The following is a 143,829-nucleotide window of genomic DNA, read 5'->3' as shown; positions in this document are numbered from 1 at the left end:
TTTCTTTCTTTCTTTCTTTCTTTCTTTTTTTTTTTACCTGAGGCATCTTGTGTTAGTGCCTTTTTATGATGAGAAAAAGTTGTTCCTATGGATGACTTTAACACAGGTTAATTTCCATGGAAAATGAGGGGAAGGAGTTCCCTAAATCCTTTAGGTAATAATGTATCACTATCACTTTTAATATAAGTTTTTAATCAGAGCGTGACTTCACAGCACTGTGGAGCTTCATGCCCGGTTTCTCTTGTTTTTTGCTGAAATATGCTGGCAGGATGCATGATGAGATTTACTTGAATCTGATGATCTATTGTTGCAGAGAGAGAAAGAGAGAGAGAGAGAGACAGGGAACCATAATGAATGACATCTTTCCTTAATACCTTCTTAAAGCTTAGCTTGATTATTCACACACATTGGTTAATTCATGAGATTGAATCAACCGATACGTACTAAAACACATCCTATTGACCTGGTGTTACTATTGATATTAGGTTTATATAAGGGGAGTTAGATACCAAAGAGATGGGTGGAGTCAGTGGAACACAGCAGCTGTAATGTTGATACAAACATTCAGAAGCTAATAGAATTCCCATTGACTTAATAGCAGGAATAAAAGACACACATATCCTTTAACCTGTAGGAATTCATACCAGGGTACAGCTTATGATATTGATTTTATGATATCATGTTGAAAGCAAGTTGTCATAATATCCCCCAAAGAATCCATTCTATTGAAAAAAAAACAACAGTGTCTATAGAGAATCTATTTGAAGAGTTCTCTCACCTCTGTAAAGTATACTATGTTTGTTTTATCCTCTCCGTCTTCCCTGACCTTTTAAGGCACACCGCTATATTGTTGTCATATTGCAAAGGTCAAACAAGAGCTAATGGGAAACCATATTTGTCCTTTGCATCATCATTGCCAGACATATTGAGTTTTTGTCCTTTTTGTTTTGGTTGCAGCCGCACCTCAGCAGTGTCTCTTCATCCGTACATATTAGCCATGGCTCTGTTCTCTGTCAGCTCGGAGCTGTGCACTTTATATTTTCCCCTTTTTATGGCACGAGTTTTCAATGAATCTGGTTTATTTCTCTTTTTAATGTCTTGAATTGGGAGCAAGTTTTGCACGTTGTTGCTTCCTCTTTTAGAATATTCGAGCTACTCGAAACATTAGTTGGCAGTCATTTTATATTTTAGCTCATGTTTGGCTAAATCTGTCAGGGTGCATTTTTTACTAAAGGAGCCATGCATACACAACAGCCGGCAGCTCACTGTTGTCTGTATCGTCATTTTCTCATTTAACTCGTACTCCCGGGTATAGACCGCAACAAGCAAAAGGTCAGTGGGGATTTCCATCACTCAAAACGAAAAAAGTTAACACTCAAATGGTCCGTGGCCAAGTGGAAGGACAAAACTGCAAAATCATCCCCTTAACACATCAGTGGCCATCTGATGTAGCCTCCACACAATGGATGTGGAATAGAAGATTATTAACATTCAATCATAACTTTTCAATGAGGCGAAACCTGAGAGGGACAGCCTTTGATTAAGACATTCATCAACACAATTTGGGGAGAATCTGATCCCTCTCGTTTGTGTCAGATAAATCCACTGCTCGCTGATTCCAGTGGAAAGTTTGCCATCTAGTGTACCCACAGCAGCGTGGACAAACACAAGACAAAGGCAGGCGCAGGCACAATGCTGGGGACGGTTTCTATTCTTCTTCTTCTTCTTCTATTTAAACCCACCTCATAGTAAAATCTCCCACTTGTATATGGACCTCATCAACACAGCATGGCCTAGAACAAAGGAATTCAGCTCAGTGGGATGCGTTTGTAATGGTGCTGAAGGCACGTCAGAGCTCCGGCAGCAGTGGTGCATTAGCTCTGGAGTCATTCAACCAGCCCAGACTGTGCCTCAGCCTATGCAGAGGTTTCTGACTCCCTCTAGTGAGCCCTAGAGCTCACTGTAGACTGGAGTGATGGCGTCCATCTCAGAGAGGACGTGCTCATCCTGCCCTCCTACGGCTGTTCACCCCTGGGGGGTTAGTGGACGACTTAGGGGAGAGGGGACCGATAGGTGGATTAAATTCCTTTCTCAGGTCATAATTATTACACATTACAGATAGAAACATAATAGATATGTGTCATTGTTTTCACTGCACAAGCTTATTATACCGGTCTCAGTCATTGTAGCCCTTATCCCCACTGTTCACCTGTATCTGAGGCACCTGTAGAGGCAGGCAAATGTCCCAAATCCTCCCACAGTACTCCTCGTACCGCAGCCTGTGACATACTGTAAAGCAATAATCTTCTTTTCACACGGGTACAAGATGATTTTTAGTACGAGTACAAGTCGCTAGACATCAAATAAAAAGCCGCCCATCCGTGTCCTATATACTGCTGACTGAATGATAATGTAAATAGCATGTAAGGGACTTTGGCAGTCATATGGCACTCGTCTTTGAGGTGCACTGGAGGCAGGCAACCTAATCCCCTGGTTGCGAGATAAAGCTGTGTTTAGTGTATGTAGTATTAGTTCCTATCTGAGGCTCCCCTTCCCATAGAGGACCCGCACATGTCAGCCAGCCAGAGTGAGATTGCAGGGAGAGGCCAATTGGAAAGAAATGAGATTCAAGGCTGTCTAATTTTGCAGCAACTGCGATCCATCAGTGCGGTGGGGAGGTGACAGTGGAAATGACTGATGGAGACAGACAGGTGGGCTTTAACATTTCACTGATTTGTGCTCAAAAAGCACCGGGCCCGAGATTTATTGAGTGAACACGATCATGTTCATTATGACTGTCACCTAAGACCATTTCTCTACATCTCAATGGGGTCACTTCAGCAAAAGAAGATGGAGGAGAGGAGGGGAGCATAAAAACATACACAAGGGAAAATCCTTCACAAGGGGTCCTGCTGCAGCTGTGGGGCTTCTAGCTGTTCATGCCAACCAAAGATCATATTTATTGGACACATTCAGTATATTACTAGATGGATAGCTGCTGCAGGACATTTAATGCGAGCTGAAGAGAAAACGAAAAATATTTCACTGAGATTCAGTTCTTTAAATAGTTACTGGCAGGTGAGTTAAGTCTCATAAATATAATTTAATAATTTATTGGCCTTATCAGATTAGATAGACAGATAGATGGGTGGATAGGTAGGTAGATAGATAGGTAGGTAGGTAGATAGATAGATAGATAGATAGATAGATAGATAGATAGATAGATAGATAGATAGATAGATAGATAGATAGATAGATAGATAGATAGATAGATAGATAGATATGTAGAAAGATAGATAGATAGATAGATAGATAGATAGATAGATAGATATAGATAGAGATAGATAGATATGTAGAATAGATAGAAAGATACGATGGAAAGATAGATAGATAGATAGATAGATAGATAGATAGATAGATAGATAGATAGATAGATAGATAGATAGATAGATAGATAGATAGATAGATAGATAGATAGATAGATAGATAGATAGATAGATAGATAGATAGATAGATAGATATTGTAACCATCAGAAGACTGTTTGCTCTGCCTCATATTTTCATTTGTTTCAGTTTGAGAGTCAACAGTCTTTTTTCCTCAAAAGAAATAACTTCCTGTTGATGGATGGATGGAAGGTTACCAAACAAAAGCTATGAGTAGCGGAAATAAATCCTGAAACATTGACTCACACACTGAGGATTGTCAAAAAGACGTCTGCCTGCGTCGCTGTAACGAGCACGTCGGCCTGTTGTGACGAGTACATTGCAGTTTAAATCAATGTTGAACTTAATGTGTACAATGAGCGCTCCCTGTCAAACAATAGGACGCTCAGCATGGCGACATATAAATAGTCACTGAATGAGGAAGACTGCCAGTACAATAAAACGTCAAGATAGATGTTCTGTTAATGAGAAGTTATTTTCTTGTCCAGCCCATCAGACCAACATTATATCAGATGTGATTGGTCAATGTAGTTCTTCATAGGCCTACATCTTCATGATACATTTCGTTTTTTCTCAGTAATATTAGAATTAATTTAAGAATACAATTGATTTAAAGAACTATTTTTAGGGTTATATTTGATGGCTGATTTTTTTTAAAATAATAAGAATAATACATTTGATTTGTATAGTGCTTTAAAGGGTACTCAAAGGCACCTAACATGTTAAAGAAACAATAAAATAAATAAAAATGTAAATAAAAGTTAAAAAAAAAAAGGCAGAGAGTTGACTTTATAACAGAAATAAACAAAACAACAACAAGAAAAAAGACACGCATAACTAGCATCACAGGTTGAAAGCAGATTTAAATAGATATGTTTTAAGTGCAGTTTGAGTACTCTAAAGTTACCGTGAGGTACTTTTAACTGGTTATGAGACAGTGTCACTTTAATACTAATGCCTCTATATGACCCCCTTAAGTAAACGAGACCATCAGTGAGAAGGTTGGCTATTTCTTTATAGTTGCTTGTCATCTGTGCCTTCGAGTCGGATTCCGCGCAAAATCAGTTTAGCCGTTGCTAGGCCAGCTGGAGAGGAGTAAGAACCAGAACCAGGACTGAGCAGGGCAGACTGTCAGATCTTGCTGCAGTAAAACGAAAGATTTTCTTAAAGGACTCTGGTGCTCGGAAACACTACCACCTTCAGCCACAGGGACCGCCAAATCAACATAAAAAGTAAAGTTTCTTGTAGTAGCTTTAAGCGCTAACAGAGTTACAGCAGCTGATGTTAACAGTCATTCGGTAAAATGAAAACCTCAATTCTATGATTATATGTATTTTGTTTAACTATGAGGCTGGAAGTGTAATTGATAGGTTACACTCATTATTACCTTTATTTAAAACCACCACGTATTGTGTTTGTGAGAGGAACATCTGTAATTGTCAATGAGGCTAAAGCTTTGGAATGAAAACTGTGTTCATTGGGTAGCTGTTTTATTTTAATTATGTCAAATGTTTTCGGAAAGTTTTTTGACTTTATATCAGCACAAGTGATAGGATTTGGGTCATCCATAGTGTGGCATAAACAGCCTGGTTCACATGTCTCATTAATGACATTTGATGACACAATGTCATGTCTACATTAGCCTTGTATTTAAAATGTTATTTACAGTACATGTAAACGTTCTGATTGAAACGTCACTGACCATCATTTACATGTTTCATCGATTAACACCTTTGATTTCCGTGTCTCCTCTAGTAATGCCTTACAACAGCGCCCATCACTGCGTGGTGGAGGTGGAGAACTTCCTGCTGCTGCTGGGCGGAGAGGATCAGTGGAACCCAAACGGTACAGTAACACCAAGGACTGAACGTTTTGCTTGTCAGTGTTTACTTAGTTTAGAGAGCGCTCTAGGCCGGAGTTCACGCTAGTTCAAACCCATCGGAGTTAATGTAACACTTTCATATAGTTTAAAACACTCATCTCTGAGTGGACAAACAACACTCCACTCAACACTTGTCAATAACTGGCATAGAAAAATAACTGTTGTTAACAGTGAAATATTTTAGGTGTAGAAGTGTTAAGAGTGCTTGTTGTGAAATGGCAGTAACACTCTGCGGTAGTTAGAAACAAAGACTGTAAATGATCAAAAAAATCTGATACTGTCCTTTTGTTCTTTTTCCACCAAGTATCATAACAACAAAGTGCTGCACGCGGTGAACTCAGTCGTGTTTATTTAGCTCTGGGAGGGAAATTCAACACAATACCAAAACACATAATTAGAGATAATTTAAGATGTTTTTAACAGATTATCCTCCAAAACTAAATCACTCTCTGAATGGAAAAACAGGACTTCAGTCAGCACCTATTAACATTTAAAAGTTATGTGTGGGTGGTGATTCTCAGATAATATGTTAAGACCTGCAGAGTCACATTTGTGCATCGCTTTGGTTCTGTGTATAACAAAGACTTTGGCAAAGAGTGAACCAATAAGAACTGAGCTCTGCCATATTCTGCCTGAACTATATCATAACCATAAAGACTCACTCAGCCAAGTCGTCGTCATTGATTCTGACTTCTCTCGGTTTTTCTTTTGCAGGAAAGCACAGCACTCATTTCGTCAGCCGCTATGATCCCAGATTCAACAGTTGGATACAGTTGCCTCCTATGCAGGAGAGGTAAGTCTGTTTGTGGTTGCAAAAATACAACATAAGATGGTAATTCTGATGATGCACCAGAAGACTGATGGTTTTTCATGGGTCTTGGAAGTCCTTCATAAACATCAGTGTCTTCTAATTACTCACATATAAAGAAAACAAAGAATATTTTGTTAGTATTTGTATTATTAGATGTTTTATTAGTTTGCATCCAACCATTTTGCTTGGTATCTCTAAAACTATAAATGTATTGTCTTTAGAATTTATGATTTTATAACATTAAAATGAATGGCACAGCACAACTAAATCCTCCCATTATGCATAAAAATAAATGCTCACAGCTTGTTAGCATGTGACTAGCACAGTTAAGATCCATTTGTGTGTAAGTTGGAGATCACCTTCATACAACCAAACAGTGGGAAACTATAATAAAAGTAGTCATTGCTGGTTTAATGATGTTGTCTGTTGTCTGACACCTCCTTCCTCAGGAGAGCCAGTTTCTTTGCCTGCCGCATGGATAAGCACCTGTACGTTGTTGGCGGTAGAAACGAGAGCGGCTACCTCTCCAGCGTGGAGTCCTACAACCTGGAGACTAACGAGTGGAACTACTTGTCGTCTCTGCCGCAGCCTCTGGCCGCCCATGCAGGAGCCGTGCACAACGGCAAGATCTACATATCAGGTCAGGAGAGAACCTGCCACATATTACCCTGTTTTCTCTTTTCACGAAAAACCCATTCAGCTCTCTGTTAATCATTTCTTATTCTTCCGCTGCGTAATATACACAGAATGTTTTTTCTTTTAAAAGTACTCGATGTTCATTGTTCAGCATTTAAAAGAGACAGATATATCCTTTAAAACATTATTATGAGATGAATATTTGGCACAACAACCAACATTATCAATCAGTAATCTTTATTCTTACAGCTGGAAAATGTGTTGCACAGTCTATAAACACTCACACAGAACAGAGTAGAGCAGACTGCATTTACTCAAGTACAAACTAGAAGTAGTTTTACTTTTTCCATTTTCTGACATATTAAAAGTCTTTTCCTCTACAGTTTAGGATGTACAATTCACTTCATTACATTTGTTTGACAGCTATAGTTAGCATTTACTTTGCAGATTAAGATTTTATACATGAAACACGTGATTGGTTTATTAAATATAATGCATTGTTATAGAATAAATTACCCAAGGGTAATATATTAAGTAGTTAAATTAGCCTTCATCATGGCTCCGTACATTAAAGCTCTGCTTATGTGCAGGAATGCATCAGAATTTATAATTGATTAACGTAATATATTATAATACAACACTAACAAGAGTCAATCTGTTCCATAATGAGCACTTACTTTTAAATTGCAATATTTCTACGTCAACTTAAGTCTGAAAGGCAACATGAAGAGCCATGAGCAATACTGTAAACGTAGCCACCACAAAGATAAAAGTGCAAAATATAATCACAAGTGACATCATCATCTTAAATGTTAACAAAGCCAAAATATCACAAGCATAAAAAACAGCACAAGAGCATCAAAGGTAATACGATAATATTGTGTTAAAAGGGATCTAAAATTTTTTTGCATGGCACTAAAATAACGTTGTCGGACTCACAACGGACAGTTTATGAAAGAATCTTGATCAAAATCGATGCAGCAGAACCAGAGATATCCTCTCTTTTATTCCCCACATTCTTCTAAAAACTGGCGCCTACATTACCCACAATGCAACTCTACTGCTGACAGTTTCTGGTTTACTCTTTTAATTACAATTTTTTTGTTTCAAACCAGCTCAATGTCACGTCAATATATCTTCTATCCAATACTTCCAGTTCTTCTGAAATCTATAATTATATCTTTAGTTTTAGAGACTTTTAAATCAATCAAATGCTCACTCCAACGCAGAATGTCATAAAATCAAAATCCTCCTCTTCCAAAAGCTATCACTGAAATCAGTGAATTTTATGACTATTGTGCTGTATTGGGCACCATGGCAGCTATTACAATATGAAACTAAAAGAAAGGGAACAAAGGCTGAATAGAGCTCGTTGAATAAGTCGAAGCTGCCATTAACTCTGACGCACTGCCATCTTTCAGTTACAACAAAAACAATATCTAGCCATATATTCAATGATCAATTTTATCTGCAAGCACATGTAGATGCATAGCACTAAAAGTAAAGAAAAAAATCTATAATTATTAATCAGTAATTTATACGTTTAAGATCATTTTACAATATATTTCCACCCTGGTAATTATTAAGTTCATCAATGAATCAATCATCTTTAAAGGAGACTTGCTCTTTTCCAGGTTCATACTTGTATTTTAGGTGTTTAAATTATTTAATCCTCAAAAAACACCTTATTTTTCTCACTCTGATTACCCCTGTATTCACCCTCTGTCTGACACGCTCCCTTTTATTTTCAACAGAATTGCGTTGCTAGGCAACAGCTTGGGTCCATGTTTACTCCCTGTCAGCTGCTGTCATTCACATACACATACAACCGGAAATAAACTGGGACACATTTAGATTGTTTACCTTTACAAATCTGTGAAATGGTCTAATTATTGACTAATTGACGTCACAAATGTTCAGAAAATCTGACGGCTCGTTTAAAGGCACATTTTCTGAATACGGGCTGCGTGTGTTTCTCAATAGATTGAGCGTTCCAGTCCTATTTATATAGCAGCTAAACCTTCTGTATGATAAAAGAGACACGTGTCATTTCCCCCTCTACAGTGTGTTATGTGAGCAGCCAGTGTGTCTTCTGGCTCCTTCAGTGTGAACTTCGACACAGTATTAAAAGCCTAGTTCTATATTTACCTGTTCCAGGAGGAGTTCACAATGGAGAGTATGTGTCCTGGCTCTACTGTTATGACCCCATAATGGATGTGTGGGCAAGGAAACAGGATATGAACACAAAGCGTGCCATTCATGCCCTGGCTGGAATGAACGACCGCCTATACGCTATTGGTGGAAACCATTTGAAAGGTAAGCACTCGAGCGTTTCAGGAAATTAACAGAAAAAGAGGTCAAGATCTATACTTTTTTTTTTTCAAAAAGAGAAGAGTGAAAGAGACGCTGCTATTATGAGCAGCCGACGACCTTTATTACACCGTGCGACCTCTTTCATACTTCAGCATTCAAGGTAGAAAATGAAAAAAGGAAAAAACTGAACAAACAACCGAATTACAATTATGTGTTGTGTGCATTTGTATTCGATCTGCAGAACAGAACGCTGGCTAGTTAAATAGGAATTATGAAAAGCTGGAACTTGCATGTGTTTCTTTTGAAATACAGTTGTGTAACTAACTCATTAGATTGGTAAATGTACAAGCTCAAAATGTGCTTTTCACTACCACAGTTTCATATTCAGCTCATGAAACGTAAGCCAGTAAGGAAACAGCTCACACAGAAATAACCAGAACAGCTGGCGGAAAATGTTATGTTCATGTAGGAACCCATCGCTCAGAGTTAGAGGCTGATTGCAAAAAAAATGTGTTTTTTCAGGACCTTTTAAAGTCAAACAAGCATTGCATGTGATACACTGAAGTACTGTCTTCATTTAAAGATGTATTTCATCCTCTCTCACGTAGGTTTCTCACATCTAGACGTCATGTTGGTGGAGTGTTACGACCCCAAAGCCGACCAGTGGAACATCCTGCAGAAGCCCATCCTGGAGGGTCGCAGCGGCCCGGGCTGCGCCGTGCTGGACGACAGCATCTTTCTCGTTGGGGGCTACAGCTGGAGCATGGTATATTCTTACTCAGCAGATTATTTTAGATTAGAGAGATATTGATTAAAAAAGTAAATGTTTTTGTTGTGAAAAGACCGAAACCACGTGTCTGTCTCAGTTCTTTTAAAACGCTGTGGCGTTAGTCAGAAATATATACTCTCATTGTTTTTCAAGCAATTTTCTTAAACAGAGTTTTTAGTGAATCCGACTCAAACCGGAATAAATAGTGGATTTCTTGCAATAGATCAATACACATTCAGTGCACTAGTGAGTATTACTGGTGGCAGCATTATATGTGGAATAGACACAAAACAACAACAGTGTTAAATCGTTTTTGGACAACAGTGGGGGTCTTTTGCACAGAGCAGTAAGCTTTATCTGGATTTGTCTACCCAGACATGACTTCTTAAAAGGGTCAGTTCATTGCAGGTCTTGGAATTTGTTGACTAAAGAAAAATGTGGAAAATCATCAGACTTTTAAAGTTGTCCCTGCTGTTTTTGACTACATGCATTTAAAGAAAACCAAGGTTTTTTTTCCACTCCACAGTTGGAAATCCATTCAGCGCTAAGAGAAATGAGGAGAATGACTTGATTTTCTTGTTTCTCCTCAGGGGGCCTATAAGTCTTCTACCATCTGCTACAGCCCAGAGAAAGGAACATGGACAGAGTTGGAGGGAGAGGTGGCCGAGCCCTTGGCGGGTCCATCCTGTTCCACCGTCATACTGCCGGCCTGCCTTCCCTTTAACAAATGACAACTAATCAAACCGAGGGGCGGTAAGGGCGACGCGCATCGGAGTGAATGGGAGGAGGACCATCAATAAGCAAAACAGTCGGCAACAATTTTGTGACAAACCCTCCAGTCAGACGACGGGGGTGTGTATAAATTATTTTTTTACAGGTTTGACCAGAGCACTTTCGTTATTCCCTACTGAAGGTTTGAGAAAAAAAAAATGAAAAAAAGAAGAAGAAGAATTGTGTAAAACTCATGTATTTAAAGTCATCTGTGTTCTGAGAAATGGTCGGTTTCATATTTGATTTGATTTAAACTGATAGTAAGTGTTTTTGGCTTCTATAGCACGCATAGTGTTGAACTGAATTATAGCTTTCCAATCCATTGTATCTTGTATTCAGTAGAGGCATAATTCCATCAAAATGCAGTGTTGTTTCATGGACTGACGCTGGCAGAAGAGGTGATCAGTCCCATATTGTCATGGGGTTTAAGTCAAACTAGGGCTGGGTGAGTTACGTTAACCGTGATGATCAAAGTGTATAGATATTCTCCATCACTCACGTTCTCTCTGGATGGATTGTGCTCTTAGCTCTTATCCTGCTGTCGGATCGTTAAGCAACTGTTTAGTTGATTTTATTTACGCGTCTAAAATAGGGACATTTCCAGAAACTTCTCCTAACTGCAGCTATTGTTAAACTGACATGGTATGAACAAAAAAAACCATTTAAACTAAACCTGTATCATAGGTCCAAACACAACCAGGAGGACATTGTTAAAAAAGACACAATGACACAATGATCTTAATGAGGACGTGTCCATGTCACCCAGCCCTAATTTATAACTAATTGTTTTAATAATTTACACCCAAATTGAAGTTGTTTTCTTTTTTTTCTTTTAATACGTGACAGAAAAAAAACTTGCCAAATGTTTGTGGCAACTATTCTTTGTGCTGCAAGCAAAACAAATGAAGTTAAACCATTGATTATTGGTATTCATATGACGCACTAACGTTCACATTAATTAAAACAAATGACTGTACAATCAAATTGTAATTGCTAGCCGACATATTTATGGATAGCATGTTTGGGTAAATAGATGGAGAGGACATCGGCTTGTTCACCTTTACAAGTTAATGCTAACCGGCCTGTTTATGAGGCCACATAGCATTTAGCTTGATGGGATTTTAAACTTTGATGTATGAGAAAAACAGACGAGCATACAATGGTCCTTAATGCACTAAAAGTGAACTTTTAATTCAGCAAAACAAAGTTCATTAAAATGTAAATTAATTAATGTGCTGTGTTTTAAAAAAAATAATAATTATCGAATGAATCTAAGTCCAGTCTAGTCTACGTCATTAGGTTCAAAAAGTTGACTCTAAATATCGATGCAGTACCTGTTGGATTCTGTAAAGATTTGTTGATTTCATTCTTGTACATATTCGCTTGCAGTGAAACATTTTTGTGCACTCAACCTTGGATTTATTCTCAAATCCTGTTATGTCCTTTGCATTTTAGAATATGAAAATAAATTGACTCTTGATGATTAAAAACACATTTTTCACTTCTTTGACATTTTAGACAGAGAATTTGCTTTAGTAGATGCGAGCGGTCTGATGAAAGTCACAAAATAAACAAGTTTTCAGAGATACTTGAGTATATTGTAATACAAAGGAAAAGTTCTCCCATATCGTACATGTACTCTGCAAAAACTGACTCTCCAAAGTTTGATTTTGATATGGACTTATGATGTAGGAAACTGTTTTGTTTTGCCTCAAAATGTAACCAAATGAAACAACCCAAAGACACAAAATCATTCGGTGGTTGAACCGTTCACCACTCAAGTTGGAATTGCTTTCATTTGAAGGTGTCATGAACCAAAAGTTTGACATCCACTGAGAACGGAGGAATCTGTGTAATAACTCATCTAAGTCATTAAAACACAACTTCACACTTTGACAGAATGAAGCTCAGACCAAGTGTTCACAACTCAGAAGGACGTTTAGAAATATTTGAGCAGGAACATTTTCCATTTCTGTTTTCTCAGAGCTAGTTTTCATACTTGAGGCTCCACTAGAGTTGTGTTGATTAATGATGAATCGATAGCATGTCACCTCTACAGCCACTACTGTAACACCCAATAAAGACTTGTCTCCATACTCTGAACCTCAAAAAGATTGGATTATTAATAAATCAGAATTTAAGATTAAAAGAAAACATGGCATCAAACGGAGCGGGAGTCTGTAAAACGTGAACCGGCACGCGTACAAAGTGAACCTGATGTTTCCCCTCAGGCCGGCCTCTCATGCCGGACCAGATTTGATTTGCCAACCATTTACTACCAACTGTCTCGTGTACCAAACAGCATGTTGTCCTCCTACACACAGACCCACACACACACACTCTCTCTCACACACACACACACACACACACACACACACACTCTCTCACACACACACACACACACACCTGATGGTTTATTTCTCATGTTTTTTTTTTTTTTCTCATTCAATGGCAGCAGTTTCTCTGCTTGCCGTCTCCACGTCATGCATCCACTTGGCCGCGGATGCCTGGAGGATAAGACGGCAATTATTTCCTCACAGAGATGATTCTGCTAGATTACATAAATCCATATCTAATTTACACAATATGGCATCGGGACATTAAAAAATCTTCAGTGTTCTTCATGTCGCAAAAAAACCCTCAGAGACATGTCAGACAACAACTACTGGGACACTGCACTTCATGGAGATATTTGAGTAGATAGTTGATAGATGCGGGGGTAATTAAAGATAATATAACCTTGATTAAGTGTGACATTACAGACATAAACATGCCTCATGTCTGCGTCCATAACTAGTGGAAAGAAAACATCCAAAATACACTTTGAGGTGTTTGTTTTACTACTTTCTCTATTTATGTCTGTAGATTCTTCCTAATTTCACCAAAAGTTAGCATTAGATAATGACTCATTTGCATATTTAAACATAGCCATTCAGAAAACTTACGATACAAAAATATAATTGTCTTAATGTAAGTAATGAACTTGGGGAGTTTCATGATGATATCTATTAGTTAAATGTTTTACTCTATTCACCAGTGATTTTTCTCTCTGAGCCAGAAATCTCCACTTCAGCAGCACTTACAAACGCATTCACAATGAAAACATCCGGTTTCATTCATATCTATATTCAAGGTTTTTACAGAGGGGTTTGTTTATATATCATTCAAAGTCTGATTAATAAAACATTTTATTCCTAAAAGCATGGTAGAAATTGACTTTTTATGACTGTTGACAGTATTTTCTTATTTGTGGAGTGATACAAAGAGATATCCCAAAAACCAACCTTTGACTCCAATACGTCGACCAAATGAAACAAGAATTCTGAACCAGACTTTATCCAACGTTAAGAATTTTGTTGTGGAAATATATGCAAATCAGGACATATTTTATATATCAGTGACAGTGCCTCATTTGCATATTTAAACATTCAATTTCATAAAACTTTTAACACAAAAACATTTTCCTCAACATAAGAAAGGAAGTTTTTTTCGGTTGTATCTTTTCAATAACATTTTAAACCTATTCCCCTGTGGTTTGTCCCCTTAAGACAAAGATTTGGAGATCCATCCCAGAACAAGAATTAGGAGAAATTTACCCTTCAGTGTTGGCGGCAGCAGATGGTTTCTGCTCCGCTCTCAGTCCCACAGCAAACAACTCGTCCTCCGCTTTGGGAATAACAGGATTGGTTGAAATGAACACGGCCGACCTTTTAATTAAGTACATGGACCGCCGTGGCTCTCATTTAATCACAGGAAAAGTATTCTCTGTCCTTGGCTCTAGTTTCATAATATAGTACAAACACAGGACACACTTTTTTTTTTGTGGCCTGGAAATAGTTAAAGAAAAGCATATTTATCCTTAAGATTTTGGAAGACACCATTATTTTTCATCAGCCTTTTTTACGATGCATATATATCAAGATGAGAATATTACATGTGTTACTGACTAAAGCTTTTTTTCATCTACAGAGCTGGAATAAAAAGTCACAAAATGGATTAGGTTTAAGTTAGCATGTTCTTCAAACCTTTATGTCCAGCATCTTATCTTTAGCATTAAATTGAATGTTTTTTCTTCCTTAAATGCAGCGTCCCTCTGATTTACTTTTTCTTCTTACTCTTAGACAGACTTAAGAGATACAAAGACTTTAAAAAAAAACTTAGTTACAAGTAAATATACACTACAGTCAAACATACTGTTATGATGATTGTTGTTGATACTTTTGTGGGGAAATAGGCTCTTTATATATTTTTTCTTATGAGTTTTACCTTGTTAATGTGTATTTCACTAGTCACATTAGGTGAAAATATAACAAAATATGTTAAACTGAAAAAAAAAAATGTCTACTTAATGTCCAGGCTTTTAAACTGCATCTTCAGTTAGAACAGAGTTTTTGTACTTTAAGTTATAAGACTTCCGATTAAACTGGAACAGTACTGTTCATACATTAATCCAGAAAAAACAAAAAAATGAAATGCAACATGTGCCACTTTTTGAGTGACTAAATTATGTTTCTTATCAATTAGACATATTACATATTTTCTCATTTACATATCTGTTCAAGTAAATCATTGTTTAATGTTGATGTTTCACTTGCCTTAAAGAGGAAACTACTGAACGGGTGTGAAGTCCTGGTCAATTTGTTTACGTTCTTTCATTGGTTTTGATTGTAGTTTCTTTTGGTAATACTTTATTTTGTGGGCATATAGAGTCCTAATAATTTCCTAGTAAGTTACCTGGTAAAGACAATGTGATTTGGCGCTAATAAAGAAAATAAACGAGTTAAAAAAGAGTTAAGCTGCTCAGATTGATTAAATCCAAATGCTTGAATTAAATGTTAATGTATAAACATCAATGTTCATATACAGTACCAGTCAAAAGTTTGGACACACCTTCTCATTCAACTACTTTGAAGAATCTAAAATATAAAACATATTCTGGTTTGTTGAGCATTTGTTTGTTTACCACATAATTCCATATGTGTTCCTTCATAGTTTGGATGTCTTCAATATTAATCTACAATGTAGAAAAAAATAAAAATAAAGAAAAACCATTGAATGAGAAGGTGTGTCCAAACTTTTGACTGGTACTGTATTATGATATATAACATAACACTGACTAGTCAATATATATATATTCCCTTAGATATGTTAACTCTGTTACTTAAGTAGCTTTTATTTACATGAAGGATCTGATTATTTCTTTCTTTCATATTTATTTATTTTTTTTGGGGGGGGGAGCTACTGCAGTCCCTCAAAAAGACTAGTGCCGGCCCTGCTGTTACACAAACATGTGTCTTTACATACAGAAGAGTAAAACCTGGATGCAGAATAAGGCATAAAAACAACCTCTACTTTATACCAATGCAGTGCCTCATTCACTACACCTGCTGTGCGTCAGGTGTGCGGCTGTAGTCCACCATCTAGTGGTAAAAAGATCTGGCTCAATGCAGTGTGCTCACACCAGAGCACCGTATCAAAAGAGTGGAACCTGTTGCATTCATCTCTTTAAGTAAAAGAAGAAGGGGGGAATAAAGAAGCTCATCTCTGCGCACAGGTAGGACGTCACATGTCTCACAGCTCAGTCACCTCTTCAGATGAAGTTTGAAGACAAAAGGAAAAGGTTGACTGTGACCCACATAAAGTGAGTCACATCCCATCACATCCCATCCCATCCCATCACATCCCATCACATCACTGCGGCTCAACATGACCGGGATTATCTCCATGCCTCGCTCCTCTGGCCGTCAGCCACCGCGCGGTATTTATAGCCGCACAGCCCGAACCAGCGCTCAAGGAATCCTCGCGAAATCATCCTCAGACCTCTAAACTTGGACTTGGGACTGATTTTTTTTTGTTTGTTTGTTTAAAAGGATCCACCTGAACGGGGTCTCTCTGACGATGAAGGAGCGTGTGTCACCTCAAGGTAAAAAAAAACCCAAAACCCCCTCACATCCATTCATCATTACTTTATTGCCATGTTGTCTCCATGTCGCTGCATTGATCCTCTCCTCCTCTCTGGAACATGTTGAGCATCTTATTCATCCATTCTCTGCTGCTGCTGCTTTCTCTCTCGTCAAACACTTCAACTCCACAAGAATAAAGAAACCTAATTAGCAGTACCTGTTAACAGGATAGTCAATGTAAAAAAAAAAAAAAAAAACATTTGCCAGACCTGCAGCTGACGTGCACAAATTGGAAGAGGGGGTGTGTGGGGGGTGGGGGGCTGCCAGTTGTTTCAGTGGGCTCTACAGTGTTTGCACTAATTAGAGGAGATCAGAGACATTTTTTTATTTTATTTTATAATAAAAAAGAGCCGTACAGATGGAGTGGACGACTCCCGCAGCAGTGCTTATTATCTGAAGACACATACTGCAGAGATGCTCTCATCTATAGAACAACATCATCAGTGCTGCCATTCATGATTATTGTGATTGTTTTACCCTGTGCAGCACCTTGAGATTTCATTTTAAAGTGTGCGATATAAATAAAATCCATTATTATTATTATTATTATTATGTTTAATGTCATCTCTGTTCATATAAGTAACCCAGATCTCTTGGATTAACCCGGAAAATCTTCCTACTTTGATGCACCTGCTGCTTTTTTGAAGGTGTGCATGTTGATACAAGTGATTTCGTTTCCTCTGAGCTGTGGCTGCAGAGCTGACCGACAAACACAAGGGCTGTATTTTGAACTTACACGGCCGTGCTATGATCAGACGCAGCCGGCCACATCAGCAGCATCAAGCCGACCAAGTAAATGTGCGCGTTGACCTCGTAGCCTCTCCCGGCTTTCAGACGGGGCGCTGTGCTGCCTTTGAGAGCAGAGCTCATCTCATACTGTGTCCAGTTCACGTCTGAGTATCCCTGCTGCTGGTGTGTGAGTCACTGTGCCTTTTGCTTCAGCTCTCCCACACTCAGTCATCTTCTTCTTCAGAGCCGGCTCAGTGGGAACAACCTTGTTTCGTCTGTCTCGCCTCAAACTTGCTGTTTTCCAGCCTCGCCACCTCACTTCCCTCATATTTCTCTGTCTCAGTTACACACACACACACACACACACACACACACACACACACACACACACACACACACACACACACACACACACACACACACACACACACACACACACTTAACTGGACAATGGCTGCAAGACACAGGATCATGTTTTTTACAGGTCTGTATTCAATGTTCTGGAAACAAAACATGAGATTAGATTAAAGCAAGAAAGTGTAGAGTGTTCAATGCGTTTTAGATAGAATCTCACCTCTGATTCAATTTCTGCACAAAATCTTTTTCCACTTGCCAGTACAATTACTGGTTCTATTTATGCATGGGTGCTGGTTTAAAGCTTTTGTTCCTCCTCGTCTTATGCCCACAAAGATCCCACATTGCTGAGGTGATCATTTAGAAAAGTACAGTTACACGGTTGCATTAATTCTGAGTTTAAGCTAGTAGCAGTTTTTTGGTCAAGGCGCCGTCAGTTTAATCTACTTTCAATACATTTTACTAGTAATTTATAGAAATGTGAGACATTCAGAGGATTTAATCCTATTTCATCTATCTGAGACAGGTACAGAACTGGCATTCATCCTCCGGGGACCATAAATATGGCAATCCATCCACTAGTAGGCTGGTGGAGACATTTCAATCTGGATCAAAGTGTGGACAGACCATCAGACCAACGTTGCAGTCGCTAGAGCCAAGCTTCTATCGTGGCTATAAATAGACAAACAGAGGGGAGATAGGCAAGATGTGAAATGTTTCATGTGTTTCACCACTTTTCACTCACAAATTGTTCTTTCTTTTTTCTCTCATTTCCAGCATTATGGTGAAACCGCCAACCACCGTCCTCTGTAGAGATGCTCACCAGTTCAGACCAGTCCCTCTCCCGCTCCCTGACACCCGGCCTCCACTCTCCATCCGGCTCTGGTCGAGGTGGAGATATGCACGTCCAGTCCTCCCTGTCCCTCCCCGAGCCTGAGGCCTGGAGGAAGCCCGGCTCCAGTCCCCGTCACGGCCTGGCACAAGGAGCCCGATCCAGCTCCCTGCAGGTCCCCCACGCCCTCCCCGAGTACCTGGAGCTGCCCCCTCGAGCCGCCAGCTTCGACGTGCCTTGTGGTCAGGATGAGTGCTCGTCCGATCAGGGTTCGGGGTCGCTGAGCCCCCACGGCATGCAGCGGCGGCGCGGTGGACTGGTGGAGCAGAAAGACATCATCATGGCTCACCAGGCTCACAAAATCCAGAGCACGCCGCAGGCCCGCAGGAAGGAGTGGGAGTAAGTATAAACGAGATTCAGACGCAAAGGATTCATCTTAAATTGCATGTGTAGAGATGATACATCTCCATGGATGAAAGCGCCGGAGTAAAAGAACAGTCACTCAAGGTCAAGGTCAGTCTTTAAAAACACATCGTGTGAAGCCAAATAACTTTATTTTAAGCGTAAAACTAGGTCCAACACTATAAAATATGCTGATGAGTGATTGTGCCATAAAATAAAATAAATGGGTTCTTTGATTTTCAAAAGTTCAGTCACTAATCCTTTCTCATAGCAGACACTTTGACTTGTCATTACAGGAGAAGCAGAGGTGTAATAAATAACATTAATGATCGCTCTGTTCTATCTGAGTGTCCCAATTTTGGTTATTGTTATTAATTGCACCTCTGCTATGATTCGTCAATCCGTCTGTCGTGGAAATAACCTGTGGAAGTGTGACATGCTGTAGCAGATACAAAACACAATACAATATATGACATTACTGCTTAACCTTAAAGTTACGATATTGTAACCCTAGTTCTATTAGCACAGGTGGAGCCCTCTACCAGGAGAGCCCTGTTGCTCCTATGCTGCAGCAGAGGGTTTATAATGGCAGACATCAGTATGCGCTGCATTATATACTCTGGGGTCCGCACGTATTCTGGTTGGCTGGCTTACTTATGCAACTTTGCAGTGGGTGAATGCATGCTCGTGATTGGAGCGTATTATTACCCAAAAAGTCCAGTAGAGGGCTCTGGTAGTGCTAATAGAACTAGGGTTACACTATGGTAACCTTTGTTTGCAGCTGCAGCAGGCAGCGTTTTTTTTCAGTAAAAAGAGATAATCTAGATCATTTAGATAATCTCACTGTTCACTATCTGCTCAGCACCAAGCAGCAGACGGACAAAGTAAGCAATTATTGTGAACGTAACGGAGCTTCTTGCAGGTAAATAACCCCAAATTTCCCTCAGGGGTTGGAGGAGACCAAATCAGAGCTCTAGGGTGAGTCAATATTGGACTTACATACTTTAAGTGGCCAGAAAACGAGTCAAAATGAAAGTTTATGTTGCTCCATGTCTGTAAATAAGAAAGGTTTGCAAACATGTTGTGTTTTCAGATTGTTCCACTGCTCCAAAGTGGCAGAAAATGAAAACATTAATTCAAGTTTAACTTTGAGATAAAACGGGTTAACTTAACTCAAAGGGCATTGAGATCCTGACTTGAATGTAATGCAAACAATTATTACATGAAAGGCAATAACCTGAGCTAGTATTTACCATGAAATGGCATAAATCATGAAGTGACTGACATCTAGTCACGCACACACACCCACAGATATTGTTCTCAGGAGCCTGACTGAACTAAAGCTAAATGGAGAGACAAGTACAGGTCTTGCATTAGTCAAGACCACTGGGACGCTCATGTTGCTTTGTGGCAGTTTGCTACATGACAAACCGACAATATAAATAGTATGTCAGGCAAGTTTTATCAACTGTATTATACATCTTTTATTTTGTGTGTCCTTTTGGCCTTATAATCATGTTTAATGCATATCCTTCCTCATAAAACATCTGCAAACCTATTTTGAAAAAGAGCAAGAAAGAATTGTTGTTTACATTCAATGTTTGCTTGCTAGCAGTCTTCTCCTTTGCCTTTGTTGGCGCACTGCTACATTTTCTTTGCGTCTCCTTCAATTGTCGATCAGTGGAATAATGTGAAACCACCGACGGAACTGTGTATAAAATCCTACACAAGAGACACGAACATAACAACTTAAAACGGAGACCCACTCTTAAAACGCTGTTCTATTAGTGGTTCAAGTGTTCAAATGATTGATGATTACTGGATAAAGTATAACACTTATTGTTGTTGTTTTGTTGCTTAGCTACAAAGTGCTTGTCTGGAATGGTGCTCCATAGTGGCAATACGTATGCAGCTTCCTCTGTTTCCAGCATTGTTATAGTTCCACCAATGAATCACCAAATCAGTTCCCACTTCTTTCATCAGTTGAATAGATGTTTTGGTTTTGGTTTTGTTATGCCTGTGTAACATTGTTGGCTGTGGTTTACTGTAATCAGATACTGGATAGGGTTATTAATGGCGGCGCTAAGGGTGCTTGTGTATCAACTTTTGAACTCTGAAGCCACATCGCTCTGATTATCTGCTTCCCACCACTCGAGTGTGGAGTGGTGCTCCATCAGAATAACCCCCAACCCACCAACAAGCCCCCTCCCCCTCCTCCTTCCCACATCCTCTGATTTCTCTGTACCTCCACCACCCACTCAAATCCACTTTACTGTCATTCACTCCATCTTTTCCTTTCCTTTTCCCTCATGTGCAGACACTCGAACATGAGACTTATGTCCGTGTTTTTGTCCTTGTTCGCTAACATGTGCATATTCTCTTATTTTTAACCTGCAAGTGTTGAATGCATGAGTAACTACAACGCTTAAAAGTAAGAGACATTAAACGAGGGACCAAAAAAAATGATTTATATGAGAGCACAACTGTGCATGTATTGTGGTTATTTGTCCATTAGGGGATGCTAGGGAATCAAAGTAGAAGAGCAGCAGGGAGCCAGCATATGATGTCTTTAGAGCTCAGCTGCTGAATTTGGACGTTGTTGATTTTAACAACTACAGATACTGAAATATTGATATTTTGTAAAACTGTAGGATGAAATTTTAACAAAAGTCATTCAATTTTTTTTTCTTTTTTCTGCATAATATGACTTTGGAGAAAAGTTTTTTTCTCTCACAACAGTAACTTTCACTGTTGAATTTGCAGTTGTAGGATTCCTCTGACATAACAATAATGTTTAAATGTTTCAAGGTAAACTGTGCACGGTGTCGCGCCAATCAGCGATGATATAAGTGGCGGTTATTGGTCGAATCAAACTGACATAACTCGGTATGAGAGGATGTCTGTTGCTAGGCAACAGCAAGAAAAATAAAATGCTAAAACCACTCCAGTCATTGCTGGATGAAAGCCTGTCTGCAATTATATAAATGCTCTTCAGAGCCCTGGCACAAAGTACGCCCATTAACGTTTTAACTCACGGTGCATGTCACCTGCAGCCTCACTTCATCTGTCTTCCCCTACACACTATTTTCTAAAAGATGTTTTTTTTTTCTGGACCGTGGACATAAAAAACAAACGGCAGGCTACTGTGGCTTTCACATCAAGGTAGTAAGGCACTAATTTACCCCTTAATCAGCTAAGTGTGGCCCTTTATTCTCCAGTAAATTCAGGTTATTCAAACTTTGTTCAGGCCAAAAGCAAATTGATATGAGCTCCTCTGCTTTTATCCGCTAACAGTTCACACAGCTATTTTTAGAAGCCTTTGAGTAGGCTGTGAGCAAGAGCAGAAACAAAAGCCAAGGACTCCTAAAGCACTACAGCTGATCATACATATACAGTACTGTAGTGACGGAGCTGTACATTCAGTTTGCTTCTTGTTTGTCCAATGACCCTGATGGAGTGGAGATGTGTGTGTGTATGTGTGTATGTGTGTGTGTATGTGTTTGTGTTTGTGTGTGTGTGTGTGTGTGTGTGTGTGTGGTGTGTGTGTGTGTGTGTGTGTGTGTGTGTGTGTGTGTGTGTGTGTGTGTGTGTGTTAAAAAGCGATTTCTGTAGGAAGAGGTTGCTCTATTGTGCAACATGGCTTTTGTTGGCAGAAATGAAAAGAACGGTGCCGGAATTCAAGAGAGCTATGTCGCTATGGAAACAACAGCAAAGAGAGAGCAAGAGACAGACACACACACACACACACACACACACACACACACACACACACACACACACACACACACACACACACACACACACACACACACACACACACACACATGGGGAGATGTACTGTTTGCAAAGATGGACAAATATTTTTGTTGTAAATAGATGATTTTTTTTCATGATGAATGCTTACGGAACATTTTTAGTCGAAAGTAAATGTGAGATTTGTTGCAGATAATTGTAGGGCAGAAAAGCAGATTTTATATTACACCTTAATTGCCACCTTTTTGTTTTTGTGTTCACTTTGCACCGGGTAGGTCAGTGTGGCCTTTTGTTGCCATCCTGCTCTGCATGAAAGTGACACGCCCGCCTGCTTCATGCAGATTAGGAGGAGACGAGGAGGTAACAGGAGGTTTTTTGGAGCTCACTTAGGGACTTATTCATAGATCCTGTTAAAACCGATTTTCTTTGCCTCTTCTCCCCCAGATCTCGACTTGTTTGCCAAGCATACATTTGTCACTCTCTCTCTCTCTTGGCTTTGCTTTTGCAATCCCAACCCCCCTCCTCCTCCTCATCTGAGCCCTCCCTTTTGCTGCCCGTCTGCACACTGTGATACCTGCACATTTGAGTCTGGCAGTCAGCAGAAGAGAGAGTGATTTCATGGGTCAGGGATGACGTCGCCGGGTTGATTTTAACCTGCTTTCATTAAACGTGGCAAACAGCGTCCTCAGCCTCGATTGAATAATGCGCTGTCTGTGGGGGCTGAAGTGGTCATCTTCAGGAAACAGTGGGGAAGGGAGGAGAGCAGCAGATGGAGCGAGAGAGCCTAGTTGCCTAATGAGGTCTCACTTGTGGCACTGAGCGCGAAAAAAAAAGCCCCTGCTTTCTCCTCTGCTCCCTCAAAAAGGGAGCAGCCCTAAGATCTATTTCATGCTCTATTTTTACTCCTGACTTTTTCTCCAATATTAGCACAATGGCCCAGTTTTTAAATGTTTCTAATAGTGGGAGTCTGTCTCCATTAATGGGAATATGACAATGCTGTCTGACTGATCAAATGGGGGTTCTATAAATCACCTTCAGGTGCTTGCTCCATCCACACACTTGTTGTCTTTATCTTTACATTTTCTCTCCTTTAGTGTTAAATATATTTTCACACACCTCTCTTTTGCCACTGCACCCACTAACAATCTTTACATAATTGTTTTTGATACCCACACAGCCTACTGTATATAGGCTCTTTTTCATTTTTTTTTCTTTTTTTTTTGAAGGGAACTGATTTTATTCACCCTCAGCAAACTGTAATTGCTATGGTAACAAAATATATGTCCCTCCTCTCGAACCAGCCTTCATTCAGAATGGATTTTCAAATCTCCATCATGAAATATGACTGTGGGAGGGGGCTGATGGTGCTCATGCGCTCCTGGCTGCGTACTCAGTTTTTTTTTCCAGCAGGTGATGTGACTGTAAGATGACCTGGAGAACCAAGCAACTCTCTCTCTCTCTCTCTCTCTCTCTCTCTCTCTCTCTCTCTCTCTCTCTCTCTCTCTCTCTCTACCTTGATTTAGAGAATAACTTCATGGGCAGTTTTTTTTTCTTTTCTTCCTTCTTGCATATTGAATCTGCTTTTAAACGGGCTTCCTTTTCTCAAGTGTACCGGGTGGAGAAGATGCGTAAAGTTTGCCAACACTTCCCTCGGATGATCTCTCTCCCTGCAGAGCGCAGAGTAGTCTTTGGTGTCGCGGCTGCAGCTGTGTCGGCTCCAAACGAGCTGCTGATAGAAAATCAATAGGTATAATATCAGTGGATCTGTGTGCTTTTTTTTCTTTTCTTCTTCATCTTCTTCTTCTTCCCTCCCTCTGCTGCATGCAGAGTTTACATTAAAAGTTGTCCAGAGCTGATAATCAGATGGGATAACAGAGATGACCAGATTCTGCAGCTTTGTTCACCTGATTCTTCTTTAAGTAAATGGATGATTTTTCTCTGAAATAATCCCCCGACTGAATGATATAACCGGTGCTTTTCTCGTGGATATGGAGTGATAGGAATCTGCAACTTTTTTTTTGGGGAGGAGGAAATCTTGTCACCGGATTGAAGGTGGATCCTTTTCTTTCCGTGTAGCTCCACTTCTTCTCATTCTTTACTAGAAGTCGTCCCGTAGGTAGTGAGACTCTCTAAGCACCCCCCGGTGGTGGTTTCTCCTCATCTCTTTGCAGAATGGCTCGGTTCGGAGATGAGTCCGCTCCCAGCACGGTGGACTCCGGAGACGGGGACGCGGAGCGCGCCGGGGAAGCCCAGGACGCGGCGGCGGCGGCGAGCCTGAGCGCCTCCGTGAAGCAAGCCAAGGCGCAGCGGGCCCGGACCATGGCGATGTACAACCCCGTCCCGCACCGGCAGAACTGCCTCACCGTCAACAGGGCGCTCTTCATATTCGCAGAGGACAACTTCATCAGGAGGACCGCGAGGCGATTCATTGAGTGGCCATATCCTTCCACGAGAGACATGTTGAAAGTTGTGTTTGTTATGGAGAGAGTGCATGTTGTGGGTTCAGCACCATGGACAGCTACAGGCATTACATTACATTACATTACAGTCATTTAGCAGACTTACAGTCAGTAGTATATTACATATCATTCACCCATTCACACACTGATGACAGGCTACCATGCAAGGTGCCACCATCAGACTCTAACTAACATTCATTCACATCCAGTCCACACCGATGGCAAGCCTTCAAGAGCAACTTGGGGTTAAGTGTCTTGCCCAAGGACACATCGAACCACCGACCCTCTGATTGGAGAACTACCTTGCTCTCCACTACGCCACAGCAAAACTACAACTCCCATTTACTCACAAAGTGACAAAAGTACAGTTTGTTGAGTGCAGTCTCAGTGCTGTTAGTGTGGTTTTTGTCCTGCCTTGCATCCTCTTTGTTTAGTGTTTGCTTGTCTGCATAATGATCTCCAGCTGTTAGTTAAATCACAAGATTAGTTCATTTCCCCGTTGCACAGCTGAGTTTAACCCTCCTCTCGGGATTCTGCTCAGCAACTTGCCCCCATTTTTATTTATTCACCCGTGGGCTCCATGTGCTCCAGTGTTTGGCAGAAGACAGAAAGTTAGCATGTGGTGATCATTAGAAGCGGCTCTGCTCACTGTGGGGGTGGCATGTAGGCACATCTCTGCTGCCTTAGTGCTCATTGGAATATGAACCTGGCCGTGAGTAGGTGTCGGTTCAAATCCACCAGCGTTTCTCTCGGCTTCCTGCTGCAGCATCGGGCCAACAGTTTCTCTCTCCTGAACTTCTGCAGCTCTAACAAAAGATTACCGGGGAAGTTATATTCCCAGCAACTGTGGCAAATTCATTTAATGTGAATGCAGAGAGCAGGCTCTCTCTCTCTCTATATATATATACGCGGCTGTGGCGTAGTGGAGTGCAAGGTAGTTCTCCAATCAGAGCGTCGGTGGTTCGATACCCGGCTTCGGCAGTCGATGTGTCCTTGGGCAAGACACTTAACCCCAAGTTGCTCCCGAAGGCTTGCCATCGGTGTGGACTGGATGTTGCATGAATGTTAGTTAGAGTCTGATGGTGGCACCTTGCATGGTAGCCTGTCATCAGTGTGTGAATGGGTGAATGATATGTAATATACTACTGACTGTAAGTCGCTTTGGATAAAAGCGTCTGCTAAATGACTGTAATGTAATGTAATATATATATGCACAGTCACCCAATTACAGAGCATCAGAATGCATTAGTGCTACTTGTCTTGTTCACTTAAATTTGTTTGTTTTTGTTTGCTTTAATCAAGCCATTTCCTGATAATTCCTCTCCATTTATTTAGACGTTTTTAAAGCATGATCAGTTCAGCAGCATCCCTCAGTTGCCATATCTACCCACTGCTCCTCCTGTCTTACACCCCCTTCAGTGCAGCGTGCCAGTCTCCCACTGTTACCTAACCGCAGGCTCTGTGTGGTGTGTGGGAGTGGGGCTAGTGGTCAAGACTAGCTGGCCAGGCAGCATGGTAATGTGACTGTCGGTATCACAGAGGTAGAGGTATGTGGGAGAGAGCTGGCCAGTAGTACTGTGGTGGATCGTGGGCTGTGAAAGCAGCACATGTCAGAGTATTGACTGGGTGAGACCCAGATATTGCTCACAGCGTCCAACTCCGGAGATTGCAAAGGAGAAACTGATTCATACGCGTTCATTGCGATGGTGTTTCTTTGATTGTGTATGTTCCTGCACAAATAGATTGGTGTGTTACTGTATGGTTTTTCCTCACAAGTTTAGAAGAAGAAGCTGGGACTTCTGTTGCCCAATATAGGCCAGAGTCTCAGCGCTATAGAGTTAAGTTAGAGGATTGTACCAGTGTTCCTGCAAAAGAAAATTAGCTGGCAAGTGCATTGATTATCGATTAATCGCTTTGAGGCATTTAAAAGGGAAAAAAATACAAATGATCTGGTTGTATCTACTTCAATGTGCTTTTTCTTTCTTGTATGTAATTTTAAGCTGGATATCTTTGCGTCAATGACTGTTGGTCAGACAAACAAGATATTTTCAGATGTGATGAAGGGTCTTGGAAACTAGGGTGGATGCTTGTTTGCTATTTTATGATGTTTTTTATAGAATTTATAGAATATTTGAAAGGAAATCAACAGATTAATGCATTCTGAAAATAATGATTAGTTGCAGCCTTCGTGTATTCTTTACATCACTGCTGACAAGGTATTTTTATTGTTTTTTCCAGACAGCCATCTGTTTCTGTTAATTTCTATACAACACAAAAGACCAATGAAGCTTTAGTTAATTATCTAATCCATCAAACTCCATTAAGAATGTAACTTTGACAAAACACCTGCAGACTTGATTTAGATTTCACATCAGTTGATTGTCAGAAAATTTTACTGCAATCAATTTGAGAAGCAGTTAATCGTTCAAGCAATTAAAAAAATATAATATCAAACAACCGCTTAATTCCAGCTTCTCAATTGCGATGGTTTGCTGCATTTTTTCTGCAAATCTTATAGACCAGACAACTAATATATTGTTGTATTCTAAATGATATAAATGTCTCCAGTGAAAAACATAGAAACGGCCACAACAAATTGAGAAGAAAAGGCAGAGTAGAGCCCAGATAAACCCACCCTGTCACCCTATTCCACGTTTCAAGAGTCAATTGATTTTCTTACAAATCCCAAATAAAAAACTGCTTTGAAGAGCAGAAAAATTCATTTAAAATATCTAAAAAAAAACTACGGGATGGTTAAGTGTATGTGATTCATCCTTAATGGTCCGAAACACGCTCAGATAACAGGTAGTGAGGGGCAGTTGTAGTGGGCGCGATTTATTAAGTATTTCCCACTTCAGCTATTTTCTGTCTTCAATGGCAGCAATGTGGACCTGTCAATGTGAGTCAGTGCGGGTCCCAGAGGGCCCCATCGCAGCACTCCTCTGTGAGTCACTGACCCCATTTCACTGAAGGCAGGGAAATTAATAACAAGGAGCAGCTGCCTCATGGGAACTCCAGGGGACGGAAAGTCACAAGCACAGACAAGTGTCGGGGCGCATATAGTCACACGGAGCGCATCCTGGTTCACACATATGCACATACTGCATCCATAGGGCCCATGCATGCACACATACAGACAGCTGTTTCAGAAAACCCACCAAGGTAGATGTCATTTCTGGGAAAATATAAAAATGATGCAGGCACTTTTAGAAATAATGTGAACTCCAAGGCTTAAAAAACTACAGAAAACACTCAGACACTTTAGAGTCACATCAAGTCACACAAATGTGCTCTCACTTCCAGTTGCAACTGCACAAATCAGAAATCAGAAACAGGTTTTTTTTTTGCAGGAAATGTGGTGAAAGTCGTGTTCCTATACAAAGTTTATGCAGGAATCCACTTATTATTATATTAATATTATTATATTACTTATATATTCCACTGCTTATCCTGGAAGAAATAATTCAAGTCAACGTAAATGTTTTGGTATTTTTAAAGCTGCAGCTAATTTCCCAGAAAGCCCAGGGTGACATCATCACATTGCCTGCTGACACTTATTATCATCTCATTATCACATAAGACAAAGAAAATCAGCAAATCATTATAACTGAGAAGCTTTAACCAATTAATGTCCAACATTTCTGCTTAAAAAATTACGTCAACGGTTAATTGATTACCAAAATAGTTGGTGATGTTTTTGTGTGGATCCATCAATCGATAAATTGGCTGATCAATTCATGTCTAAAGTATTTTAATGCGAGATTGCAGCTTTCATTACATTCGTTTGTTATTTATTCGCACATTTGTCATTTCATTATTAAACATCAAATTCTTATATTGTTCTTCAGTATCCCAGAGCACGAGGTTACGTTGTCAAATATCTAATATTCGATTTACAAAGATCTTAAGCATACAGACAGCAGGACTATTTTGCTTTGTTTTCTGAAAAAATATTTTAAAAATTGAAGCGATTATCAAATGTGTTTATGATTGGTTTTCTGACTAATTGTTTCATGATTACATCATATAACAGTCATAAAAAAAAGAGGAAACCTTGACTGCTCTTCTTCAGTAGTAAAGACGTAACACTTTGAAGATGTGATACACTAAAATGAATGTACTGTGTGACACACTCTTCGAGGTGTCAGCGGTATGCAGCCAGAGCAGCGCTGACGACTGTTTGCTGTAGTTTGTGTAGTTAAAACCAGTCGGGCCAAGGTGACTTCACCGCGCTCTCATTCCCTCCCTAACCTGCCTCTTTCTCCTCTTCGTGAAAAACACTTTTAAAAGCACGTTGCCATGGATACTGCAATCTCTCTAACAGATTGCCTCCAACACCAGAGAAAATGAACCATGCCATAATTCATCTGTCATGTAATCATCCATCCATCTATGTTTTTTTTTCTCTCCTTTGCACTAAACCACGCACAAATGCACTTCAAAGTATTTTTGGAATTTAGAAAAAGATATTGCATATATGGATAAAGAACAACAGAACTACCGTTAGCGTGTTAAACATTTTAAGCTTGTTCAACTTAGAATATGCACATTTTGATGAACTGTTTGTGTAATGATGCATGATATATTTTCATATGTGTGCATCAGCATTTGTTTGTTTTTATGTTTTAGTTTCCTCCTTGTGTTGTATTAAATGTGCTTTCCTTAACTTTGTGGCCTTTACACCTTTTGAGTACATGATCCTGGCCACCATCACCGCCAACTGTGTGGTCCTGGCCTTGGAGCAGCACCTCCCCGGAGAGGATAAGACCCCCATGGCAAAGAGACTGGTGAGGACAAAAAAAAATCTGTTTTCACATCCTCGACACATAAACCGGGTTGTGAGGGAGGTCAGTGTGAGAGTTTATGAAGATCAAGTTTGTTTTGTGACTTAAACTGCAGAAATCACTAAAGTAAACTCTGAATCCATCAAAGTAAAACCTCCCTTACAGTCAAGGGTCTCTATTCTATTATCATGAAGCATTGTAAGAAGGCGGTAGATGGAAATGGGTGAGAAAGAAATGCCTTACACTAGCTGACACTGTCACAGTGTTATGTTTTGGAAACATGATGACAAATGCCACATAACAAGACTAAGAGACTAACACTAGAATACACTATTTACATATGATTTTGTGGTAGACCATTAGAGTTACCAGCTCGGCTACTACTGCTCAAATTACGATTTTATGGGTAAAACATATGATCAGTTACAAATAATTATCGATTAAAATGGTGTAATTGTATTATTGTAATGCTGCTTACATGATTTTCACATGCAATCATAGGCTGTATATAAGAAGTGGAAGTAGTTATCGTGACCTCACCCATTGGTTTGTGGACTGCTGCTTTGCCATTTTTTATTAACGCTGTGGCATCTTCACTTTATGCAACCGGTGAACGGAAGTTACAATATCAGGAAAGCGAAGGAGTGACGTAGAGAAGCTGTATACGGCTCTGGTAGTGGCAGGGACCTGTCAATCACAGTAGGCCACAGTGTGTACTTTAGTAGTCTAGAAACACTGTTAGTTTTGTCCGTTTTGGGCTACTGTAGAAACATGGCAATGTAGATATAAACAGCTCACTTTAGGTTAACTAAAACACAACAATTCTTATTTCAGGTGATAAATACACTAAAGAAAACATTCTTATTAATACTAAATTCCATTTGTGCCAATAAACCCCCAAAGTGCTACACTTGTTCCTTTAAGTTAAGGACTAAAGTTGTTAAAATTGTCCATATATGAGCTATCATGACATAATGGCAGTGTGTTTTCTGTGTGCCTGCGTGTACACATCAAACTCAACAGGTCGTAGTTTTGACATGTGTCCTAGAGATTCTGCTGACCTGCTGCTTGTACTTGCATTATTTCCACAGGAGAAGACCGAGCCGTACTTCATCGGGATCTTCTGCTTCGAGGCGGGGATAAAGCTGGTGGCCCTCGGTTTCGTTTTCCACAAAGGCTCCTACCTGAGGAACGGCTGGAACGTCATGGACTTCATAGTCGTGCTCAGTGGGTGAGTGGCATCAGCTGGTCTCCATGACAACCTGGATAGTGGGAAATGTTTGTTGTAAACATTGTCAAAATATTCCCAGGTTACTACTTGCCAAGCATACTGGTGAAATCTGTTTTTTTGGAGGAGGAACAAATATCAGTTCTCTGTAGCCGACCAACTTTTTTCGGCTAAACTCTGACGCCGAGCCAATCAAATCAGAGCAAAGCAATTGCACTTAGACTTTGTATTGGCAGTGCTGTCTAAACTTCTTGCAACCCTTTCCTCCCGTCTTTTTTTCCGTCTGTCTGGATGCTTAATAGATCTTCTCTAAAGCCTTTCATAGCTGGGTAAAGCACAGGTGTGACTAATACCATTAACAATGGCTTGATTCAATGTAAGCCATTAATTCCAGTCAGCCAGGAAGCGCAATATCAGGACCTTGGAGCTGGCTCACATCGTCAACATTATTAATTACACCTGTATTTTTCTTACTATGGCATGTGCAAATGCAAAAATAGTGCATTTGTTGGGGACTATTTTCAGCCACGGATTAATACACATTTGGGGCTCTAATGAGCATTTTCAAGCAGCAGGTTGGTATATGTAGAATCAATCCAAAATTAGACAGAAATAATTTATTATAATGAAGGAACATTAATGTCCAAAGCCCATTAATGTGATTTTGGACAACAATGGACGTCAATGGCTCAGAGGAGTTACATCAGGATTTGGCTACACAGGCTTGTTAGTAGGAGTAATAAAATCGTTGATTCTGGTCTTTTCATGGGATTTGTTGACATTTTTTTTACCCAGACTCATCTTAACTATCTTCTAGATTCTAGTTGAAGTTCAGCAAAGTAGCCTTTCAATACTAAAATGCCATGTTACTCTCAACACAGTGGCTTTGTGTACGTTCATATGAGTGTGAGCGCTTGGAGGGACTCCTCTCTTTTCATTTTGAATTTGGTTGAACTCCATGATGAATTGCAAACTTCACTGATTGTATGAGAGAGCGATGAAAAAAAAAAAAGTTTCAAATTAATGCTCAGCAACTGATCCTGCAATTAATTTTGACAGAATTCATTTTTACTTTACCAGGCTGTGACTGGTGAACCAAAAGATTAATTTTGAGACACTGATTGTCAAGTTATGTTTGGTGCATTCATGCATGTGACGCTGCTTGTGTCAACGGTTATCAATGTTGTTGCCATTCGCGCTTGTGCTGCATTTTAAAGGCTTGTAATCCCCAGATTCTGCACCTCATGTTTGACACATGGTCAGCAGTGGTTGGCCCGAACGGCAGCTCTTTATTGTTGATTTGTTGATGAATTTTAGCGTGTGCAGTATGTATAAACACAGGATGCGTCCACAGAAAAACACAACACATAAATGCAAGGAAGTGTGTGTTTCCATGGCACAGTCAGGCTCTGCAGTCAGCGATAGGTGGGTGGATAAGTGGATTGGCAGTTGTGTCTAAAACCTGCTTCGGTTTCGCCCCCAGGACCTCTGTGAATTAAATGTGAATGCAGCGCTGTTATGCAAAAGCACTGAAAGAATGGATGGATGGCATAGAGAAAGAAAGAAGAAAGGGAGAGTGGAAACAAAGAGGTAGAAAAGGACGATGGAGAGACATAAAAAAAAAAAAACATAATGAGAGACTTCATTTGTTCCCTTTACGACTGGGTTTAGTGAATTAATTGCGCAGGAGTTAAGCATTGTTACCGCTCCTATGCTGTTTATGGCTAAGTGTACATTATTCAGCATGCAGGGAAGATTGCTTTTGGCGTGTTGACATCTCATTTCAACCTCACACCCACATCTTTCTCCTTCTCTCAGTATCTCTCATAAATCTGTCCGTCTTTCTATCCCGCTGTCTCTCTCTGTGCCTCTTACATAAAAGGCACATCAGCTTCACGTTTACAGACCAGTCAGTCTCGGCCCAAACACTCAACAGCTGTGTTTCTGACAGATTTACAAGGTTAAAGTGTTGAGTCGGTTTTAATAATCTGCTCTGAACAGTTGTTTCCATACTGGTTTTATCTAGTGAGATACTTTGGAATTCTTTCTTTAGGCATCCGTTTGCTCCAAAAAATGTTGCTTTCAGTTGCTCAAAAAATTGGCGTGTTAGCCAAAAGAAATAAAGCACTGTTTGTTCAAAAGCAACAGCTCGTTATTCACAAGACTTTAACTAGTTGTGCATATTAAACCTTTTGTTCAAATACAGTGCTGGCTATGCATGGCTGGAAAAACATGCCTGTAAATTGATCTGGCATTAAGGATAGTTTATGCTTTAAACCTTAAAGTACTACCCTAGAAACTACATATAAAAATGCAAAGACTTAATATTTTAATGTTAATTGTCATTCAGGCTTTTAATTTGTAGTTTCCTAAAGCAATAGCTTGAACATGTCTAAGTTACAATTACTTTTTTGTGATGTAAAAGCTGTCAAATATCCATAGAAACTTATAGAAACAAACCACACCTGCATCAAAATCCACTTCTCTGTTGTCAATATATATGTTTCAGTCAAAGTATGGCTAAATGAATAAGCTGATTGTCTGTATTAATACTTTAATTCTGATGTGATTCTGTTGTAACCAACCCGATGACCGTAGCTGCCAGAAACTGTTGTTTTTTATTACCAGCAGCCCATCAAGCATTCAAAATGTGAGTGTTGCTTTAAATAGAGATTTGGCGTAGGATATCACTAGAAGGCCAATGGTACAAGTTGTGTAACAGTTTGATGGAGTTCAGAGCGAGCTGTGGTGTGCACCCAATTACAGTCCTCCAAAACACATAGGTGAGAACTTGAAAATGTGTGTCTTACATAACAGTCATTGTCATTATTTATGCATTTATAACAATTATTTTAGTTAACAGGTAACTGATGAATGTTTTGGTACCCATCTACTCGCCTACATGAGACATAAAAGAGAATGTACAGGATGTAGTAAAGTTGAGTTATTTAAAAAGCTTGTTCGTCCAACAAACAGTCTAAAACCCAAAGAATTCAGTTCACTATCATAGAAGACTAAGGAAACCAGGAAAGAATCACATTTGAGAAAGTAAAAGCACCTAACCTTAAGCATTCTCTTATTAAATTATTAAAATGGTTTAAACAAATATTTGATTATCAAAATTGGAAGTGTCTGTAAATCGATAAATCAATTTACAGACTAATCTTATCACTTTTTGCATGGATTACATCTGTAATCATACACATTCACTCATACTCAAACCTAGAGGGGCGGACATTTGGGGACAATAAGTGATGGGAGGTCTTGGAATGAAGGTGGGAACTAGAATGTTGTGTTGAGGAGAGTGATGGTCTGGTGGTCCTGGTACTTAGGAGCTTTCTGAAGAGGCAGTGAGCCGGTTGTGATGGGTCAGCCATTAAACTACTGGCTCAGGCGTCATGCAGAACTCTTACAGACATCTGTCCCTTGCCTGTGAGGTCCAGGACCAGGGTGTTATCAGCAAACTTGACCGGCTTGATAGAAGTGTGGCAGGAGGTGCAGTGATTGGTGCACAGGGAGAACAGATGTGGGGAGAGGACACAACCCTGTGGAGCTCCGGTGTTGGTGGTGAGGGGGGCAGACAGGTGACTGCCAAGTTCTCTCTGCTGCTTCCTGTTGGTTAGGAGGTCCGTAAACCACTCCCTGTAGGCTGAGAACTTTGATGTCCCGTGAACAGTTGATTTTGCAGTAAGCTGACAAGTGGTATTAATATCATATCTGACCCGTTCTCAGCTTATTTCTCCCAATAAATTTTATCTCTCAATAATATGACGCTATAGATAGGTATAACCAAATGAATCGGCTATTAGCAAACTGTCTTTTTTTTTATATCGCCCTTTAAAAACCTACTAATGGCTGACCTCTACTACAGATGTCAGAGCAATTGCCCTGTATTCATTCAGGCAGGTAAAATCAACTGAAAAGGCTGTCCCTAAGTGGCCCAAAAACATATACCTCATTTTTAAGAGTAACAAAACAACTGGCTGAAGAGTAGTATGTCAGTGCTTAAGCCAGCATCACTGATTTGTATGTTCGAGTGTGGTCTGAATTTCTTTCTTTAACCACACCCGACAGTGAAGTTACTCTTAAAATGTGGAAGTTATGTGGTTTCTATAGAAGCAACTGTTGAAGACTACTAACAATTTATTGTGTAAAATGCACAAAATCGTCGGTGTACTTTCAGCGGTCCACAGATCATCTCTCCCAAGTCCAATCACGGCTGGTAACTGACGACCTGGTTTCCTGCCACCTATCTGACACATTTTCTGGTAGAACATATGCTCTTCTCTTCTCCACTCCGTCAAACACACACAAATACACACACACACACACACACACACACACACACACACACACACACACACACACACACACACACACACACACACACACACACACACACACACACACACACACACACACACACACACACACACTCTGGTGGCACAGTACAAGTAAGTCAGACTTAAAAGAAAACACACATGTGTCATAGAGGCCGGTTGGGAATAATATCGAGGCCACTGGGCCAGCGCTGGCGGCATTCATTCCATTTCATATTAATGAATCGGTAGAAGCGAATCTGCTGGGACACCGAGCTCAATTAAAATCCCTAATCTGAGTGAAGAGTGTGTAGCAAAACGGAGCAGCTAGAACAATTTACCCGCAAACCAATTTAAATCACGGATTCCTAAAATGGTCAATTATGTCCCGCGGCAAACAGATTGGCTCAGGTGGATATGATGCTTTGATTAGCAATAAAATGTCTCCCAAATGACTTGTGAATGTGTGTGTGTGGGTGTGTATGTGTGTATGTGCTTGTTACTCCATTTATAAAGCTGATAGTACAGAGGTTTGCCAGTGAACCTGTTGTCCTTGTGTTGTTAGATTAGTTTTAACAACTCCCTCATCAGACCTGAATGTTATTGATTTCCAGGTGTCTCTGTCAGCTTCCCAGCATGCCGTATGAAGAATATCAGCTTTCCCTTGTTGCTCCTGCTGTCCCTCTTACACAGTGTGACACTTTGCTAAAAATCATTGCTCTTTATACAGGATGAATAATACAACTAGGTGGGAGTTGGGAGTGATTCATTAGCCATCTGGCACAAGAACAGACACACAGGAGTGAGTCTGTCTTCGCAAACCAAATAAGTTTTTCATCTGTTTCATTTAATGTGAATGTGCATGTATCACTGGATCAACCCGTCAGACGGCCCCGGGGCTAAAGATTGCTGTTCTCACCCCATCAACCATCATCTGTGAGTTGTGTATGTATTTACCTTGTCGCCTACAAGTACTCATCAAGTACAGTAAACACAGCAGAACATGGAAATGTAGTTGTTTGCCTAGAGACCCAAAGAAAACAAGCAGTGCTGGATCATTACTCCCTGGCCCCTCTTTCTCTGTGTGTTGTGTTTGTTTGTGGTGATGTAATTAGAATTGCTTTATTTAGGAACATACACCATGTGAGCAAAATACAAGAAAAGTAATTACAGTCTTTAAACCGGATTATGATACAAATTTGAAATCAATCGAAAACAAATTAACATTCTCAGTGGACCTGAGAGGTTTTTTGGGCCCCTGGAGCCATTTTCTCCAGCTGTTTGTAAGTTCAAACTTTGCATTTTGGTCTTTAGTTAGTGGAGATTTGAGCATCACTCAATTGAAACGGGAAAGTTGACACATCTGACCTTACACTTGTTCAAAATGCTGTTAAAATACAAATTGGGAAGGTGTTCAATGATATTCAAAAATATAGCTAAATTTATCTACTTTTATGCTTAATATGTGAGGCCAAATTACTGTTAGTTACATTTCTCACAATTTAAAATATATTGTTTTGTTTGATATTGTTAGACTCCCTATGATTATGTTTGGAAGTAATGTTGCCTGTGCTACAGATGTTTCAACCAATTTAAACATGACTAAAGTAGTAACTAGCTAGAACATAACTCAATGTTTAATTGTGCAGCTTGATTTAGCAAATAAGTACTTTTAAACTAGCTAGTAGTTAGCAAGAATTGAGAAGGCCTTTGCTGTCTTTAAGGTCTTTTAATATAGGATTTAAAAACAGCTGGTGCAACCCAATCCTGGAGGTCTAGGTTCCAGGGTTGGGAGTGAGTAAGCATCAGTCCCTCTGCGGAAATTTGCAGCTGAAAGTTTTTTCAACCATATCAGTGACTGTAAAACTAATTAAGGAGTTAAGATTAAAACTCTCTACAAATTCTCTTGTATTTCGCCAGGTGTTTTGAAGGACACCTGCAGTGGTCTGAGCTCTAACGTCGTTTACAAAATTGAACTGAACAGACAATAGATTACAGTCCCAGGTGTTTTCTTTTTTAGAAAACATACTTAGCCAATTATTCTATGACTAATAGTGAATAAATGTTTTTTTTAAATTGAATCCCAATTCAACAAAGCAGCGTTAATGTTGCCATTACACGTACGGTTTATGTTTTTTTTCTGGATTTAATTCAAATCCATTAATTTGTTGACGCAGTATGTTGATTCAGCTGTACATTACCATATGCAGAGCTGTGCTGAAATGGTGAGCAACGTGATGCTGCTGATTACTGTAGTTTTTTGGTGGTGTTCTGAGTGTAGGTGGAGGTGTGTGGGAGACGCTGCATTCTGTGCATGTAATGAATTCAGCCTCTCCAGGGCAGGTTTGGTATAATACTGTGCAACAGTGCTTCACTTAGAGAGCCAACGAGGAAGAGATTAGCCTCTCAGTATGAACATTAACTCGCTGCTGGATTGTTACAGAGTTGAATCTGTAGTGTTGTGTGTGTGTGTGTGTGTGTGTGTGTGTGTGTGTGTGTGTGTGTGTGTGTGTGTGTGTGTGTGTGTGTGTGTGTGTGTGTGTGTGTGTGTGTGTGTGTGTAGCTGTCCTATGTGTTTTACTGTCTCTTTACTATACTGAATGCCCTGATAAAGTGATAGATTTATCCTTCTCCATTAATTTAATTACATATTATTTATACCAAGTAAATTTCACTCCTTCAGAACTGGATTTTTTTTCACTTACAGGAGGGTGCTGGCATATTGAATTTTTTCAGAGGCTCTAACAAGTCTTTCTGTTTCGTAATGTGCAACAAGGTCAACAATATATTTTGGGGCTCTGCCAGTAACTGGGTTAACTAGGAAACGGGAACAAAGCAGTCTGACCTACTGACGGTGAAGGAATGTGTCAGGTTTTGACATGAGGTCTATTCTTCTTGTTATATTTAAAACAAATCTTGTCACAGAATTGATGAGGTATCCAAAGGTTTGGCTTCTATATTCCTGATATGTTTTGCGCTTTTAATTGCAACTGAAGAACGATGAGCACTTATATTTTGCTCTTAAGTCATCAGACATCAACATTTATTTTTATTTTTTGTTTTTTTGTTTATTACTGTTATAATGTCATCCCTCTGCCTTGTTTACATAGTTATTTATTTTATTATTTCTGTCTTCACCACATAAAGTGCCTTTGAGTACCTTTTAAAGCGCTTTACAAATCAAATGTATAATGATAATAATTATTATTATTAAATGCGGCAGCTTGGTAAGCGACCCTACGTGTCAAGCTGTGATGCTTTACGTGGTCATCATTATGGCAAAATGAAAGTATGAAGTCATGTGATAGCATAAAGAGTGAGAAGTCCACTAAGGGAGGAGGTTGGGGTGAATGAATGGTTAAAAAAAAACATGCGACTTTCACCCAGGAAATGGTGTTTGTGTCCTTGTGTGAAACCAAAAGTGAACGTTGAGTTATTTTAGGTTACTTAGCCTACGTTAATAACGTTGTAGTGTTACGTAACATAGTTAGATATGTGAAAAACATACTTATTTTAACCCAAACCACAATTCTAGTCTTTTTTTTTGACTAAACCTAACAAAGTAGTTTCCTGTGAACATTGAAGTTGAAAAGACAGTGTTTGCATGTAAAAATAGTAAATTGACACTAGCAAAACTGATGCTACAGCGCCATGAAATGCGCCATAGTTTGAAGCATAGGGTCACTGACCAAGCTGCAGTATTTGATGAGTTGGGAGGGAGAACGTGTTGGTAGTAGAGGGGCGAAAATAACTACTTCAGTTTGAGTTGAAGATGATGATAGAAATCTGTGAATTAACATATAAACTGTGAATTATATGTAGTTAAATAAAACAGGACCAGGAACTGAACCCTGTGGAGCTCCATATAAAGTCATTTAAACCAGTCTCACACAGTTTTTTGAATTTATACAACAATATTTTGTGGTCCCAAAGATGTAAGACCTCAAGTAAGTGGTAGAAATATATATGTATGACATTGGAGGCTGAAAGATTAGGAAAATATTGGTTTTGCATGATTACATGATTGTTTCAGTGAATTCTGTTTCTGCAAGAAAACAATTTCTGAACTAAACAAAAGAAAATGGCCTCGTGTGTGTGTGTGTGTGTGTGCGTGTGTGTAGCGATGATTCACAAGACAAACAGAGAGAATATTTGCTTTAATTTCGCCGAAGCCTCCACTGAATTCTTGTGCTCAAAGTGCAGCCTTGAAGGAGCTGCTGCCTGCCGTTTTTCTTCACTGTGTTTGATTTGAAGGCTATTTCCACAGACTCCCACTCCTCTGCTCCCGCTCTGTCTCAGAGTCTCTCACTGTGTCATCTCTTTCATGGTCTGACACACTCACTCACTCATTCGCTCACTCATTTAAAGGCACACCAAAACCCAATTACTCCTAATAACCACACTGGAGTAAATGTGATTGTTTGGTATCCTCATTAGTGTCACAAAATAACAGAAAACCAAATAGACAGACTTAAATTGTGTTTATTATTTGACGTGTTGATTAATTTGCATTAACTTGATTTGATATTCCACGGCTAGATGTATTGTTGTATGTGTGTACTGTAGAAACAACAATTCTGTCTCACACACTTACGTTAGAACGTTAGAATTCACAGTACAAGTTACAATAATTCGAAAGACTGATATGTAATGTATGTACAGTAAAATGCATGTATGTACACTATATACATAAATACATGTTTATTTAGGTTACAGTCATCTCCGATTTCAACTTTAATCTGCAGATAGACCAACTGACCAAGAAACTTACCTTTCATTTACAAGTTAAAGGCAGCGTTTGAATATGAAAGTGCAGAGTCTTCAAGTCATGGCATTAACCAGGTAGCAAGGGTCTAAGAAAATACTTTTTTCTGTTGCAATGGTTTGTTTAAATGTTTCCATCACGATCAGTTTGGAGTACTATTCAGCCACAAAAAGCTTACCTTTGTGATACAACAACGCTTTCCATCATTGGGGCAGCTGTGGCGTAGTGGAGAGCAAGGTAGTTCTCCAATCAGAGGGTCAGTGGTTCAATACCCAGCTTCGGCAGTCGATGTGTCCTTGGGCAAGACACTTAACCCCAAGTTGCTCCCGAAGGCTTGCTATCGGTGTGGACTGGATGTTGCATGAATGTTAGTTAGAGTCTGATGGTGGCACCTTGCATGGTAGCCTGTCATCAGTGTGTGAATGGGTGAATGCTATGTAATATACTACTGATTGTAAGTCGCTTTGGATAAAAGCGTCTGCTAAATGACTGTAATGTAAATGTAAATGTAATGTAATTACCAGCTCCAATTTGAAGATGCTCGCTCACATTTTAGTGTGGAAGGAAAATAATATACTCACTTAAATCATGAAAACCTTTTAATGTGATTAATTCTTAGATTATCTTTAACTGCGACAGTTGTCCTGCGCGTGTCGTACCGTTCGGTATTGACAGTAAACTTTAAGAAAAGCTCCTGATCATGCCGGTACAGACGGTGATCTGTCACCACTTTGTGCAGCGTTTTCAGGTTTATCCGCAGCAGTGTGAACGGGGCCTCACTCACTCATTCACTCATTCACTCGCTCATTCGGCCTCTCTCCCTCCCACCGCTTTCAGGAGAGATTCTGAGTGGGCTTACTCTTGAGTTTATGCCATGTGCTTTCCACCCCCTGCTCACACACACACACACATGTACACACACACCCTCCCCCACACTTCCCAACATTGCCAAAAGATTTTATGAGTTAATAGATTTGTATCTGTGTAACAGAAAGAAAGAAATCTGTTAAGAAATCTGGAAATTATGATTTCTATAATCATTTTCAAAACCCAGTAAAACATATCACATAGTGAATTAGCAGTGGATATTGACCCTATCAACAGTGAAAGCTTTAATGGTAATGGGTCACCAAACTGGCTCGGTTGATATTGAATTGGATAAATGAAAAATCAATTCAGTTTTTTGCAGGGATATAGCAGCACTTTTTTGTATATTTTGTCATAAAATGATCTTCCTCTAATTGAAAGTAACATAAAACCATTTTTTTTTTGCCGTTGCTACAGTACACATCCACGTGTGATTTCTGGTGTATGTTGGTAAGAGATCGCCCGTCGGTTGCCCCTGTTGCTGTTTTTCATTGTTTGTGGTGTAGGTGGAGGGACGTCAATGTGTGCGTGGGTAGATGTGAGTAGAGATGCCTGCCAGGTGTAACTGTGCATTCTCTGTCTCTCGCCATACGAGTCTGGTACTAAATAGATATACTGTAATGCTCCGTGGCTCCACAGACATCAAATCAGTTTATTATTATTTCCCCTTTTTCTTTCCTTTAAAATGACTCATCCCCAAAGCTGTCCTTGAACTACATCCAGTTTTTACCTATTTATGTCATTACATTTCTCAAACAGACAAAATACATTAATCTCAAGAAAGGAAAGAGAGGCTTGGCACCAGATTTAGCCACTAATGGATCTCTCTGTAGCATTTTCTCTATTTTAACCCAAATGTCTTTTTCCTTTTCAGGCCATCACAAGTAATAGCTATTAATGTTAAAAGCATGATAACAACCTACTGTCTGTCTAACAGTCCAACCATCAGAAATATCTTTGGTTCAAGTATACATATTGAATACCTATGTTGAATACACTTCCTGTAAGTCGCTTTGGATAAAAGCGTCTGCTAAATGACTGTAATGTAATGTAATGTAATGTATACATGATGTGTGTGTGTGTGTTGTCCTTCAGGATCCTGGCCACTGCTGGCGCCCACATGAACATCCCAGTCGACCTTCGGACCCTGAGGGCTGTGCGAGTGCTGAGACCTCTCAAACTCGTCTCCGGGATCCCCAGTGAGTCGCTTACTGACCTCCAATCCAACCCTGTGAAGTCGAATACTGCTATAATGATGCAGAGGAGCCTTAAACTAGCATTCTCTCTAATGGTCATCAGGATGCGACTCCTCTGGTTGTATAAAGGAGTCTGATTGTATCGAAGTCTAAGACAAAATGACCCTACTTCTCATTTGATTTATTACCTCAGTAAACATTTTAAGCATGAGATTATGGTCTCAATCGCTCGTTTCAAGTCTTCTTCAATACAGCATGATGTTCATTTCGACGCCTCAATCACACCTTTTGTGTTTGTTAATAATTTCAAGGTTAAATCCTGTAAATTTAGCATTGATATCTAAGTCTAAACCCACCATTGTATTTGCCACATTCAGAAGTTGTGTGTGCAGCAAGTCATTGGCACCTTTCTTCAATACAAACCTGTGAAAAACAGCTCAGACGTGTAGAAACATGTTGAAAAGCACGTGGATTGCAGTTTTTCTATTCTTGACAGCTAATTAGTGTGTTTATAGTAACAACACTGTTTTCTGTTTTGTTCATCTCGAGGCAGTGAAATGGAAAAGAAACAAAAAAAAAAGGCAGAGTTAGAACCTCCTGAATATGTTCTCCTTAATCTCTTAAATTGAGTTCTGGGAGAACAGGACTACCTTTAGATACAACTGCCATCACTGTGATGTTGCAAACTCATGTTGGGAGTTTTTACAAAAGGGAGGAGCTACTGCCAAAAATATCAATGCATCAAAAAAAACATTTTTTTTATTTTTATTATTTTTGAACAGGATTTCTTTTTCTTTGTGAATGCTTCAAGGCCTGCAGATTGTGCTGAAGTCCATAATGAAGGCCATGATCCCGCTGCTCCAGATCGGCCTCCTCTTGTTCTTCGCCATCCTCATGTTTGCCATCATCGGTCTGGAGTTCTACAGCGGGAAGCTTCACCACACCTGCCTGCCATCCGACGACATCCTTGGTACGTGTCTTTAATTTGTTAAGCAAAGAGGGCAGTCGACTCCCCATATATATCTTGGTTTTATATTAAAGATAGAGTTGGTAATCTTCTTCAAAAACATGTTTGATATTTTTCTCACAACATCTTGACAGCAACAAATGAACCAAATGCTCAGATAAAACATATAAAACATTCCGATGTCTGTCGCAGGGCTGTAATAAACCTGTCCATTCATTTTATTTGGCCTGAATGTATTGATTTGAAGGGCTACATTAACTTATAAAGACCTGCCTGCCTTTGCGTATTCTGCCAGTGCACTAATTGCTTTTCACCAGAGTATTCCACAATCTGCTAGCTTGACAGCTGCGAGTACTAAAAATAGCCATGTTCATTGTATACGTTCATTATGATACATTTGGGGAAATGGATTTGGAGGGAGGCCTAAAGAGATGGACTGTCAGTGTTACCAACTTGGTGACTTTTTGGCTAGATTTAGCAACTTTTGAAGCTAGTGATGGTAGCTGCTTTCATTGGAAAAGAGTTGGCAACACTTGGCTGTTTTCTTTGGTTGGATCATTTAAAAAATCAAGCTAACTAATGCTAGTTTCTTGAGATAACCAACACTGCTTTTCAATTCTTGTTCAAACAGTGTGTACGAAAAAAGTTAGACACAAGACTAAAAGTTCGGAGCGAGTGTTTTACCAAAGATGCATGTTTTAAAACGCTTCCTAAACTACTTTCTCTCTGTGTTGGTGATTTCCTTTTATTTCCTTTTTTCCTGGTTAACATCTGGATAAATGTGGATGAGAGGAAATCAAAAGACAAATTAATCTTTAGGAGGACAATGTGACATCATTTTATCAGTCTCTCAGAGTTACAATAAAAGTGTATCTTTAGGAAAAAAAATGATATATATATAATATTTTCACTTCAATCAATGCTTGGATTAATATTATGATGTTCAACGGTTTTATTGTCTAAGGAAAGATTTTGTCTAGACCATCTCGAAATCTGTGGGCATCTCCTTTCGTGAGGTGTGCCTGCTTTTAACACAATGCCAAAGCCTAGAAGAATATTATCATGCTTTGTTTTCGGATTATTTATTATTAATTTTGGTTGGTTTACCAACAGGTTCACCAAATGTGTGGTTTGCTAAGTGTTCTCAGAGAGTGTGAACATCTTTGTCTGAGACTCTGAGGCGTTCATAGATTACAGTATCAGCGAGCTCAGAGGTATTATTAGAGTTGTTGCTGGCTAATTTAGCTACTGCTTAATTAGTCAACAACTACTCTGTAATCAGACGCGACACCATAGCATTTACTGTCATCGCCCGGCACCACACATAGATGGATTCAGATATAAAACCTGTATAAACAGTATTTAGGACAAGAAAAATATTTATATCCATCCCTTAATTCTCCAATGGTCCCCTAAAATTAAACGTTTAAAAATTCCCTTTAGACATGTTTTAAGACACAATAAAAATCATCATACCTGCTGCTTCTCCCTCATTGAAAAATATGGAATTATTTTTCAAAACTTAAACTACTAGATGCAAACAGTTTCTAGTGTCCACATCACACTTTGGTAAATTGTACACTGGACTATTGACCAGATGTGATGTCACAAAATCCTGCTCATACAAATTAAACTCAGATTAAAGGTGAGCAAAGAGAAAACTGTCCTTCTTCAACAGATTAAAGTGAAATCAGCCTTTTAGTGTCAAACTCTGCACAGTGAGGCTCAAATTGTGATGTGCAATTAAGTGCTTATTTAGTTGTTGAGTAAAGCACAAGCCAAACAATGACAAGAGATTAAAACAGTGGAAAGTAAAATGGTCATGCAGTGTGCAAAAACAATGTGAGTTAAGTATTTCACTTCACCAGTAGTTTCCTAAAGCTCGTTCATAAGCGCGTTTTGTATGTTTGTTTGTTCTGTACTAAAGCTGAAGTGTAAAAATAACAAGTTTTGGTTTTAAACAAGCGAGATATATAATAAATGTGTGGGAAAAAAGCAGGACATGACATTGATGTATATCACATGAATCATGACATCTTACGACCGTAACAGTTACCATATGCGTCTTTTTTTCCCTTTAGACAACGAGACTGTCGACTCGTCAGAGTTGGCGTTCGCCTGCGGAGTGAGGAAGTGTCCAGAGATGTACGACTGTAACGACACGTGGATCGGACCCAACGACGGCATCACGCAGTTCGACAACATCCTGTTCGCCGTACTCACCGTCTTCCAGTGTATCACCATGGAGGGATGGACGGCCGTTCTCTACAACGTGAGCCTCAGTTCTACTGTAACAATTGAACCACAAAAGCATCACACAGTTGTTGTGTAATAACATGATCGTTCCTTGTTTCAGACCAACGACGCTTTGGGTATCACATGGAACTGGATGTACTTCATCCCTCTCATCATCATTGGCTCGTTCTTCGTGCTGAACCTGGTGTTGGGAGTCCTGTCCGGGTGAGTGTGACTCTTCCAATGTGTATAACAGTGGTTTTTCTGTCCAATGTGTTATGCATTGTGTTTTTTAATGCTTACTTCTTCAGAGAGTTTGCCAAAGAGAGGGAGAGGGTGGAGAACAGACGGGCCTTCATGAAGCTTCGTCGCCAGCAGCAGGTGGAAAGAGAACTGAACGGCTACCGAGCCTGGATAGACAGGGCAGGTACTGGGCAGCAGAGCGACTTCACATCCGCACACACACACACACACACACTTGTTTAGTTAGGTGGATTTATTCACCTTTGTCTTTGCCTGAACTAGGCCGCTTCTGCAATGCATAATTTGGTGCTATTAATTAGAACTGAAGTGCCAGCTTTTTCATCCTTTAAATGACTGTTTTAAAGCTTTAAAAAAAAAGGTATTAGGTTTAAAAAAAAAAATTAGGGGAGAAAATGACCATTTAGATTCCCAATTTGTAATCATTTTATCCAAATAACACCTATTTGGTAATTTAAGCCCACGTTTTTGAAGCTGTGAGGAGCTGTTGACTGTGAGACCGGCCAGTTGGTGTACAAAAAGCACCTGCGGACATTGCTGATGTTGTCAATAAAAGGTTTGTTCATAACAGAATAACCTGATATTTAAAGCAAAAGTTAAACCAAAACGTTTAAATTGTGTATAAAAATTGAATTTTGATAAGAATGTAAGAGAGGTGGACAAGTTTAAACCCCACAATACCATGTAGAATCCAATTATAAGTATTGTAAAACTGGTCAAAGCAGTGAAATGCTATTCAAACAATTGTTCTTTAGTTTTGTAAAAACGTTTGTTCGCTTTCTTGGTGGGAGTTAGATGTGATGATTAATACCACTCTCATATCAGTCTGTTACATATGAAGCTGGAGCCAGTTCAAGAATAGCTGGTTTGTTATCTTTGGACAAAGACAGGCAAGCTGTTTCCCCTTTATGCTAAGCTAACTTAAGCTAAGTGGCTGCTTGCTGTAGGTCTGTATTTACCAGAGAGTGGATTGGATCTTCTCATCTACCTCTTGGCTATAAAAAGAAAGAAAAATGTCAAACTATTCCTTTAAATTCAGCAGAAACTTCATTGCATTGAGTCTTTTGTGAGACATGCTGCCAGAAATAACTAGCAAAAGATGAATTTAGAAGATTGAAGATATCAATGATTACATAAATTAAGCAGCTAAATGGTCTCTTTTGCAGCTGATTTTGTAAAGCGATGTCTCTGCAACAGACTCTCTCTCACACACACACACACACACACACACACACACACACACACACACACACACACACACACACACACACACACACACACACACACACACACACACACTTTTTGGATCTACAGTAGAGTAGCTCTGTTTAGTTGCACATACACACACATGCACACACAGTGGTGTAATGCCAAATCTACATTGCCGGTCTCCCACGCAAGTAGAAGGTGAGAAAAAGGTGATACTGACTCACTGACTGAATTTGTGCGCACACGCATCGGTGTGTGTTTACATGCAGGTGTGCGTGAGAGCTGCGGTGCATATTTATGTGTGCATTGATGTGGGTGAGTGTGGGAAGAGAGAGAGAGAGAGAGAGGAAAGGGAGAAAGCGAATTTGCGAGAATGTGAGAGAGAATAAGAGCTCCTTCTCTAAAGAAGGTCATGCTGGCCTCTCAAAGCAGCGTTCACATCAGTTTGGCCTCAGTTCCTGTAAATGTTTGCAGACATCCTAAAGAATACAACCCTGCAATGTTTATTTTCACGTCTGATAATCTGAATTATGCCTTAATGAAAACAAATACAGTGTTTAACACCCAGTTTTATTGTATTACAGAGGAGGTAATGCTGGCAGAGGAGAATAAAAGTTCTGGGAGATCACCATTAGATGGTAAGTTCACACACGTTAGACTAATCACGCTTAATTATACACGTCAATCTATGTTTATTATATGTGATATGATGGCAGCAAAATGTACTGTCTGTTGGGATAAACTGGTGTCTTTATATCAATACATGTCAAACGTACTTCCGGTCAAAGGTTATCGACTTCTGTACTGTTAGTCATTGTGCAATCTGCATGTTGCCATAGCAACAATACTCATGGTTGATTAAACATTTCCAGTTACGTTTCAGTGGTGAAACTAAAGCCCCCCACAGACATGCACATCGTTACATATACATGTTGGTCATTTAATATATCGGCCTCATGTCTGAATAAGTCAACAGCAATCCGACTAGCATAGATGTACTTTGTGTTATTAAAAATGCTGTGATACATTTATCAATTAATTATCAATTAATATGCACAAAGAAAGTTTAATCAATTAATTATATGTCCTCTTGCAGTGGGAGGAAAAGAGATTAAAAAAATAAAAATAAACTTACATTCATGCCAACTGTATGTATGAAAGCAAATCGCTTAACATTTAGCACCTGAACAAACATGAATTTTAAAAAAGGGTCCAGACGGACATTATAAAAAATGTAATTGAATGAAAATAAAGTATTAAACAAAACAAAAAAAATATGAAATTTATGAGTTAGAATCGGGGCAAGGGTCCATCGAACTTTCTTCATTCATTGATTTTTCATTAATTCAGACATCAGGGCCAAAATAAGTTTTAAACTTCTCCACTGAATCATCCTGTGAGAGACCTGAGAGAACTCTATCCACAGAATCAGTTTGCTTTGACAAATGCAGATACGCAAATGCGCAATAAATGAATACTGACTCTTTAGGAGACGTTAAGTACACCAAGAATCATAATGTCTTTGTGGTTTTCATTTCCATTTGAAATATATTGAGATTTTTATAACTTTGACTTTTTGTGGAACTTTTTTAGTGCTCAAGAGAGCGAGTAAGAAGACTGGTGCACGGAGAGGAGCGCCAGGGGACGAAAAGTACACAGACATGTCGACTGCCAGTGAGTGAACAACTTTACTTACTTTATTTCAGTCTTTTAGAGCAGCCTTCTTCTCTTAAGTTACAGACTGTATTTCCACTCTTTCACCCTCCTGAACTTTCTCTCTCAGGCATGTCCCGATCCAGGATGAACTTCCGCAGTGGTCGGCGAGGCCCGGCTGCCTACCTGCGGCGTAAAGAGCGAATGTTACGCATCTCCATCCGCCGCATGGTGAAGACAGACACTTTCTACCTGATGGTGCTCAGTCTTGTGGCTCTCAACACCATCTGTGTGGCCATCGTGCACCACAACCAGCCCGACTGGCTGACCATCTTCCTCTGTGGGTTTCCATTTTTACATAATTCTGCTATTTAGTGCTTTGGGGTTTGGCAGACAGTTGCTCCCTTCTCCTTTGACTTAATTGCATTTTTTTGTTTTCTTATCTCTAGACTATGCAGAGTTTGTTTTCCTGGGGCTGTTTTTGGCTGAGATGTTTTTGAAAATGTACGGTCTGGGTTTCCGGCTCTACTTCCATTCATCTTTCAACTGCTTCGACTGTGGGGTGAGGTCCTTTATTCCTTATTCTGTCTCCATATAACACCCGAATAGAAAGAAAAACTGACTCAAAGAAATTCAGTTATGCATCACAGAGGAAAAGTTTGAATTTCTGGTGCAAAATAAGGAGTGTGGGTTATCCCAATTCACGTGTTTTTGACTATTCAATTCAGCAGCAAAACATATTTTAGACACAAAATAAAAGCCTACTTAAAAAAATCAATATCAGTGTTCTTGTACGCTTTAGAATATTTTCAGTGCTTTACCTTGCTTTCAGACAGCCCTTTCTGACAGGGAATTGAAGCTGTTGTATCCATCTTTGCTCCCCTCAAAGCCACTAGACTCCATTGACAAAAATCTGTAATTTGACCTTGGTTAGCTTGTTTGTGTTATTGTATGTTTTTGGTGTTTAAAAGGTTCAGGTTTGCAATTACATTTTCCAAACAAGCAGCTTGGTCATCTGTGATCTTAAAGTCTTCCAGGACCTCAAATATGACCGACACAAGTTTAGGATCAATAACTGTACTGCAAGATTTGAGAGGGTATTACAAACTAACCTAAACTAACCCTAACCCGTACAAACGGTCCACATTTACTGTAAGTGACTCCAAATAGGTTTTCCCAATTAGCTGCTACTCAGATGGAGCATAAAGGTCATGATTTTGTTTTGTTGCTGGCATGTTTTTTTCAGGTCATTGTTGGCAGCATCTTTGAGGTGGTTTGGGGCTTCTTCAGGCCTGGCATGTCTTTTGGGATCAGCGTTCTGAGGGCTCTGAGACTTCTGAGAATTTTCAAAATCACCAAGTAAGTGGAGCAACTAAAACCAATGCATTTTAGCAAAATTAGGCCGGGTTGTGATATATTTGTGTATTTTAACAGAGTTCTCTTAAAAAACAACAACAAAAACTCTGTGATTTCTCTCTGTCAGATACTGGGCCTCTCTCAGGAACCTGGTCGTGTCCCTCATGAGCTCCATGAAGTCCATTATCAGCCTGCTGTTCCTTCTCTTTCTCTTCATCGTGGTGTTTGCTCTGCTGGGGATGCAGCTTTTTGGAGGAAGGTGAGTAAAAGCCTTCTAAGACATCAAAAACTGGCCTCCTCGCGCCTTGAGTTATCGAGGAAGACTTTCTTCTCTGTATTTATTTGTGGTGCTGGTTTTCATTGAATATTTTAAATCCATTATCTGATCATGCCGCAGTTATGAATCGGTAGCTACACGCTCTGCAAACTGAACGGCAGTTTCTTCAATGATGAGGAGGAGAGGAAATGACATCTCCGGATGAAAATAGCTCTGCATCCTCCTCCTCCTCTTCTTCCTCCTCCTTTTCTTCTTTGGTCATATCTGACCCTGCTTTTCTATCTACCTCCCCTCTAGGTTTATCTTTGAAGATTACACTCCCACCAACTTTGACACGTTTCCAGCTGCCATCATGACAGTGTTTCAGGTTTGGCTCCCACAGATCCCCTCATTCTGCCTGCTCTCCATGACACATTGCACCCTGGGTATATTTCTCACCCCAGGCGCAGATTAAACAACTCTGCTCACTCGCTCTCCACCCCCTGCCTCCGCTATCATCCCACACATCCATGCGCACATATGCGCACATGAATATCAGACAAGTGAAACGTGAACGAATCCACATAAGAATCTGCTACATAACCAACCGCGCTGTGAGAGAGTGTTTTGATCAGCACACATAGTAATTACCTTTCTCGCTGACACTTTTTAATAACATATCTTGAACTGGTTTGCCGACAGAAGGACATGTCTCCTGTTTTCATGTATTTTTAGGCCGATCAAATATGAGCGATGTAGTTATTTATGGTAATATTCTGTGCATTTGCCTACAGATTCTGACGGGTGAGGACTGGAACGAGGTGATGTATAATGGGATTCGCTCGCAGGGTGGAGTGCAGTCTGGCATGTGGTCTTCGATCTACTTCATAGTGCTCACCTTGTTTGGAAACTGTATCCTTATTGACCCTCAACAGTGGGCAGAGAGCTCTGATAAAAGCAGTGATAACGCAGAGTAAGAATACTCAATCACAAGTGACATTCCTGCATTCAAAATCTGACCTCAGTTCAATTATAAAGTCATTCATAAAGTCATTACCAGCAAAATATTCTGTCAAAAGTAAAAAGCTCAAAATGCCAGCAGAATTTCCCCTATCAGAATTGATCTTATCATCTGCATACATTTTGTGTTTAATACTAATTTAAAATACTATGTATACTGTTGGGTAGGTAAATTCACAACATCAGATCAATGTCTTTGGAAGAGTTAGAAGTTGAGAAGATTGATGCCACTCGCATGTTTCTGAGCTCAATGTGAAGCTACTGCGAGCTGCCGGTTAGCATAATGACTGGAAATTAAATTAAGGTTATTTTGCCTTACAAACTAAAACTCTGCTCCAGTCTTATCAATATGCATTTTTACAATCAATGATCGGCTCCACAGTTTGGTGCGTTTGTTCTTACCTGGCTTTTATGACAGACACACTGCTGAACGTCTTTTTGGCCATCGCTGTGGATAATCTGGCCAACGCACAGGAACTGACAAAGGTTTGAACTGCTTTTGCCACTGTTTTGGCAGTTTAATCAATATATTTAAGTGTAATATTTAATATATTAATCCAGTTCTGGTGTAACGGTATGTGTTATTCATTTTGTGTTTATCAGGATGAAGAGGAGGAGGAGGAGTTCTTCAACCAGAGATATGCCAGAGGCAGAGATGGCCTGATATCTGAGTAAGTTATCGTTTAACAGCTAACAAAATGAGCGTTTGAGGATGAGATACCCTCAAGTAGATCTAAGTCGTGAGTGTGGGACTGTTTCTCAGATCAGCTCTCCTCTTGAGCAAATTAAAAAATTCAGATTGAGCTTAGAATTTGTCACGATTCTTCAAATAGTTTTGCTTTTCTGCAGCAGATGCAAGTAGTGAAATCAATCTCAGACTTACTTAAGATACAATATGGATGTGAGAACTGGTGGTGGTGATCCTGAACTTGAACATCATGCAACTTCTGTTATTGCAGAGAAGAAGTGTAAAAATCAATTAGGCGTAGCGAATAAGATCAATACCTCCACAGTGCCATTGATTGTGGACTCTCTGAGAACCAGCTGAAGGTGTCCTCACTGCCTCCAGATGCATGACGAATGCAAAGTTGGCATGTTTAAGGCATTGATGACATAATTCTGAATGTTTAATGACTGTGCCTGATTTAAAGCATGACCCTCTTACAAAACTGATTTTGCAGCATTACTGAAACTCCTTCTAAAAACCGTCTTGGCCCATGAGCTGTAATGGGCAGCCTCTTTTTGTTAATGAGGTTCTTCACTGACCTCCTGCTCCCTCCGATGACCTGGTGGTGTTCCCCACAGGTCTAATGATCCAGTAAGTCACGAGGAGGGCAGGAAGTAGTTTTCAACGATTTTTGGGAGCAGTGAGAAGTCGCAGTGTGTCACTCTGCTGGGAGGAGGCACACTTTGGCTTGGGTCAGATCTTTTGACCAAGAAGTCTCACTTAGTATGACTGTGTGATAAACTGAGACAATGGAGCTGCTGTTACTACAGTAGATTTCACGTCAGGGACATTAATGACCCGGAGTGATGATTCTAATTCAGCCATTGCTAAAGACTACTTGAGTGTTAATTAAATGTTAGTTAACATTGAGCAATGGCCTGTCTCCATTAGGACAGCACTCATTATTTTTGCATGTTTTACACCATTAACTACAAACTTACAACCATAATGTATCATTACAGACGTATGAATATGTTCTTCCTGCTAACCAGGTGGACATGTATTTGTAGTTCATGCCCTTAAAATATGGTAACTTACTTGATATAAGTAATTCATCTTATAGCAGGGATCATCATCTTATAGCTCAGATTTTTGTCAATATTACTGCAGGCAATACTTTTTACGTGATGGGTAGATATTAGCTAAAAAAATCCCTGGTTAATTTATGGTGGATCATTTTGAACTCCCTAAAATCGTGTTTTTTTGTGTAACATGTATCCTAAAGTTACAAACTGTATTACAGACAAAACACATTAAAAAAGACACTATTTAACTATATATAGTGAGACAAAAGGCAAATAATCCCTACTTACAATGACAGGTAACTGAGTCTAGCTGTGACCCTGAATGTATCATTTGTTTGTTACATATTTGAATGTTAGTCTTGTACGTGCTGCAGCCATCAAGATGCTGGTTCTGACGGGTATTACAGTGTTTTGCTGGTTCCATCACGTTGTCTTGTTTTATGCCTGTTGTGTGGCACTGACCAAAATGTTGTGTATTCTGACATTCTGACAGCTTTTGAATCAATTTGAACATTAAACCATAAATTAAGAAAAACATTTAATGGTAACAGCCATAAAACTGAATGCTTACTTGACATTATTAATCTTAAAAAATATATTTCAGTCTCTTCTAAACCTGCGTAAACTTGATAACCTTCATCTGCGCTTTGCATCCCTTTTACACATTTTACACATTTGTTCGGTGCCACAAGAAATGTTCTGTGTATGTTGTAAAACACTAATGTCTTGTTTTCAAATAATCATTCATTGATTACATGGACAACAAAAGAATCTGAATACCAGTAAGTATAAATGTATGCATCTCTGTCTCACAGAATTTTCTCCCTTGAGTTTTCCTTCTCAATTATTGAGATTTTTTTCTACACTCTGTTTGCACTTCAATCCTGCACCTTACCTTTTATGTTCTTGTGGTTTTTGTTCTTTTTATCTGTCCTTATAAAACCTCACAGGTATTTTTATTTTTTTATTTTTTAAAGTATTTCTATTTATTAGCTTGAAGTATTTTGCATAATTTTACATGGGATTTTTATTTTTTTATGTTGCTGATTAACATAAATTCACAGAAAAGGTCTGTCCTTTTCTTGATACTTTCATTTAATTTGTTTTAATATTCTGTTTATACAACTGGTAGTGTCTTAATGTTTCTTGTCAACAATTCCTTAAAATTCGGGCTTGTTTCTGCCGCATATTGATTTGAACTACATTGTGGCCCTCAGTGGGAGGAGAAGACCCTACCTATACAGGAAACGAGCCATCCACCGAGGACGACCGAACTTCCCAGAGGAGCCTGAGGACAAGATGGGGCCCCCGACGAACAGCCCCTCAAAGGCTCCAACGCCTTCGTCACCCGCCGCGAGAGGAGGAGGAAGGTCAACATGTCCGTGTGGGAGCAGAGAGCCAACCAGCTACGCAAACGCCGCCAGATGGCCAGCAGAGAGGAGCTGTTTGCGAGCCCCACGGAAGAGACCGCCGAAACTCCAACCATCCCCCACCACGCCTCCACCCTCTCCCCAGAGGCCAGCCCGGGTCACCTGCCCGAGTCTCCCATGTCCGTTGGGATGCCTCTCCCGGAGCCCCCGATGTCAGTCAGCATCCCCATCCCTGAGCCTCCAAACGCTGAGCCTCTGGTAAACCTGAGCGAGGAGAAACCAGGAGGAGCAAACCACCGGGCCACGGGCGGAGGCAGGCACAGGATGGCCCGAAAGTTCAGACCAAGCCAGGGGGTGGAGGAAGGGGCCCGACACAGACGGCACCGGCACCGCGAGGCTCGCTCCGAGGCCAAGAGTCTGGACTGCACCCAGGCACCGCACGAGGTGCCACTAGTCAGACGGTCACTCAGCCAGGAGAGGAAGACACTGGATGAGGAGGAGGAGAAAGCCGAGGCAGATGGAGGGTCCGTCCAGGATGAGGGTGGGACGTGCATCATCAACCCGTATGCAGAAGTTGGAGAAGATTGTCAAAGGTAAGGCTGAACTCATGTATCCTCAGGAAGACGGATTATCAACACTCTTTTTGTATTTTATCTCTCTGCGTTGTATGTAATGATTTGGTAAAAGTAATTTCAACTTGAATGTCACTGGAAATTTGTTTTCTTTCCAAAGATACAATATTCTTTTATATGATTACATGTTTTCATGCTTTCAGTCTATCTTAAAACATTTATCACATGGGCATATGTACCTTGAGCAGGTTATTAGCTGAGAAGACATCCCGTCATAGAGATGGGGAACAAAATCCACATTCTACCATTCATGCAAAAATGCATTCCCACAGTTGTTCAGCTGAATTATATGACGCTTCAGAAATCTGGCTGTGACGAATGAAGAATGTATTTACCAAAGTTACTGTCTCTTTAGTTGAATATTCCCCCCCTAAAATAGTGTAACTTTTGTGTTGTCTAACTGCTGAGGCCTCATATTGCTTTGTGTAAGAACTAGGATTTTGCCTTCTATTACAATCACATTAGAAAGTGATCTTTTCACCGCAACCATAGAGAAGAGGAACAGCTACATAAACCAATAAGTCTCTAATGTAGATATCGGTATGTGAGGGTTGTTTTATGACAGAGTTGAAAAAATGTGGACTGATCCTTTAACATAAGATTCTACAGTAACGCTGAGGCTGTACAGTGGTACTTTGAGCTAACTATTGTTAGCTCACAGCTGAGGCGGATGTTGTTGGTTTGGCAGGTTTTTCATCAGGTCATCAGGACAAATTAAAAATGTTGACCTGATGAAAAGTTAAGGGATCACAAATTATCCTGAGGGAGACATGGATGCCGGGACCAAATATGTTGGCGATCCATTTAAGACAGATGTGGTTGACAGATGGACATTGCTATCTATAGAGATGAGCATAGCTAACACTTTCTTGTGGAGAAATGACTGATGTTTATCAGAAAATGATACAAATATACTAGAGTTCAGTTTACAAGTACTTTTGCACAATTCTCTCTACAGGACAAATCTCCACGTCATAACATGTGTTGGACTGATATAAGTTTAGTGATCTTTTCTTTCACATTTCAGAGACATCCCCGATCCTCCTCAGTGTGAGCAGCTGCTGGACGGTACCTGGTCAGAGCAGGGCGACGGCGGGCACACGGACCAGAACGTCCCAGTGGAGCACGCCGTAGAGGCCACAGAGGTCAACGTTAAAGCCATCGAGTCCCAGAGCCGCTCCGTCTCCATCAAACGCGACAAGTCTAACCTGGCGGGAAGCGTGGCCATCGAAATGTCTGCACAACCGCTGCTGGAGCTCACACCCATGACAGGTAGCGCCGTGATCACTTCTCACTGCAGTCACGCTCCTTTACTGTGCCTCATAAAGTCAGGTTTACTGTCAGGATCACCGTGAGTGGGTGTTTGACATCTGATACGAGTTCTACGGATGAATCCATTGTGCCGGTGACTCACATTGTTCTTTCTTCCTCATAGCTGTCCATGCACAGCTAAAGCGTTTTGTTCTCTCCTCTTGCACCTCTGTCTGGGTTTTAGTGAACAGTAAAGAGTTGGAGGCATACAATTCTGAACAGACGGACAGAGACGACGAGACAGAGGAGGACGAGGAGGACGAGGAGGACGAGGAGGACGAGGAGGAACCTCCCATTCCTCCCAAACCTGCAGCTCCAGATAGCATGTTCATCTTCAAAGCCTCCAACCCGTAAGATGCTACAAAATTCCACTAAATCCTTGTTTCTTTGCCCTCTTTCATCAACCAAAAATGTTATTAAATCTTCTCCCTTCACTGATCCGCAGTATCAGGAGGATCTGTCACTATGTGGTCACTATGCGCTACTTTGAGATGACCATCCTCCTTGTGATCGTGGCGAGCAGCATTGCACTGGCTGCTGAGGACCCTGTGTGTACCAATTCAGACAGAAACAAGGTGAGATCAGCATACATCCTCCTAATGTGCCTATAGTTTTATTCATAATCTACATTAGGATGTATGATAATCAATTTGATGTCAGAAGAAACCCTTAACAAGGTGCTAAAAGATCCTTCAACAGTGCTTTATAGGTGAGTTAGAAAGAACTGGTACACTGAAGCTCAAAACAAAAAGAGAGCACCACATTGTTGTTTTTTTGTCTAAAATACTTATGAACTTTACAGGATTATAGGCGATTTTTTTTTTTTATTGTAAGCTGAAGCTTGTTCTGCGGGGCAATACATTATTTGACAGCTATTCTTGCAATGCGCCGCCACGTGTTATGCAAAATCAACGTATTTCTGTAATCGATTATATCAATGAATCAACCCAACAATACTTCAATTGAAGCGAACTGACACCTTAAAGAAGCAGTGGAAGTCTGAAGTAATAGTAACAGAGTAATATGATTATCCTCAAGGAAGAAATGATTCCCATAACACTGAAATAGAATGAATGAAAATCTGAAACACTCTTGAGAATGGTTTAGCTTTCAGGTTTACTGTTTGATCTCAAGTTGACACAACACTGTCAGCAACAATGTGTCGCGACACATTTGGTTTCACACACATACAAGATGAGAATCGGCAGATCTTTCCTGGGAAGTAGCTGCGCAGTTTGTTTTTCACAACTTTGTGTCATAGAAAGTGTCAAGAGTAGTCCACACCATCTTAGTCATTTCCCATTTTTGGGATGGATTTTTTTTTTCACCACAGAACCTGACTCCACATCTGTACTGCTCTTGAAGGAGAAAAGAAGAACTTAATGAGTAACTTAACACCCCTTGAAAACCCTTCGGACACAATGAACAAATTAAATGAAGAAAACATAAATAAATTGTGGTTGGTTGTGAACAGGCTCCAGAAATATCTTATATGTTAGTTTTCTCTTTGTAAAGGTAAATTAACTGTGACATTCCATCCTAATGAAGGGATGGATGTAATTTGCTGTTAGCACAAACCATCACTGTGCTGATGTTTTTACAATGACAATTAGTATGCAGTACATAGTGTACAGAATGGGTGATTACCAGAAAGAAACAAAATGAGAGTATGCAGCTTTGCACCCTCAGAAAAAAAAAAAAAAAAAAAAAAAAAAAAAAAAAAATGGGGCGGCTGTGGCACATGAGGTAGAGCGCTTGTCCCGTAACCACAAGGTCGGTGGTTCAAGCCCCTCTACCGGCAACATGCCGAGGTGTCCTTGAGCGAGACACCTAACCCCAAGTTGCTCCCCGGGCGCTTCATTGCAGCCCACTGCTCCTCCGGGATGGGTTAAATGCAGAGAAAGAATTTCCCCATTGTGGGACTAATAAAGATTATTATTATTATTATTATTATTATAATAAGAAATAACTTAATTTGTATTTTTTGTCTGTTAATGATCCAGGTCCTCCGTTATTTTGATTACGTCTTCACCGGAGTGTTCACCTTTGAAATGATCATCAAGGTGGGTAACTGAAACACGTGTTTTCTCCACTTTGATGACGCCAATCGCACTCCTAAGTAATTCAACGTACTCGGGAGGTACTCAGAGGTACTCAGAGGTGTTATGCTCCCTGTGCATATTTTAATCTGTTCACTTCATGTGTCTTTGTGGGTGGGCTGTTTGTCCTCCAGATGATAGACCAGGGTCTCATTCTGCACGATGGCTCCTATTTCCGAGACATGTGGAACATCCTGGACTTCATCGTGGTGGTGGGAGCTCTGATTGCCTTTGCTCTGACGTGAGTCACTATACAGTGCTGCCCGCCGATGACTAATGACTGACTCACTGCAGCAAATCGTTTTCTGAGTGTACAGTATTGTCATAAACGACCTTCCCTCATGGACGCCTTTTGCAGCTTCAAAAAAAAGGTTGTTACATTGCAGCTCTTAAAACTGCAAACATAGAGGCATGCATGGTCCTGTGAAATGTTTAACTCAGATTTAAGTGTCACTTTGGTCCTACAACAAGAGGAAAAGAGTTTTCTGAGTGCTCTCTTTACACACAGTTGGAGAGTAAAGCTAAAAAGCCTTTATGATATTTATTTTCGTTGTCGTTCCCATTAGAGATGCATCGATCGATTGGCTTCCAGTTGAAACTGGCCGGTTTTCAGCTGATCGACCTTGATCGATTACTGGCTGATCAGTTTCTTTTTACATAGCAACACAGACAGTCACACACACACACACAACATATCTTGGTGTGGAAGTTATTCAGTGTGAATGAATAAGACATAAAGTTTGCAATTTACAACAATTACAAGTCCAAATTTAGCCCTGGAGGATCAACCTTAAACACATTTGGAGCAACTTACCTAACCCGACACTTGTTGAATTGTAATTGATCGCGTTGACTGGCTTGTCTGCCGACAGCACAGAGTCTCTCCCTATAGCACAGTCAATGGAGCTAATGACAACAGAGGTAATTATGATACGTTCAAGCACTATTCTGTAAAATTTTGTTTTGGGCGAAGGTAAGTCATTACGTTGTTTTTTTACAGTTGTTTGAAGGAGATTTTTCACAGCAATATGAAATAGATATTTGCGAGGTACTTATGATTATGATGTTTAACTTACCAACACTAGCTCTAAGCTTGTAATTTATAGTTAATAATACTAATGCCTGGATGTTTTTTTAATCAAAGCAAGTATTTGTAAAAATACAATCTTTTATTTTCTTATCGTTTGAATTGTAAGATTTCATGCAAATAACAAAGTAAAAAAAAACATGAAACTGACTTCTGAACGGTTAAAACAATTTTTGGGGGTATAAAAAAGAAGTTAGTTTGGAGATTTGCTGTCAATTATAGTTCTTAGATAGAAAACTAGCAATTCGAATGTGAGACTTTTTAAAAATCAGAAATAAGAATCGGCCAAGAAAATTGCAATCGTTGCATCTCTAATTCTCAGCATGAGTGTCTCAGCTGACTTACTAAACCTTTTGTGCCTTTTGTCGTTCTGTAGAGGATTGTATCGTATGTATATTTCTCTGTTGTGAATATAACTGTGATCCTCCGAGCTTTGCTCACAGTGAATCTCTCTTTATGCCTCAATTTTTCTCTGTTGTTCCTGTGGATTTTGTCACTGTTGGGGCTACCAGGAATGTGATGGGGTAAAATATTCAGTCACACTAAATGTAAACGTCTCCCATAAGCTTCTCATATTCTTATTTTCATGTGTGTGATTTTTCTTTTCTTTTTATTCAGTGTGTTAATGTTTTTCTTTTTCTTCTAAATCTCACCAAACTGCAGAGCACGAGAGGTATCAGGGGGAGCATGTTTGATAATTTGGGCACAATAATAGGTCATTTCTGCCCTCTAATTAAGTATTTTTACCCTCATATGATTCATTGTTGCACAATAATTAATAAAGACACAATGTGTTCCATAAACTGGAACACATTGTTTTCACATATCTCAGTTAAACCAAAACCTTTCTACTCATACACAGCTCAGCTTTTGTTAAAGTACATATTGTATGAATAATGCAATTTAATGCTATGACCTTGTTATAAATTCAGTTATAAGAGGGCAGTGCTTTTGACCTTAAATTAAATACTATTATTCTAATTTGATGGAGTAAAGTAATTTTAAGGCATAATTTCATGATTGGACACATTATAAGTGAACTTGTTTTCACAGATAATTAATTCAAGGGTACAACTTGCACAAATGATCAAAAAATGTTCCTGTGACACCTGCTGGGCTCCGTGCAAACACACTCAGGGTGAAATTCTGTGTTTCATTGTGCCTTTTGAGATGCTCTTGTGTTGACATTTTTGCTTTCAGTGTGTTTTTTCTTTTTCACCCTTTTGAATGTGTCTATTCCATCTGTCCTTGTGCACTAGTTTCAGAGTGCAACTATGTTCCTAAGTGCTGTTTTTTACAATGTCAACAGAAACAACAAAGGCAGAGACATCAAGACAATAAAGTCCCTCCGAGTCTTGAGGGTGCTTCGTCCTCTTAAAACCATCAAGAGGCTTCCTAAACTCAAGGTTTGATAACATCTACAAACACTCTCCAGTATTTTGGTTTTTGGGTTTTATTTCACAGACGTCTGACAGATTGTGCTTTCTTTGCTTCTTCTCTTTGTCGTTCTTCTCAACAGGCTGTTTTCGACTGTGTGGTCACATCTCTGAAGAACGTTTTCAACATCCTCATCGTGTACCAGCTCTTCATGTTCATCTTTGCTGTCATTGCCGTGCAGCTCTTCAAGGGGAAGTTCTTCTACTGCACTGACAGCTCCATGAATTCAGAGAAGGAATGCCAGTAAGTGGATGTATCCAAACCAGCGAAGGAAGAAGAACTCAAAACTGTTACTAAAGTAAAGAGAAGCGATACTTCAGAGTATAAATATTCTGTTAAAGTACAAATTCCTGTACTCAAAATTCAGCATCCAAAATGTAACACTCATTGGGCAGAATGGCCCATTTCAGAGTAACATATATAATATTGCTGGATATAAGTATCTCATTTTGTTCTTAAGTACAGTACCTGAGTAAACATACTTTCCACCGCTAATCTAAACCTCTCACAGTCCATGTCTCTGAAAATCCTCCATGGATCCAGTCCAACATGTACTGCCACATTACATGACAGTTATGTTGTTACTTTGTCCCTCCCCGAGAACAAGAGGGGAGTAAAATACAACCAGAATATGAAGAGTTGCTCATTTTAAGACCACTCTCGTGTTTGTACGGTAAATATGAAGCCATGGACGGCAGCTGGTTAGCTTAGCTTGAGTCTGGCTCTCCGGATGTAGACTGTGGGTATAAGCCAAGCGGCAACCCCCGGTGCTGAGAAATGAAGCCAACGCGAAAGTGCCAAAAAAATGGAGTTCCTCAAATGGCCACCTGAAGCTGGCTCCAAAAGTCACTCCCCATAAACCCCCATGTTAAAATGCCTGACTTTACCATAGAAATAAACATGTTTACAACCTGTTACAAAAACGTAATAATTTACTCACTTGCTTAAATTATATTAAGGCATACAGTTAGGCCTTATTAAGGGCATGGCAGTGGCTATGGTTTGCCCCACCAGGTCGCTAGCTCTCCGCTCCATTGCGTCTTCAGGGCCCGCCTCAGCTCCACCAAGGATCCACCTCTTTGCCTTCTTTTAGAGGTCGGCTGTGTCACCACTGCCAAATCTCGTTTGTTTATACCACACAAAACATGAAGCTTAAAGAGTAATGGTTTTACGGAGTTTTTATTGCCAGAATATTTCTTGCCTTTAAAGTGAACTTCAGGTAAAGCCCAGGTCAAAATAACAAACCAACCATCTTCAGCTAAAAATAAAACAAAAAACATCCAACTTAAATTTAATGAAGATACATTTACAGTACTGAACATAACTCCTTAACTATCCCTAAACAAGAGGGAACCGAAAGAAAACAACATCTCAGCTCTACAGAACTTTCTGGCAAGGATATAACATACACAACAACAACACCAAGTATGATTAATTAATAGATTTATTAAATGATACCACAACATATCAAGTTGTAGAGCAATGGATAACTCCTAAACAAACGTCCTGTCACAAATGTAAGCAGCAGGACAGAAAATGGCCAAGAAGTGTAGCTCCTCAGTCTTTATATACTCTACCCCAGATATCCTGTGATTATCTGCAGGTCCCCATATTCCCCAGTTAATAGTATTTCCAATTAACAAAAGCTTTATTGTCTTACTCTCATTCACTCATTCAAACTGCTGGTTCAATGAGTGAATTAAGTGAAACAATGACCTCCGGGCCGCTCTGCTCCCTACAGAGGCTACTACATCGACTACAGCAGAGACAAAAAGGAGGTGAAGAGGAGAGAGTGGAAGAGACACGAGTTTCACTACGACAACGTCTGCTGGGCTCTGCTCACACTCTTCACCGTCTCAACTGGAGAGGGATGGCCTCAGTAAGTGGATTTTTGTTTGGAATTAAGGGATCAAAATGTGGGTGAATTAAACTATTTTGGCCTTAATAGCCTTAAAAAGACAACCAACCTCTCTTCTATCTCATCTCTTCTTCCTGCTAGGGTCCTGCAGCACTCCACCGATGTCACAGAGGAGAGCATGGGGCCGAGTCGGGGGAACCGCATGGAGATGTCCATTTTCTACGTGGTCTACTTTGTGGTCTTTCCCTTCTTCTTCGTCAACATCTTTGTGGCTCTGATCATCATCACCTTCCAGGAGCAGGGTGACAAGATGATTCAGGAGTGCAGTCTGGAGAAGAACGAGGTGTGTCACGATGGGAAACATATGCAGACACACAAACAGTTACATTCACACATATTCATTCATGTCTGGTTTTGTTTCCTTTCCGTCCGTCAGAGAGCTTGCATCGACTTTACCATCAGCGCCAAACCGATGACCCGTTACATGCCCCAGAACAGACAGACCTTACAGTACAGACTGTGGCACTTTGTGGCTTCGCCCTCGTTTGAGTACACGGTGCTCGTCATGATCGCTCTCAACACTGTGGTCCTCATGATGAAGGTAAAGATCTCTGGATCTCAGGATGCATGCTGGGAACAGTATATACTTTGTAGATCATGTTTGCATGTATCAGTGCTACAAATTGTGGGATAAGTAATCCATAATAATAAACATTAGTTCCTCTTCTGTATGTTTCTCAGCAGGTAATGAACTACAATAGAATCCTGCAGGGTTGATGTTTTTTTTTTTTTTTTTTTCACCAACCCCGAAGTTAGCATCGACCGGCCCCTCGACTCCAATTGACCAATTTTCCATTGGATTTTGGATTATTGCAGAAAATAAGCTTTGTGTCAAACAAACATTTATAGTCCTTACACATTTAGTTTAGCAATATCATCTTCACAAATGAACACAACTTTTATGATTTATGATTTTGATTTTTGGAGCATGAAGACAGTTGGCAGAAGTAAAAAAGCCAATGATAGTGAAATACAAACTGTGATATACAAACTGGTAACATACCAAGGTCACATGATGAAACACACCAACTGTGAAGGCAGACTAGTCAGCAGGATGATGTTTTCACCACTGGGATATTTACTGACGTATTTTATATCGTAAAACAAAACGTTGAAATCTTTTAAGCTTGTGTTAACCACATACATTTTTTTAAGGCATCTAACAAAAAAAACATTGACTTAGCGACAAGGGAACATTTCTGGGTTTTGTCGACATTTGGTTTTATATGTGAATCTCTGTCTATTTATCACAGTTTACAGACCGACCTCTTGGTTCAACTTTTACCTGCCGAACTCAATGTAGATTGTTCTGTGCAATTAGGGATTGTAAGCAACTTTTTGGGTGCAATCACTTTAGTTTTTTTAGGTTATCTGGCTAAACTGTCAGCTTTTTTTTTTTTTATAACACTTTCTTTTGTCACAACCAATGGAAAGTAATTTTATTAAACTTTAGCTTTTCTTCCTAAAAACAGGATTTTTCTTTAAAAAACAATATGTTGTTGCTTTTAAAGAAACCACCACATTTGAGTATCTTCCAAAAGCACCTTAATGTATCAAGTAAAGTTTCTTTTTAATCCTTAAATTGCTTTTTGACCAAACCATATGTCAAAAATTTAATTTACACAAATATGAATACAGGCAATGAAATGTTCAAGGTGATTACAAATCTCAAGCAAGTTTTAAGTCTCTGCAAGAACATCTTCATACCGTGCTGTAATAAATTGAAACAAAGAGCTGTGTGCAATCTGTAAACTTCTGATATGTTTGGTGGTCATTTCGTGGATGCAAATGTATGGCTGAAACAGTCAAATCCATCATTATGAGCCTTGAGAGAGTGTGTGTGGAGTTACTTGTCTTATCATGACAGTAAATTAAAAGTTGTCTTTTCCTTCAGTACCACTCGGCCCCGACAGCCTACGACATGGTCCTAAAACACCTGAACACGGCCTTCACCGTCCTCTTCTCCATGGAGTGTATACTCAAGATCCTGGCATTTGGTTTGGTGGTGAGTGTGGAAGACAAGTACACATCAATCAGAGACTGAGTCTATTTAAATCACATCTCGCTCCACTGATAAAGAATTTGTCCATGTTGAGTCAAATTACTGAAAACATTTTCCTTTGCTGCAGAACTACTTTCGAGACACTTGGAATATTTTTGATTTCATCACTGTTCTGGGCAGCATCTCTGAGATAATTGTGGATTTACAGGTAAGACACTGCCAAGACACCATTCATTTTTCACAATGTTGCGACCCTTAAAAGAACAAGACACAAATAGCTCGCATTAAAAGCAGCATCCCTTCTTTCCAAGTTTCCCTCTTGTGTGTGTTACGATCTCTGCCTCCAGACACAACTTAAGTCATGTTGTGATGAACGTGGCCATCTGTGTTTTACATCCTGTCTCTCCCTTCTGTCTGCCACTATCTCCCCCTCCCTCCCTCTCCCTCTCTCTCTCTCTTGTGTCACACTCTCTCCAACCATTTGTGCGACAGTCCGTGAACACCATCAACATGAGTTTCTTGAAGCTTTTCCGAACAGCCAGGTTGATCAAGCTGCTGAGGCAGGGTTACACCATCCGTATTCTGCTGTGGACTTTTGTTCAATCATTCAAGGTCGGACATTTTATTTATTTATTATCACTTTGATTCCTCGCACAAGTATAATGATGATGCTTTAAAAAAAATATAGCTTTTATTCATGATGAGTTTTAATTAACTGTCTTTTCTGTCTCTTCCCCAACAGGCACTTCCTTATGTCTGTCTTCTCATCGCTATGCTTTTCTTCATATACGCCATAATTGGAATGCAGGTATCCTTTCACTTGTATTAAGTATATAAGTAACATAACAGACTGTCGCGTCTCACAGTTGAAGTCAAACTTAGAGTTAAGAAACAAATGCAGACTATGTGACTGAATATACACATTTTTCAATCTGATTTAGTTTTTAATGTTTAAGATCAAGATGTTCAATGTCACTCCTCCGGTTTACTTGAACAATTGTGTGAAATGCTTTGCTGGGAGGCTCCATAAAAGAAAGAAAATTAATAGTAAATATGAACAGACATTTAAAATATGACACAATTAATATAATGACACTAATATAAGAAGCAATACAAATCTCCATTTAAATATTAAACAAACAAAGAAGAGGTGACATTTTGGACAGGGGTTTTGTATATGGATTTCACTGATACTTCTTGTATTTCTGTGATATTTATGAGCTGTTTATATTATGTAATTTGAACCATTAAGTCGTTTTCTGTTCCTGATTGTTTTAACTTAATTTTGAATGTACGTAATGTAATTTGGATCCAATTAAATAATCACAACATGTTTCCTGCAGGTGTTTGGAAACATCAAGCTGAATGATGAGAGTCACATCAATCAACACAACAATTTCAAGACCTTTTTCAGTGCGCTGATGTTGCTTTTCAGGTGAGCTACTGATTAAAAAAAACCATACAAATCAAGCCTTAATGCTTTCAGTTTTACTCATTATATTTTACTTCTATAAACTGGGTCTTCATTTGAAGTCAACTAGCGGCTGGTTTGTGTTTAAACCACCAGGAGTGCGACAGGGGAGTCCTGGCAGGAGATTATGCTTTCGTGTCTGTCGGGTCAGGAGTGTGAGCCCGACTCCTCCATCTCCCCCCTCACCACGTCTCCAGACCACGAGGGAGGCTGTGGGACGGACTTTGCGTACTGCTACTTCGTCTCATTCATCTTCTTCAGCTCGTTCCTGGTCAGGCCTCCACCAACATAACACTCGCTTTACATATTTGTCATTTCCTCTGCTGTCTTTTCACAGTGATTTTCTTCTTCATGTCCCTTTTCAGATGCTAAATCTGTTCGTGGCTGTGATCATGGATAACTTTGAGTACCTGACGCGAGACTCCTCCATCCTGGGTCCCCATCACCTGGACGAGTTTGTCCGCATCTGGGGGGAGTATGATCGTCTGGCATGGTGAGCATTGGATCTTATTACTGCTGCGTTTTTTTAAATGTTTAGTTTTATTTAGACTCAATCAGACCTGATCAACATTCATGTTCTTTATTTATCCAGCAGAGGGCCGTCAAAGCACATTTTCAGAGCAATGAGCTTCATGTTTGGTGCAAGTTGATCAAATTCAAGTCCAAAAGAGCATCTAGAGTTCACTGTGCTAGAAAAAGCAGACATTGTTATAGAAGACCCAAATGCCACAGTGCAAAACCTTTAAATGGGAACTTCTCATCATCTGTATTAGATCTGTGTTTTATGCCACTATTCATTAACCTCTCCACCTTGTTTTTCCCTCTGTTCCTCCCCTCACCTATCACTCTGAAGTGGTCGTATCCACTACACCGCCATGTATGAGATGTTAACACACATGTCACCGCCCCTGGGCCTGGGCAAAAAATGTCCTGCTAAGATCGCCTACAAGGTACTGATAACATTATCACTTATTTATTAACACTGAAGGGCTGAATTTAATGAAAACTCAAGTAAAATCCTAAATGTATTTGCATTTGAGGGATCATACCAACAGAATGTCTATTAAGTCAAGGGTAATTAAACTCAAGCTTAATTTAAATTATTGTTAGTTATGTTTAAAACCAAATACAGATTCTTGCCTGAATTTACAGAAGTTGTTCATCTGATGTTGATCAGAGAGGATATGTAATTTCAATTAAAACACAGTTGCACAAATTCCCTATAGCAGATGTGTCCGTGGAAATCTCTGAGGAATCATTTCAAATGTTCTACTATTTTTAAATTAAATTAAACATATATAAACTAAATCTACTGGTGTCTATATTTTTTACTGGAACTGTTCACAAAGTGATTGAATGAATCTCCTCCTGTCTTCTTCTCTCCGTCCCTCGTTGTCTCTCAGAGGTTGGTGTTGATGAACATGCCTGTGGATGAGGACATGAGCGTCCACTTCACCTCCACCCTGATGTCGCTCATCCGCACAGCTTTGGACATCAAAATAGCCAGAGGTCCGAGTCATGAATTAGCATGTCAACATTTTTATATGGCATTTAAGGATTATTTTATTTATCGTGTATTTGTGAATAATTTTTTTCATAATAGATTCATTATTTGATTTATAAAAAAAACTAAAATAGTGACAATGTCAAAGAAGACGTCAAATTGTTTTGATTCGTCCGATCAACGATCCAAATATAAAAACAAATCGGTTTACTGTCATATAAGACAACAAGTAGCAAATTATTAGAATTGAGTAAGTTGTTAGTTAATAGTTAGTTCATTTTTAGTTCATAGTTTTTAGAGTTAGTCCATCGTTAGTTAATAGTTAGTTTGTAGTTTTTAGTTAGAAACACGTCATTTTAACATGTGAGATTTGTTTTTTCGTAAGATGTTTGGTTTTAATTCTTGACAAATGACATCAACTAATTTATCAATTGATCGACTAATTGTTCAGCTTCAGCAAAAAACAAAAATGTAATTTATTCTATTTGCCAAAGTGGCTGAATGTGGATGTTTGTTCCAGGCGGTGAGGACCGTATCGCTCTGGATAGTGAACTACAGAAAGAGATCAGCATCATTTGGCCTTATCTGCCCCAGAAGAACTTGGACCTCCTGGTACCGATCAACAAAGGTCTGACTCTCAGTAAAGAGGAAATACTCGATGTAATGCTGAGAGACGAGCAGCAAAAGTTTAATGTAGCGTGTCTGCCCTCACAGATACGGACATGACGGTGGGGAAGATCTACGCCTCCATGATGATAATGGACTACTTCAAACAGAACAAAGCCAAGAAGCTCAGGCAGCAACTTGAAGCTCAGGTCAGCTCTGCATGCCGTTATCATCTATTCTAATTATGTGTTTAAAAAAAGGAGGCAAATTAATGGATTTTGAAAAAGGAAAAAAAAAAAAAAAAAACATCAAACCTCCCTGCACAGTTTTAGACAACCGTGTCCATTTTCTATCACATGGAATCTATTATAATTTAATTTAAAGCACAATTTGATCAATTTCATGGAGAAAAAAAACTCTTAGCTATGATTTGACCTTCCCTTTTAAGATGAAGAAGAAGGAAAATAGATGTGTGGAAAAAGGAAAAAATTGAAGAAGAATTGCAGTCTAGCAAATCAAAAATCAAGTTCCATTCCAGTTGCTCATATATTTATAACATCCAAACATAACTAATTACATAGAGGGAGGAATGACAATATGAACAAGTTACTTCATTGCCTTGTCTCTGGAGTCCTCTTTAACCTTCTTAAATTTGGACCTGAACAAAATGAAAATTAAATTAGAATAAACCCCTCCGACATCCATCTGATTTGATTTTGATTTATCTCATTTCAGAAGAGTAGCTTAATGTTCAAGCGTCTGGATGCCTCTACGCTCCCGGAGGACATTCTGTCCAACACCCAGCTGCCCATGATGGCCCACAGCGCTGGCTCAGCCCTGTGAGTCTGCGCTCATGTGCAAATCTTCTTATATTTGTAGTTGTGTATTTATTTATTTATGTGTTTGTGTACTGTTTCTCTCTGTCCCACTACAGGACCAGAGGAGGCTTCGTGGCTTTGAGCCCCATCTCACCTCAGGAACTGTTTTTGCAGCCAATAAGCGCCGACACTGATGCTACTCAACAGCAGAATCTGGTAAGAAAGAGGATCAACGTGAGCCCACAACCATTAACACCACAACCATTAACACCACAACCATGTCTTAGAGCTGTGGTTCTTAACTTATTTCATAGATCATTGTCGACTTGTCACACCTGTGTGTAGAGGTTGGGACCATTTAACTGGAACAGAATTTTTTCCTTCTTAGTTTCTTGAACAATTTTTAGAGGTCAAGTCCAAGAAGATCATTTTGTAGAGTAGAAATATGTTTTTATTCTTTCTTATCCTGTTATTCATTTCCAAACCCCTTAAAGATGCAGCCAGTGATTCTAATCCAATATGCTTTTTGTTAAATTCAGCGAAGAGCTCCTCGTGGTCCGCTAGCTGTCCGTTCTGTGTTTGTACTGAAATAAAGCCCTGGCTCTGTTAATGAAAAACAAACAAAGAAGCTCAGACCGAGACACAACACTATTCATGACAATCAGGAACCGTTACTGCTGGTGCACAGGACAGAAACAAATCCACGGATGTATAAAGAGAAATGCATTGGGAGCGAGAGGGATTGTAAATCTAGAGAGAAGGTATTTGTTTGGGTGTTGAGATATAATATCAATCTTTTTCCAGAATCGCAGTGACTCCACCTTTAGTGCAAAAACACATCTCCGGCACCGAGGAGTGTCACCTCAGTTAAAGCACTTAACACACATCCAGCTCATCCCTGTTTTACAAAACAAAAGAAGATGTCAGGGGTGAGCCGATTCTCAGATTTTACAAGTGGTTGCTTTGGCCTTAGTACAATAGCTAGTATGTGACAAGCCTACCAGTGTGCAGGCTTCCATGGACAACAATGGATGTCTGTGTGTTGTCTTACACCGCTGATGTGATTTGCACTGTTGCAAGAGTAATCTTGTGATCCCTAACGGGGGTTTCCCAGGTTCGAGCACATATTTCAACTCCCCCAAGCAAAGTTTTAACGTATAATTAAAAGTTTTCTTTCTCCGTGCCTTGCAGAACACTGCGTCGCTGCTCTCTGTTCTCCTGTCTTTTAGTCCTGTGGAGGTCGGAATAACAAAGGCATATTGTCAAACTTGTTGTTTTGCTGTGTCGCTTGCTAGATGAATGATATGAAATGATTCTGAATAAAACGCACATATTAGTGTTTGTTCTTGCAGAGGAACTTGTTCGGCCCCTAGACAGAAGTCGTCTGGCTCTTGTTTGTGTAGCTGTTAAGACCTGAACGTGCATGAATGAATGTACTTCCAAGCTGACATATGGACTTCATCTTTCCCTGTGACCTGTTTTGTTTATTGTCTATTCTCGCTCGTCTTCTCCACTGTTTATATTCCTCCTTGAACTCAGTTTTCCTGTTGCTAGTTGTTAATATGTGTGTTTTCTGGCTGGAATGGCTTCTGATTGGATACCGATGGCGATGTCAATGATAGATGATCTTGTGGCTTGTGTGCTCTCCTCTGACCTGATCTGGACCTTCGTATCTAAAGGGCAGACCTGTCGGGTACGAGTCTGACTGGTGTCTCTCCTTGCCCTCCTCTCTTGTTTCTGTACTCACCTAGGTGGGCCAGTGCAGTAGGGGGATTGAAGCCCCACAGGAGCTCCCACTAGGGAGGGGTCTGTGTGTGCGGGCCTCTTCCATGCCCGGTCTGGCTGTAGAGTCGCAGGTACACACATCTTTAATGACACGGCCTCTGTGCTGGATCTCCAGGATGTCAGTGGCTGCATGGGCTCTAATGCCAAAGTGCCTTGTTCCTTATGTGTTGCAGAGAAGTTTAAATCTGAGTTTTGGCTTGTCTTTTGCAACTTTGGGAGTCTGATTAAGGTTCAAAGAATTGTTAAATTGGGGCGTGATCTTTGAATGCTGATGCCTTCTAACCTTGAGCTCTATCTTCTCGAGATTAGAGGAAACTAAACCAAACTATTCTATTAGGATGCACGTTCTTTTTGCACTAACTAAAGCATGTTTTGTTTTTTAAAAAGCTCTCTGCAATCGCCCACTTGCTCCTGAATTAAAATATCTCAGTGTAATCCCAGCATGTTTCATACTTCCGTTGTTTATGAAACCCTGTGCTTTCATGTTTGTCTTTTTTTCTTTGTGTGTTTTCACATATAAACAGGCGGAGGAAAGTGCAGGTGGCTCCCTGAAACGTTCAGCCTCCACCGCGGCAGATCAGCGGGTGAACGGTCTTTGGGAGGAGGAGAAAAGCCCGGAGAGAGTTTATCGACCTCGTCACAAAAGCTATAAGGCTGCTGGTGAGTCTGATCACCTGTTATGACTTTGGCTTGTCTGCATATAGTGTAAAGTGTTTATTTTGTTATCCCACCATTTGCAAACATGAAACGCTGGTGTTCAAATACAGAAAAAGGTCAAATGCAGAAATCTTTTTCTCTTCATCTATCAATTCACGTTGTCTCCTCTCCTGAATGTCTTCCCTCTAGTTTCCCGCTCAGAGCACTGGAAGCAGGGCGACAGGGAGCGTGGCCGATCTAAGGAGCGCTGTCACCTCCTGTCTCCAAGCGGATCTCGTGGAAACTCAGAAGAGAGGAGTTTGCAGCCCTCACGATCTTCTAGTGGAGAGAGAGCTCACCCCCAAGACAAACAGGTGGGTCAGAAAAGCTCTGTCCAACTAGCTGAGTCATGGTGTTGGTCAGTAGAAATTAACAACACAGTTAAAAGAAAAATTGCAAATCAGCAAATGTCCCCCTCCATTTATAATCTGCTGCAATGCCCCTTTAAGTTTGGGCAGGTTTAAGTTATTGGATGTCCTGGAAAAGAAGATCCAATAAGTCACGTTTGTTCCATTTTGTCTTTATCCTCGTCTCCAGGGCAACAGCTCGGACAGTCCGGTGCCCTCCACCTCAGAGTCCAGCACCCCCAGCGGCCGACGACCCGCATCACAGCCCCGCTCTCGCCCTCACATCTCCTACTCCCCGCTGCACCCCTCCGTCGGCGAGGACGACGATGAGCGCGGCAGCCCGGTGACCGTGAGGCGGAGCAAGCCCAACAGGAAGACCCAAGAGGGCGTCGCAGGCGAGAGGAGGAGCGACCTGGACCGGAACCCGTCCCCACCCCGACGCTACCCCTCCGAGCCGTTCCTGGCCTCTCAAGAGGGCGACCACAGCCCGGACCCCTCCGGCCCCATGGAGACGTTGACCTTTGAGGCGGCCGTGGCCTGCAGCCTGGGACGCTCAAACACCGTCAGCTCGGCACGCCCCGTTTGCGGACCGGCTGGCAGGTCCCCAACGGACACTTTCGGAAGCGCCTGGCGCAGACGACCTCTGTGGCGGGATGTGATCCTCTCAGCGACACAGAGGAGGACGACCGGTGCTAGGGACGGGACGCACAGCACGATGGAGGAGGAGGAGGAAGAGGAGGAGGAGGAGGAGGAATCCCAGAGAGGCGTTAGGAGGCGTTAGAAGACGCTGTACGACGGTGTACAGAGTGAAGGTCAATGTGACTCTTTTTGCATCGGTGCTCCGAGGCCGTGATCCCTCTGGATGTTTGATAAGATGTGAACACAAAACGCACGAAAACAAAAAGAACAATACTTCCTGAAACTGTAGTTGCCAATTCACACAGAACACTGACAATAAATAAAGGTCTATTTCCTGATATGTACTTGATGATAGAGAGTAATAACACATCTCAAATAGTTGTGGGATGCAGAAAATAAATGAATGGATCAAATTACGTCATTTGTGTCAGTAGGTAATTTTCATTTCCGAAGATGTTTCTAAATGATTCAGTGTTGCTCTTAACAGTATTTCTCTGTGGGGTGTGTGAATATGTAACTACATTTTCTTATAAATTAAGTGTTTTGTAAATACGTTGTGATCATCACACCATTGCCATTTATTAGACCAGATCAATACAAAAAGCCATGACGAAGAGGCAATCTGATACTTTACCAGACAATGTGGTTACTAATAAGTAAAACTCAATAATGCTGGATTTTTTTTATAGTATGAATGAATGTGCAGGGGAAAAAACTGCCTGATTTCCCTCGTTATTTTACTTTTTTGTATTGAACATAAGTTGTGAGAAATGAATACAGTTATAGAATAACATAGAGAAATATGCTTATTTGTTATTTCACCCTTTGTGGTTGTAAGATCATGCCTCCAACAAACCTCAAACCTTTAAAATGGTCCTTCAAAATAGCCATTTTACTTTACTTTTATTATAGTTTTTTTTTTTATCAGTCTACACCCTTTAAATGCGACTTTCCCGACAATCATAGATAGCATTTAATTTTGAGAATTGCTGGGCGTTTAATTTTACTGTGAACTGATATGAATACAAAATATTCTTTCATCCTTTTTCACCTTTTTCTTCCTTGTGAATATTATATGAACCATTGCAGACGATGACTGTAGAATCACTCTAGACACCCCATGTCACATTTGTTTCACAAATTAACATCACTCTATTACTTACTAATAATGTACAGAGAAATAATGCTGTTTGTAATATTAAGAGAAAAAATAACAATACACAGTATTAGCTGATGAGCTTTAAAGGTAAAGGAATCTTTGGAAATGTTCTTTTTAAGGTTTGTGTTTTTATTCTTTTTGCCTGAAGAGGCCAATTCTGTGAAACTCACTTAACCAAAAAAAATGGAGATTTGTATCATAAGTTCCTGGAATGCAAATACTTTGTGGGTTTTTATGTGTACAATAGCTGTATATAAAAATAAAGGTGTCCTCAAGTTGCCACTGTTATTGGATGTCATTATTCAAATATAAAGCCTGGAAAAACATCAAATCCCTTGATAGATCTGAAATAATAGTTCACACAGAAACTAGTTTTGGTGCGAAACGTTCGGTTTGTGCATTCATTTAAATGTATATTCTTAAATTAGTATACTTATTAACACTAATCACACCTTTGTCTTTATGGTGGCACCTGCACTTGTATTATGAATTGTAAGTCTCTGTGTGACCATAGATTTTGTTGAAGATATTCTCTATGTATCGTACTGATTACCTGACACATGTTTTCTATATATTATATACACAAGATAATAATACTACTGTACAGATGCATACAGACGAGCCTGCAACATGCTATCTTAGAAGGCTGTTTTCCCCTGGAAAATTAAGAAAAAACACATTGCAAAAGCAAGCAAGAAACAAGAGTTTTAAACATACAATTGTAAAAATTGCAATTGTGTAGACACATTTTTTAAAAAGGTTCTACACAGCTATGGTTCCCCCACACAGTTGTTTTTAATTAATAAGCCTGATTAGAGTCCAACCTGTGCTTGATAGTCCTCTCTTCCACATAGAAGACATTTTGGCGTGTCATAGAAGGAAAAGCACAGGGGTTGTCAATTAGATGAAATTAAATATGATATAGCATGCAATATAATTTATAACATATTACAATATACAGTACCAGTCAAAAGTTTGGACACACCTTCTCATTCAACTACTTTGAAGAATCTAAAATATAAAACATATTCTGGTTTGTTGAGCATTTGTTAGTTTACCACATAATTCCATATGTGTTCCTTCATAGTTTAGATGTCTTCAATATTAATCTTTATCTAAAATAAAGATAAAAATAAAGAAAAAACATTGAATGAGAATTTTGTCTGTGGCTTGTTTTCCAAAGAATGCCATATCTTTAGATATTACACTCAAAACAATTAGCCCTCTACAGGAAAGGACATACATTTTTATTTTTTTTTTTATTTTTTATACTGTATACAGTATATATATTATCTGTGATGAAAGAATTCCCCCATGGGGATCAGTTAATAATAATAATAATAATAATTAATAATAATAATAATAATAATAATAATAATAATAATAATAATAGTACATATTTAACAGACTGATGTAACACATTCTTTATATAAAATCGTGAATTTTAATATATTTATTACAATAATCCTTTTATTAATACAGTGCTTATGAATTATCAACGAGTTATTATTGTCCTTTATCAATATTATTTATTTACGTTCCTGTCTGGAAGGGGCGGGACTTCGGCTATTGGGTAGAACTACGTCAGGGGGAATCATCCAATCACCGTGCAGCATCACACCTACGTCATATCCAACGGACCGAGAACATGTCCTCCGGTGGAAGAAAGAGCTAGCCAGGAAGCGAACTGTTTTAACAACACTCAAGAAGTTCAAAGGCGGATATGTCGCTCCGGTCCGAAGCTCAGGCCTCACAGCGTTACAACCACAGCTGCTGATGAACTAGACATTTCATATAAAGTGTGATTATTACAAAGGAATGAGCGAAACTTAGGCTAGCGACAGAAGTAGCTAGCTAGGCTAGTTGTGGTTAGCACGGGAGTTCTTTGTTTTGTTGTTCTGGTGGAGGTCTCTGCGAACATGAAGAGAAGCTGCTGTGGACAGCTGTCACGTTAATGCAGGTGTTTTATAATCATGCACATGGTGTGTTTAGCAGTGTTCAGTTAAATATATATTAAACAACACTAGTGTTAGCAGCTTTAGCAGGACAGAGCAGGTTGTAATCGTCGGGCAGGACAGAGCTGGAGACACGAAGACATGGGCAACTGTCTCAAGTCCCCGACATCCGATGACATCTCTCTGCTTCATGAGTCCCAGTCAGACAGGGCGAGCTTCGGTGAGGGGACAGACCCAGACCTGGAGCCCCCCCCACCCTACCAGGTCAGAGACTCACAATGCAAAAGGGGGTTCATTCAAGAAAACACAAGTTTCCTGCACACTAATGCAGTGTTAGTTAAATGTATATGTTGCAATATGAAGTATGTAATGTTTATGAAGATATGCATGTATCATTAACCTGTCTTTTCTTTTTCAGAGCCTCACCAGACAGATCACTATGTAATGACAATGCAATCTGATAGTGGAGGATATATATATGTTTGTTTGTGTATATATATATATATATATATATATATATATATATATATATATATATATATATATATATATACTCTTTGTCTGTGTCCAGGCTCACATGCCCATGTACCACCCGACGCCCAGTCAGGCCCGCCTGGCCACCCAGCTGACAGAGGAGGAGCAGATCCGCATAGCTCAGCGCATCGGCCTCATCCAGCACCTCCCTAAGGGCGTCTATGATGGAGGGCCAGACGGCTCAGAGAAGAAGATCAGAGAGTGAGAATCTTCTTTTTAGTGTGATGTTGACACAGAGGGAGGATGCAGGCCATTAGAGCAAAGCAATATTGACATATTTCAGACATCATGTTTTTGCACTTCTGACTCAAGTCATAATAGTTTCTGTCTGTGTATATAATATTTCAGTTACTGTGGATTCTTTACTGTTTTTTATTGCTCATTTGCTTATTTATAATTACTTATTTTGATCTTGTTTTTTTTTTTATTTACTATGTCTCTTGTTTGCACTATCCTCTCTGCTGCTGTAATCCTGTAAATTTCCCCGCTGCGGGACTAATAAAGGATTATCTTATTTTATCTTATTTTAGTATCCCTTTGGTGTCACTCTAAAATGTGACTCATATTTAATCTTAAATAGGGATGCTATGATATGACATATGGTCCATGGGAAACGAGTCAATAGTAATAGACATTTAATGAAGGTGACTGCACTGGATTGCTTGTGCTGAAAACATAAGATAAGATAAGATAATCCTTTATTAGTCCCGCAGCGGGGACATTTCCAGGATTACAGCAACATAGAGGATAGTGCAAACAAGAGACTTAGTAAAAAAACAAGATCAAAAATAAGCAAATGAGCAATTAAAAAAACAGTAAAGAATCCACAGTAACTGAAATATTATATATACAGACAGAAACTATTGTAACTGTTGTATTGCACAGTGTATTTGTATTGCACAGGTTTTTAGTGTCATCAGTTGGTTAATGAAATTGTCAAATGAAGGAAAGTTGAAGCAATAATTTAATTATTTTTATTGTCAAAGTCTGAATTTAAGGAGTCGTTTATTCAACATTTAAAGTGTTAATAAATAATCTTGACTTTATTTGATAGCCAATTATTTAGAGGGAAGGCCAAACATTGGCTGTTTTTTTGCTTCTAAATGTGAGGATTATTTTGTTTTATTAGTTTTGTATAATTTAAAATGAAATACATTTGGTCAAAGACCTTGATTTCCAAGGACCTGAGGGGGACCTTTTGTAGTATTTTCAGACATTTTATGGGTTTAAAAAAAATCATTACATTCATTGACAATCAAAATTAATTTTGGTTGTAGCCTCAATATCAGTTTACATAATGCCATGAGATTAATATGTATATCATAGTTTCCACTGATAAAAAATATCAAATAAATGTCACTCTAAGGCCAACTTACAATTTTGGGTTATCCAAATAAATTGAATGAATAGATAATCATAAATTCTCACATATTAGAAGCTGGAACCAGAAGATAGTTGGCATTTTATTTGAGTTTTTTGTAGAGTTAAATGTTTAATCAGCTATCAAAATATTTGCCAACTGTACAGTATCTACTTAATAGTGGTGTGTTTTCAAGCTCTTTATTTCATCTGTTTTCAGATGCGTGATCTGTATGCTGGATTTTGTTTATGGGGACCCCATCCGATTCCTGCCGTGTATGCACATCTACCACATGGACTGTATAGACGACTGGCTGATGAGATCCTTCACCTGCCCCTCCTGCATGGAGCCCGTGGATGCTGCCCTGCTCTCCACCTACGACGAGACCAACTGATTTTTCACCCCCTCCTCCCTAAAGCTTAGATCAAACACACAGCACCAACCCAACAACTGCCCTCTGATACAGAGTGAGAAGAGCTTAAAAGATGTTCCCCCTGGTCTAAACAATAAGCTGGTCTTAAACATCGGTTACACAAACTGTTTCCAGACGACCCTTCATGATTGTGTGTGTCTGTCACGCTGACGGTTAGCATGGAGGGTGTGTGTGTGAGCTGTTTGATGGCTGTGCACTTCCACTTGAGCCGGTCTCAGTGGTGTTTCCCCCCCCCCCACCCCCCAACTTACCCCAGTTCACCTTCATTCCCAGGAAGTCGTCATTAGAATGGAAAATAAGGTCAACAGGTGATCGTCCAAAAATGCTACGAGTTGTTGCTAGAAATCTGTTGGGTTCCATTTGAGGTGGCAACAGTAAGATTTCCTCAACATAGTGATCTCCTGAACATGCTCTCACAGTTAAATGGCCCTACACTTTGGAGGTACAGCTGAAATTTACACTATTGGTGTTACATAATTCAAAAGAAATCACTATCCAGTCTTTCAGGATTACAAAAGAAATCACAAGTTAAATATACACTTACAGGAGATCCAGACGACATGATGTTCGGCTGCTCCAAATGGCCAGACTTTAAAGAAAATGCTTTGAGCCGAAGGGAAAATTATGTCTGATGGTAATGTTTCACGAGGCGGTTTGTTAAATAGCTGGCAGCCAATGTAAAGGGCTCATTTGTGCATGGGCAGGTGGATCAGTCAGTCAGTCAAAGATTAGAAATGCTTGCACACACTTTTCATCTGATCCAGAGATTTGCACTTTACTTATAGGACAGTATCTAAACAATATATTAATATATGTACCCTATAACCTTGCACTATCAATACTTCATTCCTTTATTTCCTGAGATGCAAAAGTTACATAACTGAAAAGGTGTTTTCAAAGCTGTCGGTAGTCACTTATCACATTGAGGTAAAACCTGAAGATGTATTTAATGAAATCTGTGATTCAGTAGTAAGAGCCTCCGCTTTGTTCCGCTTGACTTTTTCCTTTTTGTGTGTTTTTGTGTGTTTATTGAAGGGACAGAGGCTTGCTACAGTTTAAAGGAGAAGTTCAACATTTTGACACAACAAGAAGACGTCAATCTGATTCTGTGTGTTCATTTTCTCCTGGAGCCTAGGAGGAGATTAGCTTAGCCTAGCCTAAAGACTGTAAGCAGGGGTAAACTGCTCCAAAATACACCTAACAGCATCTCTGAAGCTCAGCAAATGTTTTGGCCGGAGATATAGTTGCTTTTAAATTCGCTAGCTAGCTGTTTCCCCCTGCTTCCAGTCTTTATGTTAAGCTAAGCTAATAGCCTTTCTCATCTAGCTTCATACTTGGCTTACAGACGTGAGAGAGCTTTCAATCCGCTCATCGAAGAATAAGCATTTTTCAAAATGTTGAACTGTTCCTTTAAGAAAGAGAAGAAGCTGAATTTGAGGCGAACCTGAAACGGTTAAGTTCTGAATCCACATTAGTACAAAGTCATTTTCTTTATTTCCACATTTGTCTCTTTGTGTTATACTATAGTTAATTATTCTTTGTTTTCCATTCACTGTTGCAGCAGTTAAAATCATCTCCTCTTGATTTGTGACATTGTTTGGTGAAGGTGTGGCTGTTTTTTCTGTTGTGTTTTATCGTTTTGTTATATTTGTGTAAACTCCACTTTGTATTTAGGACAGCAAGTATATCACTTTTACACTGGTTTAAGTCTGACTGTGCAAACCTCTGTCCCAAATGAGTTTCAGCGTGTGAGAGAATTATTTTATCGTGTGGTAGTCACAACCGAGATATCAAGATTTTCATTAAGCTTTTCCTTTGCTGTGTTTTTCATTTTAAGTTTATTCTGAAAATTTATATTTCCCTGTAATCTTGTTTTATTTCTTTCATTTTGGAAGGCTAGAAAGCCATCATGTTAAAGAAAAAATAAAGATAAAAAATTATATATTTCATTTTGTTTAATTAAGAGCTAAGTTATAAAAACACTGTTGGCAATAGTCAGGAAAAGAGGACTAATTGTGCAGAAAGGGGCAGATTTGTGGCCCTGTGATTATCAAAATAAGAATACATAATTATAAATTCCTTTCATTAATGCAATCCTAAAACCTGGCAGTGGAGTGTAAAACCTTACAACATAATCAACGTTCTCCGTCTGACGGATGTAGCATGCAAGCCAAAGCCATATAATAATGTTTGATGCTTTGTTTCCTCGCCTCGCATCAGCAGTGGAGGAAACACGTGAGTCCAATTGACTGTTTTTTATTTTGACGCACAAACATCAGAGTGAAATTATGAAAAAACACAAGGACAATCCTCTTCTCAACCTGTCCACACAAGATCCGTTGACACCAAATGGATTCCTTGTTTATACACATGGATCTTACATACAATGAAATGTGGTCTATGTGTGCTCCCGACACTGTATGTAAGGGCCACACATCCATCAGTATGCACTTAAAAAGAATAATGGATTGCAACATGCCCTTTTGTTCTTTCTTTCCACAGATTATGCAGCAACACAATTAATCAGCTTTTCTGTGTTGCAAGCTCTGCATGAGGTTCCGACACAATAAGGACGGTCACGGAAAGGTCACTTGTTCGGACGCGAACGTAATACGATTTTGTTTTGCAACATATTAAATCTACAAATATCTCAAGAATTTAGGCTAAAGGATTGTTTTTGCTGAAGTTTTAATTGGTCTATGATATATCAAGAGAAGTGCCTGCTTGTTTAAAAGTATCACAAAGCATCATTAATGAACCTCAGGTTATTTTAATCCCCAAAAACATCTCTTGAAGGAGAAAGGAGCTCAGGGTCAGCAGCCCAGGAGTTGGCAGGAATTCAGTATTCATGTTAAAAACCAGTAAGAGGATTCAACCCCAGTTTAACAATCATCCTTTTTATCACTGTGCTACCTAGTAAATAATACCGTATAGCAGAGGAGTAAAAAAACAACCAGATGTTTTGATTTTGACAGGTTTATTTTTCCAACCATATTCATGTGACTCAGCATGTGAACAAATCCATTTTTTATTTTATTAAACCAATGCTGACAATTCAGGTTTAAACATTTGAGTACATCCAGCAACTAGAATCAAAAAGCCACATCAATTCACATAATATCTTTATATAACAACCCAAGTGAGAACATACAACCATTTAGTCATTATTCAACCTGTTTTTAATACTGGGTAATGCCTGGCTCCTGTTGACACTCTGAGAAAAGCATCGTTAGGGTTTGTACATCCCGTGAAAAGTGACAGGAATGCTGCACTCCACTTCTGCTCTGGCGACCTCGGACAGATCCTTGGCGTTGAGGATGAGGAGGTACGCTGGTCTCTGGGAGCCCGGAGCCGCCACGATGGTCAGCAGCACGCCTGAGGAACGCGGCACCAGATTATCACAGATCAGTTTCCATAATAGTGGATGTCAGGTTTGAATACATTGTTTTTATATTGCAGTTGTCTTACCATCATCCTCATCCACCCCATCAGGAGTCTGAACAAACAGGGGCTCTGAGGGGTAGGAGTCCGGCTCTTGCCACACCCAGGTCTCCTTGGTCTTCACATTCAGCTTGCAGATCTACACACAACAAAATCAGTTAATTCAAAAGACTTGTTTTACACACCTTTCCAGTTGATGCTAATTTGTTAACTTACCCTGTCTGGTATGAAATGGTTGAGACCCAGGCCGTAGGCGTACGAGTAATTCTTTCCTCCGTACCTCTCGTAGTTGATCTGAGGGAACTCAAAAGCTACAAAAAACACATTCAAATGGTTACATAATGACAACCTTTCCAGTGTATATTAAAAGTGAATGTGTCCACCATTGACTTAAGTTGAATTTGTTGGCTGTGCCTGCACCTTGGCGAGGCCCGGAGAAGAGCACCTCCGGCTCCAGCCAGATGGTCCCGTCAGCGTACATCGTCGCCGTTGCGGTGGTGTACGGCAGGCTGACCAGGTTCTTCCCCTGCTCCTCCTACAGACGCGTCCACAATGAGATGAGAACAAATAACATGAGACTTTACCTGTGTAGGTGGCCATTTGTGTCCTGATGAGCAGAACAGGCGACTCACCTTGTGGATGTCCAGAGGAATGACATATCTGCGGACCTCCGGCTGTGGCGCCATCATGGCCGCCTTCTTCACCTCATCCCAGTTGGCTCTCAGGTTGGCCAACCAGAGGTAGTTGTAAACAAACTCGAAACTGCACGGACAACGAACCACAATATCTTTGTGTCAAAGCAAATCTGCAGAAGATGTACATCTAAATCTTACATGTACATCTGTACGCCTAAAGGTTCTTTAAAGGGGATTTTAGAGCATTTCAATTGCCTCTTTAACGGCTCTCAACATGGTGAAAGCCGAGCAGGCGGCTTGCAGCTACAGCTTACAGCGCTAACAGTGCAAATAATGGAAAAGTGCTGACAGAGCTAACTGTGTTCACCTGAAGGGGGACCAGGAGGGTCCGTGCTACAACCCTGTCAGTTGTGACAGCGTTACTCTCTACGTAATGTTCTGATTCTTGTCTATTGCACCTTTAAATTAATGTCGGACATTTACCCTTTCCATCCACAGAGGTCAACAACAATGAAGCCTTGGTCCTCGTAGGTGTTGATGTGATGAAACATGCCAATGGGCGCCCCTTTGTACTTGTGATCAATGTACTCTCCTGGGTCTTTCCTGGCAATGTGAAACAAGGTCTGTGAAACACACATCAGAGGAGACATCGTTAGATTTCAGGGGCAGAGGCGATGATAAATATCAAAGGTTGGAATCCCCAAAGACATCAATGCACTGCAAGGTTCTCACTCCTTGGCTCTCATTGGACTCAAAACAGTCCATGTAGTTGGAGCCTCGGATGCTCCAGGCACTCAGGAATTTCAGCAGGTTGATTTTCACCGGGGTCTCCACAAAGACAAAGTAGTTGTCCGACTTGCCGAAGCTGAAATTGTAAAGGAGGGAATGTCAAAACTGTGACCTTCTGTGAAAACATTAATAAAATACCAGAGACTACACACACCTGTGCACATAGGAGGGCTTGAACCTCTCAGCACTGGGGAACTGCACCACCACCTTGGACTTCTCAATGGGATCAGACTTATCTAAGAAAAAAAAAGACTATTTTGAATTATCTTGATTTAGCAAGCTAAAAACTAATTATATTTTCTCTTTCGCTGAGAGAAAACGTAATTTATTTTGTTCACATTGAACCTATAACCCTGATTTTATCTTTCTGCAGCATATTTTCGTTGAAGACAAGGAGAGTTTAAGGAGAGTTTAACTGTTGTTATGTGTGGCGATCCGAACCTTTCTGTGTGGGTGGAGTCTTGACAATGTTGTAGGCCAGCGTTGCTCCCTTCCCCATGCAGTTTCCAATGTTATACACTGTACCATCTCTCTCAATGTGAGGGTGGGCTGTCACTCCGTTGATGTTGACGTAGTTGCACATGTCAACCTGAATTTAAAAAAAGTAATTTCACTGTGCTTAGGTATGAAGAAAGAGTATTTTATACCTGAAATTCTATGATATATTTGTATTGCTATACCTTCTTCAGCGTCTCCAGGGTATCAGTGTTCACTTTAGTGATGAAGTTGGTTTCTGTTGTGGCGTAGTAATCCTCACCAACAGGGTAAACGTTCACCAGGCAGTTGTCTGTGACCTCAACACCCTTGAAGTAAGAGAAAAACCTGCACACAAAAAAAGATTGCATTGTACTTAGGTAATATCCTGAGCTGAAATGTACGCCAACACAAGACTAGAGTTTTGAAAGAAACCGAAGTAGCATATTCAGCCGTTTAATGATGAAAGTAGTCACCATTTCTATTTTATTTCCACATTAAAAACAGAATCCAGATGATAACAAGGAGGGGTCGGAACCAAAAGATCTTGTGTTTTTATGTGCAACCCACCTGGAGAAAATGTTTTTGCAGGGATCGGGGTACGCAAAGGTGCCAAACTCAGTAATCACCACACGTTTCTCTGTGATGGCTCTCACGTAGGCATCTGTTCTGATGAACCTAAAGGGAGAAAAAAGAATTTAATCACGAAACATTTTACATCCAGTTTTGAAAAATGTAAATATTCAATGTGTTAATTGACAGCCTTTAATTTTTATAAAATGTTGCTGTTTTTATGTCTTATCTGCACAGCATTAAAAAAGGAGACCTGATGCACTCACATGCTCAAGTTTCTGCAGGTTGATTTTGCTACATGGCAATAATGTCAAATAGCCTGAAAAATGACACAACACAAGTATTGTCCTTAAGGTCTTACTTTCGGTAGTAGGTGACCTGGCCGTTCTTAAAGTCAAATTTGTGCATGAGGGCCTGTCCATCAAAGAGGTGATAGAAGGGTTCATCTCCAACCTCGAAAAGCCCAGGTCCTAAACGGAGAAGACTTCCCTTCAGAAATGAAGGAATCCTACCTGCAAAACAGCAATGTAAAAAAACACAAATCAGAGAAGATTTTTTTTAAATGCTTTCAGAGCTTAGTTTCTGTGCTCTAAGAAGAAAACCTCTAGTTTCAAGACTGTGAAATGATTATTTGACTGCAGTCTATTTCTGTCTGAAAGATGCAAACAAACCTATGATTGTCGTTGGAAGAGGCTCAGCGAGCTCCTCACATGTCTCAAAAATCTTCTTGTAGCTACCAGCTGGGTGTTCAAATCTGTCATCAAACAGTGAAGACATCAACCAACACTGCAGCCAGGCAAATCGAACGTCATGAAATTTCCATCAAGTTAAATGTACAAGTTTGTTAGTGTGAAGTCATTAAGAACGGTACTTCTGACAGTTCATGCAGTTCAACATGAGCTTTTAAATTCTTTAGGAGCTTAATAAGCTGCAGACACACTGACCATTCAAGTCACTGTGTAAAAGGATAAAGAAATTAAAGAAATGTTTACAGAAGAGCTAAAACCCATTATTTGAAAATCATGAAAAAAGCACATTTTGCATACAAAAGTAAAAAACAATCACAGAGTAAGCTGGTTGCAAAAGTGCTGTCCCCACTTGTTGTCTTATGGTAATCAATATAAGAATAAAAAGTGAATTAAAGTTGGAATAATTCATCATAAACTCACCGGCTGACCATGTTTCCTTCTTGTTGTGGCACCACACAAATAAAACTCTTTAAGAAAACCTCTGGTCACTTCTGACCTGGACGTCTCTCTCCCAGTGGATTTGGGGTATTTATTTGTCTGGTCCCCCTCACAGTCACTGGAAATCTGCTCTGTAAACTTTTCTCCTGGCCAATCATGTTGCACCGTGAACAAGAATCCCATTGTGCCAATATCCTCTGCTGGGCGACTCAAAGGCTGCCCCTCTGAAACCGGATTTATGACGGAGAATATCTATTACGCAGAATTGGCAAATGTGTTGCAATTATGCATGTGATTCAATTGTTTCAATTGTTGTGCTTTGAGATATAGCTTAGCTGAGTCATACTAAGTGCAGTATATTTCAGTATTGATGCAAGCTGCGGGTTTACAAAAGAACACAGAACAGAAGTGAATAAGGGTTTTAAGTTCAGTAATTCAGAATATGTGAAATAGTGAATCTATAGAAACATCCTGGATTTAGACTTAATTGGACAAAAACAAGTACCACCACTTTATTCTAGTTTAAATAATGTTTTTTTCTGAAATAGCACAATAATAGCATGAGGATCTATTATGAAACAACAATAACAGTAAACCTTCACAACTATTATTAGACCATCTTTTACAAAATAAGACGGTTGCACAAAACGCTAATTGGATGAAATGTGGCCAGTTGCTCCTTGGTCTGAACTCAAAATGACTTAATTTGCTTGTCTCAGTGTGACTATAATCCAGGTGTAGGGATTATGCTTGAAGTAGCCTGACAGACAAACGCTGCATTGTTTCGTCCTTCTTCTTGGGAAAAAAAAAGATTAGTAGAAAGTTTCACAAGAAGCAGTTTTTGTTGTGGCAGGGTTTTTGTTGTGGCTCCCCCAGCCAACAAATGCTGACCTTAATTAGCAATGTATAACGTTTTTATGAAACGTTATGAATCAAAAAAGAAAGGGTTGGTCGGTGAATACTACTCAGTGAGAGTGACAGAGGGTTCAGTGACAGCAAACACAGCCAAGACCCAAAATTGTAGAGTTAAATCAAATGCCCTTACCAAAAAAAAACTATACCAAAAAAAACCCATACCAAATCAAACTCGACTTTGTAGCTTTTTCATCTTTGTTGAGGAGACATTTTCACAAACACCATCCACTGATGAAAACTGTGGGATGTGGTTGAAAGCTCCAGAAAAAGCTATGGAGCATGTATGAAGTAAAAATAATCTTGGATGAGGAGGAATGTGGTGATCTGTGTGTGTGTTTGAGAGCAAAAATAATCCACTTGAAAGCTCCGGAAAAAAACTTTGAGATGGATTTGTTTTAGTCAAACTACTATTTCCAACGTCAAGAATGAACTTTGATAAATGTTTATTCAGAAAGGTGTAGGGCTACATACAATGCATAGATCATCAGAAAACATCTCATGAAAGGAGATATAACCCTGGATGCTTTCCTGGCCTCTGCTCAGATGCCACATTCTTGTTTATAATCATCTATAGTTATTGCTGCTTTTATAAGTATTCTTAATTTTTCCTTCTTTACTCTGCTTAATACTGTGAATGTCATATACATTGAATGTGTTGTATCTCTGTTATGCTGTTCATTCTATACACATGACATCTATTGCATTCTGTCCATCCTGGAAGAAGGATCCCTCCTCTGTCGCTCTCCCAGAGGTTTCTTCCTTTTTCTCCCTGTTAAAGGGTTTTTCCTAGACAGAGGGTGTCGCATGTGTACAGATTGTAAAGCCCTCTGAGACAAATTTGTCATTTTTGATTTTGGGCTATACAAAATAAACTGAATTGAATTTAATTAAAAGGAAAGAGAGACCTCTGTTGGTTGTTTGCAGGGCAAAACCTTTCCAACGTAGTATAAGTGTCATGCAAGGCTAATATTAGATCAAAAGATATATTCTTTTTTTGTTCATAATGATGAGCACAGGTTTTCATTTTCAGTCAATGTTCTGTCACCACCCTGCAGCCATAAATACTTGCCAGCAGACACCAAATGTGTGTTAGATTGCCACTGAAAATAGTCCCAAACAAATGCACTTTTTTTTTACTCCTGTATGCTCTTTGAAGTCACTTAGTCTTTTTAAACATAATAAAATAGTGTATTTGTGACCTGTTTTTAAAGATTTCAGTGTTAACTAATGAGATCATGGCTGAGAGCAGAAAGTATTGACAATAACCAATAATAATAATAATAATAATAATAATAATAACTTTATTTATATAGCACCTTTTAAAAACAAGGTTTACAAAGTGCTTTGACAGACAAGGCAGCAAAAAGAGTGCAATAGAAGAAACATTAGAACAATCATTAGGATAAAACTAAACTAAGAAACAAAATGAAAATGACAATCAAATAAACGAACAAAATAAATAAAATCAAGTGAAAAAATATTAAACGAATATAAGATAAATTACTAAAACCAAATTAAAACTAAACATTAAAACGACGACTTCACATAAAAGCCATTCTGTAAAAATGTGTAATGTGATGTAATATCGCCAGTATCTTATTAAATATATAAAAAAACTCTTTAAAGAAAGGCTAATATTAAATCAAAAGATTACAGAAGGCGAAACTAATTATAGTAATAAAGCTAAATGAACCTGTGTTGTTAAAAAACATCAACCTTGTTTTCGCAGTAACTCTGTTCAAATATGCGCATGCGCACTGCGTTCGGGGAAATAACATGGCGCATGCGCACTGCGTTCGGAGAAACAACATGGCGGCGGTATGCTATAGCCTGTTGACGTAGTCGAGAGCTAACTCCTAGCGTCAGTCTCCTTATTTCCTCCAAAAGAGCTGCTTCAATAGCCAGCTGACAACCGAGACTTGGGTCGAAGTCGAGCAGTTAACGGCGGGCTTGCTGTTTAACCGGTTATTTCAGTCGGTGAAGATGAACTACACTACCAAGGTGGTGCAGGTGACCAATGTGTCGCCGAGCACAACATCGGAGCAGATGAGGACTCTGTTCGGCTTCCTGGGAACCATCGAGGAGCTCAAGCTGTTTCCTCCAGAGTGAGTTCAGTGTGTAGGGATGTGAAGTCACATGTTAGATGTGTGTTTTTATATAAATAAGTTCTGTTTAGTGAAGGGGACCCTGGATAGGTCTAACCATGCTGGGCCTAGCATGCTAACCCTAGCATGCTAACCACGGGCCTAGCATGCTAGCCGTGAAGCTAACTGTTAGCCTGATAGCCTCCATTCATCGTTATTGAGCCACCGTGAGACAAACGTGTCTTTATGTGTTGTCCTCTAACAGCAGCTTACACTGAGGGTGAGATGAGACAGTGAGGGCTGTAATGAGACAACATGGAGACAACGTGGCTTATTTGACTGGGTTTGAATTCTGCAGTCTTCTCCACATGAAAAAAGTTGGATTATATAAATCCTCACAATGAGAGAAGTCATGTTGGATTTATTGGTTTTCTCATCATAATTTTGTCTTGAGTAAAACAAAAGTTTGATTCCCTTACTATCATGTTTTTATATGTGCATCATAATCTATTATATGATTATTAAGTAATATAAATTGTAGATCAGATTTCCTTGAAGCCAAATCCAAAGACAAAGAAAACAAGAAGAGCAGCAAATTCACACATTTGTGGAGTTAAATCAAATGCCCCACATTTGTCCAGGAATTGTATTGTATTGTAATTTATAGCAGCGCAAACATGCATTTTACATTCACACATACTGCAATTTATACAGTTTCACAAAACCATACCAACTCAAACTCTACTTTGTAGCTTTTTCATCTTTGTTGAGGTGACAGTTTCCCTTACTATCAGCAAAATCACAAAGTTGGATTATATAAATCCTCACAATGAGAGAAGTCATGTTGGATTTATGGTTTTCTGCTGTTTCATAATTTTGTCTTGAGTAAAACAACAGTTTGATTCCCTTACTATCATGTTTTTATATGTGTGCATCATGATCTATTGTTATATAATTATTGATAAGTATATGCATTATTTCTTGATTGTACATCAGATTTCCTTGAAGCCAAATCCAAAGACAAAGAAAACAAGAAGAGCAGCAAATTCACACATTTGTGGAGTTAAATCAAATGCCCCACATTTTGTCCACGAATTGTAAACATGCATTTTACATTCACACATACTGCAATAACTTTCAGTCACTCTGGAAAATAATGATTTATGCAGTTTCACAAAACCATACCAACTCAAACTCCACTTTGTAGCTTTTTCATCTTTGTTGAGGTGACAGTTTCCCTTACTATCAGCAAAAGGCAAAATCACAAAGTTGGATTATATAAATCCTCACAATGAGAGAAGTCATGTTGGATTTATGGTTTTCTCATCATAATTTTGCCTTGAGTAAAACAAAAGTTTGATTCCCTTACTATCATGTTTTTATATGTGTGCATCATAATCTATTGTTATATAATTATGAGATAAGTATATGCATTATTTTCTGATCATCAATTTCCTTGAAGACAAAGAAAACAGAAGAGCAGCAAATTCACACATTTGTGGAGTTAAATCAAATGCCCCACATTTGTCCAGGAATTGTAAACATGCATTTTACATTCACACATACTGCAATAACTTTCAGTCACTCTGGAGAATAATAATTTATACAGTTTCACAAAACCATACCAACTCAAACTCCACTTTGTAGCTTTTTCATCTTTGTTGAGGTGACAGTTTCCCTTACTATCAGCAAAATCACAAAGTTGGATTATATAAATCCTCACAATGAGAGAAGTCATGTTGGATTTATGGGTTTTCTGCTGTTTCATAATTTTGTCTTGAGTAAAACAAAAGTTTGATTCCCTTACTATCATGTTTTCATCTTTGTGCATCATGATCTATTGTTATATAATTATTGATAAGTATATGCATTATTTCTTGATTGTAGATCAGATTTCCTTGAAGCCAAATCCAAAGAAAACAAGAAGAGCAGCAAATTCACACATTTGTGGAGTTAAATCAAATGCCCCACATTTTGTCCACGAATTGCAAACATGCATTTTACATTCACACATACTGCAATAACTTTCAGTCACTCTGGAGAATACTAATTTATACAGTTTCACAAAACTATAAAACCATATTAACTCTACTTTGTAGCTTTTTCATCTTTGTTGAGGTGACAGTTTACCTTACTATCATGTTTTTATCTGTGTGCATCATGATCTATTATATAATTATTGATAAGTATATTAATTATTTCTTGAATTCATCAACACAATTGTAGATCAGATTTTTTTTGAAGACAAAGAAAACAGAAGAGCAGCAAATTCACACATTTCAGAAACAAGAACCGTCAATCAACAGAAAATAAATCAGCATTAAATGTGATAATCGATAAAAAACAACTTGCATTCTACACTCTACATAGTACCTCATACTTTAACGTAATATCTTTAAAATCTAACTTTTTCCCCTTATAATTTGAATTTCAATCATAACGTTAACTTATGTTGTTGACCGTTTGGTTATTCTAGTCTTTATTTTTAAGTAGAGCACGGAAGTTGTAGTAAAATATGACGTGTGCGTGTGCGCGTGCGCATTGCAAATTAAGTTGTGAATATGCCAAATCCGATACTCGCTGCATAACAATGCCTGTTGTTGTGATTGACAGAATAACATTGTCAAATAACAGGACAATCAAATATACATTGTTTGGACGATTGTTTGCAATTTCATGACAGATGATTTAATATTTGTGACTTCCTCAACAGTGATTCTCAGATGCCGGTGACTTCGCGGGTGTGCTTTGTGAAGTTCCAGGAGCCAGAGTCCGTTGGAGTGTCTCAACATCTGACCAACACCGTGTTTGTGGACAGAGCGTTGATTGTGGTCCCGTTCGCCGAAGGTTTGTCACGTCATTATTTCCACGTATGAGCGGTCCTTGTTGATTGAATGGCATGAATAGTGAAAATGTTAGAGTAAAAAAAAAAAAGAAAAAAGTATTTCATCAAGGCTTTCCCATTATTGAATTGCACAAGTCAACTCATCCTGGTCTGTTTATATGAGCTTTTCAAGACGATATAAATTATATTATTTATTCCATTCCCTCCCATCGTCTATGAGAAGTTCTTAAACAGACCTCTAGTGTCATATTTTTGGTATACTGTGGTAGCACATTCCATATCTGTTTTACCACCAGAATGCAAGTCTTCTGATAAACTGGATTTTTTTTTTTCTTTGGGCAAATACATATCAATATATATTTATGTCTCTGCCTAAAACAATAATTTGTTCTGCATGAAGAAATCGTAGTATACCAAAATCTACTTCACTGACATTTACAGATTACGAGTTGAACATTGCCAAGCTGTGGGCGTCGCAGTGAAGTGAAGTTGTTAAAACTCTTAACCATATGCATTTTTTTTTTCTCCCCCATATTGGACTTTCCTCTGTTAAACTTCTCTCTGTTATTTGTGTGTGTGTGTATGTGTGTGTGTGTGATTTTTGTAGTGAAGAAGGCAAAAGCAGCCCCCTCGTTGATGGCTGAAAGTGGTCCTCTGCCTGCCAACAGGGGATTGTAGACATTTGCAAAGGCCAGCAAGCATTCAAGTCCCACCCGTTCTTTTTGTGTCCTCTATTCTTTCTCTGCCTTCTCTTTCTCTTTCCTTCTGTCTAATTAATCTTTTCTAGGTGGTTTAGTTCAGAGCATAAAGGTCAGATAGCAGAGATGTAGCCTGAAACAGTGCTCATTTTGGCATTGTTTTTGCAAAACTCTTGAATGCTGCTTTGCTATTTTATGGTAAAAGCATTGTTCCTCAACGGATAAGGCTGGCATTAATCTTCTTTTTTTTTTTATGTCAACAATCCCATAAAAAAGACCTAAAGACCATCATTGACCAAAAACATAATTGAGCCGACCTTTTTTTGTTCATAATGATGAGCACAGGCATTCATTTTCAGTCAATGTTCTGTCACCACCCTGCAGCCATAAATACTTGCCAGCAGACACCAAATGTGTGTGTTAGTCCTAACAAATGCACTTTTTTTTTTACTCCTGTATGAGATATTTTGGTTGCTCTGTGAAGTCACTTAGTCTTTTTAAACATAATAAAATTGTATATTTTTGACCTGTTTTTAAAGATCTCAGTGGTAACAAATGAGATCATGGCTGAGAGCAGAAAGTATTGACAATAACCAATAATGTAATATCGCCAGCCTTATCTTGTTAAATATCTAAAAAAAAAAAAACCTCTTTAAAGAAAAAGCTTTTTGTTATTTGGGTTTGGTGGGAAAAGCCAATACAAAGATACTGGGTGCTAATAATCGCTTCATCACACAATGGCCAAGCAACTCACACTGCACATACTTAACTCAAAAATGTGAACAGCTAATTTTGCGACTTAACAAAGGATGATTGGTTATCTTCTATAACAGCCAAGTTGTCTAAGATGCCAGCCCAACATGAAACTATGTTGGTAAAATATATTCTCTTTAACAGTGGTCTTCTTTTGTTGTTGTGTTTTACAGTTCTTTTTCCTGGCTCAGCCAGTCCTGTATACCAGGCCCTGCAGAAAATACCATCCAACAGTTTTGTCTCCTGCAGCAATTTCTCTCTTCAGTGTGCTCTTTTGTTTAAATGTTGTCATTGTTGTGTGTCTGTATTTAGGTCATGTCTTTTTTGTGAAAGAGTATGTTTTTGGGGGTGGATTTATTGTGAGATGATTATGAGTTGTTTATTTGGCATTTTAAAAAAACAATGCAATCAGTGGCAAAATGCAAATAAAGATGATGCCAATATTTTTTTGATTGGACTGTGGTAGCGCGGATTGATCCAACCGGTCATCCTCTGCTTAGGTTTGGTTAATTGAAGCAGTGGCAGGTAAGGATACTAGAATAATGATGTTCAGCAGACACGCTAGCCACCCTGAATTCTGCTATTGTCATTAAGTACATGCCACTATATGCTCTGACATTTGTGTTTTTGGTAAGTAAACACTGATAGCTTGTATAGTGTTCTTGCCAAAATCCCTAAAATTCTCTCTGTTGTGTGTATCTCGATTTTTCTCTGTGTGCTTTTAGTAGCGAAGCCGCCAGCGTGAGTCGCTTGTTTCAGTAAACGTCTTAATGAAAATTGAGGGCTCACCCAACTGGAGAAGCAGCTGTGCTTGCTAACGTTTGGTTCATGACTTAAAAAACACTTTCAGGTGATATACTCTTGGCAGTGTTCATTGGAGTAGTGTGATATATTCCAGCAATAGTTATGTCACTGCAATGATTATGTTGAATTAAAGGAACTCTCCTCTGATCTGTAAGGTAACCATTTTTGCTCAAAACTAATTTGAGGAATTGCAGTGTGAAGACTTTTGTTCTTTGTCTTTTCCAAAGTGTCTTCTCTGTAGTTGATGTGTGTGGAGATGTCGTTCTCTCCTAATGCCCGTTTTTATTTTTCTGTAGGATCTATTCCTGATGAGGCTAAAGCTTTGTCACTGTTGGCGCCAGCAAACGCTGTTGCAGGAATTCTGCCAGGAGGAGGACTTCTTCCAACGCCCAATCCTATGTCTAACCCAGGGGTAAGACGTCACTATCTCTGGAGATGGGACAATATACTGCAAAACTTTCTATTTGTGTTGCCACATTCTATCAAATTTAAACAATGGTTTAACACAGCACAGCGGTCTGCCATGCATCCTACCTAAAAATCATGTCGCTGAGCTGCCTGTGCATTGTCTGGTTTATTTGTTACCATCATTACTGTGACTGCTCATAAGAAACAAAGGAGCAATTCCCTCACATAAAATTCACCTCAAGCCAATGGCTTTTGATTATTTTATCATGACATTCCTCCCGGTTCACCAAATATGGCAATGAATTGGGTAAACAATGGGTGTTTTTATGGGAATGTGAATTTTCCTGACCAAATTGAGTGACGGCAGATTGTCTGCATGTTCCACATTTTGCTGAATGTGTCACGCAGAGTTTGGATTTGCACTCGATTTTGTTCTTGACTTGGGCTCGCCCTGCCTGGGTCGAGATCATTTTTTTGCTATTTGCATGCAGAATCAGTAATATCAAATTATGATCCATAATCCAATGTTAATTTAACACTCGACACAAAGTCGATTTGGTAGCAGTTCTGGACGGGCATATAATGCGGTCGTTCTTGTCCTTGGAAACGGCAGTTGACAAAATTGGTCAATTTGGTCAATTTTCTGGGGGAATTTGTGTTTCTCCCTTTTTAAAAATAAGAAAAGTGAGTATTTCACTTGGTGGGTTACAAATGGAGTCATATTGTTAGAAAGAAAGAGTTTTGAAAATTGTAATTTGCGGGTGATGTCTTTTGTGTTCTGGTGCTTTGGACCTGAAAGAGTTTATACATCTACTCATTCTCTGTCAAAATGATCATGAACTCAAGATCTCAACGTTACGCTGGCATAACAAAAGCACCTTTACACTCATGTATGTTTGGTTTTGTTCCAGATGGGAGGAAACCCTTTCGGTGTTCCAAACATGGACGCAATGGCTGCATTTGGATTCCCAGGAGCTAATATGAATCCTCAGGTGAGAGTCTTTGTTGAATGACACTGATGAGTAAATACTTTTCCAACACTTGTAAAGTTAAACATGCAGTATATTTGATTTGACAAACCTGTTTAACATCTTCCCACTGTTTTTCTTTCTTTCTTTTTTTTTACAGGCTGCTGACCAGCTGTTAAAGTTCATGACAGATCCAAAGTAAGTCATTGTAAAGAAGCTGCTTTTGAATTATGGAGCAAAGAAATAGATGAGTTTGTAGTAACGATGAGTCGACTAACTAATATTCTTTGTTTCAGACTGAATCCTTTGGCTGCAGGCTTGAACCTGAGTGCAAGTCTGAAGGCTGACGCTTCTAATAAAGAAATTGAAGAGGCCATGAAGAGAGTCAGAGAGGCCCAGTCGCTCATTTCTGCTGCCATTGAACCTGGAAGTAAGTGCACTGACGTTTGGAGGACCTTTCTTGTTCTGATGCTGACTCTGCAGTCTACGATAATGTCTGTTTTGTGTGCAGTGAAGTCTTACAAAGTGAAGACTTATTGTTCTAGTTTTCAGCATTTTCAGGAAGGTTCTTTGTACCCTGACAATACTAAGCACTTTCTGGTTTTCTGTCCTGCAGATAAGGAAAGCAAAAAGAAGCGTTCTCGTAGTAGGTCCAGGTCCAGGAGGAGGAGGTCCAGATCACGTTCTAGACACAGGTGATAACAACTGTTAGTTATCTTAAGAGTCCAGATGAAGAAGCTTTTTGTAATAAGAGAATAAAGTTTAATGGTGTACATGTCTGGTTTCAGGCGAACACGGAGCAGATCACGCAGACGATCAAACTCCAGAAACAAGAGGCGCTCCAAAAGCCCTCGCAGGAGACACACCGACTCCAGAGACCAAAGCAGGAGATCTCCAAGCAGATCCAGGTGGGTTAGCTGCATAAATGCTTCATGCAGATCCTAGTTTGAGATGTAATTGAGCCTGTCTGAGATCTTAATTGTGTCTAACAGAGATAGAAAGAAAGAAGACTCAGGGAGAAGAAGATCCAAAACACCACCTAAGAGCTACAGCACAGCCAGGAGATCACACAGCGGGGACAGGTGAGAACAGCAAACCACCTCGTGTGCTCAGACAGAACAAAAATTCAAAGCGTACATTTTTGTATTGCAGCTACCAAATCTTTTGTTTTCAAGTAGTAATCTCTTTGTCCTGATCTGCCACACAGGAGACGCAAGAGAAGTCGAAGCCATAGCCGATCTCCTCCCAAAAAGAGGACTCCATCTCCTAGAAGGTTGGTGTGTTTATGTGAAATATTCGTAGATACTACTACAGCTAAACACTTAAGTTTCTGAGGAGATTGTTGTTGGTACATGCAGGACATTTTATAACACACTTGACTTTTCCTCTCCAACCTCCACAGACACAAGAAGGAAAAGAAAAGGGATAAGGAAAGGGACAAGGACCGCAAGAGTGAAAAAGATCGCAGTCGTGATGAACGCGAACGCTCCGTCAGCAAGAAAAAGAAAAGCAAGGACAAAGAACGAGAGCGAGAACGAGAGAGAGAGCGGGAACGAGAGAGGAAATCAGACGGAGAGAAAGGAGATGTAAAGGTCAGTATTGTGTATTTGACACACTTACCTTGAGCGTTGCTGTTCTGGTGTTAAACCAGTGGGGCTCCTTATGCTTTACACTGTCACATCCATTGGTTTTCCTTTCATAGGTCACCAGAGATTATGATGAGGAAGAACAAGGCTATGACAGCGAGAAGGAGAGGGAGGACAGGAAGGATTCTGACGACTCTGCTTTGTCTCCTCAGTCTGTAGAAGGTAACGGCACATCGAGGCCTGTGAAGCAGGCCAAAGTAAACGGAGCTGACGATCACCACGAAGAGGACATGGATGTCAGCGATTAGGTGGTCCGTCCCTCTCTGTCCCCTCATTATTCCTCCGTTTTGGTTGTAAACATGTCACGACTCCTCCCCCCCTCCCCCTAAATCTTAAATGTGAAGTGAGCGTCAAATGTATAGATTTTTCGCACCGAAGGGTCATCAACTCTTTTCTTGCAAATATGCAATGCAGAATGTCATTTTCGCAGAGAGTTCGTCCGATGACATTGTCACATTGCTTCAAAGTACCCACACGCTTTTTGCCTCTACGAACGTAGTCGGTTAAAACTGGAAGTAGGCTTGCTTTGCTTTTCTTGAGCTTGTGTTGTCAGGTTTTGTCACTTTTTTCACATATTGTATCTTTTACATTTTTGTTTAGTGTCGTGGTATTGTTGTTCAGGCCTCTTCCTCCCCCCATGATCCCCCCTTCCTCCTCGAAACAGTTAAAAACATTTGTTTCTTGTTATTTGAAAGTGTTGATTGTTTTATCAAGGATTTCTTTTATAATAAAGCCTATTTGGAAGAAACAAGACATTGAGATATTGTTAATAAGTACAATAACCAGACGTGATGACTTTACTGACAGCAAATTTATCAGCAACTATTTTTTTTATAATTATTCATAAAAATTGAATGTTCCAGCGTCTCAATTGTATAAAAAAAAAAGCCTTTCCTTCTATTCAATTGGTTAAATGAAAATCTCTGGATTTTGGAGCGTTCTCTATTTTAATTATAGCCTCGAACAATCAAGACATTTTTGGCAGATTAATCAAAAAAGAAAATCATAAATTATGGCCCTAAACGTACTTTTTTTCTTTAAGCTAATTTAACAAAATATACTGAGTGTGAAAGTACCTCAAATCATTTAAAAATATTGCCATAAAGCAGTCTCACTTATTGCCCGGTGTAGTAAAATGCGTGACGGTTGAAATGAATACCGACCAGTACAATATGGAATACTGTCCGTTTATTATACTTGCACAAAGTCAGTTTGAACATGATGCTGGTGCTTTATTTAAAGGGAAGTGAAGTAGGTATGGTTGCAGTAGATGTAAGCTGAAGTCAGTCAACTCAATGCATCAGAATATTTCCCATCCGGACAGTTTTCGAGAAATCCAGCAATATCAACTTCACAGTTTAGTTTGCTCTCCTCGGATTAAAAAGAAAACGGGAGAAATATGCGCAGACTACCATCAAGGAGAAAGTTTATAAGCACATAAAAAGGTGTTCCAAAGTGATAGTGTTACAAGTTTTCAGTTTTTTCCCTTAATCTTAATAACCAATAAGTCTGCAGGTAATATGACAAACGCTCAGAGAATATAGCTGAAAGATGCATGTGAACCAGAAGGCTAACGCAGCCATAGCATGCCTTAAATATACTTAATATCAGTGCAGTATTAAACTAAACAGTTTACCTGATATCCCATCTGGGGTCTCCCAAACGTACACACACACGCGCACGCACACACACACACACACACACACCGAGCACAGATTTCATACTATCACGACAAACATGGTGACAGCTGAGAGGTAACATGAGCTAACCTGAAAACGCAGGCGGCGGCGTCCTGCACAGGGAAAAAGGCTTGGATATCAGTTGATGTGTTTTTATGCTGAACCTTCTCCCAGCTGGTTAAAAACATTCTTGCGTACTGGAAATGTATTGCTACACAGTGTTTTCACTCCTTTTGAGTTTATATATATATATTTATAGTACATACTTTATAAATGAATATTAAGCTCAGTTTGAGGATATAGCTAGATTCCGTTTTATGGATTACAGATGAGATGTGATTTATTTACATATAATACGGTGTCAGCGCAGCTAAGAACGAGGATTCAGTCATCAGTCCTGGGAGATGAGATAATAATAGATATTAAAATAGTGATGATGAAGAGTCCAGGCCGTGTCTTCTGACAGCTTTCACAGGAAACAGCAGCAGAGAGCAGCAGAGAGCAGCGCGTCGTACCGCTCAGGAGGTGAACAGTGAGTACATTGAAAGCTATCACTCATTTCACAAAGAACAACTGCCGATATGCATCTATATGTGAGATGGCGCTCTGTAACATCTGTTTGCATCGATTCGCTTTGGATCCGTCAGCAGAAATGAACAATAACTGATCAATAAAACCAGTTCCTTTTTTTTTTTTTTTTTTTTTTTTTTTTTTTTTAAACGGATAATATATATATATAGGAGTAAAACAATACAGGATTCCTCTTTTTTTTTTTGTTTCCCACCTCTCAAACAGTCAAACTCGCTGGTCATTTCCTGTTTGTGTCAGATGTGTTTACAGGTCAGAGGTCGGGGAAGCGACTGGGATCTTCTTTGAATTCAGCCGGGATGCAGAAAGTAGAATCTTCAAATTTGTCGTAGCGGAATTCCTGAAAAGTGACAGTTGCTGTGATGGTGGGGAAGACGGGGATGTCTGCGAGGGAGAAAAACACACAAGATGTAAACGTGTTACTGTGTGATCGTTCCCGCCGCGATCGCCCACTCACAGGAACACAGCGGTAGGTCGACACACATACCGAGTTTGACTGGAAACCCAGGCGGAAGTTTCATCTGAACGAACTCCCGGAGTTTGTTGAAGTGCTTGAACGGGGCTATGACCTCCAACACGTTTAGTAACCTGGAGGCAGAGGAGAGTGAGTCAGCGGTTTACTTTCACAGTCTCTTCTTTGCCAACATTTCCCAATATATGAACAAAAAGGGGATTTAGTGAAACGGCAATTTGAGATCCTGAAAAGAGCTGCAACAATTAAATGATTAGTTGACAACTATTCGGTTAATCCCAAACTGTTTTGATGATCGATCGAGTCATTTAAGAAAAAAACGAATTCAAAGTTCTCCGATTTCAGCTTCTTAAATGTGAATATTTTCGGGTTTCTTAACTCCTTTATGAGTTGTGGACAAAACAAGCCGTTTGAGGAGGTCATCTCTCAGGCTTTGGTAAAAACTGAAATTTTTTAACATTTTATAAATGTTATAGACCAAACTACCTAATAGATTAATTGAGAAAATAATTGACAATGACAATAATTGTTAGTTACAGTCTGAATGAATAAAGAATCTTGGTACAGGCTTCAGTCCATTTCTGCATTCCAACCTGCATTCTATCCAAGAGATAGGAGCAGTTAGATCAAAGAGTTATGTCCCGTTTATAAATAGTTTTATATAAATAGATCATATTAAACAGTAAAGAAGCAGCCCTTTGTGCCTGTACTGAGCTAAATGCTAACATGCTCACAATGAAAACACTAACATGCTAATGTTACAAAGGTACACCCTTAATAATCTTGCCACCTCTCATGTTATCTAGTGACCCGTTGGCGGCCCCTCACACCCAGACTGGAGCCCTCTGTATTCAATTATTCATCTGTATCCTGATACGTCAGCTTCTACGGAGGTTTTCATTCCTCGTCCTCAGTGTTCAGACAAACACTTGTCTTCTATCACTCCAAGTAAATCACGCTACATTACAGTTGCAAAAGATTTTCTCCATAAATGGTTACAATGAAAACTAGTGGGGCTGAGACTCGAAACTCTTCTCTCCGTCTCCTTTTGGTGATTAATGAAAATGAACATTCTTAACAGAAGTAAGTACAACATATTTGTAACATTACAAAGCACAGAAGGGGAAAAAACCACATTAAAAAGCCATTAGCTATCATAAAGGCCGGGGTTTTATTCCAGCTCCATTAAGGTTCGTTCAGTAGAAGAGATAAAGCAATTTACTACATAATGTCCCGGCAATATTTTACAGCACTGCCTGTAAGCCATTACAGCAGAACACCAACCCACATCCTGTGTGAATCCTCCATCCTCATCTTTAAAACCCTCCTTTCCTCAGATCTTATTTCCCCTCCATGAACCTCTCCCTTTTTTTTGCAGCAATATTCCTCTCAAGAAAATCAACGGTCATTAAAAGCTCAAAGTATTGTTGTGATTTACACTTTCAATCAACTCCTATTTGGACAAATCTACTTCCATCACCAGACGAAAAGAAAGCCTGTGTAAATGGATAACCAGCAGCGGGAAAAGATTACTGTTTAAAAGTTTTTAAAAAATGAGGTCATTTGGAAACAGTGTCACCATTACATCGTTTGTCCACCAGAGAGCACTGACTGCTTTTCATCTGTAAAACTTGCTGCAGTCCATATCACTGTTATCCTTAATATCCAAATGAAATGGATTCTCGGTTAAAAAGGTCAGACAATATAGTGTTATTGGCTTTTTAATATTTGTTTATCAGCCTTATACCCTGCATAGGCCAGGCTTTAATTGCTACATTTACAAATGTAATCCTAAACAAATGCCAAAAGCATTTATTTTTTTTCCATAGCACACTCAAAGCTCTGACATTTTCTTGTCACATGGTGAGGCAGTTTATTCAGTGTCTCCCCCAACCAACCGGCGTCTACGTGATCTGAGTTATTTCAGCTCTACGTTACACTTTTTTCTAAAGTGGGAGAGTATTCACCCAGGATCAAACTGTGCAGCAGAGCTTTGTAAATACTTCTGAGGAGGAAGGGGGTGTACTTACGACTCGATGCCTAGAGGGAAATCCTGGCTCATGGCTACATTAGCTTTGAAGTTCTTCTTGCTTTCTTTACACACAAGCTCTCTACCCAGATGAGGAGGCCTGAAGGCGGGAAGACACACAGTCAAACACACACAAAGAGACATTGGTTTTTATTCTTGGTGTATGACGTGGATTTAATCATCAGCATCTCTACGGAATTTCTTGCAATTGCCCTGCCTGAATTTCTAATTGTGATGGAGACGAACACACAAGATACTTACTTTCCTTGCTCTGCGGTGATGTACTCTTCCCAAGAAATAGTGTTGGCTGCTGGAGCTGTGAGGGACTGTCGTCTCACGGGCTGGGGACACGAAAGAGTCGGTGAGAGGCACATTCACAGTCATCAGGCTACCAGTACTGTTCGCTATTGGTCGATAAAGTCTCTTACCTCAAAGTTCTGTTCACTGATGCCGCCTCCTTTGCTCAGGCTCTCCATGATGGCTTTGTTTCTCAAGATGTCCTCCTCGCTAAGGTGTTCTCGCCGCTTCCGTGACTCCAGCACCAGACCGTTCACCGAGTAGAAGTCAGCCACGAAGTTTCCGATCCTCTCCTGCGCAGAAAAACAAGCAGGTGTCGGTGTTTGGTCATGAGTTTATCCTGTGAATTACCCAACAATACTGCTGATTTCTTAAAATGTGCCGTAGTGCAGTCTGAAGGTCGGACTGTACCGACTTCTCAGACGACAAAATATTTAAATTTAAAGCTCTCATCCCCTGTGGGAAGACAAGTTTATAAAACCACTGAATGCAACTATAAAAAGGTATACACAGGTCTTTTTTTAGATTCATAGTGCAATAAAACACTTGATTTGAAAACAAAGATTTGTGAAGGTTCTGCAAAGGGCGTATGATGGATGTTTTATTTGCCTTAGATACCCGATCCAGCTATCTGACTCAGTATTGGACGGATATTGGTGCACCTTTATTGAATGTACCTTAATTTCATAAATATGTTTCAACTATGGCTCATTTTATATTTACGCAAATCCCTTTGTCAAAGACCTACTGTAAATATTTAGTCTTTCTCTGTTGTTTGAATGCGTCTTGTAACGTGTTTTTCAGTAACGTTGTCTCCCATAATACTCACTGTTTTGTCCTCTCTGAACAGCCAGCCGATCTGACTGCGTGAGAAGCTGATGGACTTGGTGGACAGAGTTGCAGAGTAGACGTCGCTGCTCATCAGAATATCCACCTCCTCTTCGGTCTCCATCTCTGACTCCTAGAGGGCGGGACAATGGCGGTGAGTGGTTGCGGTTCATATTAAAACAGCTGATGTGAAACAGAGGGTCTGGCCGTACCGCTCACTCACCTCGTGGTGTATTCTTTGGTACACTTTTGCCTCATTGTCCAGAACCACGAAGGTCTGGGAGGGCGCGGCCTCGCCGTTGAAAATGAAGCTCAGATCTCCGCGCTGACACTTCATGTCAGTGAAGTCTATGAGAGTGGTGTCAAGTCTAAATCAAGAGAGAGGAGAGGGAGTGCGTGAGGAGTGTTTTGTCCTACTTTTGAGATCTAAAAGAAGTCCTCGACCTGGATGTCGACAACTTGCTGCTTCAAAAACACCGTGAATTAGATCCTCTATTACAGGAAACTCTTACCTGATGTTAATCCCCTGCTTGTAGATTTTACAAGCATCAGATGGAAGCATCCGGGACAGCAAAGGCACTAAAACACAGAAGAGAGAGTGAATAACAAGCATTTCATACTCCAGGTTTTGAATTGACTTTAAACACAATCCTTAAGCTGGTCTCATCAATTATCAATGTTGTAATAATGGTTGAGAGTTCCGTCTATAGACAACGTTTTTAGTGTGTGAAATATGAAAAACTCACCCCAGCTCTGAAAGTCCCAATGCAGCTCCAGATAAAAGTCACCAAGCTACAGAAAAGACACAAAACACATCTAACTGAGTGATTCAACTGACGTGCTATGATTAAATGGGTCAGAAAAAAAGTTCAGCGCAGAGAACATTTCCCATTATGCATTTCGGCAGGTCATTTGCATACTATAGGACACACACAAAAGTCATTTATGCAAATCCAAGCCTGCAGAGATTTTAGAAAATACAAATTGAGTGAAACTTCAGCGATGCAAAATGAACCACGTTGCAAACTTGAGTTTGTTGTTTGAGGCAGCGAGATCCTCACCTCCTTGAGAGCGTTCAGTAACTTCGGCCTCTTGTCCTCCACACTCTCTCTGGACTGCTGCTTTAACTTCCGCAGTATTGCTGTGACTGAGGAAACAAAGAACTTAAGTTACACAAATGTACACATTCAATGTCTTTACGTCGGCTAAACAAGGTGCACAACTTGTGTTTCCCACTAGTCTGACTTTAATGATATAATTGGTTGATTGCTCTTATCACAGATATATTGATATCAGAGGACAGAGCTGATACAACTTCACAAAGTGCAGCTCTTTCTCTCACAAACCAACACAAAAGTGCTGATGAGGCGCTGGCTGCAGCTCGTCATTGCACACAACCAGTGAGCGAGCTGCTGATGCAATATGCACATGTGTGAAAGTGGATAAGAGATGACCGATGACACGACTGCAGTGTTTTTTTGTGAAAAGCTAAACGTTTGATATCAAGCAGACATCATCTCCATTTGTCCTTCACACACTAAGTGATGGCCAGCTGGGAGCAGCGTTTTATTCATCCAAAGATCTAAATACCACACGCCCTGTCTTTTCTCTGCATGTCCTTGGTGGTGGTGCGATTGTTCCCAGCCCCCTCTCTGCCTCCCCTTCACCCTTGTGAGTCGGGTGACCTTCTTAAAGCGGAACTACTGGTCCCAGTCCCACGACAGCCTGCCACAGCAGGAACGGAGACTCGTGACGCATACTAACGAGGTTGAGGGTCATTTCTCACAGTGCTGGTCCTCACAACCTCCATCACAGACAGAATGGGAGGCTGATAACTCACAGTTAGGCTATCTATACAGCCAAAAAGCAAGAGGAAACTTGTGAGCTCAACTTTGTCACAAAAAAAACAGAGATTAAAGATTTATTTAGTCCTTTATATTTTCTATTATCTTTAGTTAAGCATACAAAATGAACACCACATTTAAAAAAAAAAAAGGAAAGAGCAGCAGATGCATCCCAAAGGCATTAGCCGGTGCCTCTCACATGTCATTTGACTCTTTCTCCCTGCATGTCAGATCTAAAAGCAGTAGCGTCATTAAGCAGGGGAGTGACCGGGCTGTAAGCTCAGGGCTTCCGAACGCTAAGCCACCGTCCCGGCTGCGTTCCAGCCCATCTGGATGACGAGAGCTCAGAGAAAATCCCTACTTTTAGCTTTTTAGCCGGACCGAGCGGATGGCCGCCTTTAAACAGTTACAAATGACCTATAAAAGTCCTTCAAGCGTTCAGACGTATGACGTGACCTCCAACGGTATTCGGCTTTTTCCACATTCATAAAACCAAAGGTGAATGAATGAAATTGGAATAAGTCAATGATGTGCACAGTATAAAGCATAATATGGAAGCAGTACTCATCATCATCAGTTGAAAATGTTGTCATTCTTTCCTATTTTCATCTTCAGATGTTCTCTGCAACTTGACTGGATTTCAACTGTGGGCAATTCAACTGATTTCATCCCTGATGCAACTCCAGAAACTCTTTATTGTGAGGTAACCGAACAGACTCGAAACTAAACTGCCAGGAAATCTTTCTGCAAAGCACGGACTCTGGAAATTGAATTAACTTTGCGTTTTGTATTTTATTAGCTATGAGAAATAAAATAAAAAAATCTGTATTTCCTTCTTCATTAGGAAAATATATTCTATAATTAAGCTGTTAACACAAAAAAACAGAAGACATCAGCTTCATACAGAACTTCCTGAACACACCACCACCACCAAGCTGACATTTACCAAGAGTGCTACGATATTAGCATTCAAACAGAGAGCTTCTCCAGGAGTCAGAATGACTTTAACACCAGCATGAAGCCATCATAAATCCATCGGCCCATCAGACCGGTCTCACTGAACCTAACTGTTAGAACGGGGATGGTATGACCTTGGGCATGATGCTGAGATTACCACAAACCCATCCAAACATGAAACCCCCCCCGAGACAGCAGACAGCTATTATAGATCAGCGCTAACGTTACTTACTCATTTGCCTGTCGCCGTAGCTGATGGCCTCTGCTAGAGGGCTCCATCCCTGTGCATTCTTAATCTTTACAGGAGCGTTATGGGCCAGGAGCAGGAGGGCACACTCTGAAAGAAAAACACAAACGGTTAACAATTTCAGACAACTCACATTTGTCTCTGATGTCAATTCTGTTTGTTGTCAACAATGTTCTTTACCTGTTGTTTTGAGCAGCCATGCCAAATTCAGAAGGTAAATGTTAGGATTTTTAATATAATATTCGTAACAGTGTCGTTACGAAACATGTCAATGTTTAAACAGACTGCTGATTTTAATGTAATGACAAATGTAGGACATCTTACATAGACATTACATTCTGTACATTCAGATCAGCATCAACAGTAGTAACTACTACTACTTCTGTACTGGTGATGAGGTACTTCCATAGTTCCACTATAATTCCTCCCCTTTTTCTCACATTTTGGCGTATGGAGTTTTTCAGTATCCACATTGGTAGAGGGTGTCGTATGTTTCACAGATGTAAATCCCTAATTTGTGATTTTGGCCGATATAATTGACTCATGCACGTTGCACTGCAAAAAGAAGTATCTGTGTCCTTATGCATTGGCTGCTTTGCATGTTTTCGGTGATCTATGTAGATTTATCTAAATTAACTCCATTGTTATACTAACTATATTACAGAATATTCACCAATCAGGACTGTGAGTGGTATTCAGGTTACCAGGCACTGCAGCGGTCAGATGAGACATGGTGAGTGCAGCTTGTTTATGGGGGGGGGCTACTCCAAAAATGAAACTGAAGTGATATTTAAAAAGGGCCTTTAATGAGTATGTCAAGTGCTCTTTCAATAAAGCCTCATTATCATAGATGAGAGGCCATGCACGGGCGGAATTAGTGTAATTTTCTGGGCTGAACCCTAGACCGGTAGATTACCATCTGAAAAGCTTTTTATGTTCAGTTTTGTTTAAACCTCCTAAAATAAATAAATAAATAAAAATGTATTTTTATAAACCAGTTATTAAAAAGAGCAAAACTTTTGCACTCCAGTAGGACGACATGTGCGTAGAAGAATACCTTAGGTAGGCAATATAGAACAAAAAACTCCCGCACGCTGTCTTCTTCACTTGCGTATAAATATCTTTTAGCAACAACGTTTCGGTACGTAGACCTTCATCAGGTTATTTTACAAGGAAATGAGGATGCATGCATTAAATAGAACTTGGGGTTCGTAAATAGGTTGGTAGACCAATCAGATTGCCCCAATCACATGACATCAATCAGTCATCCACGAATCGGAACCATCAACAAATAAAGAATCAATTTACATCATATCGTGGCACTAAAAGCCTACAAACAACATGAAAACATACACATAATACATAATATATAGGAGGAATGTCTTCAATCAAAAAACACATAAAGAAGATAATTATAGAAATTATAGAAAGGCTGTAATGCCAAGATCAATACTTTTCTTTTATAGGACAGGATTTTTAGGAGTTTGCAAAGGTTTTCTATAAACCAGTTTTTACCTTTTTGGCCCATCATCACAGCCAGGTGAAGAGGTGTGTTCCCTGCAAGAGAAACACTTCAGATGATCTCCCCATTACATGTAAACACAAACAAATGAATTAATCCACATGTGATAAGAGAGGCCTGGTGTGAAATGCATTTAAACAAATGAGGCAATAGATTAGGCAGATCTTCTTCCTTTCTTCCAACTCTGCTCCCAGTAGACCACATGACACATGACACTAAAAACCTGTGCAATACAACACACTGTGCAATTATAGCTATAATAGTGTTTCTGTCTGTACATATAATATTTCAGTTATTGTGGATTCTTTACTGTTTTTATTGCTTATTTATAATCCAACGTGACTTCTCTCATTGTGAGGATTTAAATATCCAACTTTGTGATTTTGCCTTTTGCTGATAGTAAGGGAAGCTGTCACCTCAACAAAGCTACAAAGTGGAGTTTGAGTTGCTTTGGTTTTGAGAAACTGTTTGAATTGCAGTATGTGTGAATGTAAAATGCATGTTTGTGCTGCTATAAGTTACAATACAATCCAATTCGTGGACAAATGTGGGGCATTTGATTTAACTCCACAAATGTGTGAATTTGCTGCTCTTTTCTTTGTCTTCAAGGAAATCTGATCTACAATTGTATCGATGAATCCAAGAAATAATTAATATACTTATCAATAATGTGCAATACAAATACACTGTGCAATTATAGTTATAACAGTTTTCTGTCTGCATATATAATCAGTTATTGTGGATTCTTTACTGTTCTTATCTTGTTTTTCTTTTACTAAGTCTCTTGCTTGCACTATAACCTATGCTGCTGTAAAGGATTCTCTCATCTTATCTCATCAACAGCATTACACTCACCATGCACATCTTTCTGGGTGATGCTGTGGGTCCTGATGAGGGAGGACAGCCGACGCACGTCTCCCTTGAACACGCACTCGTGCACGGGGAACTCCAGGTCCTCAGTGGTGGTGAGGATGATGATGGGGTTCTTGTTGCTGTCGGTGCAGACTGATGAAGGGTTTCCATTCATGTTATTTGCATTGTGTTGTGACGTTTTGCCGGCTCTCTGGAAACCCTTGTTTGACTTGACATGGTTACTGGTCCCATTAGGGGTGTCGTCGTTGGTGTCCATGATGTCCTCATGTTTGTTGGGTTTGTTGTGGTCCTTCCTCACGGCGCGTATCTTCTCCCCCGTCATGCTGACAGACGAACCTACACCTGCTACAGTTAGCTTTAGCTCCCAGCTAGTCCACAATACAATGAATGCGATGGGCGCGGCGGTGCAATTAAGAGAAATAAAATGCTAAACATAACAGAAACACACACACACGATAAATCAACACACAGCTACGGATTAAAACGAATTAAAAAAAAGACTACATCGTTCTGTGTATGTACGGTGGAAGGGGGTCGATGCTTTGCGGCAAAAACAATGCAGGTGGACGAGCGGACGGCACAATAAACCATCCGAGCTATCGCGGGGGGGACATCTCGCGAGAGTATACCTCGAAGCGATTTCGTGCCGTTTACGTCATCTTCCAGCGACGCATTTTGCCTTCTAACTGAGTTGTTGGTATGATTTGGACTGTTTATTATAAAAAAAAATTTATGAATTACATTTTTGTTTGCTGTTTGAATGTGTCTGTGTTTTATATTAACGAACAAATGTCTTAATAAAAGTTATTGAAAAAAATAAATAATAATAATAAATAAATAAAAAGTAGCTGGCTAGCTGCGTTGTTTTAAAAAAAATAAAAATGGCGTCCTCAAAGAAAAGGAAGAAAGTTGTAAATCAAAAAGGAGCAAGTCCGAACGGTATAATAAACCATCCGAGCTATCGCGGGGAAATCTCGCGATATTATACTTCGACGCGAGTTCGTTCCTCCTACGTCATCTTCGAGCGACGCATTTTTACTAAATCGCAAGAAAGTAGCTCGCTGCTTTGTTTTCAAGAATGGCGTCCTCAAAGAAGGGGAAAAAAGTTGTAAATCAGGAGGAACTTCGGCGCCTGATGAGGATAAAACAAAGACAGACAACAGACAAGAAGCGCGTGGAGTCTCCTTTTGCTAAATATAACAGTCTCGCGCATCTCAGCTGCACCTTGTGCAACGTGCAGGTGAAGTCTGAGCTGCTGTGGCCGGCGCATGTTCTCGGAAAACAGCATAAAGAGAAAGTAGCCGAGCTGAAGGGAGGGAAGAGTCAACCAGTGGCACCACAGAGTCAACCAGTGGCGCCACAGAGTCAACCAGTGAAGAGGAGAGCGCCCGACAGCGAGGACAACAAGGGGAAGAGGGTGAAGCCCTCCTCGGATGCGGGTCAGTCTACGTCATCGGAGCTGCCAGGTGATTTCTTTGAGAAACCCAACGAGAAGGGGGCTGTTTCTACTCAAACATCTGCAGGTCTGAGTCTGCTGGCTGGGGTTTATGATGATGGAGATGATGATGATGATGATAATGAAGAGGAGGCAGGTGAGGCAGGAACCACAAACCCTGCTCCTCCTCCTGCAAAGACTGAAGCTGCAGGACTACCCGATGACTTCTTTGACAGCTCCCTCCCGTCCACACCCGCCATCTCCCACTCAGGATCCATCCTGAAGGCAAACGTGGTGGAGAAAAGCGCAGAAAAGAAAGAAAACAGCGCAGAGGCACTGCCGGAGGGCTTCTTCGACGACCCTGTCAGAGACGCCAAAGTGCGCAACGTGGACGCGCCCAAAGATCACATGGACAAGGAGTGGGAAGAGTTTCAGAAGGAGATACGACAGGTGAACACCAAGTCAGAGGCCATCGTGGCGGAGGACGACGAGGAGGGTCGCCTCGAACGACAGATTGATGAAATCGATGAACAGATCGAGTGTTATAAGAGAGTTGAAGTTCTGAGAGACAAGAGGGATGTGGTGAAGAGCAAGGTGCTGCCCAGTGCGGAGGAACAGATGGAGGTAGATGGCAGCGATGAGGAAGAAGAGGATGAAGAGGAGCTGCTTGGGCTTTTGTACCATGACTGGAGGGCTAAAGGGGCACTGGCCTAGGTCTCTCTAGAGCTCCTATAACTGTGAGACAGAAGCCATGCGTGTGTCAGCAATTGTAAATATGTTTGTTAACGCCACATATTTTGGTATATTTCTGGATTAAATGTGATGCAGTGATGCGCGACGTTATTGTAAACCGTTGTTTAGACAATGTTTCTCAGTTCATGACTTAAAGAAACCAGATGGAGCACAAATCAAACCTTTTAACTTTGTTTTATTCATTGGTGCTCACACAAAAAAAAAAAACACATTCATAAAATGTCCCCCCCCAAACACAGCAGCAGCTTGGACCCTATGCCATCTATGTCATGACGGCCAAAGCTGTTACATTGTCCTGCAAAAAAAACAAGTAGTCGACTATGTTAAGTTTATAAATAATTTGTTCATGTTACATTATAAGCAACATGCAAAGCACAAATGAATTATTTAAAAAATGTACAATGTTAAGATTAAGACCGTAGAGAACATTTTACTGAACCCCGACCCGCTTCACAAGATCATTTCGAATAATACATTTAAACCATTTTTTACAGAGTACAACAATGTTTGAGTATGACAACTTTCGTATGTAAATACACCATTATTAAGCCCATTAAATGGAATAAAATGAATCAAGTAAAGAGTGATGGTCAGTGCTTCCTGTACTACCTGTTATACACATTGTGAGCTTGGTGTGTCTCCTGTCAACTGCAATTTTAAACAAGCAATATCTGTCATTTTGTTATTGCTACATATGCATCATGATTTACCATTTTAAAAACTCTTAATGATTTAAAGTGTTCGTAGCCCTTTGAAACTTGTAGAACTGAAAGCTGCAAAAATACCAAGCGAAAAAAAAACAAGACATTTACAGAAACTAAACAACAATCAAAATGTAGCAACTAACTGAAAATAAGAGGGAGAAAAACACTGAGCAGGAAGAGATCTGAAACGGTGATAAGCCTATAAAAGAGCATATATAAATCCTCACTGATGCTCAAATGTGTGTTTCAATTAAGTTAGGAACCGGACTAAAACAAAACAAACCACTCACAAAAAACAGTTTCTAGTCAATTTTGTAAACTTTCCTAAAATTCTACCTCAGGTTCTATAAATATGGTTAGTTGTTCCAGGTGTTGATGGGTGAGGAAGTAAACTGAAAATGATATCCTCCATGGAAGCTTAACACACTAAATACGGAACAAAAAAAGAAAAGAAATAGGTGCAGGTATGAGGTATGCAGCAAGTATGAGGATTGAGGGTGGAAAACAGGACTCAAAATAATTCACACTTCCCATGGTTTATTTAATTTAAACCATGGAATTTGCTAAAAATAAGAGCGGACTATTCTGCATACGGGTACTCCCATGGATGAATTTTAAAATGTGAGCGTATGTTTTGTGTTGAAATAGGCCGTGGAGGGAGAGTGAGTATGGGGCATGCCAGCGCCACTGTTCCACAATCAGTATGATAAATATTCAGTTCACAAAAGTGCAGCAATTACAGAAAAGGGTCGGGAACTTCAAACTCCCAGACCCCGCTGGGTATTCAATACTGTTCACTGCTGTCAGTGATAATGTGCTCACAAACCTAGAGCAGCTCTCAGCTCCATCAGGGAGTACATCTGGTCTCCGTCATTGTCAAAACACTCCATGGTGCGACCATTGAGATTCGATGTTTTAAATAATTTCCTCAGGCGGCGGTAGTTAAATCCGGAGGAGTTGCGTCCGATGCCTTCCTGCTGGAAGACGTCCTCCAAGTCTGAAAAGATGAATTTTATTCAGAAACATGCAAAACGGGTTTGTTTATGATAGCGAGGCATTCTTGTTATGGCCCTTTGCAAAAATGTGTAACCTTTCAAATATCTTAGGAAATATGCTTCTTTGCTTTCTTTGAAATGGGGGAACAGCTAGTCTGGCTCCGACCTCAGGCAAAAATCCTCCAACCATCTAGAGCAGTGGTTCTCAACCTTTTTTCAGTGATGTACCTCCTGTGAAATACCTTTTTAGCCAAGTACAGCTAAGCATTTTTGGTTGAAAAAAAGATGTAATACACAGCGCTCTGCCATCAGTGTCTGATTTATTAAACTGTCAACACTGACGATTGCATTGTTGCATTAAATTCAGTTTATGAACTTACACTTATATTTTATTGAATATTTATTAAATAACAATTTTTAAAGGATTTCTGAATGGATGCTAATTTTAAATACATTTTTTTTTTTTAAATCTCACGTACCCCCTGGAGTGTCTTCACGTACCCCCATTTGAGAACCACTGATCTAGAGTATGTCATGTCTCATCTGTATTTGAGGTTGCTCGGCAACCAGTGGAGACTTTACATATTGTAGCCTTACATTTACTGGATAGCCGTTTCGATCTCGGCAAGAAAGCAAATATATGTATCTTCCCGAATGTTAAACTATTCCATTAATGAATGCTGACAAATAAAACAGGATTGTTAGTGTTCACCTTTCAGAGAACTGACTCCAGGCAGGAACAACCTCTTTGGGCATGTTGTCTCAGCATTTCTCTTAGAGCGGTTTGGGGTTGCGAAGCGTGGACGTCTGCTTGTCTGAGGCTCTGTCAGTGGTGTGGATACCTCTGTGATAATAAAAGGGGGAAAAACATATTTAAATGCAACATGGGGCAAAACAACCTGCTGTGATAAAACTTCTTTATCGAACACTGTACCTTGCACATCCCCGGGTGTTGCTTTGGTCGTCGTAGCCTCTTTCGCCGCATCGGTTGCTGAGCTTTCACCGGTGATTTCTGCTGCGTCATTGTTCTTTGACTGTAGAACAGATGGAGCATGACATGTAAAATGCATTCATTTAGGCTCGTTATTCCAAACCAGGGATACTTGTAATTAGGTTCGTAGCTAAATATTACTCACGCTTTGCTTTGATCCGTTCTCTAATGACGACACTCTCTGCTGAAGTTCTGCAACCGTAGAGAGGAGGATGTGGATGTGCTCATCGGTCTGTGTCTGATGCAGCTCCTCTGTCTTGTTTGCCTCACTCACTGTTTTTCTCAGGTCTGTGATGTCCTATGAAAAAAGAAAAAAAAACTGTTTAAAGCAACTGTTAGATGAGATTTCTAAAAATCTAAAGACTTGAAGGATTCCAGGCAATCAAAAGGTAAACAACTATAGAGATCTAAGCCAGCTAGCAATTCATCACTGGCCCCATAATTATTGAGGTCACTGTGTAAAAAAAGATATAAAAAGTGTATGAATATTTGCCAATCCTCTTTGCACTTCCTATTTGGCTTATAAGAAACAAAGTAGAGAAAACACTCTGCAGTTGTCTCAGATATTTGACCTAGTTTCACGCAGCAAACTAAAGCATCTAAGCTCCCGAAATAGATTGGCACTTGTTTCATGAATTATGAATGAAAACCCGACGCATGGATCCAAGAAATGACAGGACCTTCGTAACCCGACGGCTCCGTCAGTGTGAGCCTGAGAAGAACTGCAAAAAACATTCAGGAATGCGAGGGTAAACAAATAAACAAATGAATCACGCAGTGGCAAAGTTGGCAGCAGATCAGCCAATATTTCATCAACAGAATCATCTTGGCCATATTTAAGTAGATTCGAATCAATTCTGAGTGAAATAAATATGCAGAAGCAACACAACAGCTATGAAATGAAAAGTGGTACATTGGAAACTAGCACGCCGAGTTATTCAACTAATTCTCTGAAGCAAAACGTACTGCTAACTCCTTTTACAAACACCGCGCACCATACATTCGTGCATGAATAATAAAAGAGAAAGCCTCCAGCAACACTTGCAGCGAGCGTCGAGATGTAAATAAAAAATACAAGCCGTCAAACGTAATAAGTGAAATCTAACTTTGACTTTGACTCAAGAAAAATCCATGGGCTTTGCTCATGAGAAAAATGCCTTCAGCCCTGGATACTATTTAGAAAGGAACATAGCTTCAGGTTCTTCTGTGATGTTTGTCAAAAATCATTACGCAAGGTAAGGCGGTTCTCTCCGACTATCCTGCTTCAAAAATATTAAAATCAATTCAACATAGAACAAAAAGGGGAACTTGTGAAAGTGAAAGCCTTTAATCTGACCATGTTATCATAACAAATCAGCTGTTCGGTGGAAATAATAAGTGTTGAATTTACCATTGTCTTCTTCAACTCTTCATCTTTCTTCTGATTTTCAAGAGCAGCCTGCATAGTGTTCACATCGTGCTGCACACTTGTTAGTGTGCTGCCAATTGTAGCAACACTCTGGAAGAGAAAAATACACTGCAAGGTCAGTATGACATTCAGCACAAGAAATACAATTTCAAAAGATTCTCAACCACATTTCTCCTTTTATTCCATTTAGCGATGTCTCTACCTTTTGAAGCTCTTCAACTGTAGCGGGAAGGCTGACTAAGTCGGCAGCTGATTTCAGGTTGGCCTTTAAATGGTTGACTGCAGAGTCCAGCAAGCTGATCTGCAGGGGTAAAATGACACAGAATATTTAGTTACACCTCTTACACAGAATTACCGTTCTATTTAGCTACTTCCAAAGAAAACTTGTGCAACATTACTGTAACTCGAGATATTCCTCACCACTTTCTGACTGGTGTGTGACAATATGAATGTTAAGGTAGCTTGAAAGCCGTTGAGCGACAAAAACAACTGACCTTTCTGTTCATTTCCGTAAGGTTAGACCAGAGCTTGCTCAACCCCTTGTCCCCGTTTTCAATGTCGTCAAGCTTTCTGTCCTTGTTTTTCAGGTCCTCACTTAGTTTTGGTATCTCACTTGAAGACGCCTTCTGGCTGGTTTCCACTGTTATAAAAGCATTACAGTAAGTTAAAAGCAGTGATAAAGACGAAGGAATGCATGTGCAACTGGGATATCAAATGTGTACGTGTCAGTGCAGTCAGCTTTTTATGACCCATCACAAGGTAACGGTGTGTGTGTGTGTGTGTGTGTGTGTGTGTGACAGTGTGCCTTACTGCTATGCAGCTTTTCTTTCATAGAGTCTAGATCTTCTTTCAGAGCGATCTGCATCCATATGAGTCCAGCACAGGCCATAACGCAGGCAGCCAGTACGATGAACAGAAACAAGGGGTAGCACACATTGCAGCACTGCGCGTAGCTTCTTCTGTGAAGAGAAGCAACGCGGTAACGTTAGACATGACAACTGCAGCCCCTTGCATTATTAATGAAGGGGGTATTTTCAGAAGACTGCATTCAGTGTCATGGGACATCATGGGAATGATGAGGATTTCTGGTAAATAATGGTTCTTTGAAATATGGATTATATCATCACTTCAATTATCATGCTGAAAGGAGTATTGACTATTTCTAATTTGGCTGATATTAAGCTTCAGGAAAAAAGCCTGAGCAAGTTCTTAGTAAGCAAGATGTGTCATTAGATTATGATGACGTGTCAGGGCATAAGCTGCTAAAAAACAATCGTTGTTTCAAGATTTAAGACTTTTATTGTAATTCTTCAGCACATGTACAGTACCAGTCAAAAGTTTGGACACACCTTCTCATTCAACTACTTTGAAGAATCTAAAATATAAAACATATTCTGGTTTGTTGAGCACTTGTTTGTTTACCACATAATTCCATATGTGTTCCTTCATAGTTTGGATGTCTTCAATATTAATCTACAATGTAGAAAAAAAAGAATAAAAAAAAATAAAGAAAAACTATTGAATGAGAAGGTGTGTTCAAACTTTTGACTGGTACTGTAACTGAAGAAGAATGGAATCTAACCTAATAATCTGATAAATAATCTGCCAAAGAAACAATCACACAGTACAAAAAAGCACACAAAAAATACAAAAAAGCACAAAATAATACAAAACAAAAAGCACACAAAAAAGCACAATTTTTTTTTTACAAAAAAGCACACAAAAAATACAAAAAAGCACACAAAAAATGCACACAAAAAAGCACAAAATAATACCAAAAAATCACACAAAAAAAGGACAGAAAATACAAAAAAGCACAAAAGAATACAAAAAAAGCACCAAAAAAGCACAAAAAAATACAGAAAAAGCACACAAAAAAGCACAAGCACAAAATAATACAAAAAAGCACAAGCACAAAATAATACAAAAAAGCACAAGCACAAAATAATACAAAAAAGCACACAAAAAAGGACAAAAAATACAAAAAAGCACAAAATAATACAAAACAAAAAGCACACAAAAAAGCACACAAAACAAGCACCAAAAAGAGCACAAAATAATACCAAAAAAATGTAAGAAGAAACGAGTAAACACATCCTCCTCATTACAGCCTGATTACAGCCTGATTACAGCCTCATTAAAGCCTCATTAAGCGGACCACTCACTTCCCGACTCCGGCTCCGCCGCCCATGCTGTTGAACTCGTCGTCGTCGGAGCTGGAGTCGGACTCGGACCCCGGCGGCTCTGTGCGGAGGAGCCGGTGTCCTGTCCCCTTCTTGGTCTTCTTCCTCTTGCTGTCCCCGAGTCCGATGAGGGCATTGAGCTCCTTCCTCTTCTTCATCTTCTTCTGAGGGGTCAGCGAACCTGCCGCCGTGCCCGAGGTAAACCCGACTAGATCCAAAGTTTTGTCCAGTTTGGAGGATGTTGTGGATGTAGCGGCTAGGCTAGGGTTAGCATCTGAAGCTAACGGGAGCTAACGCGGGGTAGCTGTCGTTGCTGAGCTGTCCGGTAGCTTCACATCGTCTCAGCGAGGCTTAAGAAACACCTGCTTCGACGTAGCACTATTAAAAGTCTTTTTTAAAGTGGATAAATAAAACCCACCTGTCGTACAAAGCGGAATATGCGGCGCTGTATCTGCAGCGATCTGTCCGGCTGTGTTGTTTTGGCAGGGCGTCCGAGTATCCTCTCTTCTGATTGGTTGAAACGAGCAGCGACGACTTCCGGTTCTCTGTGCTGTCAGAGAGACGGACGGCGGCGCGCGACACCCACGCGCGCGCGCGCACACATAGATTCTGAAAGTCAAAGAACAGTGTTCAGTACCAGTCAAAGGTTTGGACACACCTTCTCATTCAATGGTTTTTCTTTATTTTTATTTTTATTTTTTTGTATGAAGGAACACATCCTAATAAAAGGATTATTGTAATAAATATATAAGAAATCACGATTTTATATAAAGATCAATCTGTTAAATATGTATTATTATTATTATTATTATTATTATTATTATTATTATTATTATTATTATTATTATTATTATTATATTCCTTTATTGATCCCCATGGGGGAAATTCGGGTGTTGCAGCAGCTCAACTACATATAAACAGATAATAAATAAAACATACAATAAAAAATAAAAAAAAAATAAAAATAAAAAAATAAAAATAAAGATAAAAATAAAAATGTATGTCCTTTCCTGTAGAGGGCTAATTGTTTTGAGTGTAATATCTACACAGATATGGCATTCTGTTGCAAAACAAGCACACAGACAAAATATATAATACAATGTAGAAAAAAAAATAAAGAAAAACCATTGAATGAGAAGGTGTGTCCAAACTTTTGACTGGTACTGTATATTTATATATATTCTACTTTACAACAACGACAGTGGTAAAAAATATATACTTAAGCAAAAGAAGCGATATCACAGTTTAAAAATTGCAAGTAAAAGTCCTGCATTCCAGATTTTAAAATAATATCAGAAGTATTTGCTACAAATCTTAGTTAAAGTAGCCTATCAAAAGTAATAAATAATCATAATGCAGAGTGGCTATTGTCAGTGTTATACCATTGGATCATTGTTAATCATGTATTTATACAGTACCAGTCAAAAGTGTGGACACACCTTCTCATTCAATTTTTTTTCTTTATTTTTAGTGAATTTTTTCTACATTGCAGATTAATATTGAAGACATCCAAACTATGAAGGAACACATCCTAATAAAAGTATTATTGTAATAAATATATAAGAAATCTGATTTTATATAAAGATGTGTTACATCAGTCTGTTAAATATGTACTATTATTATTATTATTATCTTTTACTTTTATTATTATTATTATTATTATTATTATTATTATATTTTTATTGATCCCCATGGGGGATTCTGAGCAAGGACATTGCAGCAGCTCAACTACATATAAACAGATAATAAATAAAACATATTATACATGGGATTAAGCATATGTTAATAATAAAATAAAAATAAAATAAAAATAAAAATGTATGTCCTTTCCTGTAGAGGGCTAATTGTTTTGAGTGTAATATCTACACAGATATGGCATTCTGTTGCAAAACAAGCACACAGACAAAATATATAATACAATGTAGAAAAAAAGAAAGAAAGAAAAACCATTGAATGAGAAGGTGTGTCCAAACTTTTGACTGGTACTGTATATTTATATATATTCTACTTTACAACAACGACAGTGGTAAAAAATATATACTTAAGCAAAAGAAGCGATATCACAGTTTAAAAATTGCAAGTAAAAGTCCTGCATTCCAGATTTTAAAATAATATCAGAAGTATTTGCTACAAATCTTAGTTAAAATTGAGAAGGGCAGCAGGTGTTCAAATTATAAATAATTATTAAACAATAATGAAAAAGCTGTATTAATATTAGTAGCCTTGCTAAACTTGCCAATGCTTGTTAAAAACCACAGTCTGGTGCCCAATAGGTAGTTCCAAGCCATAGTCAGTACCCATAGTAATTTTTTTCTTATTCGCCTTTCAAAGTGAATTTACTTTCACTGCCCTTTTTTGTCTCCCACTTCATAATAGGCTGTTATTTTTTGCACTAAGCTTTTATTCTGTTGAATAGAATAGCAAGGTTACTCATAAGGATAATTTCAAGGTGGAGTAGAAAAGTAGGCTATGCCATCATTATCACTATCTTTTCAACTTTTTTCTCTATTAGCAGTATTTGTTCCTTTGAGGTCGTTCAACAATTTTCTGTTGCTCACATTAGTGATTCTGAGCAAGGACATTTTACACAACATTGTTGTTATTTGGAACATCCCTTTGATTATTTCATGGGATTAAGCATATGTTAATAATAAAATAAAAATAAAGATAAAAATAAAAATGTATGTCCTTTCCTGTAGAGGGCTAATTGTTTTGAGTGTAATATCTACACAGATATGGCATTCTGTGGCAAAACAAGCACACAGACAAAATATATAATACAATGTAGAAAAAAAAGAAAGAAAGAAAAACCATTGAATGAGAAGGTGTGTCCAAACCTTTGACTGGTACTGTATATTTATATATATTCTACTTTACAACAATGACAGTGGTAAAAAAATATATACTTAAGCAAAAGAAGCGATATCACAGTTTAAAAATTGCAACTAAAAGTCCTGCATTCCAGATTTTAAAATAATATCAGAAGTATTTGCTACAAATCTTAGTTAAAGTAGCCTATCAAAAGTAATAAATAATCATAATGCAGAGTGGCTATTGTCAGTGTTATACCATTGGATCATTGTTAATCATGTATTTATACAGTACCAGTCAAAAGTTTGGACACACCTTCTCAGTCAATGGTTTTTCTTTATTTTCATTTTTATTTTTTTCTACATTGTAGATTAATATTGAAGACATCCAAACTATGAAGGAACACATCCTAATAAAAGTATTATTGTAATAAATACATAAAAAAAAATCACGATTTTATATAAAGATGTGTTACATCAGTCTGTTAAATATGTACTATTATTATTATTATTATTATTATTATTATTATTATTATTATTATTATTATTATTATTATTATATTCCTTTATTGATCCCCATGGGGGAAATTCGGGTGTTGCAGCAGCTCAACTACATATAAACAGATAATAAATAAAACATATTATACAATAAAAAAATAAATAAAAAAAAATAAAGATAAAAATAAAAATGTATGTCCTTTCCTGTAGAGGGCTAATTGTTTTGAGTGTAATATCTACACATATATGGCATTCTGTGGCAAAACAAGCACACAGACAAAATATATGATACAATGTAGAAGAAAAAAACGAAAAAAAAAACATTGAATGAGAAGGTGTGTCCAAACTTTTGACTGGTACTGTATATTTATATATATTCTACTTTACAACAATGACAGTGGTAAAAAAAATATATTTAAGCAAAAGAAGCGATATCACAGTTTAGAAATTGCAACTAAAAGTCCTGCATTCCAGATTTTAAAATAATATCAGAAGTATTTGCTACAAATCTTCCCTCTACAAAGTAGCCTATCAAAAGTAATAAATAATCATAATGCAGAGTGGCTATTGTCAGTGTTATACCATTGGATCATTGTTAATCGTGTATTTATACAGTACCCGTCAAAAGTTTGGACGCACCTTCTCATTCAATGGTCTTTCTTTATTTTTGTTTTTATTTTTTTCTACATTGTAGATTAATATTGAAGACATCCAAACTATGAAGGAACACATATGGAATTATGTGGTAAACAAACAAATGCTCAACAAACCAGAATATGTTTTATATTTTAGATTCTTCAAAGTAGTTGAATGAGAAGGTGTGTCCAAACTTTTGACTGGTACTGTATATTGGTGGGAATTTTTCTTCAGACATTGAGAAGGGCAGCAGGTGTTCAAATTATAAATAATAATTAAACAATAATGAAAAAGCTGTATTAATATTAGTAGCCTTGCTAAACTTGCCAATGCTTGTTAAAAACCACAGTCTGGTGCCCAATAGGTAGTTCCAAGCCATAGTCAGTACCCATAGTAATCTTTTTTCTTATGTCGCCTTTCAAAGTGAATTTACTTTCACTGCCCTTTTTGCTGTCTCCCACTTCATAATAGGCTGTTATTTTTTGCACTAAGCTTTTATTCTGTTGAATAGAATAGCAAGGTTACTCATAAGGATAATTTCAAGGTGGAGTAGAAAAGTAGGCTATGCCATCATTATCACTATCTTTTCAACTTTTTTCTCTATTAGCAGTATTTGTTCCTTTGAGGTCGTTCAACAATTTTCTGTTGCTCACATTAGTGATTCTGAGCAAGGACATTTTACACAACATTGTTGTTATTTGGAACATCCCTTTGATTATTTCATGGGATTAAGCATATGTTTGTTTTATTGCGATATACAATATTAAAAAAATATCTCTGGTGATATATTAATAATGAGCTCAACCACAATGCCAGCCCTAATCAGAACCATTTGTGCTACGGGGGAAACCATTTATTTTCACTATCAATCAATCTGTGGATTATTTGTCAATCAGAATTTTTGAACCCACAGAGATGTCTTCATATTGCCCGTTTTTTCCAAAAACCTGTTCAAAATAATGATATGAATCAGAGAAAAAAGCAGCATGTGATACCATTTGACAAACCTTTTCACTGATAAACAAAACAATCAATTATCAAAAATTGCTGTCATTTTCTGTACATTGACAAATATTAGGATTTGACAGATAGTTGCAGCTCTAAATTGTACATTAGTAGTTTGCATATTGTCTGATCTACAGGCCATCCCTCTGGTCTTTGTCATTTTTTGAGTCAGTGTGTTTGCATAATATTTTCATGAATGCACCACATTCTATGAAACAGGATTTCATTTTTTGTTTCAATTCTGCTCCTCCAGCAGGAGTCTGGCAGAATTCCAGCTGACCTGGAGCGCTATTGGGCTGACCCAGCAAGACACAGGGACAGAGTCTGCAGAGACCCTGCTTGGCCTGGCCTTTAGCTCTTTTTCAATGAAAACGGACTCCCACTGGCCTGCTTTTGGCTTTGAAAATATGCTCCTTTATGTGCCGGGCCCCCCATACTACTGCAGCACAATACTCATAATAATCTCACTGAATGGAAATCTCTGCACTGAAAAAGTTTACCGACTCACAAAGGAACTGGGATGCTCCTCAGCATCTCAGTTTGAATTTGGTTATTGAGTTGCAAGAGACGAGACCTACCGCTGATGCTCTATTATCTTCAGAAAAGAGTTTCCCAAGGCAATGCTTGTCAGTTCACAATAATAGCATGATGCCTCCCACACAACTACAAAGATAATATTGTAATAGTCAGTCGGATGTGCCTTAAGTGCATTAAACTGGGAGGCAGCTACTGTATTGTTTTGAATGCATTTAGAGGCGAATCCAGCAGCGAGGTGTAGGTAGCAGAGCAAAATTCAATCATAGGCTGGTCTTCACTGAGAACACCTGGTGAGGGGACAAGCATCACACTGAGGGCCTGTGAAGACCCCTGCCAGCATGAGACCACAAATCAAAGCACCAGAGGTGTTTCATCTCTGCGCTGGAGCCTCAGTTTTTCATCCGAGGTTAAGACTGAAAGGATGACACTTCAACTTACGGCTCCTCACATCTTCAGCCATGAGGTAGGGAGCATCAGGCATTAGAAGCCGGCCACTGATTTCTACAAAAACACTTGTTTTCACGCTTTGTTCACAGCAGGGTTCCTCATATTCTCACCAGGAGTGATTTCTGTAACTGTTGGACAGGGAGATGGGTGATGTCAGAGAATGTAAATAGTGGTGGCATGATAGGAAATACTGAATAGAATTGAATGCTAATTGAAGGCTTTCATCTGACATGGCAGGCTGTGTGAATACAGATTATCATCAGTTGGAGGCGGGGACGCTGTCAGAATACCAATTTCTCTCACCAGGCGGTTTTTTTTTACCGTTTATTTAAAATCTTTCAACCATTATGTTGGATGACTCAACTAGTACATGAAAATATCACCATGAAATATATGCTAACTGGCAGATGAAATGGAATGGAATGGATTTCAAATCTGTGACACATGCTTGAACTTATGAACTTCATCTCTGACAGCGGCTGACTGATGCTTTATGAGGAGACAGACGCATAGTTTACAGTGAAGCTCGGGCTTTGTATTTGCTTAGCTTTCCATGTTTGTCCTTGATTAATTTTTTTTTGTGTTATTGAAGGCCCGCAAAACACATTTCCATAATTACTTTCTTGCTATGAGGAATGGGGACCTAAACAAACACTCAGATTTATCCCAAAGTTAGAACCATTTGCTTTCTGTCTGTACTGTTTTCACTGTATCCTGGTTCCAGACCTCTGAATAGCCGCTCTCATCTCTGATTTGTTCAGCTATTTAAATAAGTCTATTATAAAGAGCCATAGTCATGACATCACATGTGGGCAAGCCTGTGTTCCTTTAGCTTCTGTAACTCAATTCAAGGTCTACTTTCATATTGTAAGACAAAGCAGTTGCTCTAAGAGATTGAAATCTTTGTGATTTTAAGTTAAACATTTACTTTGCTCCCGTTAGAAAAACTACAAGTGCAGGCATACTTGCATCATCATAACTTTGTTTAATCTGTATCAATAAAACTCATCCATACTCTCTTTTAAGGTCATTTTTCAACTTTTTAGTCTGTTATTACAGTTTGAGTTAGCTACTCCAATGATCCCTCTCTTCTGTCGAGCCGTGACAAACATCAAGGGCTTTTGGGAAATGCTGGCCTCATCTGCGAGGGTCGAGACGTTTATCTGCACAGCCAAAGTGCCGTCACACCATCAGACTCGGCCCTTTCGGGGTTCACTATGTCAGGTTTTCGCCTGTCTGTGCACATCCAACATTTTCTAACGGGTGGATGTGCATGAAATACTGGCTTAATACTGTCATCTCTTCCAACCAGAAATCGGCTAACATGAACAACATGTCCCGCTGAAAGGAAAAATCCTTTACCTCCATCGGGGTTCAAAGGCATTCTGGAAAACCTCAAAAACTGTTCCTCAATTTTCCAGGCATTGCAAACACATGGAACATGAAAGGCAAAGTTAAATGATGTGGAAAATCTTGTGTTTTCCTGGAAAAAACATTCTCCTATTTTTGCTATTAGCTGCGATTGAACTACTGGGCTATCAGTCAAACGTCTTTGGAATCAGACTTCCACAGAGAGGAACATGTTAGTGAATGGTGCAATGGATGTCTGTCATACCCAAAGATGTGTAAGAATGCTAGATCAGCTAGATCATCACTGAAACCGTCCTCGAAAACGGTGTCATGACAAACTGACTTTTTCTCTTAGACTTACATTGGGAAAAAGACGTCCGTGTTTAGGTAATCAACTTCCTAGTACTAACATTTGAATAGCCCTTGTTTAAATCGAGTCCTAAAAGTTGTTAAATGCACTTATAGACAAATTAAGAGATATTTTCCCTCTTTCGTTCATGAGAATTACCCAGAGAATGAGATGAGGCCTGGGCGAGGCTTAAAACAAACGCTAGTGCGCCAAAGACCGCTGGAAGATCGGGTATTTTCATCTGAATTCTAATTGCTTATTATTTACCCATGAATATTTAAAAAGAAACCGTGTGTAGCATTAAGGGAGTATCTAGGGGATCTTTTGGCTTAAATTCAATTTCATAATAATGAGCAGGTTTTCATTCATGTATAATCACCTGAAAATAAGAACCATTGTGTTTTCATAACCTTAGAGTGAGTGGTTTTTGCCGGCAGCCATGTTGCTACAGAAAGCTAGAACGGACAAACCGTGTCAGTTTCAATTGATTGCAATCCTTAACCCCACCACTAGATGCTGCCAAATCATACACACTGCACCTTTAATGTTATAGATCTATCAGATTGTAAGTTTCCAGGGCCTTTAATGCTGCAGTGAGAACAAGGATGTTTTTATTATGTCATGAATATTTTTCCAAGATATGAGTGAATATTTGGGCCACTCAAACTTCATATTCTATATGATTTCTCCAACCCCTTTGGTGCAGGGACTCCAATCACATGTCAGCAGCATTTACAGAACATGATACATTTGCTGCTGCAGATGAAACTCACATGATAGATGACACCAGAGTTGTGACACGAGAGAAGAGGGAACCAAAAAAAAACATCTGTCAGAGCCAAAGAGTGATGGCTTTGTAGCATTACAGTGACCCCCCCATCCCACATGTCTTCTGTCAGTCATCGTGGCTGGTGGAGGCCTCTGATTGAGTACAAAAGGGAATCAGCAGGGGGCAATGTTCTCACATCAAATAATGCCAGGCATGCAGCATAACAGGCAAGACTTGAGTCAAGGACAGATGAGCTTAGAATCACTGGCTTTGCACAGTCTAATGGCCGCAATGCAAGTATCTTTCATATCCAGCCCAGCGGTCATCATTGATAATTTCTGTGCTGTGATATCGACTGCAGCATCCTGTGCAGAGCTCTTGAGATTGTAAAGGGCTTGTACACCTAAATATTTTACACACTGCCAGACTCAACATTAGCCACATACATAGGCATCCTGCTATGTTTAGGGAGCAGAAAAAATGCATTTGAGATCATGTAACCATTAATAATTAACACAATTGTAACATCCATTGTGGGGTTGCCTGTGCAAATATTTTCAGTGTAACAGCAAAGACAGAGAGGGTTGTAACTCTCTCTTTCTAGAAGTGTCAGTTAAATGCCTTAAAAGTAAAAGGACATCAGACGTGGACATCATGATTTAGCGATTAATTCTCTGTCTTCTGCCAGAAATCACACTGTGGAGACACTTAACTGTATAGGCCGCCACCGCAGTGGTACAGCAAAGGTCTGATACAGTCTAAAATAGATAAAAGGGAATAGATTAATATATTAAGCAAATTAAAGGGGCGAGAGTAGAGGGAAAAAAGGAGACAGGGAGAGAGCTCTTTGATTGAATTCTGTTGAAAGTTCAAACCGTATGCGCAATAAATTAAAAATTCTTCTGAGTTTGTTGTTTATCGTGATATTGTTTCCCTCTCAAAACGAAACGTGTTCATGTTAATCATCATGGGAGCTTATATGACCCGTCTCTATTAATAAAGCAGCTGTGCCGATAGGTCTCCCATATTGTGTAATGCAGCCGAGAACAAGACAGAAATATCAGACATTTTAAATTCAATGAGATTTAAGGATTGGTTTCACAGACAGACAGTCAAAGTTCTCTTTTTTGGTGTATTAGACCAGGATTAGTTTAATCCATGTCTGTGAAATAGGCCCTTCATTTTCCTGGTAATGTCTTCAGTGCACTCGGTATCTTCGTCTTTTTCAGGGGTTTTCAGTTATTTGCAGAGGAGGATGAGAAAAAAAGTGACAGTTCAAATCCACATAATCACTTTTTTTTTTCATTTTTATGAAATCATTTCAAGCAAGTTCACTGATTTTCAGCATAGTGAAGAGAGGACTATTAACGAATAAGACACAACAGAGGAGAATGAACAGAGGAAGAGGATGACATGTTGACATGTAAAGGAAATCAGGAAGCAGACGACGGGGTCGAGAGGAGGCTTGGAGCGTCTGAAGGGGGAAAATTCATTAGAGTTTTTGCAGATTTGATTAAAAACTGTTTATGTGAGTATTTTAAGCATGACGGAGAGGCGAATTGATTTTATTGATGTCTGCAGATTGAATCTCAGACAAGACAAGATCAATGCTTATTTCCCACAACTGTTTCAATAAGGTGGAACAGGATTTTGCTGATATTGTACCTGTTTTTCCTAGGAAGCCCTCCGGAGTGCCGGGTGGGGGTAAATTGTGGTAAACAGAAATACTGCTCTGGCCTAGATTTCTCTCACATAGCTGCTATTTCATTAAGTACATCAAGCTTGCAGCAGACCAGGCTCCCTGTACTGAAGCTCATCTTCAGTAGGGCTGATGGGTGTTGTGCTGTGAAATGCAGCTGTACAATAGTTTCTGTTATCAAAGATGGAAATGATGTAGTTTGTTCTCCCTTGTAGTTTCTGACATTTAGCTGGACACAGAATGGCTGTTTCACTCTTCATATCTTCTTCTTACTTTATTAAATCCACCTTCTAGAGTTTTCCTTAAAGTCTACTATTAACGGCTTACATCTGTCCGTTACACTGCGAGTGGTTTTAAAAAAAATTATAAATCTCCAAGGCAAATACAGAGAGAGTTATTTTTTTCCCAAAAGTAAGGGAGTGAAAAGTGACATCCTATCCCACACACTGTAATTTGTGAGTTGTATTGGCAGTTGCATAAACCGGATTGTGTGTGTGTGTGTGTGTGTGTGTGTGTGTGTGTGTGTGTGTGTGTGTGTGTGTGTGCGTGTGTGTGTGTGTGTGTGTGTGTGTGTGTGTGTGTGTGTGTGTGTGTGTGTGTGTGTGTGTGTGTGTGTGTGTGTGTGTGTGTGTGTGTGTTTTTTCATTCACAACAAATGTGACTGTTTCAGTGGTGGCAAAACTACTCCAATCTTTTATTTAGGTAAAAACAACAATTCAACTGTATAGAAATACTCGAAAGTATTCGCATGAAAATATCCTCAAAGTAGCAAAATAACTCATTATGCAGAATGTTTTTTAATCAAATATGTTATATAGTTACTTAATAATTATTGGTTGTTTTAATGTTGAAGCATCACTTTAATGTTGCCAATTTGCTACATAGCTTAATCCATAATATATTGAAATTAATTTGTTAATTATATTTTCTATTAGTAATCTGTCTCTGCAAAAGTAACAACAATAGTACCTAAAAGGTACAAGTACAATATCTCCCTCTGAAATGTAGTGGAGAAGCAATATAATGTTGAATGAAATAGAAATACTCAAGTGAAGTACCAGTACCTCAAAATTGTACTTAAGTACACTACTAGAATTAATGTACTTAGTTACCTTCCACCACTGCACTTCTAAACATTTACTTTAAAGAATGAGTCGTATGTTTGTTGTGCATTATTGCTCCACATTTACTCTGTTGTCCCCACATTTTAACAGAACTGTGAGTGTTTCCATTTAACAAGCAAATTAAAATATAACTTGTGTATTTATAAACTGTGTTGTGGTGTCACTATCACCTAATCCCATTATTTTCTCCTTTTTAGAGCTAATTATCCTGATCTAACTAATTATTCTACTGACACACTGAGTGTGAGACTTTCAAATATTACATTCATTATTCATAATGTCTGTTTCATTCACAAAGACCTTACACATGTGGGGTTTGAACTAACAGGAACATCTGCTCAGTGTTAATGCAGCCCGCACCTGATCGGAGAAACTGAGAGTGTTACAACTGCAGCAAGCTAATGGTCTAATCACATCCATACACGTTGTCATGGAAAATTGCCAGTCTTATTACAGCATTTACATTTCATTTACTGTAGATTAGCCTTGTATTATTCAAGAAAACATCTTAATATCTGGTGTAAACCCAATTATTTTCAAAATGTAATTATATTTTAATTACATTTATGAAGATAAAAGATGATTTAATAACATCTAAGCTTTAATTGTAGACCTTGTTCAAGGGTGTTTTGATGAGAGAGAGAGAAAACAGGCCAGTCCACGTTTCTTTCTGTGCAAACAAACATGAAGTGGCAAAAATAGATTTTTATTTTTTTTTGCCTTCTGAACGACATTTCAGTCGCAGAAACTGACACAGCTGTGTGTTGGGGAACAAAAACAAAATCACACAGACATTTTGAGCTTGCCACCAACATCTCGCGGTTCTTCTATCTGAATGCCGTACTGTGCTGTTATTTGCTTGTTTGTGGTCGACCCCCTTTTTCACAAGCTCGATTCCCGCTAGTCTTCCCTCAATCCCGGCCGTTAATGAGCTGGCTTTTTTTGTTTTTTTTGCCCTCCGAGCTATTGCTGACTGGAGGGTTTGTGTGTTGTCCAGTGCATGAAAAGCGCAGGAGGGTTGTCTGTTTATGAGATACTGGAACCATCATTCCTGGCAAGGACAATCACAGCGGCACCCTCAGTGTCGCTTAATTGTGCAAAGCATGCTTTGTTCTGCACACCGCGGCCATGTGCCTCTGATTCACCGTCTGTGGAAGACATTCATTTTCATGAATGTATATTTATATTCTCCTAACTGTTCCAGATCGTTGCGAGCAACAAGGATGTGCCCCAGTTATAAAACAGCAAAGTAATATTGTTTTCTCATGATAATGTGAAGAAAACAAAAGGGATATTTGCAAATATTGTTATATACAAGAACAATTTCTCCTCAGCACATTGCGCGCTAAATGAAATGTGCTTCTAACTTATGGTGAGGTGCAGGCAACGCTGTTTAGGCTCTTTGTGCTTGGCTGCATTCATCTACTGTCAAGCTGAAGTTGATCTGCAATTCTCTTTGTAGCAGATCCTCTCCCAGCATCTACGATCCAGACGCACGAGGGAGAAACCTTGACGAGGCGCATGAGAGGAAAACCAGCACATTTGGGTATGACTAAAACCTTCAAAGCATTCTCTGTCAGCCTGATTTTTTTAGTGATTCAGCCTATAGTGCAGGCGAGTGGCACATGGACAAAAGATACTCTATATTTTTCGGCAGCATGTGTTATTTGTGTTTCTCTGGACCTTGAGGTTCATGGAGCTCCCGCAAAATGAAGTGAGAGCTTGCTGCAGCTGCCAGACGGCACGTTGTATAGAAATACTACCTTCTCTGATGAGGTCGAGAGGAAAGACAAATTTTTTAAAAGGAGAGAGGAAATAAGAGGATTAGGGCTGTAATGTGTGTGCAACCCCCCACTAAGACAAGTGTGCCTTGATGCAGAATACCTGTGGCTCTTGTAAGGGCTGTTTACAATGGATTCATGCACCGTCACAAGACAAAGGAGGAGCATTGTGATTGGTTGGTGGAGGTTGTGTTAGTGGCAGACGTGATACTTGCATAAAGAGCTGAAGGTCACCAACAGCACCTTTTTTTGGTTAGTGGTAAAATGCACATTCTGAATCTCTTCTGCATGTCCTCTGAAAATCTCTATTACTACCTAATTTGTTGTTATTTACTGTAAATTGCAATTAAATGTGGCTTAACACCTTGGCAGCACATGGGCTCCCAAAGCGCCCTGAAAAATGTTTAAAAAGGGAATTTAATGGCCTTAATGAATAGCCTTTGAGTGTGAAAAATGATCTAAGGAACGTTGTTAGCGAAGAAGAATCTGTGGCTGTAAATCACTGCCCTGTGATGTTCACCATATGCAAAGGATTTATTTGCAGTCTAGTGTTTGGAGTACTTTAAAGCCACAACAAAAAAATGTGTTTTAAGCTCAAGGTCTACTCAATCAGAATTCTCGTAAACTGGATGGAGCACGTTTATTTGCTCAAAAAAGACCAGACAGAGTGGCCAAATGCAGCAGAAATATGCCAAAACACCTAAACTATTGCCACATTTGCCCCATTATCATATCCGTGTAGTAAAAGTTTGATTGATGAAGGCGTTGGCAGAGCAGTAGAAAACCGCTCTCTTGCCATATTTACATGCGGTAAATCACAGCCTGCAGAGTAATTTGGCATTTGTGCCATCTGCAAACATTAATAAGACATAAATAAATAAAGTGAGGGAAAGGTGATTGCGTATGTCTAAAGGGATTTCGGAGCAGGATGCCTTTGACAAAAAGGGTTCCAACACTTTGTAGGAGCTCCCTTGCCAAGCCTCTATCAGCTTCCTAAATCACATCAGATGTTTGGGCTTTATAGGGATTGAAATAGTTATTAGCCTGAGCACCCGCCCTGCTGGAATTTCTTTTTCTCCTGCAAAATAAAGAGCCACACAATAATGAGTTCTGCTTAGTGTGATGTCTGTTCCTTCTATTCAGTACTTTTAAAAACTACGCCTTGGAGAATTATGACAGGCAGGTGAATGGTAGTTAATGTAAGAGCTAATACATCTATTGAAAAGACTAGAATACTTGAAATTCACTTGAGATGAAATAAGAAAGTTTTACAGAGCCGGCCCTGTTACAACGGGGCTGCTGAAAATGTCTTCGGCGGATCAAAGAAAAACCTCCATGAAACAATGAACAACACCGCCACAGTGGCTCTCAATAGACGCCTCGTCGCTGGGAGTGCAGACGTTTTGCTCAGCCTCGACTGAAAAAGCTTCAGCAGGAGGGATTAGGAGAGAAAGGTGGAGTGTTTGTGCCGTCCACTGCATGCTTCCAAAATTACACTGTGCGGGTCATTTCCATGGAGGGGTTGGGGGAAAGTAGGCTTGCAGCGTATCTAATTTGTCTATAATACCAGCAGAAATAGAGAATCTCCTGCCAAGCAGCATCTCAACTTCTCCTTTTGTCTCACATCCTGTTGCCGGAATTGCAAAAACTCTGCCAATCTGCTGCCGATATTCCATGAAATCAGACGTACTGGAAAGATTGTTTTATGGATATCCAATGTGTGTTAAGTATTTAATTCATAGTTTAGTTTTTATAGGAGCTGTAGATCAAAAACACATTAAACGTGAATCTTTTTTTTTTTTAACCAAAATAAATGTATTTTTTTTTTAGCTTTTTTAAATGATATTATATAATAGTAATTATTAATTATACTAAACCTGATCAGTAGTACAGTGTAGTTGGCTGTGGTTGTATTGGTTTGAATAGGTGTACCAGTATGAAAGTGGCGCATGGGCTTGCTGAAGATATCCTATAGTACATCGTCATGGATAAATTAATAACAAAAAAAGCTGTATTTATTTCACAAGATAGAAGTAAGAACTGTATCCAACCCTATCCCAAATATGAGCCAAAATATGCTCAATATATCTCTTATTATTTAAGATATTTTTCTGATTTGATTTTGAAGTGCAGTAATGAAAGAGAAATTAAAATACTATTCTAGCCTTCTTCACAAAAGGCAGTAATGGCGTATTAAAATGATGCGAGATCAGTGTGGTATGCTGCCTCTTTGCAGTGTGTGTTTCTATTATAAGGCTTTATGTGTGAAAACACCTTCACTCTTTTGTTGCATAAACTAAAGGCTCTGACATGGATGCATTTCTTTCATTTTTCCTCCTCCTCCTCTAATACAAGAAACCTTGGACTCCATCGAAATCCCATTCATTGGCAACAATACAGAGAAACCAAGTAGAGAGAGAAAAGCGCTTTTTCTTCTCAGGAGGGAGAATAATAAAAAAAGAAATCATTCATTCCTCTGCATGGTCAGAAATGTACAGTCATGCTGATTCAATTTAACACTGCTACTAGGAGTGTAATGATATTACTCAAAAAGCAGCGGGTGCAGTGTTAAGCATTAATTTGTGTGTTTAAGAAATACGACCACTGCTGCTATGGATGCTGTGACTGCTTCTGTCATGTGGGTGCAAAAAAAAAAAAGTTGTCAAAGGAGGTGAAATCTTTTTCTCATATTGCATTCAAGGCTAAGTAAGAAAGCGTTTTTTTCATTCAGGTGTTGGTCAGAGGGTTGGATATGCTTGAATATTTCAAATTGATTACAGGGCGAAGGATGGCCGCTAGTCCTAAATTTAGGAACGCTTTCACAAGTGAGATCTGAGATTTCCTACTTTTTTTTTTTCTGCATATAGGCTACAGTCAGAGTGCTCCCTGTCGCTCAGGGTTGCCAGCTGCTTCTATACTTGTGTTCAAAGTTAGGCACGGAGCACAGATCACACCGAACGCAAACTGACAGGGAAACCAAGATCATGTCCCCTTTTTTTTTTTTCTCAATGTCAAATTCTTTAAGTTTTGAATTTTCGAGAAAAATCTAATTGTCTCTTCTTCAATAACCAGTGAGTGTATTTCTGCTGTAACCTCCTTTTAAGCCACAGATGAAAGTTAACCTCTGCCTGATGAGAAGGAAAAATGAGAAGACGGTTAATTATCTTTTACTTCTGTGCCTGCTACCCTTTGTGTCCTAGTTAACATTTATATTATAAATAAAACCTTCCAAAAATAGAAAAGATAACCTTTGGTTCCCTCACAGGTAAAAACAGTTAAAACACTTCAAGCCCTTATGACAGCTCAGAGTTTAACATCTACTGTAGCCGCGTTACACAACCCATTAAAAATACAGCTGTGGTATTAATAGTATTTGAACTTAAATTAGATGAAAATGAAGACGGTCATCTGCTCATCTGTTAGTCAGAACAGTGACATACTTTGTCTCTACACTCAACAAAAAATAAGTAAAAAAGACATCATAACAGAACATAAAAATCATGCTTTTTGATATAAAAAAATGTAAAACCTTAATATTACTAATTTAAATCTGCAGTGTTAGTTAGACATCGCTAATGCAGTCTACTACCCTTTAAAAAATCCTACCATAATGAATGGTAGAGAGATTTTAATTAAACTTTATGGCCGTCTTGGAGGCTGTAGTTTATTGTGCTGTTGAAATGTATTGCCTTAATACTGAGAAAGAAAAATTCTATAGATATTATGGTATGAGAGATGGATGTAATTACCTTATACATTCTTGTAAGTGATAACATATATTTTAATTTATTTAAAATATATATTTATTTAATTATTTTTGTGGTAAATTCCATTAAAGTCCCTTTCATCCACATCTTAATATGTACTTAAATCTAAATAATATATTTATTACATTTAATTATGACATTACTATTGATCTCAAGGTCAAGGTGTTGTGTTGCAATATGAAGGCCATAACATGGCATCTTATCTGCAAACAACTTATCTGTAATTCCTCATTCATCCATCCACAAAAGTGAAGGATTTTGTCATTTTTCCCATATTAAGTCAGATAATTAATAAAAAAATGTGAGTTTTTAACCACAGTGACAAAAACACCATAATTGTAACTGAAATATATTTTGACACAGATATTTCAGCCGACCTAGCACTTAGCGCCATCATCCCTCTGCCCTGCTTAGGTTCCTAAATGTCTCGCTGCTGTATGATTGACAGCGCACCGTGCCACACTGCTGTGCTACGTGTCATGTTGATAACGACGTAACGCATTCACGTCAATTCACACCCTCTAGTTTGTCCCCCTCATCGACGGCAATATGCCTCCTCTTTAGCATCATTTAGCAAGACAAGGAGTACACTTCGACCGTAATAGGAGCTGGAACATGACCACTATAACACAACAACACCACCCAATTGACTTATGTTAGTGTCAGGTCTCTTGCTAACACAACAGTGGAGGTCAATTTAACCGCTGTGGGTGCAGACCCTATGTAAAAATCCATATCGCTGCATGTTGTCACTGCATGTCTTTTTCACAGTAACATAATTCCTGTAATAGGTGTCTGGTAACTCTCGGTGTTGGCTGTATAATCAGCGCAGGAAAAAAAAAAAAGCCCTAGGTGCTCAGTTTATTGTATACAATGGAATTCATCTTGATAGGTCAGTCTCAAAAAAAGTAATACAGGGAAGTGCTGTTGTAAAAGTGTAGAGTCGCGCTGCTGCTGCTGTTCTTACTTAGTTTCTCCGGATCACTTACTGTGGGTTTCTAGAGCTGGAGAGCAAATTTTGTCACACTGTATGGTGCTTAAAAACAAGAGGTTAGGAAAACATAACCTGCCTGTCTGAGGCAATATGGTGTGGAAGGGCCTGCTGTTTCTGTTAATTCCCAGAGCAAGAAAATCCACACAAGTAGAAAATATCAGCAGAAGAAATCTGCGCCAGTAAGAGAAAATAACACATGTTGGTGGGTCTGATGCTATAGAGTCAGACAAGAAAACATAACGGCTAATCAAATAATTGGGTCCAGACTAAATGAACTACCCAACTGTTAGTGTTTTTGTCACAGCTTGGGATAACCATTCATTTTTGATTTTTTCAAAACATTAATATTTTGATGACGGTCCGTAGGGCTAACAGATGGGGGCAAGCTAGCCCTCTTAACAAAATAATACTTAACATAATAGATAACCCACGGAGAAGTCGTTCTGTGCAAGTGGCCACTCTCTGCTGCAATTATGTATTGCAGCAGAGAGTGGCGGCCACTCTCCTAATTTTTGAATTAGGATTTAATTATTCAAATGTAGCAAAATAGTTTTCATTCAAGTCAAAAATATAACTGAATAGAACAAGAGATAATATTGTTAGCATATAAAGCTTAATAATAATTCTGATGGAGAGTAAAAGTAGATATAAAGCTTTATACTTTTCCTTAAGCTGACAAATAAAATTATAAATTTATAAAATAATTTATCTATTCTCTATTTTCCCTATGGAACATTTCCAATTTCCTAAAGCATTTAATGAGGTGGCCGTCCAGAGCAGCTATTGGTCCAGGGTTTATGTGTATGTGTGTGTGTGTGTGTGCTAGTCTGTGTGTAAGTGTAACATCAGTGGAACCATTGAAAGTATTTTGGCTAGCTAGTTTAACTGAAAACACTGGTGGCTAAACAGCCCTATGAGCTATCCAGCTAGCTGAAGCTAACATGCCTGAAGCGTTTGTAATGCAAATCATACACGTCTACAAAATGTCTCAGATTCTTTGGCTTACACTTAAAGATGAAGATAATGTGATGAAGATGGAAGCATGTAGTCTGTGAACTTAGATTATGTTCTTCCATGTGGTATTTTTGACTTGTCTGATGAGCTTTTACTGCATTTCCCTGCATTTTTCTGTAGGGCTCCATAGCCTCCAGGACTGAAAGCTATGTATGAGATTATGTTTAACAGAATATTCTCTTCAATTACGTTTTTACTTGTCCACTTTCCCACTTTCAATTGCGCACATATATTCTTTTATCTTAATGTGAAATGACATTTTACTTTCACTTCAAACCCCGCTCACATAATTTCCGAATGATTTGCTTAAGCTTCAAAGCCACGTTGAAAATAAAAAAGGAAAGGTTGCATCCTCTTGCTGTTGTGTTCGTAATGTTTTAATGCTCTGTGAAAATCTAATTTCGGAATGAAACTCTTCACTTGATACAGATTTATCCAATTATATTTTTTGGTTTAAGTTCTGCTCAGTATTGAACAGAGAGAATGTAAAACAGGGCTTCATCTGCTCGTGTCATTAGATCTGGCAGGGAGGATTTCTAGCAGACTCAAGAGTTGCATCTCCGTGGAAACCTCTGGGCGCTACCAAAGGGGTGAGATTAACCCTGTCCTCTGCTGTTTGATGTGGTCGTCTGATGCAAAGCGCCACAGTCAACTGTGTAAAGACACAAACCGGTCTCTGAGCTCGAGAGTTGTGTGTGAAGCGTGCGAGGATGGTATATGAAGCATGCTCCCCGCTAGCCCTCTTCCTAACAGCTTCCAGTCGAGGATGATGTCACTTCTTGCCCTGCAGAGGAGTAATCAGTCTCCTGCATGCCTGAAGGGCCCCGTAGGAGTTATCAGTCTTTGATAGTTGTCTCTATTGCAGCTGATTCAATCTGAAACACTTTAAACCCTGCGTGAGCATGTAACAAACCTACTTAATCATCTCTGCAGTTAGAAAGTGAAAAAAAAGTCCTCCGCCAGCCTTCCTTGTTATGTTCTAGTTGCAGAGTGTTGATATCAGAGCAGACGTAGTGCTACGCCTTTTGCAAGAGGTATGATTACATACATACACATGACAGTGGGATACGCAGAGCGACAGATTCACACGCACACACCCTCGGGCTGATACAAGCACACACGCACAGCTCAGTGTGCCACTTCCTCATCTCCTGCTGCTCTGTCCTTAAACCTCTTCACCCTCCATGCAGGGAGTAGACACTGCACTCTTTTTTCTTTGTCATGGTAATAACACTAAGCCTAACTGTCCCCCATTTTGCCTGTCAACTTGCATTTATTTTGTTTTTCCTTTTTTCTTTTCTCTCTCCGGCATGTACTGTCAGGTTTCTTGGGGTACGTTTAAGTCCCTTCCTGCGTCACTCACCACTCCTGGAACCAATTATATTATCCGGCCGCCCCTTTCAATTCCTATAGAGGGAAGGACAGAAAGAAATCGCGATCTATTCTCTGTGCCGGCAGCATCACACCTTTACTAACCCATTCTTAAGATCCCACTCGAGAGATTTCTGTTCCTCGCTCTGCTCTCTCCTCCCTAACTCCTCCATCCGTAGTTTCTCATTCTTTCCATGAAGCTTCCCCCTGACAGTGTGAATAAGGGTCTTGTTGTTTGCGACACCAACATACTGCTGTGTGACACATTATCTGGTGTAGTCTGCCATTGCAGCAGGATGCTTGCCTCAGAGCCTAACCATATTGTCTGAGCTTTCACCTCACCCCTGGCTATCTGCTGTGCTCTGGCTTAAGGCTTATCCTCAGGCCTCTGCAGAGCTGCCGGGCCAATGAACACTAACAACTTTCCCTTTGTATGCTGGGAGAACCTCCTTACACCAGCACTGGCACATTTACTACTACTATCTACCTCTACTACTGATATTATTCTGTCTGTCCTTTAGTGGCACAGCAATAAGTTTCATTACGTTGGAATTTTTCAGCACAAGCCTGTCAACCCAATACAAATGGTGTTCTGAACAATTCACCACGCATTTCGTTCAAAATCTCTCGAACAATGCGGAGCGGGTTGTTTAGATGAGATCACCTCTCTTTTTCTTGACACAACATCTGGTGTTTTTGTTTCACAGTGAAGCACTGCTTTGTCTTTTGTTATATATAATGCTGAGAAACCAGTCGCAGTGGGCCAAAAATTATGGGTTTTTTTAGAATCAATTTGAATGTTATTTATCCATCTTTCTATCTACCAACATGGGCATTGATCTGTTGCCATATCAGCCTCCGCTCCTCTGGGAAGGCTTTATTTTTTTAATGCTGGCCGCAGGGATTTGTTTTCATTCAGCCACATAGGCATTAGTGAGGTGAGGGCAGTGATGCAGGCCTGGCTAGCAGTCGGTGTTTGAGTTCATCACAAAAGGTGTCGGACGGGGTTGAGGTCAGGGCTCAGTACAACCTAAGTCAAATTTCATTTTTTTTTAATGGACCTGGCTGTGTGTCAGGAGAAATTGCCCAAACCAAGAAAACAGCCCCAGACCACAGTATCTAGCTATGTATCCATTCATCCATCCATCCATCCATCCATCCATCCATCCATCCATCCATCCATCCATCCATCCATCCATCCATCCATCTGTCGATCAATCCATTATTCATCCATCCGTCTACTCATCCATCCAACTATCCATCCATCTATCATCAATCAATCCATCAGTCTGGCAATTCATTCATCCATCCAACCATCCGTCTATCAATCCATCCATCTGTCCATCTACTCATCCATTCATCCATACATCCATCTATCCGTCTATTCATCCATCTGTCCATCTATTCATCCATCAATCTATCAATCATTTTATTCATGCATCCATTTATCCGTCCATTCATCCATTCATCCATCCATCCATCCATCTGTCTATCCGTCTATTTCTCTATCCGTTCATGCGTCGGTCAATCTATCCATCTATTCATCCATCCATCCATTCATTAATCTGTCCGTCCATCTATTCATTCATCCATCCATCTGACTATCCATCCATCTATCAACCCATCCAAAGTCAACAAACCCAAGTTGAGTTTAACCGGCCTATCGCAACAGAAACAAAGTTTGGTTCAGTCCTTTTAATTCCGTCCAGCTATCCGTCTAAAACTTTACTGATCTCTCTCTTATGGCTGACGGTTTGCAGCCCAGTGGGAGTTAATACACGATGTGTTGCCACCTGAATGATGCCACAATGTCCATTTGACTCTTGGTTGCCTCTCACATCATTTTTGACACCACTTAAAGGTTAAAGCAATCCACCCCACATGTGGTGCTGTTTCAAAGGCATTGAGGTAGACATCACATGGTAAACTATTCTTTCATCTTCTCACTAGCTGCTTTTGCAATCAGACAAGGCTTTGCCCGCATAATCATTGGCTTTGATATGGGTGCAGTTCCATTGAGATTTGTGTATCACCAGTTCTTTTTATGTTGCGTTTCTCCGTTGCTTGACATCGGTTTTATCTGACTGCAAAGTGATGCTTAACTTCATATATATTTCGTATCAAAGTAATTTTTTTCCCACCCAAAGTTTCTGCCTCTCCTATACAGAGAGGTGGGATCCTGTATATGAGCCTGATTTAAATTCCAGTACCACGGTCAAAGTTGTCCTCAGTTTCAGCAGAAAAGTGGTCCTGTGTAATTATTGTAATCGCAGTTTTAAAAGCAATGGAGCTGTCAAATACTCTCATGCAGGATAATACCCATATTGGCTAGAAATGAGCTGGTCGGACAAGCGCAATAATGTGTCAGGAATGTCACCAGCTGAAGAAAATGCCTTCCATTGTTGTTCTGTCACACCTGTGGCTACCTTTTTACAGAACAGACAAGCTATAATTAAGTGTTCAAAGAAATATGTAGATGGGGAATATTAATTTTTAAAATGTTTAATGTATTTATCGAGGCCTATTATCTATTATTATTGTTGTTGCTGCATTGGTGGTTGTCTGTATTGTTTGCTTGTTGCCCTGAAATTGCTTATTGTCCTTGTTAGAAATACAAAAAAATTAAACTTAGATGCAAACAGTGGAGAAAAACAACCAACAAAAATGTGGTATTAAAACTGTCTATAATTCAAGAAGCAGACAGCTAAACACACAACAGCCATGTTGGAGACTAAGTGACAACCTGGATGTAAACAATACGTCTTGAGTCTGATCTGAAGCCCTTCTGGGACAATGTCAATGTAATCAAAAGTCTGGTTCTCAAGGCTGCATGTAGGTGAACGAGCTCTTGGATACGTTCTTGAATGTTGTGCAGTTGTATGGAACCGTATGGGAAAAGCTGTAGTTGTCCTGGTTCAATCCCGCCTCCTGACAGGAATTGAATTATCCGATCAATTTGTTTGCAAAATGCGTAGTTAGACCTATTGTTACCCATAACACCCTTCCACTCTGTATGCTCACAGAGACGTTTACATCTATCTTCAGAAAGGAGCATAATTCCAGTTTAACTAGAAAATGGGATAAAGCTGATATCCCTGGGAAAGAGCAATTATTTTAGATTGTTTGTAAAATGAATACAATAAAAAAAATGGACAGAAATTGGAAAAAGTGGATCATTTACACTAAACATGACGCCATACAAGTAAGTGTTTACATAAAGAATAACTTCACGAATCTCATCACGGAATGATTGATATGTTTAATTTTGGATTAAAATGAATGATGAGAGATGCAGGGTTAGGCTTGGGGGTCGAGCAGTAGGTGTTGACTGAAGCGTGGTTACTCATGCAGGGTGGAGCTCATGTCTGTGCAGCATCCAATAGTTTATTGATCGGGAGGTGCAAAGCTCGCTATGGTCGTTATTCTCATGACAAGTTCAGAACCATCTGTCCTGAAAGCACGGAGCGAAACAGGCACCTGGTGAGGTTTACAAGCCGCGCTTACACACTCACAAGTGGAGCAGATTCAGCAGGAGCTGCTCGCTGCTCAGGTCACTGACAGTTCAGACTCCCACATTTCTGGTCCTGCAGTGTGGAGCTTGCTGCTGAGAGAGGAGGTGCAGATTGCGACTACAGAGCTCTGCATGCGCAATCTTATTTATATTCAGTGTATAGATTTACCCTGACTCATCATGGTGCAGGAAATAAGTATTAAGAGTGCAGCTGCATATCGCGGGAAGAAAAAGAAATCGGCTTATGCTTTCTGTCAGTAAAATCAAATAAACAAAAAGCAAATCAATCATTTACATGTGACAGTTGGCTGCGGAACAGAAACCTTTGGGTTTGCATACTGACTTCACACATTGCTTAAATTTTTATTAATCCCATTTTTTTCAAAAGAGCCGCCGCGAAATGCCAATCAGATGTCGGCGCTGCCTCATACTTATACAATATATTTTCTTTCATCAAAGCCACTTCAAAACAATCTGATTGTTCGATCGAGTTTGCATATCGTGCTCTCCGTCCCCTTCCTTGTTCTGAAGTGAGATGAAGCCATACTGATGAGGGATGTTTCATCATATCAGAAGAACAACTATTATTCCTGATGCCACAAGCCACAGTATAGAACACTCACAGCTGCCTGTGTTTAAGGGTCTATTAATTCCAGCCTCGCCTGCTGAAAGATGAAACAGCTGGCTATAAACTATCTTGACAAACTTGTGTGGAGAGGGAAAAAAGGATAGGACAGGCATACTTAGACAGTCTCTGTGTCAGTGATTTTTTTTTTAACTCTTCTCTCATCGTTTGTGCTGCATTTCTCGCAACTCTGCCAGAACCATCACTTCTTAAAAGGAAGGACAGAGAGCATATTTAATTTCCCAACAGTTCACTTAGGCGTGTTTCTTAGGATTCCTCAAGGACTTTGCAGGTAGCCTCCTTTTTCAGGGGTTTAGTGCTTGCTCTGTACTTACACTGACATGAAAAATTAAATAGATCCGGCATGAAACAGTTGGGACTTACAGTACCTTGAACCTCTTGTCTAGATGCCCTGTTTCTCCAAGAGCAGTAAATCATAATGTTAACCTGCTGAAGTCTGGGACTTGAAAAATCTAAACTCAGGCCTCATCAGCCAACGTGGAGTTTATGTAACACATAAGCTATTAGTGCTGCACTTCAAGAGCAGCCTTGAAGATGATTCCTTTTCCTGCCAGTAAAACCAGCACCTCTGGGGGGCAGTAGAGGCATCAACACTTCCTTTCATCTCATCCTGGCTGCAGGAAAAGGGGCAAGGTCAGAGGGGATTTGAGCTTGGCTCACCACCACATGTTTCTTTGCTTGCCCAGTCTTGCTTCAGGCACATTATCGCCATATACTGGCTACTGTTACAGTCTACTTTTGTGGCTTGTGTGCCACGCCGGATCCTTATTGGCGTGTCAGGAGGCTCTGCCTGCCTTTTCTTCCATATAAATGTACTATATCAGTGAAAAAGAAATATACACAAACATCAAAAAAATCATAAGAGCCTCTTAAAGGATTTCCTGACAAATTATACTTCAACAAAGCTGGAGCTAGACGCTGTTTACAGAGTTTCTGCTGGAAATGCCTCACCTGTGGTGACTGAATGATAAGCCCCATCTTCTTCTCATTTGTGTGCTACTTCAGCAATAATAAAAAAACAAAAACATTATACTTTTCTTTCTTGATACACCATGATACCATTTTCTCATCATTTACTGTTATTATTTCAAACCAAGCATTCAACCGGACAACCCTTTAAGGGCGAATGATAAAAGATTAATAAAGCGTCGGGTATGCTTGCAGTCTCCTTTGACGACACGTCCTTTACATGGCCTACATTTGCTGCGATTGAATAGCTGTATCATAAACACAATGAGGGCTCTCTGGGTTTGCTGGTAGCATGTGGATTATTTGTACTGATGATTTGGCAGAGAAAGGGAGCGTCAGGCAGAACGTGTCTGAAAGAGAAATCTCCCAATGAGTGAAGGGAATAAGAAATTCATTATGTTTTTGGAGAGTGAGGACTGTGGAAAAAAAAGACATGTGGGATAGAAATGAATAACCTTAGGTCTCTAGCTACATAAAACGTCACCAATCCTGCCATTTGAAGAACACAGTTAAAGTGACAAATATAAAGGTCTTTGGATTAAAAAGAAATTGAGAAAACTCAAGCTGTCAAAGATCTACTAAATTAGTTTTTCACAGCTGTTACCTGTACTCTTCTCTGCTGAAGCCACCTGAGCTTGATTGGTAGAGAGACAGATTATTCCTCACACATTTCTCCCATAAAAGACAACAAAACAAAAAATGCATGAAACCGGGGTTGTTTCATCTACTACTTTAAGTCTCCAGAGGCCTCAGGAGGACTGTGCTCAGAGTCCCAGTATGGCGAGGTCGAAGTCATCCAGCAGTGGCCTCCGTCTGGCATTTTACCCAGAGCACATCCTGTGGGAGCGGGAGCTTTGGAGCCGGCTGCGCGACCACATCAAACAATAGCTTTTTGTTGTAAACAAAGCCAGGGCAGCTTGCCGGGGGCCCTCTCTCTCTCACTCTCTCTCTCCCTCCCTCTCCTCCCGCTCACGGCCGGATCCAGTCCGCCTGCCATAATTCTGGACTGTCAGACAAATGTGCGTCAATGCACCACAACTCTATTTGCATTTGTACACAAAGACCACGAACCTGGCTGTGCAACAGACAAATCTAAATTGTTTGAAAATAGTAAAAGCAAGATGAAAAGCAAAACTAAAGGTTTGCCTCAAGAGAATAGTTAAAACACAATCACCTGAACAGTTGTTTGAGTGCACGGCATGAAACATAATGTCCTTATGTTTGTTTATTGTTCAGTGGAACCACTGCTGCAGCTGCCTTGTCCAGGGGATAGAGTAAAAACTGTGCATAAAACATTTTATTTGTGTTTGTTTTTCCTGAAGTGTACTTTAACATATGCTTATTTGCAACTTGATTGATAAAAATCCATATGTTCATGTATATTCTTGAAAGAAAAACATGTCACTTAAAGTGACACGCCAAGCATTTAAAGTTTTTATACCGGCTGGCAAACTACATAACGTATAGAAAGATTTGAATGTCTTAATTTTAGTCTTCTTATCTTAATTATTTTAATCATTGTAATTATTGCCATAAAACCTACATATTACCTGAATATTTCAGATACTGATTTGGATAATCATCACAGAGTACAGGAGGAAATGCAGGAAATACAATCAGACTTTGTTTGGTTTGTTATTTACAGTCAATAGCTTAAAGGTTAAAAAAAACGGGATTCATTAATATAGCTTTGTTAGCACTGTTTCCGTTGTTTGCACTGTTTGTGCTGTTAGCAACGTTAGGCAATGGTATGCTTTGACTTCCTTATTGAGCTACTCTAATGAATAAAATGTATCTCTGTATGCAAGGTGAACATTTGTCCAACCACTATAATTTTATTAATGAATTTAATATAATAAACTGCACATTTAAGGGTGTGAGATAATTCCACTAGAGTCACTGCTAGGATACGTTAGCTTAAGCATGGGTTTTACCGGATGTTTCAGCTACTGACACATTTTTCTTACATGGAATAACTAACAGAATAACCAAGAAAGTTGAAGCTAGCTGTAGCAATCTCGTTTTATTTATTTAGTTTTATATTAATATAGCACTCTTGCTTTAGCCCTAATGTTTTGGTTTTGTAGTTACTGCAATTATAAAAAATATGTTTTCACATGTATTACACATTTCTATGATAAAATGTGTTTTTTTATATGATGTAAAAGTCTTAGATTCAGATCTTAACTCAATTTTGACCCAATATGTTGCTACTGCGCTTATCCTTTGTAGGGCAGAATAGATTTCCAGCAGGGTAGCTCAGTTGGCACAATGAACAGAATAACTAACAAACCACACTCACCATGAAATTACAGTTAATAGGTACACAAAGGTGCTGCACCACAATGTCACATTACATAAAAAAAAACAAAAAAAAA

General features: G+C 39.4%; 8 protein-coding genes across 12 annotated transcripts in view; 5 read left to right on the top strand and 3 right to left on the bottom strand.

Annotated features, from left to right (window-relative positions):
• Positions 1-10,663, top strand: part of klhl14 (kelch-like family member 14) — a 13,601-nt gene extending 2,938 nt beyond the window's left edge. Inside the window, exons 3-8 of the mRNA XM_054596603.1 lie at positions 5,200-5,289; positions 6,041-6,119; positions 6,587-6,777; positions 8,931-9,089; positions 9,695-9,852; positions 10,446-10,663. Coding sequence (XP_054452578.1) covers positions 5,200-5,289; positions 6,041-6,119; positions 6,587-6,777; positions 8,931-9,089; positions 9,695-9,852; positions 10,446-10,586 — 818 coding nt within the window. The 3' untranslated portion in view covers positions 10,587-10,663. The remainder of the gene's footprint in view (positions 1-5,199; positions 5,290-6,040; positions 6,120-6,586; positions 6,778-8,930; positions 9,090-9,694; positions 9,853-10,445) is intronic.
• Positions 10,664-24,830: 14,167 nt separating this feature from the next.
• Positions 24,831-72,765, top strand: LOC129113385 (voltage-dependent R-type calcium channel subunit alpha-1E-like). Its single transcript, XM_054625641.1, is given in 49 exon segments — positions 24,831-25,097; positions 29,800-29,905; positions 30,994-31,133; positions 42,177-42,280; positions 43,089-43,247; positions 45,326-45,516; positions 45,601-45,704; positions 45,791-45,906; positions 47,534-47,587; positions 48,543-48,623; positions 48,733-48,942; positions 49,052-49,164; positions 49,849-49,961; positions 50,086-50,217; positions 50,533-50,602; positions 51,009-51,126; positions 51,653-51,720; positions 51,838-51,905; positions 54,204-54,274; positions 54,277-54,954; positions 56,018-56,260; positions 56,484-56,649; positions 56,745-56,874; positions 58,303-58,362; positions 58,533-58,639; positions 59,998-60,009; positions 60,795-60,891; positions 61,005-61,165; positions 62,664-62,801; positions 62,922-63,123; positions 63,217-63,381; positions 64,735-64,845; positions 64,970-65,050; positions 65,335-65,454; positions 65,585-65,650; positions 66,186-66,277; positions 66,410-66,584; positions 66,679-66,806; positions 67,167-67,263; positions 67,717-67,822; positions 68,338-68,445; positions 68,532-68,632; positions 69,159-69,262; positions 69,358-69,457; positions 70,993-71,097; positions 71,551-71,686; positions 71,873-72,036; positions 72,260-72,641; positions 72,644-72,765. Coding segments are annotated over 49 exon segments (6,741 nt in total). The 5' UTR covers position 24,831.
• Positions 72,766-75,483: 2,718 nt separating this feature from the next.
• On the top strand, positions 75,484-80,084 carry LOC129088794 (RING finger protein 11-like). Its single transcript, XM_054596026.1, has 3 exons — positions 75,484-76,086; positions 76,394-76,557; positions 77,936-80,084. Exons 1-3 carry the CDS (start codon positions 75,964-75,966, stop codon positions 78,108-78,110), a joined length of 462 nt encoding a protein of 153 aa, XP_054452001.1. The 5' UTR covers positions 75,484-75,963; the 3' UTR covers positions 78,111-80,084.
• A 1,096-nt stretch (positions 80,085-81,180) lies between these two features.
• Positions 81,181-85,241, bottom strand: rpe65a (retinoid isomerohydrolase RPE65 a). Its single transcript, XM_054596416.1, has 14 exons — positions 85,231-85,241; positions 84,733-84,815; positions 84,423-84,573; positions 84,059-84,166; positions 83,695-83,836; positions 83,456-83,603; positions 83,169-83,250; positions 82,958-83,090; positions 82,709-82,848; positions 82,223-82,352; positions 82,011-82,125; positions 81,807-81,901; positions 81,618-81,729; positions 81,181-81,524 (listed from the first exon to the last, which is right to left on the bottom strand). The coding sequence occupies exons 1-14, from the start codon at positions 85,239-85,241 to the stop codon at positions 81,379-81,381; spliced, it is 1,596 nt and encodes a 531-aa protein (XP_054452391.1). The 3' UTR covers positions 81,181-81,378.
• Positions 85,242-87,949: 2,708 nt separating this feature from the next.
• LOC129088923 (serine/arginine-rich splicing factor 11-like) lies at positions 87,950-97,115 on the top strand. Of its 4 annotated transcripts, none has more exons than XM_054596195.1 (12): positions 87,950-88,268; positions 90,961-91,094; positions 93,644-93,759; positions 94,667-94,747; positions 94,884-94,921; positions 95,020-95,153; positions 95,340-95,418; positions 95,527-95,631; positions 95,716-95,805; positions 95,931-95,996; positions 96,126-96,315; positions 96,426-97,115. In XM_054596195.1, the coding sequence occupies exons 1-12, from the start codon at positions 88,147-88,149 to the stop codon at positions 96,615-96,617; spliced, it is 1,347 nt and encodes a 448-aa protein (XP_054452170.1). In that variant the 5' UTR covers positions 87,950-88,146; the 3' UTR covers positions 96,618-97,115. The 4 variants fall into 4 exon arrangements, with proteins under 4 accessions (XP_054452170.1, XP_054452171.1, XP_054452169.1 ...); XM_054596196.1 differs by having other exon boundaries at positions 95,512-95,631; positions 96,522-97,115; XM_054596194.1 differs by having other exon boundaries at positions 95,512-95,631.
• A 1,635-nt stretch (positions 97,116-98,750) lies between these two features.
• On the bottom strand, positions 98,751-108,327 carry LOC129088838 (ankyrin repeat domain-containing protein 13C-like). Its single transcript, XM_054596076.1, has 13 exons — positions 107,688-108,327; positions 106,826-106,867; positions 105,296-105,400; positions 103,324-103,409; positions 103,009-103,054; positions 102,775-102,841; positions 102,486-102,630; positions 102,264-102,395; positions 101,566-101,727; positions 101,399-101,478; positions 101,139-101,237; positions 99,124-99,224; positions 98,751-99,020 (listed from the first exon to the last, which is right to left on the bottom strand). The coding sequence occupies exons 1-13, from the start codon at positions 108,025-108,027 to the stop codon at positions 98,890-98,892; spliced, it is 1,536 nt and encodes a 511-aa protein (XP_054452051.1). The 5' UTR covers positions 108,028-108,327; the 3' UTR covers positions 98,751-98,889.
• Positions 108,328-108,692: 365 nt separating this feature from the next.
• On the top strand, positions 108,693-109,867 carry znf830 (zinc finger protein 830). The gene has a single exon (XM_054626866.1). It carries the CDS (start codon positions 108,784-108,786, stop codon positions 109,852-109,854), a length of 1,071 nt encoding a protein of 356 aa, XP_054482841.1. The 5' UTR covers positions 108,693-108,783; the 3' UTR covers positions 109,855-109,867.
• A 1,548-nt stretch (positions 109,868-111,415) lies between these two features.
• efcab14 (EF-hand calcium binding domain 14) lies at positions 111,416-116,690 on the bottom strand. Of its 2 annotated transcripts, none has more exons than XM_054626864.1 (9): positions 116,157-116,690; positions 114,802-114,950; positions 114,486-114,631; positions 114,194-114,292; positions 113,974-114,081; positions 112,729-112,881; positions 112,527-112,626; positions 112,305-112,436; positions 111,416-111,594 (listed from the first exon to the last, which is right to left on the bottom strand). In XM_054626864.1, the coding sequence occupies exons 1-9, from the start codon at positions 116,330-116,332 to the stop codon at positions 111,416-111,418; spliced, it is 1,242 nt and encodes a 413-aa protein (XP_054482839.1). In that variant the 5' UTR covers positions 116,333-116,690. The 2 variants fall into 2 exon arrangements, with proteins under 2 accessions (XP_054482839.1, XP_054482840.1); XM_054626865.1 differs by having other exon boundaries at positions 114,802-114,947.
• Between the last annotated feature and the right edge of the window lie 27,139 nt (positions 116,691-143,829).

This window comes from Anoplopoma fimbria, chromosome 3, assembly GCF_027596085.1.
Source record: "Anoplopoma fimbria isolate UVic2021 breed Golden Eagle Sablefish chromosome 3, Afim_UVic_2022, whole genome shotgun sequence".
Classification (NCBI taxonomy): domain Eukaryota; kingdom Metazoa; phylum Chordata; class Actinopteri; order Perciformes; family Anoplopomatidae; genus Anoplopoma; species Anoplopoma fimbria.
This window is presented reverse-complemented; position numbering and strand designations above follow the sequence as displayed.

Excerpts from the sequence above, each read along its gene's own strand:
- LOC129088923 (XM_054596194.1), top strand. The coding sequence starts at position 88,147 with ATGAACTACACTACCAAGGTGGTGCAGGTGACCAATGTGTCGCCGAGC. Across the intron at positions 88,269-90,960 it reads CTCAAGCTGTTTCCTCCAGA|TGATTCTCAGATGCCGGTGA; the intron begins GTGAGTTCAGTG and ends CTTCCTCAACAG. Across the intron at positions 96,316-96,425 it reads GAGAGAAAGGAGATGTAAAG|GTCACCAGAGATTATGATGA; the intron begins GTCAGTATTGTG and ends TTCCTTTCATAG.
- LOC129088838 (XM_054596076.1), bottom strand. The coding sequence starts at position 108,027 with ATGACGGGGGAGAAGATACGCGCCGTGAGGAAGGACCACAACAAACCC. Across the intron at positions 103,410-105,295 it reads CTACGGCGACAGGCAAATGA|TCACAGCAATACTGCGGAAG; the intron begins GTAAGTAACGTT and ends TTGTTTCCTCAG. Across the intron at positions 102,631-102,774 it reads AAGCAGGGGATTAACATCAG|ACTTGACACCACTCTCATAG; the intron begins GTAAGAGTTTCC and ends CTCTTGATTTAG.
- LOC129088794 (XM_054596026.1), top strand. The coding sequence starts at position 75,964 with ATGGGCAACTGTCTCAAGTCCCCGACATCCGATGACATCTCTCTGCTT. Across the intron at positions 76,087-76,393 it reads AGCCCCCCCCACCCTACCAG|GCTCACATGCCCATGTACCA; the intron begins GTCAGAGACTCA and ends GTCTGTGTCCAG. Across the intron at positions 76,558-77,935 it reads TCAGAGAAGAAGATCAGAGA|ATGCGTGATCTGTATGCTGG; the intron begins GTGAGAATCTTC and ends ATCTGTTTTCAG.
- znf830 (XM_054626866.1), top strand. The coding sequence starts at position 108,784 with ATGGCGTCCTCAAAGAAGGGGAAAAAAGTTGTAAATCAGGAGGAACTT.
- efcab14 (XM_054626864.1), bottom strand. The coding sequence starts at position 116,332 with ATGAAGAAGAGGAAGGAGCTCAATGCCCTCATCGGACTCGGGGACAGC. Across the intron at positions 114,293-114,485 it reads TTACGGAAATGAACAGAAAG|ATCAGCTTGCTGGACTCTGC; the intron begins GTCAGTTGTTTT and ends TTACCCCTGCAG. Across the intron at positions 112,882-113,973 it reads AAGAGTTGAAGAAGACAATG|GACATCACAGACCTGAGAAA; the intron begins GTAAATTCAACA and ends CTTTTTTCATAG.
- rpe65a (XM_054596416.1), bottom strand. Across the intron at positions 82,353-82,708 it reads GACCTCTGTGGATGGAAAGG|TTTCGAGTTTGTTTACAACT; the intron begins GTAAATGTCCGA and ends TTGTCCGTGCAG. Across the intron at positions 81,525-81,617 it reads TGGGGTGGATGAGGATGATG|GCGTGCTGCTGACCATCGTG; the intron begins GTAAGACAACTG and ends CGCGTTCCTCAG.